The 144,179-nt window shown below is 44.3% G+C and overlaps 1 protein-coding gene across 3 annotated transcripts; it reads left to right on the top strand.

Annotated features, from left to right (window-relative positions):
* The first annotated feature begins 1,393 nt into the window (after positions 1-1,393).
* On the top strand, positions 1,394-115,683 carry GCGR (glucagon receptor). 3 transcript variants are annotated; one of them, XM_063961198.1, is made up of 14 exons: positions 1,394-1,645; positions 63,684-63,821; positions 82,424-82,520; positions 86,140-86,247; positions 86,322-86,443; positions 87,681-87,787; positions 88,029-88,182; positions 90,001-90,154; positions 94,846-94,906; positions 105,630-105,699; positions 106,003-106,091; positions 106,253-106,391; positions 107,159-107,200; positions 113,347-115,683. In XM_063961198.1, the coding sequence occupies exons 2-14, from the start codon at positions 63,768-63,770 to the stop codon at positions 113,629-113,631; spliced, it is 1,482 nt and encodes a 493-aa protein (XP_063817268.1). In that variant the 5' UTR covers positions 1,394-1,645; positions 63,684-63,767; the 3' UTR covers positions 113,632-115,683. The 3 variants fall into 3 exon arrangements, with proteins under 3 accessions (XP_063817268.1, XP_063817269.1, XP_063817270.1); XM_063961199.1 differs by having other exon boundaries at positions 106,003-106,070; XM_063961200.1 differs by having other exon boundaries at positions 86,327-86,443.
* Positions 115,684-144,179: the final 28,496 nt, after the last annotated feature.

Below are 144,179 nucleotides of genomic sequence, written 5' to 3' on the forward strand. Positions count from 1 at the left end.
TACCCTAGAGGAGAAGGTGTAACCCTGTGGGCCACTCCGACCCTGACTGTATCTCAGTTTGGTTACTCTGGTTATACCACTCGTTGTTAACCTGTGGAGATGAGATGACACGCAAGTATACTGTTCTTACGCCCTACAAATAGCAATTGCTCTCGTTCTATAATTAACAGTGAAGCCAAATGTTTTATGCTCAGTCTTGTGTAGGCGAGCCCTAGTTGGAGTAGCTTGGAAAAGATACAATGCTTCAAACTCTAGTAAAATCAGTCCATTTTCACCATAGTCATGTAACTATGGTGATGTATTTTGCAATGTTACACTAGGAATGTCTAGCTGTTTACTGTTAGTGGTGGAAGTGATAGTGTTAGAGTTTGAAGAGTGACAGAAGCTGATTGGCTGGAGCAGCATTTATCATTTGTGACAAGTGATAACAAGAATATTACTGTTGTTAAATGGCATTCACCAGTCTTGTTCAATTTAGTTCAACAAACTCTGTCCCAGATTTATGAAGCCTTGGAGAGTGATAAATAGCACGGTGATAAAGCCAAACAGCTCCTAACTGTCATTTTACAAATACAGCCTGTGACATGGAAGTTAGGAGCTGATTGGCTAGTACGCTGACCTGTTTTATGTACTCTGAAACTGTGACAGTCTTGAGAAAAGTCCGTGGAGGGACCGAAACGTTGGTATGTTCTGGACTTGCACCAATAAACAATGTGACTTTTGTTGAAATAAATTGGACAAGACTGATGAGTGCCATTTATTCCACGTTGTGGAACAATTAGGTTATTGATTTGGACTTCCTTTGGGATTTTCCTTAAAAGTGCACTTTCGATGCCAAGTGTACCTAGAAGAATTGATGCTGTTTTAAAGGCAAAGGGTGATTACACCAAATATTCATTTGATTTATTTCTCTTCTGTTCATTCACTTTACATTTTGTTTATTGACACAAACAATTAAAACTTCTAGATTTGAGAGCTTTCTTACCTTGCAGCAATTTTCCACCCCTGCCCAAACTTTTTTGCACAGTATTTTGTATCTCTCTCTATATTATAAATAAATATTTTAATTATTTTGAACGTATAGAAATCACTATAATTTATTTGGTAGTTTAGGATATTTCAGTATTATTTTACGTAAACATAAAGTTAAAATAATGAATTAGCCAGACACGTGTGAGGCTTTATGCAGAACTACAATACGCATAGAAGCAGGTGTAGTGGAAACTCGTGTATATAACTAGTAACTATAGTAGATGAAGCCTAAGTACTGTATATAGTGATGGGAGATGGATTAGTGATTCTAGGACCCAGGGGCAGATCAGCCCGGGTAAATGACAGGTGATAACCCCACCCACTGGGGAGGTTGCTCACTCACACAAGCTGTCAAGTTACATACAGAGTTTGGCAAAGCACCGGTTCCTGCTGAGACTTCTACTGCCCCGATCCGGGTGTTATAGGAGGAGGAGGAGGAGGAGGAGGGCTAGGTTGCTGGTGTCACCCCATTACTGTACATGCAGGATGATGCGACATGCTCTCCGTGTCCTGCACGCAGGATGCTGAGGTCCTTGCAACCAACGGAATAGCGAACTGGTGTAGAACTCCGACAGGGAACCGTGCAAACTTCTCCTGGCTGGCCAACAACTTCGTGAGTGCCATCAAATGGTGTGTGTGTGTGTGTGTGTGTGTGTGTGTGTGTGTGTGTGTGTTTCCCATATCTAGCGCTAAAACAAAGGTTATCTATGTTCTCACTGTCCTTGTCTTGTATTGGCGACAGTGTAAAGTGTATATTCTATGTATGTTTTATTCTCAGTTATATGTGTAATGTTTAGAAGCATTATTGCGGTGCGGGGGACACTGTGTAGTTCCAGCACCTGTCTGACCATTCCTGGTTCTGTCCTGGACTTAATGCATGCGATCTCTACCGTAGTTCTTTATTAGAAAATGTCTTTTTATTACGTGAATCAGTCTCGGGCAACCTGTGGCTCTCCAGCTGCTAAACTACAAATCCCAGCTTGCCATTTCAGCTTCTGATGGAACTTGTAGTTTCACAATAGTAGGACATCCGTAGGTTACCTACCCCAGAATGATACAGTACCAAATATAACAAAGTTCTTTTGTCTTCATATGAAATATAAATCTGACTTTTGTATATATCTGCATTATAATAGTATATAATAATCTCTTGCATTATAATAGTATATAATAATCTCTCTTTGTTCTAACGTCTTCTTGCCTGGGGGCAGTGCTGGATGTCACTCTTGTAATGTCTTTGCAGTCTTTCCATAGTACTATTTTTCCTACAGTTGTCCTATCATGGATTTTTGTGTTATAAGCATATATCCCTGTTGTGTGGTATATTTCCTGAGTGATGATAATGATGAGGACTAGGTGGGAGACTCATGTTGACACCGCCACCTCCCATCCACAGATCACAGATGATGTCTGCAGCAGTGATGTATATCTCAGCCTGGTTCCTGTATATTACTGTGTTACTGTGAATGGTGGTCATTCCGAGTTGATCGCTAGCTGCAGTAGTTCGCAGCGCAGCGTTCAGGCAAAAAACCGACTGTTCTGCGCATGCGTATGCGGCGCAATGTGCATGCGCATTGTACGAGCACAACAAACTATGTAGTTTTGCACAGGGTCTAGCGAAGCATTTCAGTTGCACTGCTGGCCGCAGAGTGATTGACAGGAAGAGCGCGTTTCTGGGTGTCAACCGACTGTTTTCAGGGAGTGTTCGAAAAAACGCAGGCGTGCCAGGAAAAATGCAGGCGTGACTGGGCGAATGCAGGGCGTGTTTGTGACGTCAAAACAGGAACTGAATAGTCTGAAGTGATCACAAGCGCTGAGTAGGTTTTGAGCTACTCTGAAACTGCACAAATAAACTTTGTAGCCGCTCTGCGAAACATTCGTTTGCACTTCTGCTAAACTAAAATACACTCCCAGAGGGCGGCGGCATAGCGTTTGCACGGCTGCTAAAAACTGCTAGCGAGCGATCAACTCGGAATGACCACCAATGTGCCTGCACAGTATGTGGGGGGTGTCATTGGTACTGCAGATAACACACTTTAGTCCCCTAGAGGTTGTGACTTGTATGATGTAAAAGGGTTGACTTTAGGTCATAACACTTGGAAACTTAATTGTCACCAGTCTAGTCATCTCCTCCAGAATGAGTGACTGCGTGTTTGCTTCAGGCATGTTACTGAACTTTGTTAATTTATAGTGCATCATGCAAGTAGTTCACTTCCTGAGTTATGCAATGAGTTACAGGTTACTAATCACCTAATGACTATAAAAATGTAATAGTGTTGGTATAAAGTGGGATACACCAGGTGTCTGCAATACATGCAGGTGTACAAAACGGTTCTGCCATTTTACAGGATTATGCAGCCACTAGGAGGCGCACTTCTGTTGCTAATTGTGGATGATTAAGGGGCACATTTCTCAAACTCTCCAAATGATTTTGCTCTTCAAAGGCTGTTTTCAAACCAGGGAAAAGGTAATTGTTATTGTGGAAATAAAGTATAAGGAGATAAAGTCTATAAAATAAATGTAGAAAAAAAATGCTCAACTCAACATGCAGTACAAAATGTAGCAAACTCTAAACAGCCGAAGCAAAAGACAGATTTTAAAGAAAATAAGGGAAGTGTTCAGCTGAAATAGTGCATGCTCTGTCAGAAGTAATTATATGTGCCCTGTCTGAGGAAACATCATTTCCAGCATCATTTCCATGTAAATCTCAGTTTCACACCAATAGAAATAGATGCGATATATATATATTGCATTGAGTACAATGCACCTTTCTGTGCTTTGCTAGTGAAAATGAAGAGGGCTAATTATGTAAGAAATATGTATCTCTACATTGAGTACTTTATGCCAATACGCTTTGGAGTTTTTGTGTGGATGTATGAAGTACTATAAGCATGTGGAGTGTTAGTTAAACAGTAATATAACTCTCCCCTTGATGTAATTCACTGTAATCTTATGTGTGATGTTTGCTCAGCGTTAAATGCTTGCTCCTCTGTATAACAAATACTGTAGAACTGTCATGGGGCATGTAGCGTCATTTAGCCAGCACCGGAGCTATAGGCTAATTTTCAACCAGGAGCCCATCTGTGTGCAGTTTGTATGTCCTCCCTGTGTTTTTATGAGCTTCAATACACAATTGAAAATATATTGTTAATTGATTGACATGTACTGTCATGAATGATAACATCAGAATCAGAATCAGTTTTATTGGCCAGGTGTACTCACATACACTAGGAATTTTTTGCGGTACAGTGCATTGCCATGACATTTAATGTTATCAGATAGATAGATAGATAGATAGATAATAAACCTGTAGGGAATGTGTCTGTACATAGCAATTTGTTTTGAGAAATATACTTCTAGGGACTGTATGTGAACTATGGATCTATGGAAATGAAAAAAAAATGTCTGTGTTTTTGCCTGTCTGTCTGTCTGTCTGTTATGGCATCGCGCTAAAACTACTGCATGAATTTGGATCGGATTTTCACTGTTGTATAGCTTAGTAACCTAGGGCGGGATGTACTAATGTACATCGCCGCCCATCGCCACCCTGCGCCACGATGCTGATCGCATATGTACTAACATATGCGATCAGCATTGCGGAGGACAGCTCTTCCGATAAGAGCTGTCCTCCGCGATGCGCAGCGGCAGCCTGACTTCCGGGATTCGGCCCCAGGAGTCAGTCTGCGCATGCGCGGGGTGACGGGGGCAGCCGCAGGGCATGCTGGGAGGGATCCGATCGGATCCCTCACACAGCGCCGCGGAGAGAAGCCCATAGGCTTCTATGGACGTACGCCAGCTAAAGCTGGCGTATCCCGCCGCGGCGCTGTCCTGCCGGCCGGGGGTTAGTACATCAGGAAAATGCGGTAAACAGGGAGTTTACCGCATTTTCCGCTTAGTACATCCCGCCCCTAGAAAGAAACTGAGGTATGTATGATCTCTATGTGAGATCTGGGAGAGGAGCAGTTTAAAGGAAAACCAGATGCTTGACGCACGACGCGTGCAGTGTGCAGGCTCAAATCTAAAATGACTATACTCCAATACTCACTCCAATAGTGAAGAGTAATATATATATATATATATATATATATATATATATATATATATATATATATATACACAAGATCTGTTTTGCATGACGGTACGGCTATATATAAATCACTAATCTGACAGGTTATCTTGACTCATGAAGTTTCAGTTTACACATCAATCCAGTAGATGGCACACCAACACAAATACTACATGCTATGTTTACGCATGATGAGAGTTTATAATATAATATTTGTTTGACTAACGTGAACATATACTGGACTGTGATATTGATTGCCCCTTGAATTGGATTTTGTTGTTTAGATAAAAAAATATAAAACTCTGGATGACGATCAACAAGTCGCAGGGGCAAATGCTCAGGGCTACGGACATTGGGGGTCATTCCGAGTTGATCGTAGCTGTGCTAAATTTAGCACAGCTACGATCATCTTCCCAGACATGCGGGGGGACGCCCAGCACAGGGCTAGTCCGCCCTGCATGCCAGTCTGCCCCCCCCCCATCCCCCGCACAAGTACAAAAGCATCACCCAGCTGCGATGCTTTTGTACTTGAAGAGTAACTCCCGGCCAGCGCAGCTCCTGCGGCTGGCCGGGAGTTACTCATCGCTTCCTCGGATCACAGTGGCTGTGTGTGACGTCACGCAGCCGCTGCGGCCCGCTCCCCGCACGGTCCGGCCACACCTGCGTTGGCCGACACTGCACCCTGAAAACGGCGGAGGCGATCGCTAGGTAACGACGACCTTTGGCCTTCTGGCATGCGCTGGTGTACTGCGGCGCCGGTGCATGCGCAATTCCGACCCAATCGCTGCGCTGTAAACAACTGCAGCATGCGATCGGGTCGGAATGACCCCCCATAGATCCCAGGACCAGCTGCTTCTCCCATGTACAACTTTACGTGGCTTGCTCACGAGACACTCACTCAGTCTTTATTTTAAGAATAAACCAAAAACTTTGACTCCATTATGTATGGATTTGTGTTCATGCTTAAGGTCCTAGGTGGGAACAAAACGTTGATCCTATGGTTGTATTCATAAAAAAGTAAACTTATTTGGCGCATTCTTATAAAGAAGACTGGTGAGAGACTTTCCTTTTACAAGTTATCTGTACTGCAAGCTGGATGGTGGTATCCTGACGTGAGTTGAGAAGAGCACCCTTGCAGATTCATAAGTGATATCTTGAGTGCTGATGAGAATTTATGTGGTACACACACACACACACACACACACACACACACACACACACACACACACACACACACACACACACACACACACACATTTATATATATATATATATATATATATATAAACAATAATAAATGAATAATAAATAAATGAATGTGCAGAGGGTGGGGTAAACATGTGGGGTAAAAACAGTGGACCCAAGAACAGGCAAGAGACTCAAAGTTCAGATGGATTAAAATCATAGTTGCCTACCCTCCTTCATTCTGCAGGAGACTCCCTGAAGTAGCAGCAATCTCCCTGTCTCCCTGAATAGTCTAGCAATTTCCCTCATTATACCTCACCCCCATTATGTAGCGGTTTCATTCTTGGGGGGACAATAAATCAGAGATATATCCATTCAAATGGGATCATCAGTGCCATTTCCCTGCATTGGTTATAAGGCACAATGATCCCTATGGCTGCATGCATTTTTAATAAGGTTTCTCATGGCCACTTACAGTATATGTGTATACAGTATACTAACGTTGGGGCTCATTTATGTTTGGATGTAAGTAATTTTCATGACACACCTCTCAGATGTAGCAGTACACGTCCACGCTGATAGGTGTTACTTTCACAATCTCCCTGAAATGTTTTTTTCAAAAGTAGGCAAGTATGATTAAAATGGCAGTGAAAAATTTCGTTTTTTTTTCATGAATATATATTATAATTTGCACAGTTGATGTAATGGAGCTGTCAATTTCCCCCCTCTTACTCTCCCTTTATAGACAGGCAGTAGGAGACCATATTAACATGCAGAAGATATAAGCATGTTACATGATTATTGACTAAAAGGACGTTTTGATGCAACAATCCTTATCGTAATGTATTCTGAACACAAGTTGGCCATGTTTTGGGCAAAATAAAAAAGATTCCGTATCGTAGGTGAAAAGCAGGGACAAACTGGGGCTGTCTAGCAGCACTGACATTGTAGTGTGCGCACAAAATGAGGTTGTGGTCACAGCTCACGGGGGCATGCCTCGAATCATGGTGGCCTCATCTCACAGCACATCTTAATGTCTCTGTATGCCGGGTAGCTGAGCAGGGTGCCGGGAGGCAGAGTGCTTGGCTAGCCCCAGTCTTTTTGCATGGCCGGATCGGCCCGTCAGGACATCTGCACTTCTGGCATTTGCTAGAAGGGCCAGATGGGTAGTCCGGCCCACTCATGTTTTCATTGGAAGTAGACCTTTTGTCCTTTTGATGGCTGATAAAACGATTATGTAGATAGACACATCCAGGGTCGGACTGGCCCACAGGGGTACCAGGGAAACCACCGGTAGGCCCCACTGCCTGAGGGCCCAATCCTTCCTCTAGGGATCAGGTTCAACACTGTGCACTTGTATTATACATGGTAGATATGTTGCATTACACTGCACTAAACTATTGTGTATTTCAAGCTTCAGGGAAGGCTGGCCACACCCCCTTTGTAGTATGGCCACACCCCTAAGTATGTGCCCCTATCACTGCATTTCCCCGGTGGGCCCATCATGCCCCAGTCCGACACTGGACACAGTGTCTTGCACTGCAGACACCACTTTCATGCGATATCCTCCATGTTCTTATAGATAGCATTGTCTGCAAACCATAGAGATCAGTTTACTGGTGGTTTTCTGTTCTGTTTGGAACAAAAGAAAGCTCTGGTGTATACAAGCCCATGGGTAGTGGAGGGAAGCGTATTATAGCGTATTATAGTATTATCACAATATCGACGCCGGAATCCCAAGTGGGGGAAAGCCTGACAGTCGCATGCCGACTAACAGGGACTATTCCCACTCCTGGGTTTCCAAGACATTCTGCGGCCGGGATCCCTGGGTCGGTATACTGACCTCCGGGATTCCGGCTGCCGGTCTCTCAATACCGATCCGTAGTGGAGGTAGAGCTTGACCACCTGTAATCCTTCTCCATTCCCTTTAAAATCTCACATCTATCTGTTGACTGCTGCTCTTTTATACATAGGTCATACCTGACCAGCAGCAAAATCTTTCTCTAATGGGCAAAACCATGTGCAGTGCAGGTGGGGCAGATATAACATGTGCGAAGAGAGTTAGATTTGGGTGGGTTATTTTGTTTCTGTGCAGGGTAATTACTGGCTGCTTTATTTTTACACTGCCATTTAAATTTAAATTTGAACACACCCCACCCATATCTAAAGGGCCCTACACATTTAATCATCCACCGCCGGGCTTCGCGCCGGCGGATACAGCCGACGGGCGACCCGGCGGCGGGGGGGCAGTGACGGGGGGAGTGAAGTTTCTTCACTCCCCCCGTCACCCGGCTCCAAAGAAGTGCAGGCAAATATGGACGAGATCGTCCATATTGGCCTGCATGCACAGCCGACGGGGCACCAGCGGTGAAAGAGCACGGGGCCGCGTATCGTTCATCGCTGTTGCCTCCACACTGCACGATATGAACGTTATCTCGTTCATTAATGAACGAGATCGTTCATATCTTGCAGTCAGATCGCCCAGTGTGTAGGGCCTATAACTCTCTCTGCACAACTTATATCTGTCCCACCTGCAGTGCAATATGGTTTTGCCCGTTAGAGAAACATTTTTCTGCTGTGATCAGGTCTGAATTAGGCCCTGAGTGGACAAAGGTGCCCCATACAATCACAACTATCCCACCTAAACTGATACATACACCTCACTGATACTGTAGAATTCAAACTCACACTCCAACAAACTCTTTCTTATTTTCTTTTCTTAAAAGTATTTCTTAGAATTTAAATCTTGTAAGTTTTATATACAGATACTCTCACGAACATTGCATTAGTCTTTAGCTAAATATATAATCTGATGTGTATCTCGATTGTAAGGTTATATCATACTTGCCTACTCTTCCGGAATGGCCGAGAGGCTCCCGAAAATTGGGTGACCCTGCCGCCCCCCCGGAAGAGCAGGCAAGTCTCCCAATTCTTCAGGTCCCCCCTGCCCGGCCACCCACTTAGTGAGTAAAGTGGGCGGTCTGGGCATGAATCACATCATAGCCACGCCCACTGCAGTATAATGCCGGTGATTGCGGCATTACAAAGTGAGGGCGTGGCTTAAAGGTGGTTCCATGATAAGAAGAAGTAATAGAGTGTAGTGGATGTGGCAATTGGAGGAAGAGCAGGTGCAGTGAGAGGGAGTTTGGACAAAAATAAGGGGGGTCATTCCGAGTTGATCGCTCGCTAGCTAGTTTTAGCAGCTGTGCAAACGCTATGCCGCCGCCCACTGGGGAGTGTATTTTAGCTTAGCAGAAGTGCGAAGGCATGTGCAGCCGAGCTCTGCAAAAACAGTTTGTGCAGTTTCAGAGTATCTCTGAACCTACTCAGCGCTTGCGATCACTTCAACCTATTCGTGTCCAGGTTTGACGTCATACACCCGCCCAGCCATGCCTGCGTTTTTTCAGACACGCCTGCGTTTTTGCAAACACTCCCTGAAAACGGTCAGTTAACACCCAGAAACGCCCCCTTCCTGTCAATCTTCTTGTGCACAACCACAACCACAACGGGCTTTGTACCCGTACGACACGCGTGCGCATTGCGGCCCATACGCATGCGCAGAAATGCAGATTTTTAGCCTGATCGCTGCGCTGCAAAAATCGTCAGCGAACGATCAACTCGGAATGACCCCCACGGTTGGAGATGAAGGAGTGGTCAGAGTGATTAAGTGCTTTGAGATTACACTTTCAATGCACACACACTTCCCAGTCCTTAGATTTGGTTCAGAAAGGTAAACTAGCAATTTATTTTATGGCTGAAACGGACATTGCAGATAGAAAGAAATGGTGGTTACTTCAAAATTAATTGTTTTAGGACCACCACCCATCCCTTATGCATGTAACCTTTACCTTCTCTTAAACATAAAATAAAATATCTAATTTCAGGGTGCCTGATTTTTTCTCAGTGATCAAGGAACACCTATGATCTATCCCAACACTTCACATAAGACAATGCATCTTTTTACAATTGTACAAAAGTAGGCACAGATAGCAGTTGTTTGTACTTTCATAAATAAGGATTATGCTGGGTACACACTTGAGTGAACCACCAGCAGACCGTCTGTCTTGCCACCCGAACAACCGACTTGGTAAATTATATACACTTACCATCAGCTGCTCGATATATTTGACCAGACATCACAACTGGGCAAGCAAAGTTGTTATGTAATTTCTCAGCAGTTCTTGGCGCTGTACAACAGGTCGGCTGGCAGTTTGCTTATAAACACATGCAGATGCATACCTCCCAACTGTCCCGATTTTAGCGAGACAGTCCTGTTTTTTCGGGCACTGTCCCAATGTCCCACCCACGGGCCGCAGTGTCCCGCAGAGTGTGTGTGTGTGTGTGTGTGTGTGTGTGTGTGTGTGTGTGTATATGTGTGAGGATGGGGGGAGGGGAGTTGCTCTGTGAATAGATGCTGCGGAGAATAGATGCTGTGTGCATGTGCACAGTGTCTATTCAGTGGGATAGAGGAACAGGGGGCATGGTCAGCAGCTCACAGAGCACTGGGCATGTCCCCGTAATGACGAAAATGGTGTGTGGCTCGTGTTAGTGGTATCCCAGCTAAGCCATGCCCCCTAGCCACTAGGCCACAACCCTAATCCCAGACGTTCTTCTCTGCCACACGCATAAGTCCCTGTTTTCTTGGCCTCAAAGTTAGGAGGTATGCAAATGCACCAATATATTTGCATGATATATCGGCATCAGCTGTGCTGCACAGGAGAGAGAGTGAAGGGAGTGAGAGAGAGAGAGAGAGAGAGAGCCAAAAGGGGGAGTGAGAGAGAGACAAAGAGGATGTCAGGGAGAGAGAAAGAAAGAGGGGGGGCAATGGAGAGAGAGAGGTGAGAACTAGAGAGAGAGAGAGAGACAGTATCAGGGACAAAGAGAGAAGAGAGAGAGATAGAGAGAAAGGTGTGAGGGAGAGAGAGTGGAGAAAGTAAGCGAAAAAATGAGAGAGAGCGTGTCCGGTAAAGAGGGGGGAAGGGAGAGAGAAAGCAAGGGTGTTAGTGCGAGAGAGAGAGGGTGTCAGGGAAAGAGAGAGTGAGAGAAAGAGAGGGTGCCCAGAGAGAGAGAGAGATGGTGTCAGGGAGAGAGAGAGAAAAGGAAAGCGAGGGGAGAGAGAGAGACAAAGAGTGAGAGGAGCAATATAGAGATGGTGATGGAGAAAGAAAGAGAGGGATGAGGGTAGGGTGTCAGGGAGAGGGAAATGGACTGGAAGCAAGCGGGAGAGAGACAGAGGGTGTCAAGTAGAGAGAGGGGGGGAGCAAGAGAGAGAGTGGGCCAGGGAGAGAGAGAGGGGAGAGACAGCCAGAGGGAGAGAAAGTGTGTCAAGGAGAGAGAGTGTCAGGGACAGAAAGAGGTAGTCAATGAGAGGGAGAGAGAGAAAGAGGAGCAAGAGAGGGAGGGGGAGCGAGTGGGAGAGAGAGAGAGAGGGTGTCAGGGAAGGAGGGTGGGAGAGAGGAGGGAGTAAGAGTGAAGGAGAGAGAATGTTGGAGAAAAAGAGGGAGATAGGGACAGATAGAGGTGAGACAGAGAGGGAGAGAGAGAGAGAGTGGTGCAAGGGACAGAGGGCAAGAGACGGGAGAGAATGAGGGAGAAAGAGAGAGAGGGGGAAGGAGGAAGAGACAGGGAGAAACACTACCTGTTACAGTCTGGCTATTATTCAGCACAGGTCTCTGATGGGGCAGACACTTCACTGCATTAGACCCCGTCCCACTCAGATCCACAGACACACACACAGAAGACTTAATTGTAAAATCAGCTGCGGCTTGGCATGTGCAGCAGCTCCATTCTGCCCTTTATACGGCATTTAGTGGATGCTGACCATGCTGTTTGGAAGGGGGGTTTTGGGCAACTGGAAACCCCCTACCCCCCACCCCTCCATGTTTGTCTATGCTATTATAGGCTGTACACACAGGCCGATATACCAGCGATATATTGTTAGTTGACTGTGTGTATCCAGCCTTGTTGTCTCAGTCTAATACATGTGTTTTTACATTACCACAACTCAGTATATTATTTGTCCAAGGCTGTTAATGTGTGGGTTTCTTGCATAATGAATAGAAGATTGTGGTACGATAACCTTTTCCTTAGAACAACCATGATGGTTCTCTCTATATAAATTTGTAATTTTGATGACAAATAGATTCTGTATTTATGTGGTTTTCCTGCATGGGTTTACTTATAACATGACTATTTCTCAGTAAAGAGATATCTGATTTGGAGTCTGCTTAGAATGTATTATATATCATCAGCTTTCATTAGTCTACGGCCAGTGGAGTTTACACTAGACTGCTAGAAGCAGCCATCAGAATAGTCGTTAATGGTTACAGCAGATATTTTAAACTCTTTGCACTGTGCTATCGCCTATTACCCTTGTTGCATCTAGTCTGCTCACAGAACCCCTCTATGTTATTGAAATGTCCAGTGTTTTACATATACAAGTAGGGACATTCTAACCTGGAGTTTTACCAAGGTAAGTGTAAACAAGACCAATAAGCAGTCATCAAATGTTTTGCAGATATTACTGATAAAATGAAACTGTGTTTGGTTAGCTCTTTAGTGATGACTTTTTTTTTACAGTGTAATTAGTGCGTTGTGATCCTGGTTATTTTTTTTTGGTGGGGATTTGGGAATGATGTTGGTAGTGTGTTGGGAGTGATTTTATAGTATTTAGAAGGAATGGTTACATAATTTCTTTTAACTTGGCGAGTTCCACTTGGCAAAGTTACCTGGCTGATGTGATCCTGCATCCACTGACTTCAGAAAAGCGGGAGATTTGAAACAGTGGAAGAAGGGGGGAGGTACTAATGAATTACTAAAACCTACTAGTTAAAGAAGGTTCTTCCTAAATTTGACTTCTAACTTACTAATTAGATGCTCTTCATCTATCCCACTATATGTATGTTTTGTACTCTACACATTTTTCTTTCAAAGTAGCCAAAACAACATAACAAGCTTTAGATTAGAGGCAAACTGGTCTCTTGTGATATTCTTCTTACCCATACTGACGTTTGAGTTATTCGACACCTATAGGGCTTCTGGTTACTTATTGAGGTCTTCTTGGAGTCAGCCATGCTGAAAATCCCTTCCTGATCTTATTGGCTCAGTATGGTTCCTTTTACTGTTGGCGGTCACTGGTCTTTGCCCTTCGCTCTAGCGTCTGAAACAACTGTTAGAGTTCTTGTGCCAGAAGCCACATTTCCACTGAACAAACACACAAAGTGCAGGTAGAGGACAGGGGAGCTATTAGGGACGTTCTGCGTTAGCCTGGCAGTAGGAAGCTGTTGTTTTCCTCCATAATCTGCTTGGAATGTGTTCTGAACTTGGATCCTCACTCCTAGTGGCTCTCTACAGGTGTCCTAGCTTCATGTTTTGGTTTTTGGGATCTGAAGTTATTGAGAGGTCACAGGTCATTAGTTCTGAAAACTCATGGGCAATTATTTAGCAATTAGGAATGTCTCCTGTGTGCGTTTAGGAAGGTAATGGCTTACACCATGACCTTCTGGTGAGCCTGGAGACTAGGTACAGAGCATATTCTTTCTGTATATAACTGCCCATCTGTCTGAAGGCATTCACAGTGTAATCTGGCTTGAGCTGGTCTTGGAATGCTACTCCTAAGGGTGTATTAGAACAATATTACATGTGTCTATGTTCAGCCAACATAGTAAATCTTTCCTCTAGCCGGATTAGACATAGAAATGTGAAAGCATTTAATCTACCAATGAACAAGTCTTTGTTTTGTTTTGTTGTACCACGTAAACACAGACCAAATGCCCAAATCAGATTACAATACACACCTCACTTACAGCCCCGTGCCCAAGTGCACAGTGCTGACTGACTTACTGCTGATCCCCTACTGACCAGTCATCTTAAACTCAGGAGTTTAGCTATATCTCAGGGATTGTGGACAAATTCTTAGGCCCATTCATTATGCCGTCCAATTAGTCCATGTTCCTCACTGTTCTGCTGTGATTAGTTTCATTTATTTTATGTTATTATGAATACTGGTAGTCATCCTAAGCAGAATATTAGTATTTTCATACTTTATTCACATAATAACATGTTTTTTTGCCCCCCATAAAGACATTTATCATAGCTCCTGTCATTAACAATTTGGTTTGCGAATATATATGTTTGTACCATTATCAGTTTAATACAATGCAAACTGCATTACGCATCACATTACATGTGTAGCAGAGTTTAGTAACGCAATATACATGTACAATTGTGATTCAAATGGCAAAGGACGGCTCTTCTGATAAGAGCTATCCATTGTGATGAGAAGAGTTCCAGGTTTTTGACCCATTAGACTTTCTGCACATGCACAGCCGTCAGTGGAAATATTCCCATAGGATTCTATTGGAAAACACTATCTATAGTTTGTTGGTACAAGCTCTAGTTTGTTTCACTTACCGGAGCTTTGTACATATGAGAAATGCGGTGAACCCTCAGGAAATGGCAGTATTCAGACTTTTAACCTAATTTTGCCAGTGATACATGTAATACTATTTATCATAACAGTGCACTAGGCAACGGGTCTGGGACTCAGGGTCGACAACAAAAAGGTCGACACACCTTAGGTCGACGCCAATTGGTCGACACACCTTAGGTCGACATGGACAAAAGGTCGACAGGAACAAGGTCGACATGGAAAAAGGTCGACATGAGTTTTTTATGTTTTTTTGGTGTCGTTTTCTCCGTAGAGTGACCGGGAACCCCAATTAGTGCACCGCGTCCCCTCGCATGGCTCGCTTCGCTCGCCATGCTTCGGGCATGGTGCCTTCGCTCCGCTCCGCTTCGCTCGGCACAGATTACCGTTCCAATCGTAGTCCACGTGGATCGTTAAGTATGAAAAGGTTCGAAAAAAGAAAAAAAACATAAAAAACCCATGTCGACCTTTTCCATGTCGACCTTGTTCCTGTCGACCTTTTGTCCATGTCGACCTTTTGTCCATGTCGACCTAAGGTGTGTCGACCAATTGGCGTCGACCTTTTTGTTGTCGACCTGGAGTCCGGATACCGTAGGCAACAGCTAGAATCACTGCTTATGGCAGTAATACAGATTGTAGCTGTGCCACAGTTTATCATGACGGAGCTCCTCAAATTTAAACCCTACTCCCAACAAATGTTTTCCCAGGTTGCCAGCAACCTACTACTGCTAGCGAAAGGTTACAGTAAAATGAGCATACGCAGCCGACAGCTGCAGATGCACGCACAGTATTTGGCAGTACGGATGGTGTAATGGTTAGCATTACTGCCTCACAGCACTGAGGTTATGGGTTTGATTCCCGCCATGACCCCATCTGTGCAGAGTTTGTATATTCTCCTATGTGAGTGGGTTTCCTCTGGGTGCTCCGGTTTCCTTCCACTATCTAAAAATATACTACTAGGTTAATTGCCTCCCAAAGAAAACCCTATCGTGAATGTGTGTGCGTGTACATGTGGTAGGGAATATGGGTTGTAAGCTCCACTGGGGCAGGGACTGATGTGAATGGCTAAATGTTCTCTGTGAAGCGCTGCGGAATATGTGTGCGCTATATAAATAACTGGTAATAAATAAATAATATTTGCTTGACCCAGCTTTGCTAGTTGTGTAGATGTAACACCATCTCAAGATAAATTATTACAAATGGAGCCTTTTTACAGTCCATATAGCAGACTATACGGATGGCAGTAACGTGAAAATACTGGGACTGTGGCCTGGGAGAGGGAACTTGGGGAGACTCTGGAGCCGGAGGAGTGGGGGAAAAAAAAATTGAATTCTCTTCTAAATCATCTGTGTCAGGATTTGAGAAAATATTTTTAGGCGTCTGTACCGATGGTATCTAGTACCTATCCGAGCTATATTTGGCCAGGAGGGGCTGTGGAGAAGTGGGCACCTTTGCTCACATCTGGTGTTACTGCCCTAAAATCAGGCACTTTTGGGTCATGGTACATCGTTTAATCCTCTCCTTCACAGGCATTTCACTCCCCACTGTCTCATACTCCCTCTTACCACAGCCTATTCCCAGTTGTGACAGAAATACTCTTGCTTTAATTCGTCACAACCTCAGTGCAGCTAATAGCTCCATCGCAGCTTATTGGAAGAAGATAGACCCCCCCCCCGTTTTTTGCACTACACATCTCAATTTGGCACACCTATTATCTTGAATATATCACTAGCTGGTTCCAAGAATGCACACACATCTTTACGAAAGTCTTGTCACCTATCATGAGTCTAGTACTTGCAAGCTTTAGTTCTTCGCTATGCACAATACCCACCAACAGTCTACCCCTCCCCAACTCGCCCTTACTAACATATCCCCACTTCCCTTCCTTCCTTTCCTCTCCATCTCCCCTCTCCATTCCCCTCTTCTCCCCTCCCTCTGCCCATTCCAAATACACAGGTATCTCTCTCAGCCACTACTTTGCTGTTTCTTTCCATTTTTGTATGCTGTTTTCAACATTGTATGTTTACATGAGAATACGGTTTCCGTATTACTGTTTTTATGCATGTCATTGCTTTTCCTTGTAAAACTCCACTAAAACAATTTATAAAAAAAAAAAAAACAGGGACTGTAGGACAAATGAGTGATTCCTTTGCAGTTCCCCTCCTGTTAAATTGGGAGAAGCAGTGTAAACCCGTTCATCAAAGTTCTAGACACATTAGGCATGGTGCATAAATCATAAGCTCAGTCATGAGCCAATATTACAAATTTGCACTAGTGATGAGCGGGTTCGGTTTCTCGGAATCCGAACCCGCCGAACTTCAGCTTTTTTTACACGGGGCCGAGCAGGCTCGGATCCTCCCGCCTTGCTCAGTTAACCTGAGCGCGCCCGAACGTCATCATCCCGCTGTCGGATTCTCGCGAGGCTCGGATTCTATCGCGAGACTCGGATTCTATATAAGGAGCCGCGCGTCGCCGCCATTTTCACACGTGCATTGAGATTGATAGGGAGAGGACGTGGCTGGCGTCCTCTCCGTTTATAGAGAAGAGAGTAGAGAGTTAGAAACACTATTTACTAATTTTGGGGAGCATATTAGGACTGGAGTACTACTACTTGCTGATAGTGTGACCATTGACCACCAGTTTAATTAATCCGTTCTCTGCCTGAAAAAAAACGATACACAGTGTGACACAGTCACATACCATATCTGTGCTCAGCCTCAGTGTGCTGCATCATCATATGTAATACTGTATATCTGACTGTGCTGAGTGCTCACTGCTCACACAGCTTAATTGTGGGGGAGACTGGGGAGCAGTTATAGCAGGAGTACATATTTTAAGTACAGTGCACACTTTTGCTGCCAGAGTGCCACTGCCAGTGTGACTGACCAGTGACCACTGACCACCAGTATATTGTGATTGTCTGCTGACCACCAGTATATTGTGATTGTCTGCCTGAAAAAGTTAAACACTCGTCGTGTGGTGTTTTTATAAACGCATTCTGCAGACAGTGTCCAGCAGGTCCGTCATTACATAATATATACCTGTCCGGCTGCAGTACTAGTGTGATATATATATATTTTAATTTTATCTCATTATCATCCAGTCTATATTAGCAGCAGACACAGTACGGTAGTCCACGGCTGTAGCTACCTCTGTGTCGGCAGTCGCTCGTCCATCCATAATTGTATACCACCTACCCGTGTTTTTTTTTTTTTTTTTTCTATCTTCTTGATACTAGTAGCTTACTTTAGGAGTCTGCAGTGCTGACAGACAGTGTCCAGCAGGTCCGTCATTACATAATATATACCTGTCCGGCTGCAGTACTAGTGTGATATATATATATATATTTTAATTTTATCTCATTATCATCCAGTCTATATTAGCAGCAGACACAGTACGGTAGTCCACGGCTGTAGCTACCTCTGTGTCGGCAGTCGCTCGTCCATCCATAATTGTATACCACCTACCCGTGTTTTTTTTTTCTTTCTATCTTCTTGATACTAGTAGCTTACTTTAGGAGTCTGCAGTGCTGACAGACAGTGTCCAGCAGGTCCGTCATTACATAATATATACCTGTCCGGCTGCAGTACTAGTGTGATATCTATATATATTTTAATTTTATCTCATTATCATCCAGTCTATATTAGCAGCAGACACAGTACGGTAGTCCACGGCTGTAGCTACCTCTGTGTCGGCAGTCGCTCGTCATCCATAAGTATACTAGTATCCATCCATCTCCATTGTTTACCTGAGGTGCCTTTTAGTTGTGCCTATTAAAATATGGAGAACAAAAATGTTGAGGTTCCAAAAATAGGGAAAGATCAAGATCCACTTCCACCTCGTGCTGAAGCTGCTGCCACTAGTCATGGCCGAGACGATGAAATTCCATCAACGTCGTCTGCCAAGGCCGATGCCCAATGTCATAGTACAGAGCATGTAAAATCCAAAACACCAAATATCAGTAAAAAAAGGACTCAAAAATCTAAAATAAAATTGTCGGAGGAGAAGCGTAAACTTGCCAATATGCCATTTACCACACGGAGTGGCAAGGAACGGCTGAGGCCCTGGCCTATGTTCATGGCTAGTGGTTCAGCTTCACATGAGGATGGAAGCACTCAGCCTCTCGCTAGAAAAATGAAAAGACTCAAGCTGGCAAAAGCACAGCAAAGAACTGTGCGTTCTTCGAAATCACAAATCCACAAGGAGAGTCCAATTGTGTCATTTGCGATGCCTGACCTTCCCAACACTGGACGTGAAGAGCATGCGCCTTCCACCATTTGCACGCCCCCTGCAAGTGCTGGAAGGAGCACCCGCAGTCCAGTTCCTGATAGTCAGATTGAAGATGTCAGTGTTGAAGTACACCAGGATGAGGAGGATATGGGTGTTGCTGGCGCTGGGGAGGAAATTGACCAGGAGGATTCTGATGGTGAGGTGGTTTGTTTAAGTCAGGCACCCGGGGAGACACCTGTTGTCCGTGGGAGGAATAGGGCCATTGACATGCCTGGTGAAAATACCAAAAAAATCAGCTCTTCGGTGTGGAAGTATTTCAACAGAAATGCGGACAACATTTGTCAAGCCGTGTGTTGCCTTTGTCAAGCTGTAATAAGTAGGGGTAAGGACGTTAACCACCTCGGAACATCCTCCCTTATACGTCACCTGCAGCGCATTCATCATAAGTCAGTGACAAGTTCAAAAACTTTGGGCGACAGCGGAAGCAGTCCACTGACCAGTAAATCCCTTCCTCTTGTAACCAAGCTCACGCAAACCACCCCACCAACTCCCTCAGTGTCAATTTCCTCCTTCCCCAGGAATGCCAATAGTCCTGCAGGCCATGTCACTGGCAATTATGACGAGTCCTCTCCTGCCTGGGATTCCTCCGATGCATCCTTGCGTGTAACGCCTACTGCTGCTGGCGCTGCTGTTGTTGCTGCTTGGAGTCGATGGTCATCCCAGAGGGGAAGTCGTAAGACCACTTTTACTACTTCCACCAAGCAATTGACTGTCCAACAGTCATTTGCGAGGAAGTTGAAATATCACAGCAGTCATCCTGCTGCAAAGCGGATAACTGAGGCCTTGGCATCCTGGGCGGTGAGAAACGTGGTTCCGGTATCCATCATTACTGCAGAGGCAACTAGAGACTTGTTGAAGGTACTGTGTCCCCGGTACCAAATACCATCTAGGTTCCATTTCTCTAGGCAGGCGATACCGAAAATGTACACAGACCTCAGAAAAAGAGTCACCAGTGTCCTAAAAAATGCAGTTGTACCCAATGTCCACTTAACCACGGACATGTAGACAAGTGGAGCAGGGCAGACTCAGGACTATATGACTGTGACAGCCCACTGGGTAGATGTATTGCCTCCCGCAGCAAGAACAGCAGCGGCGGCACCAGTAGCAGCATCTCGCAAACGCCAACTCGTTCCTAGGCAGGCTACGCTTTGTATCACCGCTTTCCAGAATAGCCACACAGCTGAAAACCTCTTACGGCAACTGAGGAAGATCATCGCAGAATGGCTTACCCCAATTGGACTCTCCTGGGGATTTGTGACATCGGACAACGCCAGCAATATTGTGCGTGCATTACATCTGGGCAAATTCCATCACGTCCCATGTTTTGCACATACCTTGAATTTGGTGGTGCAGAATTATTTAAAAAACGACAGGGGCGTGCAAGAGATGCTGTCGGTGGCCCGAAGAATTGCGGGCCACTTTCGGCGTTCAGGCACCGCGTACCGAACACTGGAGCACCACCAAACATTCCTGAACCTGCCCTGCCATCATCTGAAGCAAGAGGTGGTAACAAGGTGGAATTCAACCCTCTATATGCTTCAGAGGTTGGAGGAGCAGCAAAAGGCCATTCAAGCCTATACAACTGAGCACGATATAGGAGGTGGAATGCACCTGTCTCAAGCGCAGTGGAGAATGATTTCAACGTTGTGCAAGGTTCTGCAACCTTTTGAACTTGCCACACGTGAAGTCAGTTCAGACACTGCCAGCCTGAGTCAGGTCATTCCCCTCATCAGGCTTTTGCAGAAGAAGCTGGAGACATTGAAGGAGGAGCTAACACAGAGCGATTCCGCTAGGCATGTGGGACTTGTGGATGGAGCCCTTAATTCGCTTAACAAGGATTCACGGGTGGTCAATCTGTTGAAATCAGAGCACTACATTTTGGCCACCGTGCTCGATCCTAGATTTAAAACCTACCTTGGATCTCTCTTTCCGGCAGACACAAGTCTGCTGGGGTTCAAAGAACTGCTGGTGACAAAATTGTCAAGTCAAGCGGAACGCGACTTGTCAACATCTCCTCCTTCACATTCTCCCGCAACTGGGGGTGCGAGGAAAAGGCTCAGAATTCCGAGCCCACCCGCTGGCGGTGATGCAGGGCAGTCTGGAGCGACTGCTGATGCTGACATCTGGTCCGGACTGAAGGACCTGCCAACGATTACTGACATGTCGTCTACTGTCACTGCATATGATTCTCTCCCCATTGAAAGAATGGTGGAGGATTATATGAGTGACCGCATCCAAGTAGGCACGTCAGACAGTCCGTACTTATACTGGCAGGAAAAAGAGGCAATTTGGAGGCCCTTGCACAAACTGGCTTTATTCTACCTAAGTTGCCCTCCCACAAGTGTGTACTCCGAAAGAGTGTTTAGTGCCGCTGCTCACCTTGTCAGCAATCGGCGTACGAGGTTACATCCAGAAAATGTGGAGAAGATGATGTTCATTAAAATGAATTATAATCAATTCCTCCGTGGAGACATTGACCAGCAGCAATTGCCTCCACAAAGTAGTACACAGGGAGCTGAGATGGTGGATTCCAGTGGGGACAAATTGATAATCTGTGAGGAGGAGGATGTACACGGTGATATATCGGAGGATGATGATGAGGTGGACATCTTGCCTCTGTAGAGCCAGTTTGTGCAAGGAGAGATTAATTGCTTCTTTTTTGGTGGTGGTCCAAACCAACCCGTCATTTCAGTCACAGTCGTGTGGCAGACCCTGTCACTGAAATGATGGGTTGGTTAAAGTGTGCATGTCCTGTTTATACAACATAAGGGTGGGTGGGAGGGCCCAAGGACAATTCCATCTTGCACCTCTTTTTTCTTTCATTTTTCTTTGCGTCATGTGCTGTTTGGGGAGTATTTTTTTGAAGGGCCATCCTGCGTGACACTGCAGTGCCACTCCTAGATGGGCCAGGTGTTTGTGTCGGCCACTAGGGTCGCTTAGCTTACTCACACAGCTACCTCATTGCGCCTCTTTTTTTTCTTCTTTGCGTCATGTGCTGTTTGGGGAGTGTTTTTTGAAGGGCCATCCTGCGTGACACTGCAGTGCCACACCTAGATGGGCCAGGTGTTTGTGTCGGCCACTAGGGTCGCTTAGCTTACTCACACAGCTACCTCATTGCGCCTCTTTTTTTCTTTGCGTCATGTGCTGTTTGGGGAGTAGTTTTTTGAAGGGCCAGCCTGCGTGACACTGCAGTGCCACTCCTAGATGGGCCAGGTGTTTGTGTCGGCCACTAGGGTCGCTTAGCTTACTCACACAGCTACCTCATTGCGCCTCTTTTTTTCTTTGCGTCATGTGCTGTTTGGGGGGTGTTTTTTGGAAGGGCCATCCTGCGTGACACTGCAGTGCCACTCCTAGATGGGCCAGGTGTTTGTGTCGGCCACTTGGGTCGTTGAGCTTAGTCACACAGCTACCTCATTGCGCCTCTTTTTTTCTTTGCATCATGTGCTGTTTGGGGAGTGTTTTTTGGAAGGGCCATCCTGCGTGACACTGCAGTGCCACTCCTAGATGGGCCAGGTGTTTGTGTCGGCCACTTGGGTCGCTTAGCTTAGTCATCCAGCGACCTCGGTGCAAATTTTAGGACTAAAAATAATATTGTGAGGTGTGAGGTGTTCAGAATAGACTGAAAATGAGTGGAAATTATGGTTTTTGAGGTTAATAATACTTTGGGATCAAAATGACCCCCAAATTCTATGATTTAAGCTGTTTTTTAGGGTTTTTTGAAAAAAACACCCGAATCCAAAACACACCCGAATCCGACAAAAAAAATTCGGTGAGGTTTTGCCAAAACGCGTTCGAACCCAAAACACGGCCGCGGAACCGAACCCAAAACCAAAACACAAAACCTGAAAAATTTCAAGTGCACATCCCTAATTTGCACATGAACAACTAAAGTAGAGCCACTACAGTATTTAACATTAATATATGCTACAGGAAGCCATATTTGATGTGAGGCGCTTCTGCACCTAAGTAGATAGGCAGTGACTGACAGATTGGCAAACTTCTTGTGCAGTAAATAACTGTGTGGAATGGTGGATTACAGAGGTAGGGCCAGTGATGTCACATCAACTCAACCTCAACATTTACTAGAGCTGAGCTTCGACCATCGATGGTGATGGTGAGTGTGTTTCATCATTGATAGGATGCCACAATATCAGTGGTTAATACCTGTCCTGCTGTGCACGTGTGCTGTCTGCTCTTGCACAAAGGTTATCAATGGTTTAAAATTGTCAATTTCTTACCAATGGGGAAAAACTATTCACCATCAATGGCAGAGCCGTCAATGGTCATCGCTATTACTTACTAAATTTAAGCTGCATGATTTCTATGTACTGACAGGATCTTTCTCACTGTGCTCTTATGAAATGCTCTGTAATAACAGAATACTGCAGGAGGAAGTCTGCAGCGTTCAGCAGTGTCTCTGTAGGATCACATGGAACTAGCAACACACAACAGCATTATTGCAGGCAGCGCTACACAGGTAGAATGGGGACTTTCAGGAGTGAGAGAGAGAAAATGTTTATCAACAATATATATATATATATATATATATATATATATATATATATATTGTTGATAAACATGTTCTCTCTCTCACTCCTGAAAGTCCCCATTCTACCTGTGTAGCGCTGTGTAGCACTGCTCAAAAAAATAAAGGGAACACTTAAACAACACATCCTAGATCTGAATGAATGAAATATTCTTATTAAATACTTTATTCTATACATAGTTGAATGTGCTGACAACAAAATCACACAAAAATTATTAATGGAAATCAAATTTATTAACCCATGGAGGTCTGGATTTGGAGTCACACTCAAAATTAAAGTGGAAAAACACACTACAGGCTGATCCAACTTTGATGTAATGTCCTTAAAACAAGTCAAAATGAGGCTCAGTAGTGTGTGTGGCCTCCACGTGCCTGTATGACCTCCCTACAACGCCTGGGCATGCTCCTGATGAGGTGGCGGATGTTCTCCTGAGGGATCTCCTCCCAGACCTAGACTAAAGCATCAGCCAACTCCTGGACAGTCTGTGGTGCAACGTGGCATTGGTGGATGGAGCGAGACATGATGTCCCAGATGTGCTCAATTGGATTCAGGTCTGGGGAACGGGCGGGCCAGTCCATAGCATCTATGCCTTCGTCTTGCAGGAACTGCTGACACACTCCAGCCACATGAGGTCTAGCATTCTCTTGCATTAGGAGGAACCCAGGGCCAACCGCACCAGCATATGGTCTCACAAGGGTTCTGAGGATCTCATCTCGGTACCTAATGGCAGTCAGGCTACCTCTGGTGAGCACAGCCCCCAAAAGAAATGCCACCCCACACCATTACTGACCCACTGCCAAACCGGTCATGCTGGAGGCTGTTGCAGGCAGCAGAACGTTCTCCATGGCGTCTCCAGACTCTGTCACGTCTGTCACATGTGCTCAGTGAGAACCTGCTTTCATCTGTGAAGAGCACAGGGCGCCAGTGGCGAATTTGCCAATCTTGGTGTTCTCTGGCAAATGCCAAACGTCCTGCACGGTGTTGGCCTGTAAGCACACCCCCCCACCTGTGGACGTCGGGCCCTCATACCACCCTCATGGAGTCTGTTTCTGATCGTTTGAGTAGACGCATGCACATTTGTGGCTTGCTGGAGGTCATTTTGCAGGGCTCTGGCAGTGTTTCTCCTGTTCCTCCTTGCACAAAGGCGGAGGTAGCGGTCCTGCTGCTGGGTTGTTGCCCTCCGATGGCCTCCTCCACGTCTCCTGATGTACTGGCCTGTCTCCTGGTAGCGCCTCCATGCTCTGGACACTACTCTGACAGACACAGCAAACCTTCTTGCCACAGCTCGCATTCATGTGCCATCCTGGATGAGCTGCACTACCTGAGCCACTTGTGTGGGTTGTAGACTCCGTCTCATGCTACCACTAGAGTGAAAGCACCGCCAGCTTCAAAAGTGACCAAAACATCAGCCAGAAAGCATAGGAGCTGAGAAGTGGTCTGTGGTCACCATCTGCAGAACAACTCCTTTATTGGGGGTGTCTTGCTAATTGCCTATAATTCCCACCTATTGTCTATTCCATTTGCACAACAGCATGTGAAATTGATTGTCAATCAGTGTTGCTTCCTAAGTGGACAGTTTGATTTCACAGAAGTGTGATTGATTTGGAGTTACATTGTGTTATTTTAGTGTTCCCTTTATTTTTTTGAGCAGTGTGTGTGTATATATATATATATATATATATATATATATATATAGGTAGCGGCTATGGTTCGGCACTCAAAAGTGGGGGTATCAATTTACTTGCTGCGGTGCCCTCCGAGGATCAAAAGCAAGATCCAATATAGAAGCAGAAGAATCAGCGGCACTCAGCAGACTTGTAATAAAGTAAAAAAGTCTTTAATCCGGTCCTATGCCGTTTCGGGGACTGCGCCCCGTCTTCAGGGACAAATCATACACCATGTATGATTTGTCCCTGAAGACGGGTGCGCAGTCCCCGAAATGGCGTAGGACCGGATTAAAGACTTTTTTACTTTATTACAAGTCTGCTGAGTGCCGCTGATTCTTCTGCTTCTATATATATATATATATATATATATATCGATTGCTATGAGAGCGGCACTGGGAGACGTGACAAGCAAGTTGAATGAAGAAAAGTGCTTTTAATGAAATCTACGTTTCGGGGACGCAGCCCCTTCGTCAGGATACAACATACAACAATATACAGTGCTTAAATACCTGTGCAGGTAAAGTTTACTCACCGCCCCCAGCCGTCACGCCGCCCAGATCCCGGCACCAACATCACTCCCCTCTCAGGAAGTGACGCATCGCCGGTCCGTCTAGCCGGCGTTCTCGGGCTGTGGGAAATAAGTAACCATGACAACATCAACTACAATCGTGAAATAAAACCAAAATATAAAGTGCAGTAATAAAAAGTGGTCAAAACTTGTCGTCATTGTTACCTATATGTGCAATCAATTATACAAAATACAATAATAATGTTCATTGATGATACAGCTCGTAAAAATAGTTTAAAAACGATAGGCTGCCCATTCAAGTAAAGGGAAAAAATTACTATATATGAAAAATACTGCTTTTTAAACGAGCACTTATAGATTAAAACATTAAAGGACAACCTCTATCAAACGTATGTACTGATACAAAACCCTCTGTTACCACTTCTTCTTAGTCAAAGGATACTTGTATTTACTCAGGTTGATACTTCACAATAGTCAATTCACAAGAAACATTTCAGGTTTACTATCTCATTTAATCCCCTAGGATATACTGTATTGAGAATGGAGATCCATTTAGCCTCAACCTGCAATAATTTCTTAGATCGATCACCGCCACGTAACGATGGAGGAACCTGGTCAATGATCTTGTATCGCAGGGTGGCCATACCGTGCTTAGCTGTCACGAAGTGGCGAGCTACCGGTTGGTCGCTAGTCCCCGTCTTATATGCCTCCCGTATGGCATACCGATGCTGTGCCATCCTTGTTTTGAATGCACATTCGGTTTTACCGATATATGTCAAACCACAGGGACATGTCAACATGTATATGACAAATTTTGTATCACAAGATAGTGGGTACTTAATACTATATTTCCTGCCTGTATGTGGGTGCAGGAAAAAATCCCCTGGTGACATATAACTGCAGGTGGTACATCCAGTACATTTAAAACAGCCATTTTTACGTTTCAGGAAATTTTTAGCTGGGATATCCTTACCAAATTTAGATATGTCTGTCTTTACAACATAATCCCTAATACTCCTGCCTTTAGCATAGCTATTGAGGAGTCTCGATTGGTGTACTTCTCCCAAGTCTTTATCAGTTGCCACAATGGGCCATAGTGCTTTGGTTCTGGAGGCTATGCTCTTGCTGCTGGTACTGTATTGCGTTACCCAGGGTATCCTACTCTTGAGTTGTTTTTGAACCTTAGGGATCAAAAGTTGTTGTCTTGTTATCCCTAGGGCTTTACGTTTGGCCTGTTCCAAAAGCTCACGCGGAAAGCCCCTTTCTCTAAACTTGGTGGTCATTATTTCCAACTGTTTATCGCGTTCTGTCGCTACATTGGTAATGCGACAGACCCGTAAAAACTGGGAATATGGCAGACCCCGGGTGGTGGCTTTTGGGTGAAAACTATCAAATCTTAACAGGTTATTTCTATCTGTCACCTTCGTGTATAATTTGGTGCCAATTAACCCATCAGTGACAGTGATACATACATCTAAGAAATTAATCTGTGCATCATCCATCACCACTGTGAATTTGATGGGACTTACTGAACTGTTGTGTTGATCAATTAACCTGATTAGTTCATCACGAGGTCCCCCCCAAAAAATCAATACGTCGTCTATGTACCGCTGATATAGACATAATTGCGACGTAATCCTAGTGTCCTGCAAAAATAGTTCTCTTTCTAATTCCCACATGTATGTGTTGGCGAATGCCGGGGCCACTGCCGACCCCATGGCACAGCCAGTACGTTGAATGTAGAATTTCTTATCGTACATGAAGTAGTTATGTACCAATGTAAATTCCAGAAGTGACAGAAAAAATTCTATGTCGGGACCTGTGTATAGGGGATTGTTGGTTATAAGTCGTCTGACCGCCTGCACACCTGCCCCATGAGGGATGCAGGTGTATAGGCTTGCCACGTCTATAGATGCTAATGTCACATCATGTGGAAGTGTCCCTAGTTTCTCAAGTAAACGCAATAAGGCAGATGTATCTTTGAGGTGAGTGGGAGTGTTCTGTATGCATGGTTGTAAATAACTGTCGTAAAAAACAGATATAACCTCACAAAGCGAGCCTCTGGCCGAAATTATAGGCCTACCCGGTGGATTCACTGCATCCTTATGTATTTTAGGAATCACATAGAATATAGGAACCACCGGGCAGTCTATACACAGGGCTTTGCTCACACCTACTGAGATGCTACCTTGTTCCACTGCTTGTGCCAAAATAACTTCCAACTCCTTTTTAAATACATTAGTTGGATCACTGGATAGTTTAGCATATGTATGTGCATCAGATAATAGACGTTCACATTCATTCATGTAATTACCTGTGTCAAGAACTACTATACCCCCTCCCTTATCTGCCTGTCGTATAATAATGTCCTCTCTTTTACTGAGGCTCTTCAAGGCTTCAAATTCAACTTTTGTGAGGTTAGGGTAAGACTTGACATTAGAGTTTACATCTACCTCCTCTAGCATTCTGCTGAAAGTTTTTATAGAGGTGTTATTGGTGTACGGTTCGAATGTGGACCTCATCAATCGTCTCACCTGTGGTGGTAAGGAGTCCTTTGCTGTAGATGTCCCAGATGCATCCTGTTTGGAAAAATGTTCTTTAAGTTTAAGTGACCTTATCAGTTTGTAATTGTCAATTTTCTGCTGAAATGGGTCAGCCGACCTAGTGGGGATAAAGGAAAGGCCCCTACTCAGTACTCTGGTCTCAATATCAGAAATATGGCCCGAAGATAGGTCAAAGATCAATTGCGCCTTCCCTTCGGCGGTTTTTGTGCGGTGTTGACTCCTCGCCTGCCTTTTTGTTTGCCCCCCTCTCCTTGTTGGGGCACCTCTCTTCCGGCTATTATTGCCCGGGTACGCACCCCTAAAGGGATATCCCTTCTAATCTGTGGGGTGTCTTGGGCTGCCTCTTCAGCTTCACTAGCTGAGGTGCTGGAGAATTGGGGGCGTTGTGACCTCCTCCTAAATGTTACTGAATGCCCACTGCGGGGCGGAAGAGGCTGGCTAGCCAACCATGCGTAGACTTTATGTTGATCATAGTCCTGTTGGACTTTAATCCTCTTCTGTTTTTTAAATTTAATGAGGTTTAATTTGTATTGCTCCACTTCATCTGTGAGTTTACCAAGCCAATCAGGGACAGGTGCTGTGTCCAACTTATGCTCGTTCTGGAAGAGAGCAATCTTATTCCTTGTGAGTGTTAATTCTCGGGTGGACTCTTCTATCACGAGTAGTAACAGGTCCATAGAGCACTTATTAAGTACCGCTATCCATTTTTTACAAAAATTGATGTCATAGCGGCCTATAGTCGGCATATTATGGATCCTGAATCCACGTGGGATTTGTTTGGCTCTGTAGTAATCTGACAGAGTTATTGCATGGTACATAAAATCAGTCTCTCTTTTTCGGAGCTTTAATAGTTCCTTAAAGGTGTCCTCACTAGATTTGGTAATGTCGGCATCAAAAACTGTCTCCTTACTTAATATGCCTTCTGCCTCAGAACGAGCATAAGTTGGACACAGCACCTGTCCCTGATTGGCTTGGTAAACTCACAGATGAAGAGGAGCAATACAAATTAAACCTCATTAAATTTAAAAAACAGAAGAGGATTAAAGTCCAACAGGACTATGATCAACATAAAGTGTACGCATGGTTGGCTAGCCAGCCTCTTCCGCCCCGCAGTGGGCATTCAGTAACATTTAGGAGGAGGTCACAACGCCCCCAATTCTCCAGCACCTCAGCTAGTGAAGCTGAAGAGGCAGCCCAAGACACCCCACAGATTAGAAGGGATATCCCTTTAGGGGTGCGTACCCGGGCAATAATAGCCGGAAGAGAGGTGCCCCAACAAGGAGAGGGGGGCAAACAAAAAGGCAGGCGAGGAGCCAACACCGCACAAAAACCGCCGAAGGGAAGGCGCAATTGATCTTTGACCTATCTTCGGGCCATATTTCTGATATTGAGACCAGAGTACTGAGTAGGGGCCTTTCCTTTATCCCCACTAGGTCGGCTGACCCATTTCAGCAGAAAATTGACAATTACAAACTGATAAGGTCACTTAAACTTAAAGAACATTTTTCCAAACAGGATGCATCTGGGACATCTACAGCAAAGGACTCCTTACCACCACAGGTGAGACGATTGATGAAGTCCACATTCGAACCGTACACCTATAACACCTCTATAAAAACTTTCAGCAGAATGCTAGAGGAGGTAGATGTAAACTCTAATGTCAAGTCTTACCCTAACCTCACAAAAGTTGAATTTGAAGCCTTGAAGAGCCTCAGTAAAAGAGAGGACATTATTATACGACAGGCAGATAAGGGAGGGGGTATAGTAGTTCTTGACACAGGTAATTACATGAATGAATGTGAACGTCTATTATCTGATGCACATACATATGCTAAACTATCCAGTGATCCAACTAATGTATTTAAAAAGGAGTTGGAAGTTATTTTGGCACAAGCAGTGGAACAAGGTAGCATCTCAGTAGGTGTGAGCAAAGCCCTGTGTATAGACTGCCCGGTGGTTCCTATATTCTATGTGATTCCTAAAATACATAAGGATGCAGTGAATCCACCGGGTAGGCCTATAATTTCGGCCAGAGGCTCGCTTTGTGAGGTTATATCTGTTTTTTGCGACAGTTATTTACAACCATGCATACAGAACACTCCCACTCACCTCAAAGATACATCTGCCTTATTGCGTTTACTTGAGAAACTAGGGACACTTCCACATGATGTGACATTAGCATCTATAGACGTGGCAAGCCTATACACCTGCATCCCTCATGGGGCAGGTGTGCAGGCGGTCAGACGACTTATAACCAACAATCCCCTATACACAGGTCCCGACATAGAATTTTTTCTGTCACTTCTGGAATTTACATTGGTACATAACTACTTCATGTACGATAAGAAATTCTACATTCAACGTACTGGCTGTGCCATGGGGTCGGCAGTGGCCCCGGCATTCGCCAACACATACATGTGGGAATTAGAAAGAGAACTATTTTTGCAGGACACTAGGATTACGTCGCAATTATGTCTATATCAGCGGTACATAGACGACGTATTGATTTTTTGGGGGGGACCTCGTGATGAACTAATCAGGTTAATTGATCAACACAACAGTTCAGTAAGTCCCATCAAATTCACAGTGGTGATGGATGATGCACAGATTAATTTCTTAGATGTATGTATCACTGTCACTGATGGGTTAATTGGCACCAAATTATACACGAAGGTGACAGATAGAAATAACCTGTTAAGATTTGATAGTTTTCACCCAAAAGCCACCACCCGGGGTCTGCCATATTCCCAGTTTTTACGGGTCTGTCGCATTACCAATGTAGCGACAGAACGCGATAAACAGTTGGAAATAATGACCACCAAGTTTAGAGAAAGGGGCTATCCGCGTGAGCTTTTGGAACAGGCCAAACGTAAAGCCCTAGGGATAACAAGACAACAACTTTTGATCCCTAAGGTTCAAAAACAACTCAAGAGTAGGATACCCTGGGTAACGCAATACAGTACCAGCAGCAAGAGCATAGCCTCCAGAACCAAAGCACTATGGCCCATTATGGCAACTGATAAAGACTTGGGAGAAGTACACCAATCGAGACTCCTCAATAGCTATGCTAAAGGCAGGAGTATTAGGGATTATGTTGTAAAGACAGACATATCTAAATTTGGTAAGGATATCCCAGCTAAAAATTTCCTGAAACGTAAAAATGGCTGTTTTAAATGTACTGGATGTACCACCTGCAGTTATATGTCACCAGGGGATTTTTTCCTGCACCCACATACAGGCAGGAAATATAGTATTAAGTACCCACTATCTTGTGATACAAAATTTGTCATATACATGTTGACATGTCCCTGTGGTTTGACATATATCGGTAAAACCGAATGTGCATTCAAAACAAGGATGGCACAGCATCGGTATGCCATACGGGAGGCATATAAGACGGGGACTAGCGACCAACCGGTAGCTCGCCACTTCGTGACAGCTAAGCACGGTATGGCCACCCTGCGATACAAGATCATTGACCAGGTTCCTCCATCGTTACGTGGCGGTGATCGATCTAAGAAATTATTGCAGGTTGAGGCTAAATGGATCTCCATTCTCAATACAGTATATCCTAGGGGATTAAATGAGATAGTAAACCTGAAATGTTTCTTGTGAATTGACTATTGTGAAGTATCAACCTGAGTAAATACAAGTATCCTTTGACTAAGAAGAAGTGGTAACAGAGGGTTTTGTATCAGTACATACGTTTGATAGAGGTTGTCCTTTAATGTTTTAATCTATAAGTGCTCGTTTAAAAAGCAGTATTTTTCATATATAGTAATTTTTTCCCTTTACTTGAATGGGCAGCCTATCGTTTTTAAACTATTTTTACGAGCTGTATCATCAATGAACATTATTATTGTATTTTGTATAATTGATTGCACATATAGGTAACAATGACGACAAGTTTTGACCACTTTTTATTACTGCACTTTATATTTTGGTTTTATTTCACGATTGTAGTTGATGTTGTCATGGTTACTTATTTCCCACAGCCCGAGAATGCCGGCTAGACGGACCGGCGATGCGTCACTTCCTGAGAGGGGAGTGATGTTGTTGCCGGGATCTGGGCGGCGTGACGGCTGGGGGCGGTGAGTAAACTTTACCTGCACAGGTATTTAAGCACTGTATATTGTTGTATGTTGTATCCTGACGAAGGGGCTGCGTCCCCGAAACGTAGATTTCATTAAAAGCACTTTTCTTCATTCAACTTGCTTGTCACGTCTCCCAGTGCCGCTCTCATAGCAATCGATATATGGGAAGTTTTCCTGGAGGTGAAGGCACGGGGGCAAGTTTCTCTCAACGCTGGGGAGCGTAAGGAGTGCCGGGCCACACTGCACGATATATATATATATATATATATATATATATGTGTAATAGGTACTTATTGTACATAGGAAAAGATGTACACAAACTGCACCTGCTTTTGTGCACATGTTGGAAACTAGAGTATTTGCTCCGGATGTGTGACAGGCAGAGCAGGTGCGTATACTTATAGTATGCTCCACAATAGCATACTGTGCATGCGTGACTTGACAGTGTTATTAGTAAATGCTAAAGTCACATTACACAATAGAATAAATTAATGAAATGTCATATACACAAGAAAGACTAGTGTTCTGGCAGTGTTACTAACACAGTCACATATCCCATATAAAATGTGCTAAATACAAAACTCTTCCACAGCTGTAGCTTACCCCTTAAAAATGAAATGGTAATATTCTTTCCTACAGTAGTCCCAATGGACATTTCAATTAATGCAAGCTGATAGTGGAACTTGATATAATCCAGCTGTGACACTAATGATTTAAGTGCCATCAGTTGGAGAAGTCATTAATCAGCCAATCAGAAGTGGCTAGATAGAGCTGCTGATAGTCATCATTATCATTGGCTATCATTGCACCAGCCTTCCAGCATCCTAAAAGGCATATCTATGTATGCTCCACTTCTTATACTGTTGCAGTAATGTGAACATGCCCTCACTCAGCTTATCCAAACCCATTTCACCTATCTAGGCATAAGGAGATGGAAGTCAGTGATATGCAATAATCTATATACGGACATATGCATGCAAATATTTTGTGCGCATTTATGTAGTATGGAAATGCTGAAAAGAAAAAAATATTACATTGAGCTCAAAATGAGATGCATGCTATCTGGGCAGTATGGATGGTATAATGGTTAGCATTACTGTCTGACCGCACTGAGGTCATGTCTTCTATTCCTACCACAGCCCTAGTTTGGATATTCTCCCCATGCTTGCATGGCATTTCGCCCGTGTACTTCCAACAATCCAAAAATATACTGGTAGGTTAATTGGCTCCCAACTAAAACTCTTAGTGTGTAAAGGAGGGTACATACGGAGCCACTATCTAGCCAATCTGACCAGATTGCTTAGATTTTCAGCAAGATCGCTCCGTGTGTAGCCCTAACAGGCCAATCTAGCGGGTCGCTCACCTCACCCGCTGGGTGAAGTGAGCGCCCCCCCCCGTCTGCCCCCGCACGCTCAGCACACATCGCGCTGTGCTGAGCTATATGGGCCTTAAGTGTGAGCGTGTAAATGTGTTTAGGGCAGACTAGATAGGCCAAGTTGTTCTTATCTGCCATCAAATTCTGTTTATCTGTTTTCTGAGGTTTCTTATTACTCTGAACACTTTGTGTTATGTTTTAGACTGGTGAACGTGCTTAAACATCAGTGTGCTAATAAAAGTTTTGCTTTTATCAGCATACTGAAGTCAAATGAATTTGGACACATACTAAATTGTTCTGATTATAATCATTGTGCTGCAAGATGACAAAGCATGTAATGTTTGAGATTGTAGTCAAATGAAAACCACAGTGCTTGTATAGATCTTGATAACACAATGGGGGTAATTCAGACCTGATCGCTAGGGTGCGTTTTTTGCATCCCTGCGATCAGGTAGTCGCCGCCTAAAGGGGAAGGGTATTGTGTGTGTGTGTGCAGGTGTGCGATCGCTTGTGTTGGAGAGCTGTACAAACAGTAATTTGTGCAGTCTCTGCACAGCCCAGGACTTACTCAGCCGCTGCGATGATTGGGGCCAGAGCTGACGTCAGGAATCCTCCCACAAAATGCCGGGTCCCTCCTACGTTTTTCTGGGCACTCCCTAGGAACGGTCAGTTGCCACCCACAAACGCCCTCTTCCTGTCAATCTCCTTGCGATCGCCGGTGCGTGTGGAATTTTCGCACCATCCCGTCGCTGACCGGCGATCCCCGTTGCTGCGGACCGTTTTGCTTGCGCATTGCGGTACATGCGCAGTGCAGACCTGATCGCAGCCTGTGGGAAAACGCACAGCAGCGATTAGGTCTGCCTCGGCCCCTTTATGCGTTATCATGCCCAACCCCCTTTTCTCTGACGTCCTAGTGGATGCTGGGAACTCCGTAAGGACCATGGGGAATAGACAGGCTCCGCAGGAGACTGGGCACTCTAAGAAAGAATTAGGACTACTGGTGTGCACTGGCTCCTCCCTCTATGCCCCTCCTCCAGACCTCAGTTAGAATCTGTGCCCGCTCGAGCTGGTTGCACACTAGGGGCTCTCCTGAGCTCTTAGTAAAGAAAGTATTTGTTAGGTTTTTTATTTTCAGTGAGATCTGCTGGCAACAGACTCACTGCTACGAGGGACTTAGGGGAGAGAAGCGAACCTACCTGCTTGCAGCTAGCTTGGGCTTCTGGGCTACTGGACACCATTAGCTCCAGAGGGATCGAACACAGGCCCAGCCTCGGTCGTCTGGTCCCGGAGCCGCGCCGCCGTCCCCCTTGCAGAGCCAGAAGACGGAAGATTCCGAGGAGAAAATCGGCGGCTGAAGACTCCGGTCTTCATTAAGGTAGCGCACAGCACTGCAGCTGTGCGCCATTGCTCCCCATGCACACCACATACTCCGGTCACCGATGGGTGCAGGGCGCTGGGGGGGGCGCCCTGGGCTGCAATTAGATTACCTTAAAAATGGCAAAAAACACATAATATAGTCTAATAAACTATATATGTGTAAAAATCCCCTGCCATAATATTAATAAAAGAGCGGGAGAAGTCCGCCGTGAAAGGGGCGGGGCTATCTCCCTCAGCACACTGGCGCCATTTTCTCTTCACAGTTCCGCTGGAAGACAGCTCCCCAGGCTCTCCCCTGCAGTTTCCAGGCTCAATAGGGTAAAAAAGAGAGGGGGGGCACTAAATTTAGGCGCAATACTGTGTATTATAGCTGCTATATGGAAAATCACTTTGTGTAGTGTAAATCCCTGTGTTAATATAGCGCTGTGGTGTGTGCTGGCATACTCTCTCTCTGTCTCCCCAAAGGACTTGGTGGGGTCCTGTCCTCAGTCAGAGCATTGCCTGTGTGTGTGCGGTGTGTCGGTACGGCTGTGTCAACATGTTTGATGAGGAGGCTTATGTGGAGGCGGAGCAGGTGCCGATAAATGTGATGTCACCCCCTGCGGGGTCGACACCAGAGTGGATGGATATGTGGAAGGTATTAACCGACAGTGTCAACTCCTTACATAAAAGGTTTGATGACATAACAGCTGTGGGACAGCCGGCTTCTCAGCCAGTGCCTGCCCAGGCGTCTCAAAGGCCATCAGGGGCTCAAAAACGCCCGCTACCTCAGATGGCAGACACAGATGTCGACACGGAGTCTGACTCCAGTGTCGATGACGACGAGACTAATGTACATTCCACTAAGGCTATCCGTTGCATGATTACGGCAATGAAAAATGTGTTGCACATTTCTGACATTAACCCAGGTACCACTAAAAAGGGTATTATGTTTGGGGAGAAAAAGCAACCAGTGGTTTTTTCCCCCTTCAGATGAGTTAAATGAAGTGTGTGAAGAAGTGTGGGCATCCCCTGATAAAAAAATTGGTGATTTCTAAAAAGTTACTAATGGCGTACCCCTTCCCGCCAGAGGACAGAGTACGTTGGGAGACATCCCCGAGGGTGGATAAAGCGCTCACACGTTTGTCAAAAAAGGTGGCACTACCGTCTCAGGATACGGCCGCCTTAAAGGAGCCTGCGGATAGAAAGCAGGAGGCTATCCTGAAGTCTGTATATACACACTCAGGTACTATACTGAGACCTGCTATTGCTTTAGCATGGATGTGCAGTGCGGCAGCAGCGTGGTCTGATTCCCTGTCTGATAATATTGATTCCCTTGACAGGGACACTATATTGCTAACCATAGAGCATATTAAAGACGTAGTCTTATACATGAGAGATGCACAGAGGGATATTTGCCGGCTGGCATCTAGAATAAATGCAATGTCAATTTCTGCCAGGAGAGTATTATGGACTCGGCAGTGGACAGGTGATGCGGATTCTAAAAGGCACATGGAGGTTTTGCCTTACAAGGGTGAGGAATTGTTTGGGGATGGTTTCTCGGACCTCGTTTCCACAGCGACAGCTGGGAAGTCGACATTTTTACCCCAGGTTCCCTCACAGCCAAGGAAAGCACCGTATTATCAGGTACAGTCCTTTCGGACCCAGAAAGGCAAGCGGGTTAAAGGCGCGTCCTTTCTGCCCAGAGGCAGGGGTAGAGGGAAAAAGCTGCACCATACAGCCAGTTCCCAAGAACAGAAATCCTCCCCTGCTCCCACTAAATCCACCGCATGACGCTGGGGCTCCACTGGTGGAGCCAGGTGCGGTGGGGGCCCGTCTCCGGAACTTCAGCGACCGGTGGGTTCGCTCACAGGTGGATCCCTGGGTTCTACAAGTGGTATCTCAGGGATACAAGCTGGAATTCGAGACGTCTCCCCCTCGCCGTTACCTCAAATCAGCCTTGCCAGCTACTCCCCCGGACAGGGAGGTGGTGCTGGCGGCAATTCACAAGCTGTTCCTCCAGCAGGTGATAATAAAAGTTCCCCTCCTTCAACAAGGATGGGGTTACTATTCCACGATGTTTGTGGTACCGAAACCAGACGGTTCGGTGAGACCCATTCTAAATTTAAAATCCTTGAACACTTATATAAGAAGGTTCAAGTTCAAAATGGAATCGCTCAGGGCGGTTATTGCAAGCCTGGAAGAAGGGGCTTACATGGTATCACTGGACATCAAGGATGCGTACCTGCATGTCCCCATTTACCCACCTCACCAGGTGTACCTCCGGTTTGTGGTACAAGACTGCCATTACCAATTCCAGACGTTGCCGTTTGGTCTGTCCACGGCACCGAGGGTATTTACCAAGGTAATGGCCGAAATGATGATACTCCTTCGAAAGAAGGGAGTTCTAATTATCTCATACTTGGACGATCTCCTTATAAAGGCGAGGTCCAGGGAGCAGTTGTTGGTCGGAGTAGCACTATCTCAGGGAGTGCTACAACAGCACGGCTGGATTCTGAATATTCCAAAGTCGCAGCTGGTTCCTACGACGCGTCTGCTGTTCCTGGGTATGATTCTGGACACAGAACAGAAGAAGGTGTTCTCCCGGAGGAGAAGGCCAAGGAGTTGTCATCTCTGGTCAGAGACCTCCTGAAACCAAAACACGTGTCGGTGCATCACTGCACGCGAGTCCTGGGAAAGATGGTAGCTTCTTACGAGGCAATTCCATTCGGCAGGTTCCATGCAAGAATTTTTCAGTGGGATCTGTTAGACAAGTGGTCCGGATCGCATCTTCAGATGCATCGGCTGATCACCCTGTCCCCGAGGGCCAGGGTGTCTCTGCTGTGGTGGCTGCAGAGTGCTCATCTTCTAGAGGGCCGCAGATTCGGCATACAGGACTGGGTCCTGGTGACCACGGATGCAAGCCTCCGAGGTTGGGGGGCAGTCACTTTGGGAAGAAACTTCCAAGGACAATGGTCGAGTCAGGAGGCTTCCCTACACATAAATATTCTGGAACTAAGGGCCATTTACAATGCCCTAAGTCAGGCAAGACCCCTGCTTCAAAACCAGCCGGTGCTGATTCAGTCAGACAACATCAAGGCGGTCGCCCATGTAAACCGACAGGGCGGCACAAGAAGCAGGATGGCGATGGCAGAAGCCACAAGGATTCTCCGATGGGCGGAAAATCACGTGATAGCACTGTCAGCAGTGTTCATTCCGGGAGTGGACAACTGGGAAGCAGACTTCCTCAGCAGGCACGACCTCCACCCGGGAGAGTGGGGACTTCATCCAGAAGTCTTCCAACTGATTGTAAACCGTTGGGAACGGCCACAGGTGGACATGATGGCGTCCCGCCTAAACAAAAAGCTAAAAAGATATTGCGCCAGGTCAAGGGACCCTCAGGCGATAGCTGTGGACGCTCTAGTGACACCGTGGGTGTACCAGTCGGTTTATGTGTTCCCTCCTCTTCCTCTCATACCAAAGGTGCTGAGGATAATAAGAAAAAGAGGAGTAAGAACTATACTCATCGTTCCGGATTGGCCAAGAAGGACTTGGTACCCGGAACTACAAGAAATGATATCAGAGGACCCTTGGCCTCTGCCTCTCAGACTGGACCTGCTACAGCAGGGGCCCTGTCTGTTCCAAGACTTACCGCGGCTGCGTTTGACGGCATGGCGGTTGAACGCCGGATCCTGATGGAAAAGGGCATTCCGGTTGAAGTCATTCCTACGCTGATAAAGGCTAGGAAAGAGGTGACAGCAAAGCATTATCACCGCATATGGCGAAAATATGTTGCTTGGTGTGAGGCTATGAAGGCCCCCACAGAAGAATTTCAGCTGGGTCGATTTCTGCACTTCCTACAGTCAAGAGTGACTATGGGCCTAAAATTGGGATCCATTAAAGTCCAGATTTCGGCCCTGTCTATTTTCTTTCAAAAAGAACTGGCTTCACTGCCTGACGTTCAGACGTTTGTTAAGGGAGTGCTGCATATTCAGCCCCCTTTTGTGCCCCCAGTCGCACCTTGGGATCTCAACGTGGTGTTGGATTTCCTAAAATCACATTGGTTTGAGCCACTTCAGACCGTGGAATTAAAATATCTCACGTGGAAAGTGGTCATGCTTTTGGCCTTGGCTTCGGCTAGGCGGGTGTCAGAATTGGCGGCTTTGTCCTGTAAAAGCCCCTATCTGATCTTCCATATGGACAGAGCAGAATTGAGGACGCGTCCCCAATTCCTCCCTAAGGTGGTATCAGCGTTTCACTTGAACCGACCTATTGTGGTGCCTGCGGCTACTCAGGACTTGGAGTCTTCCAAGTTGCTGGACGTAGTCCGGGCCCTGAAAATCTATGTTTCCAGGACGGCTAGAGTCAGAAAGACTGACTCGCTGTTTATCCTGCATGCACCCAACAAGTTGGGTGATCCTGCTTCTAAGCACTGTAAGCAGACTATTGCTCGCTGGATCTGCTCCACGATTCAACTTGCACATTCTGCGGCTGGACTTCCGCATCCTAAATCAGTCAAAGCCCATTCCACGAGGAAGGTGGGCTCTTCTTGGGCGGCTGCCCGAGGGGTCTCGGCTTTACAACTTTGCCGAGCTGCTACCTGGTCGGGATCAAACACGTTTGCAAAATTCTACAAGTTTGATACCCTGGCTGAGGAGGACCTTGAGTTTGCTCATTCGGTGCTGCAGAGTCATCCGCACTCTCCCGCCCGTTTGGGAGCTTTGGTATAATCCCCATGGTCCTTACGGAGTTCCCAGCATCCACTAGGACGTCAGAGAAAATAAGAATTTACTCACCGGTAATTCTATTTCTCGTAGTCCGTAGTGGATGCTGGGCGCCCATCCCAAGTGCGGATTGTCTGCAATACTTGTATATAGTTATTGCCTAACTAAAGGGTTATTGTTATGAGCCATCTGTTCGTGAGGCTCAGTTGTTATTCATACTGTTAACTGGGTATAGTATCACGAGTTGTACGGTGTGATTGGTGTGGCTGGTATGAGTCTTACCCGGGATTCCAAATCCTTTCCTTATTGTGTCAGCTCTTCCGGGCACAGTTTCCCTAACTGAGGTCTGGAGGAGGGGCATAGAGGGAGGAGCCAGTGCACACCAGTAGTCCTAATTCTTTCTTAGAGTGCCCAGTCTCCTGCGGAGCCCGTCTATTCCCCATGGTCCTTACGGAGTTCCCAGCATCCACTACGGACTACGAGAAATAGAATTACCAGTGAGTAAATTCTTATTTTTACAGTCTCGGTAATCGTGGCATTGTATAGTGGAGAGGATAAGGCCACTATGATGCATTTGCACCATCACTTCCTATCCACCTCATTGCCTTCTTGGTCCTGCCACTACTCTTCCATCACTGATCTGCCTTAAACTTGATGTTTATTTGAGTTAGAGCACCAATCTAGATAAACATATCTAACCTCAAGCAACTTTTTAATACATTTAAATCACTTCCTATCCCTACCTGACTAATCACACCAGCTACTATCAGTGAACAAGATTGTACTTCCTATTTCAAGGACAAGATTGATAAGATCCGAAATGAAGTGGTATGCTGTTCCACGACCAGTGACCTGCTCAATTCCCTTCCTGAACCCTCTGGCACCTTCTCTTCATTTGATCCCACAAATGAAGTTGAAGTATCTACACTCTTCTCATCTGCCTACTCTACTACCTCTCCTCTTGATCCTTTACCCTCACAAATAAGTAAAGCTCTGTCTCCTGTGCTCATCCTAACCTTAACTAAATTCTGTAATCTCTCTGTCTACTTTTATCTTTTCATCCTGTTCACACATGCAGTGACTACTCCCATTCTGAAAAACAAAACAAAATTCTGACCCTACCTCTCCCAAATTACCGTCCCATCTCTCAACTTCCATGCCCCTCCAATCTACTTAAAGACTTGCCTACACTCTCCTCACACAAGTTATTGGACCCACTTCAGTAAGGCTTTCATACCCAACACTCTACAGAGACAGCACAGAGTATGGGAGTGAATGTTCTGAAGTCTAAAGGCCATTGCTATACCGATGGTATCTAGTACCTATCCGAGCTATATTTGGCCAGGAGGGGCTGTGGAGAAGTGGGCACCTTTGTTCACATCTGGTGGCACTACCCTAAAATCAGGCACTTTTGGGTCATGGTACATCGTTTAACCTTCTCCCTCACAGACATTTCACTCCCCACTGTCTCATACTCCCTCTTACCACAGCCTATTCCCAGTTGTGACAGAAATACTCTTGCTTTAATTCGGCACAACCTCAGTGCAGCTAATAGCTCCATCGCAGCTTATTGGAAGTAGATAGACCCCCCCTCCTTTTCTGCACTACACACCTCAATTTGGCACACCTATTATCTTGAATATATCACTAGCTGGTTCAAAGAATGCACACACAACTTTACGAAAATCTTGTCTCCTGTCATGAGTCTAGTACTCTCAAACTTTAGTTCTTCGCTATGCACAATCCCCGCCAACAGTCTACCCCTCCCCAACTCGCCCTTACTAACATATCCCCATTTCCCTTCCTTCCTTTCCTCTCTCCTCTCAATTCCCCTCTTCTCCCCTCCCTCTGCCCATTCCAAATACACAGGTATCTCTCTCAACCACTACCTTGCTGTTTCTTTCCATTTTTGTATGCTGTTTTCAACATTGTATGTTTACATGAGAATACGGTTTCCGTATTACTGTTTTTATGCATGTCATTGCTTTTCCTTGTAAAACCCCAATAAAATAATTTATAAAAAATAAATAAAAAAATACAGGGACTGTAGGACAAATGAGTGATTCCTTTGCAGTTTCCCTCTTGTTAAATTAGGCATGGTGCATAAATCATAAGCTCAGTCATGAGCCAATATTACAAATTTGCACATGAACAACTAAAGTAGAGCCACTACAGTATTTGACATTAATATATGCTACAGGAGGCCATATTTGATGTGAGGCGCTTCTGTACCTAAGTAGATAGGCAGTGACTGACAGTTTGGCAAACTCCTTGTGCAGTAAATAACTGTGTGGAATGGTGGATTACAGAGGTAGGGCCAGTGATGTCACATCAACTCAACCTCAACATTTACTAGAGCTAAGCTTCGACCATCGATGGTGATGGTGAGTGTGTTTCACCATTGATAGGATGCCACAATATCAGTGGTTGATACCTGTCCTGCTGTGCACGTGTGCTGTCTGCTCTTGCACAAAGGTTATCAATGGTTTCAAATTGTCAATTTCTTATCAATGGGGAAAAAACATTCACCATCAATGGCAGAGCCTTCAATGGTCATCGCTATTACTTACTAAGTTTAAGTTGATGATTTCTATGTACTGACACGATCTGGAGGAAGTCTGCAGCGTTCAGCAGTGTCTCTGTAGGATCACATGGAACTAGCAACACACAACAGCATTATTGCAGGTAGCGCTACACAGGTAGAATGGGGACTTTCAGGAGTGAAAGAGAGAGAGAGAGAAAATGTATATCAACAATATATATATATATATATATATATACATAAAAATATATATAATAGGTACTTATTGTACATAGGAAAAGATGTACACAAACTGCACCTGCTTTTGTGCACATGTTGGAAACTAGAGCATTTGCTCCAGGTGTGTGACAGACAGGGCAGGTGCGTATACTTACAGTATGCCCCACAATAGCATACTGTGCATGCGTGGCTTGACAGTGTAATTAGTAAATGCATACCCTCCAACTGTACCTTTTTAGCCATTGAGTTTGTCTGGGATTTCATGAAAAAAAACAGAAGGATTTTAACAAGCCTACATCCACAGAAGATCTGAGGTTCGTTAAGATGTTTGGAACAATCTCCCTGCCGAGTTCCTTGAAAAACTGTGCAAGAGTGCCTGGAAGAATGAATGCTATTTTGAAGGCAAAGGGTGGTCACACCAAATATTGATTTGATCTAGATTTCTGTATATTCACTTTGCATTTTGTTAAATGATAAAAATAAACTATTAACACTTCTATTTTTTTTAAACATTCTTACTTTACAGCATTTTTTTCACATCTGCCTAAAACTTTTGCACAGTACTGTACATTTAAGAAATATATCCAAAATACAACCATACTTTACACAAGACACTGCAAAAATTCTAATTCATGCACTCATTGGGGTAAATTTACTAAGATGGGAGTTCTATTTAAGATGGGATGTTGCCCATAGCAACCAATCAGATCCCAGGTATTATCTTCTAAAAGGTGCTAGATAAATGAAAAGTAAAATCTGATTGGTTGCTATGGGCAACATCCTATCTTAAATAGAACTCACATCTTAGTAAATTTACCCCATTATCTCACACATTGATTATTGCAAAAGTCTTCTGACTGGTCTTCCAAAAAATAGGCTCTCACCACTATAGTCCATTTTGAATGCAGGTGTTAGGCTGATCTTCATAGCTAGATGTTCATCGTCTGCGGATCCACTCGGGTGTCAGTCCCTCCATTGGTCACCGGTAGTCTACTGTATTCAATATTAAATACTTTTTCTTACATACAAGGCTATTAACCAAACCGCACTAACGTACATCTCTTCACTCATCTCAAAATATCTCCCTACCAGACCTCTCCGCTCTGCACAAAATCTGCGTCTCTCATCCACATGCATTACTCATTCACACTCAAAATTGCAGGACTTTTTCCGGGCTGCACCCACTCTGTGTAATGCCCTCCCTTGAACAATAAGACTTTACTCTAGTCTCCAAACCTTCAAATGTTCCCTGAAAACTCACCTCTTCAGACAAGCTTATCAATTTCCGGACCCACCCACATAGCCTTCAATGCCTCCCTATCTAATTACATCCTCTCTGTACAGTTCACATGTAACCTCACATATTTTGTCTTTCTTCACTTTCACGTTCTACTGACCCTTGGCAAACATTGCTGGGTCACCATATCATACAGACCATTAAGAATCTACAATCTGCCCGGACCATTATTATTATTATTATTATTATTATCATTACATTTTATTTATAAAGTGTTTTGCAGTGCCGGAAAAAGGACAGTACAGGGAGACAAAACTTAGCATTACAGTAAAATGACTGTACATTATGCAGTAGGTAGCACCTATCCTTGTGTATCCATGCCTATTTCCCTATAGATTGTAAGCTTGCAGGCAGGGCCTTCCTACCTCTTTACACTTTATTCCTACACTTATTCCTTTTGAAGAAACGGCCTGATGTAAGGGGCCGAGAAATGTGTCAAGGGATTTCCTTTCAGGCGCCCCAGGACCCGCCAGCACAGGTACACTTTCACCCCATTGTGTATCACATTAGCGGCCGTCCATTCATGGTATTGCAGGATCACAAATCTACAAAATCCCCGGGGACAGACCTCTGAGTCTTAAGGCCCGTACACACTGGCCGATATATCGGCCGTTCTATTAAACGGCCGATATATCGCTGGTATATCGCTACCGATATATTGGCTCATCGCTGTGTGTGTACAGGCGGTCGGCCGATCGCCCGTACACATGCTGCGGCAGCCGGTGGTGATTGACAGCTGAACTGGGCGGGCGTGTGTACACCCCCCCCCCCCCCAGTTCATGACGTCAGTCCCCGACGGATTGGGCAGTGTGTATGCACAGCAAACTGCCCGATCCGTCCATAGATATATCTGCCGATCAATTGATCTGCAGATATATCTATTAGTGTGTACCCACCATTACAGCACTCCCAGAGATATCTTTACTACTCTTACAATAAAGAACCCATCAAGTGCCTTAAAGCAGAAGGGTTTTATTACAATCCCTGACATTTGCTTAACCTTATCATTAAGGGGGTATTTATCAAAACTTGGAGAAAGATAAAATTGTGAGAGATAAAGTACCAACCAATCAGCTCCTCAGAGTCGGCCCTAGGCATAGGCAAACTAGGCAATTGCCTAGGGCATCTGGTATGCCTAGGGGCACATGCAGTTCTGCTGATTAAAATGATATGCGGCATGCCTATGTTCTGTGTGTAGCATTTCGTATGCAGATACAGCCACAGTTGCACACAGTGTATAGGCATGCTGCATATCATTTTAATCAGCAGAAGCTGCTTGTGCATCCTAGTCACATAGCAATTAGAGATGAGCGGGTTCGGTTTCTCTGAATCCGAACCAGCCAGAACTTCATGTTTTTTTTCACGGGTCCGAGCGACTCGGATCTTCCCGCCTTGCTCGGTTAACCCGAGCGCGCCCGAACGTCATCATGACGCTGTCGGATTCTCGCGAGGCTCGGATTCTATCGCGAGACTCGGATTCTATATAAGGAGCCGCGCGTCGCCGCCATTTTCACACGTGCATTGAGATTGATAGGGAGAGGACGTGGCTGGCGTCCTCTCCATTTAGATTATAAGAGACTGAGAGAGATTTACTGGAGCTGACTAGGAGGAGTACTGTTACTGTAGAAGTGTAGAGACTGAGTGGAGAGAGTTTACTAGTGAGGACAGTGCAGTTTACTTTATAATCCGTTCTCTGCCTGAAAAAAGCGATACACAGCACACAGTGACTCAGTCACATACCATATCTGTGTGCACTGCTCAGGCTCAGGCCAGTGTGCTGCATCATCTATTATCTATATATAATATTATATATATCTGTCTGACTGCTCAGCTCACACAGCTTATAATTGTGGGGGAGACTGGGGAGCACTACTGCAGTGCCAGTTATAGGTTATAGCAGGAGCCAGGAGTACATAATATATTATATAGTGAGTGACCACCAGACACACAGTGCAGTTTATTTAATATATCCGTTCTCTGCCTGAAAAAAGCGATACACACAGTGACTCAGTCAGTCACATACCATATCTGTGTGCACTGCTCAGGCTCAGGCCAGTGTGCTGCATCATCTATATATATTATATATCTGTCTGACTGCTCAGCTCACACAGCTTATAATTGTGGGGGAGACTGGGGAGCACTACTGCAGTGCCAGTTATAGGTTATAGCAGGAGCCAGGAGTACATAATATTATATTAAAATTAAACAGTGCACACTTTTGCTGCAGGAGTGCCACTGCCAGTGTGACTAGTGACCAGTGACCTGACCACCAGTATATATAATATTAGTAGTATACTATCTCTTTATCAACCAGTCTATATTAGCAGCAGACACAGTACAGTGCGGTAGTTCACGGCTGTGGCTACCTCTGTGTCGGCACTCGGCAGCCCGTCCATAATTGTATATACCACCTAACCGTGGTTTTTTTTTCTTTCTTTATACATACATACTAGTTACGAGTATACTATCTCTTTATCAACCAGTCTATATATTAGCAGCAGACACAGTACAGTGCGGTAGTTCACGGCGGTGGCTACCTCTGTGTCGGCACTCGGCAGCCCGTCCATAATTGTATATACCACCTAACCGTGGTTTTTTTTTCTTTCTTTATACATACATACTAGTTACGAGTATACTATCTCTTTATCAACCAGTATATATTAGCAGCAGACACAGTACAGTGCGGTAGTTCACGGCTGTGGCTACCTCTGTGTCGGCACTCGGCAGCCCGTCCATAATTGTATATACCACCTAACCGTGGTTTTTTTTTCTTTCTTTATACATACATACTAGTTACGAGTATACTATCTCTTTATCAACCAGTCTATATATTAGCAGCAGACACAGTACAGTGCGGTAGTTCACGGCTGTGGCTACCTCTGTGTCGGCACTCGGCAGCCCGTCCATAATTGTATATACCACCTAACCGTGGTTTTTTTTTCTTTCTTTATACATACATACTAGTTACGAGTATACTATCTCTTTATCAACCAGTCTATATTAGCAGCAGACACAGTACAGTGCGGTAGTTCACGGCTGTGGCTACCTCTGTGTCGGCACTCGGCAGCCCGTCCATAATTGTATATACCACCTAACCGTGGTTTTTTTTTCTTTCTTTATACATACATACTAGTTACGAGTATACTATCTCTTTATCAACCAGTCTATATTAGCAGCAGACACAGTACAGTGCGGTAGTTCACGGCTGTGGCTACCTCTGTGTCGGCACTCGGCAGCCCGTCCATAATTGTATACTAGTATCCAATCCATCCATCTCCATTGTTTACCTGAGGTGCCTTTTAGTTGTGCCTATTAAAATATGGAGAACAAAAATGTTGAGGTTCCAAAATTAGGGAAAGATCAAGATCCACTTCCACCTCGTGCTGAAGCTGCTGCCACTAGTCATGGCCGAGACGATGAAATGCCAGCAACGTCGTCTGCCAAGGCCGATGCCCAATGTCATAGTACAGAGCATGTCAAATCCAAAACACCAAATATCAGTAAAAAAAGGACTCCAAAACCTAAAATAAAATTGTCGGAGGAGAAGCGTAAACTTGCCAATATGCCATTTACCACACGGAGTGGCAAGGAACGGCTGAGGCCCTGGCCTATGTTCATGGCTAGTGGTTCAGCTTCACATGAGGATGGAAGCACTCAGCCTCTCGCTAGAAAAATGAAAAGACTCAAGCTGGCAAAAGCAGCACAGCAAAGAACTGTGCATTCTTCGAAATCCCAAATCCACAAGGAGAGTCCAATTGTGTCGGTTGCGATGCCTGACCTTCCCAACACTGGACGTGAAGAGCATGCGCCTTCCACCATTTGCACGCCCCCTGCAAGTGCTGGAAGGAGCACCCGCAGTCCAGTTCCTGATAGTCAGATTGAAGATGTCAGTGTTGAAGTACACCAGGATGAGGAGGATATGGGTGTTGCTGGCGCTGGGGAGGAAATTGACCAGGAGGATTCTGATGGTGAGGTGGTTTGTTTAAGTCAGGCACCCGGGGAGACACCTGTTGTCCGTGGGAGGAATATGGCCGTTGACATGCCAGGTGAAAATACCAAAAAAATCAGCTCTTCGGTGTGGAGGTATTTCACCAGAAATGCGGACAACAGGTGTCAAGCCGTGTGTTCCCTTTGTCAAGCTGTAATAAGTAGGGGTAAGGACGTTAACCACCTTGGAACATCCTCCCTTATACGTCACCTGCAGCGCATTCATAATAAGTCAGTGACAAGTTCAAAAACTTTGGGTGACAGCGGAAGCAGTCCACTGACCAGTAAATCCCTTCCTCTTGTAACCAAGCTCACGCAAACCACCCCACCAACTCCCTCAGTGTCAATTTCCTCCTTCCCCAGGAATGCCAATAGTCCTGCAGGCCATGTCACTGGCAATTCTGACGAGTCCTCTCCTGCCTGGGATTCCTCCGATGCATCCTTGCGTGTAACGCCTACTGCTGCTGGCGCTGCTGTTGTTGCCGCTGGGAGTCGATGGTCATCCCAGAGGGGAAGTCGTAAGCCCACTTGTACTACTTCCAGTAAGCAATTGACTGTTCAACAGTCCTTTGCGAGGAAGATGAAATATCACAGCAGTCATCCTACTGCAAAGCGGATAACTGAGTCCTTGACAACTATGTTGGTGTTAGACGTGCGTCCGGTATCCGCCGTTAGTTCACAGGGAACTAGACAATTTATTGAGGCAGTGTGCCCCCGTTACCAAATACCATCTAGGTTCCACTTCTCTAGGCAGGCGATACCGAGAATGTACACGGACGTCAGAAAAAGACTCACCAGTGTCCTAAAAAATGCAGTTGTACCCAATGTCCACTTAACCACGGACATGTGGACAAGTGGAGCAGGGCAGGGTCAGGACTATATGACTGTGACAGCCCACTGGGTAGATGTATGGACTCCCGCCGCAAGAACAGCAGCGGCGGCACCAGTAGCAGCATCTCGCAAACGCCAACTCTTTCCTAGGCAGGCTACGCTTTGTATCACCGCTTTCCAGAATACGCACACAGCTGAAAACCTCTTACGGCAACTGAGGAAGATCATCGCGGAATGGCTTACCCCAATTGGACTCTCCTGTGGATTTGTGGCATCGGACAACGCCAGCAATATTGTGTGTGCATTAAATATGGGCAAATTCCAGCACGTCCCATGTTTTGCACATACCTTGAATTTGGTGGTGCAGAATTTTTTAAAAAACGACAGGGGCGTGCAAGAGATGCTGTCGGTGGCCAGAAAAATTGCGGGACACTTTCGGCGTACAGGCACCACGTACAGAAGACTGGAGCACCACCAAAAACTACTGAACCTGCCCTGCCATCATCTGAAGCAAGAAGTGGTAACGAGGTGGAATTCAACCCTCTATATGCTTCAGAGGTTGGAGGAGCAGCAAAAGGCCATTCAAGCCTATACAATTGAGCACGATATAGGAGGTGGAATGCACCTGTCTCAAGTGCAGTGGAGAATGATTTCAACGTTGTGCAAGGTTCTGATGCCCTTTGAACTTGCCACACGTGAAGTCAGTTCAGACACTGCCAGCCTGAGTCAGGTCATTCCCCTCATCAGGCTTTTGCAGAAGAAGCTGGAGGCATTGAAGAAGGAGCTAAAAGGGAGCGATTCCGCTAGGCATGTGGGACTTGTGGATGCAGCCCTTAATTCGCTTAACAAGGATTCACGGGTGGTCAATCTGTTGAAATCAGAGCACTACATTTTGGCCACCGTGCTCGATCCTAGATTTAAAGCCTACCTTGGATCTCTCTTTCCGGCAGACACAGGTCTGCTGGGGTTGAAAGACCTGCTGGTGACAAAATTGTCAAGTCAAGCGGAACGCGACCTGTCAACATCTCCTCCTTCACATTCTCCCGCAACTGGGGGTGCGAGGAAAAGGCTCAGAATTCCGAGCCCACCCGCTGGCGGTGATGCAGGGCAGTCTGGAGCGACTGCTGATGCTGACATCTGGTCCGGACTGAAGGACCTGACAACGATTACGGACATGTCGTCTACTGTCACTGCATATGATTCTCTCAACATTGATAGAATGGTGGAGGATTATATGAGTGACCGCATCCAAGTAGGCACGTCACACAGTCCGTACTTATACTGGCAGGAAAAAGAGGCAATTTGGAGGCCCTTGCACAAACTGGCTTTATTCTACCTAAGTTGCCCTCCCACAAGTGTGTACTCCGAAAGAGTGTTTAGTGCCGCCGCTCACCTTGTCAGCAATCGGCGTACGAGGTTACATCCAGAAAATGTGGAGAAGATGATGTTCATTAAAATGAATTATAATCAATTCCTCCGCGGAGACATTGACCAGCAGCAATTGCCTCCACAAAGTACACAGGGAGCTGAGATGGTGGATTCCAGTGGGGACGAATTGATAATCTGTGAGGAGGGGGATGTACACGGTGATATATCGGAGGGTGAAGATGAGGTGGACATCTTGCCTCTGTAGAGCCAGTTTGTGCAAGGAGAGATTAATTGCTTCTTTTTTGGGGGGGGTCCAAACCAACCCGTCATATCAGTCACAGTCGTGTGGCAGACCCTGTCACTGAAATGATGGGTTGGTTAAAGTGTGCATGTCCTGTTTTGTTTATACAACATAAGGGTGGGTGGGAGGGCCCAAGGACAATTCCATCTTGCACCTCTTTTTTCTTTTCTTTTTCTTTGCATCATGTGCTGATTGGGGAGGGTTTTTTGGAAGGGACATCCTGCGTGACACTGCAGTGCCACTCCTAGATGGGCCCGGTGTTTGTGTCGGCCACTAGGGTCGCTAATCTTACTCACACAGCTACCTCATTGCGCCTCTTTTTTTCTTTGCGTCATGTGCTGTTTGGGGAGGGTTTTTTGGAAGGGACATCCTGCGTGACACTGCAGTGCCACTCCTAGATGGGCCCGGTGTTTGTGTCGGCCACTAGGGTCGCTAATCTTACTCACACAGCTACCTCATTGCGCCTCTTTTTTTCTTTGCGTCATGTGCTGTTTGGGGAGGGTTTTTTGGAAGGGCCATCCTGCGTGACACTGCAGTGCCACTCCTAGATGGGCCCGGTGTTTGTGTCGGCCACTAGGGTCGCTAATCTTACTCACACAGCTACCTCATTGCGCCTCTTTTTTTCTTTGCGTCATGTGCTGTTTGGGGAGGGTTTTTTGGAAGGGACATCCTGCGTGACACTGCAGTGCCACTCCTAGATGGGCCCGGTGTTTGTGTCGGCCACTAGGGTCGCTTATCTTACTCACACAGCGACCTCGGTGCAAATTTTAGGACTAAAAATAATATTGTGAGGTGTGAGGTATTCAGAATAGACTGAAAATGAGTGTAAATTATGGTTTTTGAGGTTAATAATACTTTGGGATCAAAATGACCCCCAAATTCTATGATTTAAGCTGTTTTTTAGTGTTTTTTGAAAAAAACACCCGAATCCAAAACACACCCGAATCCGACAAAAAAAATTCGGTGAGGTTTTGCCAAAACGCGTTCGAACCCAAAACACGGCCGCGGAACCGAACCCAAAACCAAAACACAAAACCCGAAAAATTTCCGGCGCTCATCTCTAATAGCAATGCAAATAAGATGCATTTTCATTAAAAAAAATAGGCGCCCAACATTAGCAGAGCTGCCAGTTGTCTCACGCCAGAAACTACATATGTCATTATGTGTTTAAGGGCATTAATAAGGGTTGACATAATGTATAAGGCGCATTATGTTTATAAGGACATTAATAATGTGTGTCATATGTGTAAGGGGCATTACTGTGTGGTATTATGTGTATAAATGCATTACCAATGTGTGGCATTATGTGTATAAGGTGCTTTACTGTGTGGGGTAACGTATAGAAAGGGCACTACTGTGGGAATAAAAAGCAATATGGTGTGGTGTAATGTGAATAAGGATCAATATGGTGTGGTATAATGTGAATAAGGAGCAATATGGTGTGGTGTAATGAAAATAAAGAGCAATATGGTGTGGTGTAATGTGAATAAGGAGCAATTCAGTATGATGTTATGAGAATAAGGGGCACTACTGTGAGGAGTAATGTATATAAGGTAAAGTGGTACTACTGTGTGATGTAATGTTAATAAGGGACACTATCGTATGATAAATTGTAAATAAAGTTGCACTACTGTGAGGCATAATTTTAATTGGGGGTACTATTGTGTGGCCATGCCCCTTGCCAGCAAGAACACATACCTTTTTGGGCTGGACGCCGAATGTGCGCCCTGTTCTTATTTAAATTACAGGGGGTAGGGGGAAAAAAAGGACTGCTATGGGTAGGGGGGGTGGGGGGGTGATGGTGCTGGGAAAGGGGTGCAGGGTCAGAGGCGGAACTAGTGGTGGTGCAAGGGGGCACCAGACAAAATCTGGCCTAGGGCAACATATTGGTTAGTGCCGGCTCTGCAGCTCCTAACTTTCATTTGTCAAACACATTAAAATTTAAGGCAGAAGCTGATTGGCTGGTACTTTATCTCTCACAATTTTCTCTCTTTTTCTGGGCTTTGATAAATAACCTCCTTTTGTTTTGTCCATATATATTGTAATTGAATGATCCAAAGACTTCTGTTCTGAAGCACATAATCCCGACATAAAGATGCTCATAGCTAACAGTTTACATGCCTGTTAGTAATTTGTTTGCTCATCTGTACATTTTTTTCCCCCAGTAATTCTTTGTGTGTTTTGTAATTTGGTAGGTAGAACTGCATTACCTATTTCATATAGCCTTACAGAGAGCCCATTTTATATTTTATCCTGTAACAACTATACCTTGCCTAGTTTTTGTTGCTACTCTGTAGCACTGTTTACTTTTAGACCATCTGCTGTTTACTCCTTCTTCAAGTAATTGTGGAATATACTGTACTAGTTCAGTTTAGTATCGCTGCAACCCAAGTGTTTAAGCATTAGATCCAAACTTCACCTGTCACAAAACAGCCCAGCCACCTCGTTTGTCCAATCTCTCCAGAGAACAGGCATCATGCACGGAGCACTGACATTCCACTTACATATCTGTAACTAACTCATTAATAAACAAGATAAGTGTTTGAGGATCTAACCCAGGAGCCTGTGGTACTCCAGAGTGCTTAAGCCCACACAGAGTATTTTCCATTTAATGCTATTATGTACTCTACCATATAGCCCATTTTCAATCCCGAATACAAGTGGTTATTTCCAGCTCAATGTTCCCAAATATAAAATACTATACAAATATAAAAATTATAAAGAGGTTTATTGAGAGATATTGGGAGATGTTAAATTAATGTGATTGAAGTAATGATCATACCCTCAAATATATATTTTTGGAAAATGCAGAGGTAGGTAGTTTGTAATTATTGTACTTAAAAATGTGTTTATTCCATGGATAGCTATAAAAGGCACAAATACTTTCTTTATGTGGCAGGTCCACACACTGGGCTGGATTAAGAGATGGATGCAGAGGCGATGTCACACACCTGTTTTAAGTCTGCACATGCATCCAAGACGCACACAGAATCAGATGCACTATTGTTATTCTTTATTTATATGGCGCCGCAAAGGTCTGCAGTGCCGTATACAGTACAAAAACAGCAACAGCTTGAACAAAGTAGGAAAAAGAGACTTACAGTGCGAAACATGGAAGGACATGGATTTGGTTTATAAACATTTCTGCATCAGTAGTCATAATAGTCAATCAGCAGGGCGGCGGACCCCTAGGGTTAGGTGCCATTGTAGGCAGTAGGGAGGTAATGATGGTATAAGTGAGGGTAGGCAAAGCACGGTCTGAGAATTTCAGTGGGCGTTACTGGTTGGTAACAGGGGTAGCAAAGCCGATGTGGGCCCTTTTGTGGGTGTGTTGCTGAAAGCAGATACATTCAAAGACACACAGCCACTGACATAGTACAGGTTGAGTATCCCATATCCAAATATTCCGAAATACGGAATATTCCGAAATACAGACTTTTTTGAGTGAGACTGAGATAGTGAAACCTTTGTTTTTTGATGGCTCAATGTACACAAACTTTGTTTAATACTCAAAGTTATTAAAAATATTGTATTAAATGACCTTCAGACTGTGTGCATAAGGTGTATATGTAACATAAATGCATTCTGTGCTTAGACTTGGGTCCTATCACCATGATATCTCATTATTGTATGCAATTATTCCAAAATACGGAAAAATCCGATATCCAAAATTCCTCTGGTCCCAAGCATTTTGGATGAGGGATACTCAACCTGTAGTCCATGCCCGGATGGAGAAACTGCACCTGCCATAGAGCTGGTGCAAGTGTTGCTGGTGCTCCGATGGCGTGTCTAAATACGCACAGTGACTGAAATCCACTGTCCTAAGATGCTGCAAGTGGACATGTCATTTAGAAAAAGATGTGACTGCAGCCATGTCTCCGCTCACCTCAGAATCAGACCCACTGACTGGACATTGGGCTGGCAAAGGAAATCGGCCCAAATTTCAACAAGACATCTCTTGTTTACTAATATGAGCACTGGAACTGACGTTGGACATGGTTGGTTACATAGAAACATAGAATCATAGAATTTGACGGCAGATAAGAACCACTTGGCCCATCTAGTCTGCCCCTTTTTTTTTATCCTTTAGGTAATCTCAACCCTTTTTGAACCTTAATTCTTTGTAAGGCTATTCATATGCCTATCCCAAGCATGTTTAAATTGCTCTACAGTCTTAACCTCTACCACCTCTGATGGGAGGCTATTCCACTTATCCACTACCCTTTCTGTGAACTAATTTTTCCTTAAATTTCCCCTGCACCGGCCTCCCTCCAGTTTCACTGTATGTCCTTGAGTTCTAATACTTCTCTTCCTTTGAAGAATCTTTCCCTCCTGAACTTTGTTAAAACCTTTGGTATATTTGAAAGTTTCTATCATGTCTCCCCTTTCCCTTCTCTCCTCCATACTATACATGTTAAGATCTTTAAGCCTTTCCGGGTAAGTTTTGTGATGTAGGCCATGCACCATTTTAGTTGCCCTTCTTTGTACACTCTCTAATGTATTTATATCCTTCTGGAGACCATGGGGGGTCATTCCGAGTTGTTCGCTCGCAAGCTGCTTTTAGCAGCTTTGCACACGCTAAGCCGCCGCCTACTGGGAATGAATCTTAGCTTATCAAAATTGCGAACGAAAGATTAGCAGAATTGCGAATAGACACTTCTTAGCAGTTTCTGAGTAGCTCCAGACTTACTCGGCATCTGCGATCAGTTCAGTCAGTTTCGTTCCTGGTTTGACGTCACAAACACACCCAGCGTTCGCCCAGACACTCCTCCGTTTCTCCAGCCACTCCCGCGTTTTTCCCAGAAACGGCAGCGTTTTTTCGCACACACAAAAAAACGGCCAGTTTCCGCCCAGAAACACCCACTTCCTGTCAATCACATTACAATCACCAGAACGAAGAAAAAACCTTGTAATGCCATGAGTAAAAAACCTAACTGCATAGCAAATTTACTTGGCGCAGTCGCACTGCGGACATTGCGCATGCGCATTAGCGACTAATCGCTCCGTTGCGAGAAAAAAATAACCAGCGAACAACTCGGAATGACCCCCCATGGTCTCCAGAACTGGACACAGTATTCCAGATGAGGCCGTACCAATGACCTATACAGTGGCATTATTACTTCTCTTTTCCTGCTACTGATTCCTCTCCCTATGCAACCAAGCATCTGACTTGCCTTTTTCATTGCTTTGTTGCTTTGCTTTCCTGCCTTTAAGTCACTAGAAATAGTGACTCCTAAATCCCTTTCCTCCTCAGTAGTTTCCATTATAGTACCCTTGATACTATATTTAGCCTTTGGGTTTTTGAGACCCAAGTGCATGATTTTGCATTTTTTAGCATTAAACTGTAGTTGCCACATCCTTGACCATTTTTCAAGCCTAGCTAGGTCATCAATAATTTGTTTTACCCCTCCTGGTGTGTCTATCCTGTTGCATATCTTTGTATCATTTGCAAAAAGGCATGCTTTCCCTTGAATACCATTTGCAATGTCACCAACAAAGGGGGTCATTCCGAGTTGTTCGCTCGTTGCCGATTTTCGCTATGTTGCGATTAGTCGCTTACTGCGCATTCGCAAGGTTCGCAGAGCGCATGCGCTTACTTATTTTACACAAAAGTTAGGTATTTTACTCACGGCATAACGAGGATTTTTCATCGTTATGGTGATCGTACTGTGATTGACAGGAAGTGGGTGTTTCTGGGCGGAAACTTGCCGTTTTCTGGGCGTGTGCGAAAAAACGCTGGCGTTTCTGGGAAAAACGCGGGCTTGTCTTAAGAAACGGGGGAGTGTCTGGGCGAACGCTGGGTGTGTTTGTGACGTCAAACCAGGAACGAAACTGACTGAACTGATCACAATGGCTGAGTAAGTCTGGAGCTACTCAGAAACTGCTAAGAATTTTCTATTCGCAATTCTGCTAATCTTTCGTTCGCAATTCTGCTAAGCTAAGATACACTCCCAGAGGGCGGCGGATTAGCGTGTGCAATGCTGCTAAAAGCAGCTAGCGAGCGAACAACTCAGAATGACCCCCAAAGATATTAAAGAGAACTGGTCCGAGTACAGATCCCTGGGGTACCCCACTGGTAACATTTCCCTCCATAGATTGCACTCCATTTACTACAACTGTCTGTTTCCTATCCTGCAATCAGGTTCTTATCCATTTAACTATTTTATAATCCACCCCCACGATTTCAAATTTATTTAGCAGTCTGCAATGTGGGACAGTGTCAAATGCCTTACTAAAGTCTAGATATGTTACATCTACATCTCCCCCTTGATCTATTATTTTCATCACAGAGTCAAAAAAGTCAATAAGATTTGTTTGGCATGATCTCCCACCAGTAAATCCATGCTGTTTTGGATCCTGTAAGTTGTTTGATTTTAAGATATTCCACAACTCTTTCTTTTAATAGTTTTTCCATTACTTTCCCTACTACTGATGTATGGCTTACTGGTCTGTAGTTACTTGCTTCCACTTTTGTACAGTGGAACTACATTCACTCTTTTCCAGTCCTCTGGTATGGCACCTGTATTTAGTGACTGGTTAAATAATTCTGTTAATGGTGCTACCAGCACATCTTTTAGCTCTTTTAGTATCCTTGGGTGTATCCCATCTGGCCCCATTGATTTATCCACTTTTAGTTTTGAAAGTTCAGTTAGGACCTTCTCCTCTGTAGATGTACTTTCATCTACCTTATTTTTATGAATGTCCTTGCAACTTAACTGTGGCCCCTTCCCTTCTGCTTCTGTAGTAAATACTGAGAAAAATAATTATTTAGGTGATCTGCTATTGCCTTGTCTCCCTCCACCAAATTCTCACTCTCTGTCTTAAGTCTTATTATTCCTCCATTTGATTTTCTCCTTTCATTTATATACTTAAAAAAAGTTTTGCCCCCTTTATCTACTGACTGGACCATTTTCTCCCCGGCTTCTGCCTTTGCACGTCTGATCGTTTTCTTAGCATCCTTCTGTCTGTCAAGATACACCTCTTTGTCATTATTATTTTGAGTCTGTTTGTATTTCCTAAATGCCATCTTTTTTGCTTTCACACTAGTTGATACTTCTTTTGTGAACCACATTGGCTTCCTTTTCCTTGGGCTTTTCCTAACCCTTTTGATACAAAGGTCAGTTGCCCTTAGTATTGCACTTTTCAGTTTTTCCCATCTCCCCTGCACCCCTTCCAAGTTCCTCCAGTCCGCCAATGAATAACTTAAACATCTCCCCATGTTTGCAAAGTCAGCATTTCTAAAATCCAACACCTTTGTTTTTGTGTGACAGGCGTTGGATCCTGTCTTTATACTAAACCATACTGCTTGATGATCACTGGATCCCAGGTGCTCACCCACATATATGTCTGATATCCTGTCACCATTTGTAAGAATTAAATCTAATATTGAGTCTTTGCGAGTGGGCTCCCTCACCAATTGCTTGAGAGATGCTCCCTGTAAGGAATTTAGAAATGTGCCACTTGTAGCTGAACTTGCAAAGGATCCCTTCCAATTTACATCAGGTAAATTAAAGTCTCCCATGATTATGACTTCTCCCTTTAAAGCCATTTTAGAGATGTCCAACAATAGGTTCCTGTCCAAATCCTGCCCATGACCTGGTGGTCTATAGATCACCCCAATGTGAATAATGTCCTTCTCCCCGGTTTCTGTGGTGACCCAAAGGGCCTCAGTTTTGTCTTCAACATTTTTTATTAAAGTAACATTAATGCTTTTTTTTCACATACATTGCTACCCCTCCTCCTATTCTTCCCATTATATCCTTCCTGAATAAATTGTTTCCTAGTATAGCTATGTCCCAGTCATGATTATCATTGCACCATGACTCTGTAATTGCCACAATATCCAGGTTATCCCTTGTCATTATCGCAATTAGCTCTGGAATTTTGTCTCCTAAGCTCCTAGCATTTGCACACATAGCTTTAAGAATTTTGTCTTTGCATCTGTTATTAGTAGCTATGTCCAGACAGTACAAAATAAATGACAAGTTTAAAGTTGAAAGTACCTGTTTGGTGATGTTGCTCAGTGTTTGGTATTTTTTTTTTTTTTTACTAATCAGGAATCACACCCTGTCCTTTACACCACGACTACACCTCACTAAATGTAAAGATATAGTACATCTGACCACAAATGGCCAAATGATCAAAGGAGGTAAACACCAGACAGCATGCAGTAATAAACTGTTTCACTGAACAACTTAACCACACATGCAATGCAAATTACAAGCAAATCATTACATCAAAAACATACATGAGTTTGCATAAGAGAGAACTGTAGTGAGCAGATTGGGAATGTCTTTTCTTTGTTTAAAAGTCAGATAATATGCATAAGATGAATTACATACTTTTGAGGCATTAAGGCAGTTCTTATGTCATAGTTTTGGTGTGTTGTTGTTTCCCTTCTGTTTATCTTCGGTTTAACGCAGGTATAACGCTAATATTATACAGGTTGAGTATCCCATATCCAAAATGCTTGGGACCAGAGGTATTTTGGATATCGGATTTTTCTGTATATTGGAATAATTGCATACCATAAAGAGATATCATGGTGATGGAACCCAAGTCTAAGCACAGAATGCATTTATGTTTCATATACACCTTTTACACACAGCCTGAAGGTCATTTAATACAATATTTTTAATAACTTTGTGTATTAAACAAAGTTTGTGTACATTGAGCCATCAAAAACAAAGGTTTCACTATCTCACTCTCAGTCAAAAAAGTCCGTATTTCGGAATATTCCGTATTTCGGAATATTTGGATATGGGATACTCAACCTGTAATAACACTTATATGTCAGCACTTCTATGGAAGCACTACCAGCCGACGGCTAACAGCCATATACTAGACTTTAAATAGGAACAATTGCCATGTAAATGCAATGATTGCAAACTACACCCAATACAATCCCCCTTTAAAGCTAAGGCCACTGGTTCACTGCTGAAATACAAAGAAAGCGCAGACAGGGCTATTCTGCGAGGGTTTTCTACCTTTTCACATTTTACCAGGTGCACAGAGACAGGGGAATCGTGGCTAATTACCTAGGCCTGTTGGAGGGGCCTGGGGCGGGCCCTGGCCAGCTATTTCAGTGCCAGATGTTCCCCTTTGCTGCATGCGGCTGCACATAGTATTTTCTTATATATATTTTTTTTTTCCGCAGGGAGTGTGGTCCCTTCTGTCAGATTTGGCAACGTCCCCTTCAGTACCTGGGCTTTTTGGCTGCCTCAGTTACCCTGTACTTTACCATAATAGTTTGTTATTGCAAATGTTTCATGGTTGATTTCCTTTGGATCCCTCCCCCTTCTCATCCCACAGACCAAACCCTACCCCTATCTATGGAAGTGTTACTTAGCCACTTGCTGCCATCCCAGATGGATAAATGCAGCTTTTCATAGTTATTAGAAGCCAACACAGTCAGACCCTAGCCAACTAACTCCTAGCTGGTACCACGAGCTCCCTAATACACTATTGCTTCCAACACACACCTGTCTCATAAGAAACAATATAAGTATGCTTGAGAGCTGAATGAGGAAACAATGATGCTGTGATGACAAACTTCAGGTCTTTACATGATGACATAAAACTAAAGGCAAAAGATCTTTTTAAAGTAGTGTAAATACGTTATTCTTTCAGGTACAGATTGTCCTGTCAAGGAACAAGGCATATTTGCCTAAGCTTCTGGAAATGTCTGAGAGGCTCCTGAATTTCCAGGAGGGCTCCCAGACTGCCAGGAAAGCAGTAAATCCTCTTGGACCCAGTCAGTCCTAATGAAGTGGGAGAGGAGAGAGATTAATGCTGCAAGTTGTTGTGAACTGTATCATCAGGGAGTGTGGGTATGGGGTCATTATAATTTGAAATGTGTCGATATACCCTTGCGTGGGATGAGGTTAAAATACCAACAGTCAGAAGAACCCCAGCGGAATCACAAAGATCAGAATCCTGACACATCCCGCAGGTAAGTACCGTGGTAGGTGTTTCGGTTAGGCACTAGGCATAGAGGTTAGGGTTAGGCTGCGGGGTGGGGGAGGTTAGTGTCAGGATTAGGGGTAGGGTAGAAATACTTACCGGGTGTTGGAATTCTGGCTGTCCGGATCCCGCTGTCAGTCTTCTGATTGTCAGGATCCCGACTGCTAGTATTACGCACACAGCTCCCCTGCACTTGTCACTTGGGTGTTCTCTCCTGGAACTCCAGGATATGGTTATGTGTCAATCAGAATCTGTATCTTGTTTGATCCATAAACCTTTGTCCCTGTTTGAAACCGAAAAAGTAAAACAAATGACACAATGTAGTGCACACTGTATAATGAAATATGATAATTAAATAGAGCAAATGGGAAAGGTAAATAGATGGACAGTATTTGCACCAATGTCCGTCGGTGGTTGCTTTAGTGAGCTGATTATGAATGTGTTGTGAAGTCACTCAAATTTGAAAGATGTTACTTCTTCAACTTATCAATTCCCATAGCGTAAGGATGCTCAAATATTAGGATAGGTAACACAAACAGTGCACAGGGAGAAGAAAGTGACAGGAATTGTGCCAATGCACTCCCTGTGTTAGGAGAACATTGTATTCAGGACAGTTATCCTGCTGATGACTATTGGTGGCTTTTGGATGCTGTAGCTTTGTGTTTCCCAATCATTCAACTCTGCTTTGGAGAAATGTTCTCCTCTATTACATGTAATGTATAGGATTTTATCTGATTTGAATTACTGTTGGTGGAAATAAATAAAAAGGGCATAATAAAAAGCAATATTGCCTTTTGTAAAGTAAAAAAGTATATATTTTTGAAATAATCCTCTGGCACAAACAGGGAATGGAGAGGTTGAGTGGGTAGAAGGATGGAGGTCACACAGAAATAAGCGTTAACCGCTCTCTCGTGGTTTGACCAAGTGTATGTAATTGAATAGGTCCGGGCACTCAGGGGGTCCATATGATGAAGAAGTATGAAGGAGGGCAGAATTGGAGCAAAACATATATCATTTATTATTTTGTGTAAATCTTTGTTGAAGATTTTGGGCCTAATTCTGAGTTGATCGCAGCAGCAAATTGATTAGCAGTTGGGCAAAACCATGGGGGTAATTCCAAGTTGATCGCAGCAGGAATTTTTTTAGCAGTTGGGCAAAACCATGTGCACTGCAGGGGAGGCAGATATAACATGTGCAGAGAGAGTTAGATTTGGGTGGGTTATTTTATTTCTGTGCAGGGTAAATACTGGCTGCTTTATTTTTACACTGCAAATTAGATTGCAGATTGAACACACCACACCCAAATCTAACTCTCTCTGCACATGTTAAATCTGCCTCCCCTGCAGTGCACATGGTTTTGCCCAACTGCTAAAAAAATTCCTGCTGCGATCAACTTGGAATTACCCCCCATGTGCACTGCAGGGGGGGGGGGGGCAGATATAACATGTGCAGAGAGAGTTAGATTTGGGTGGGGTGTATTCAAACTGAAATCTAAATTGCAGTGTAAAAATAAAGCAGCCAGTATTTACCCTGCACAGAAACAAAATAACCCACCCAAATCTAACTCTCTCTGCAAATGTTATATCTGCCACACCTGCAGTGCACATGGTTTTGCCCAATTGCTAACAAACTTTCTGCTGCGATCAACTCAGAATTACCCCCATTGTGCTGTTTCTCATTCCTGTGCCCCATATGTCACTGTCATACAAACCAGATTTACAAGCTCACATGTAGCTTCTATGATGGAAGCACATCACCATGAGAGGCTTTACCCTGGAGATGACTAGATTCATGTTTTGGGTGGAACTGCTTTCTACAACCTCGGTTTAGTAATCACTAATACATACAGTGTAACACTACTGTGTATTTTTGTTCTTACTGTAAATATATAATAAACTCCACAAGAAGAAACCAAACTCTTAAACTTATTTTAAAGGGAAGTTCATATTCTTATTAAATTGATTGTGCTTATTATTCTGCGTGTTATAAACAGTGCATATTTTAGCACCTGCTCCATCATTTGTTTTTGCTTTTCCTGAGGGAACAGACTTCAGGAGTCAACCCATGGCTTAACTTAAGCCATGGACTTAACTGGCCCTTAAAGTTGCCTGCAGCCATAGGAAGTGGTAAAATAAAATGGAGTTCTGTTGGAATACATTGTACACTATACTGCAGGGAACTTTGAATTTTTTAATTAATGCTAAACCATTTTTAAAATGAGAACAAACTACACGGTTTTGTCCACCTTGTCCTCCTTTGTGTCTTATATTCAGGGTTGCCAAGATGGGGAAAGGGGGTTGGAGGACAGGTGTGCAAGGGAGGTATTACAATACTCCCAAGATGGCGCAGCCACCTACTGTAGGGAGCACCCCAAACAGTGTTGCCACTCGCGCACTCATGACCGCACCCCAGAGCACTGCGGTAGGCCCGATATAGTCTTTGTATATCGGACAAAAGATTCTAGCATTTCTTTTACAGAAAATGTAAAATTGCCAGAACACTGGTAGATTGCAGCCATTAGAAGAAAGACCCTCTATGCATAATTTAGTTCTAAAGCGCAGCGGAATTTGCTGCGCTATATAAGAAACTGTTAATAAAATTAAAATAAATATTGATTTTACTTATTGTTGTTGGGTATATTGTTTCTGTTTCCAAGATACTATTCTTTCTTTTTATTTTTACGCTAATTTGAGCATTGGGGAATTGTCTTTCCAGAGTTTATGGGATATATTCCGTTAGTGACGAATTTCCGACAGTTGTGTATAGAATAGCGGGCCCGTTTTTGGATCCATTTTCGCCTATGCCGTTTTGTTTTTGTCGAATCGGCATGGGTGAAAACAGACCTAAAAACAGGCAAAAACACCTGCAAATTTGACAAAACGCGTGTATTGGTGGCAAATTCGCCAATCCACGTGGTTTTCGCCTATGCTGGATTTTTCAACCAGTCGAGAAAATAACACGGGTATTGAATAGGTCAAATTTAAATTCAACCTAAAAACGCGCGAAAAGTGCAGTTTTTTTCGACTGGTCAAAAAAATGCCGCTAATTGAATACCCTTTAGCTCTCATATTTAAATATAATCATCATAAAATGAATTGGAAATATCTTAGAAATTTCTGATGTTGTTAATAAATTTAAACGAGAGTGATCTCCTTTACAGAAAACAATACATACCGTATTTCTGAATATTTACAAGAAAATAAAGTGAGTTTGACCTGGAATGTGAGGAATATGTGGAATGTGGGGAATATGTGATAATACGGGGAATATGGCAGATTGTATGATCCTAGCGTTAACTTGTGTTTTCCCTTCCCTTAGCAAGGGCTCCAGTCTTGCAAACTACCGAAAGCTCCTTCGCAAGAGAGCATAAAATTCTACAGATGAGGTTGTCAGTGCCCAGTGATGCCCCGGCCGTTCCTCCTCCGTGTCTTGCTGGTGCTGATAGTGCTGTGCCAGGTACTGTACATAATCAGAAGAAAAAAATCCTTCTGTTCTCTCATCATGTACACGCTGATCTTCTGCACACACTGTATGTGCAGCATGTCCTGGCACCCCTCCAACTGTGCACAGGAGGGAATGACCAAGCGTGCAGGTCACATCCTCCATACAAGAGTGCCACATGTGTTATATATGTATGTAAATAAAAATGACAGTTCACAGAGGAGATCTTTCCAAAGCATTTTGTGTCTTAGTTTAATACGCATGGAAAGAAAAACCTATTATTATATACATATATTTATTAACATGTATTTTTATAGTACACATACTGTGCTTTACAGAGAATATTTCAGTCACTCACATCATCAGTCCTACCACGGTGGAGTTTACAATCTAGAGAAGCATTGTAATCAAGATGAATAACAGTGGTATAACCAGATGTTCCTAGGCCTTGTCCAAACTCTGAGCCAGGACCTGTTTTACAGGCTAGAACAACAGCACAGAGATATGCAAGGAACACAATTTTATATTTACAGATACCTGCAGATATATTGGTACAGGTGACCCGACAACTGACCCGTCATGCTGGCCGCAGGAACCGCCGACAATGACATTACAACTGGGCGGGCAAATTTAAATGCCCAGTTGTAATGTCTGGCCAGTCATATTGAGCAGCCAATTGGTAATTGTGCATATCTTACCAACTGGTTACTCGGCCGATGGGCAGTCACTTGACCCATCAATTAGTCAGATGTGTACATAACATAAGAATTTCTCCTTTTGTATGCCAATTGAGAGTTTTTCATAAAAAATAACCTTCTGGCAGTAAATGATGAGCATTTATTATGATTATTATTATTTCTGCATTGTGGAACACTGGGTTCCACAGGGAATAGCATCGCTGTGTAGAGTAGGATCTTGATCCGAGGCACCAACAGGATAAAAGCTTTGACTGTTCCCAAGATGCTCAGCGCCGCCACCTCTATAACCCCGCCTCTGTGTACAGGAGCTCAGTTTGTAAGTTGGTGCCTGCAGTGCAGGCAGCTAACAGGCAGGGCTGCTCCAGCAGCCCTGAAATAGCTTTTTAAAGTAAATATAGAAGACTTCAAGGGCTGCAGCAGAGGCACTCTCAGTGCTAGATGTCATTCTGACATCTCCTGCTGCAGCTCCATCACCTCCCCCGGCGGCGCTGTATACTCCCGCGCCCTGGTTGCCGGGTACTTGAAGCGGAGGGCTCCGGTTCGGCAGGTCAGGCACACACACTCACCGCAGCTCTCCGGGATCGCATGGCCACGTCTAGGGAGGAGGTAATAGGGTCCCCCAGGCGAGACTCGCTGGAAATCGCAATCCGGCGCGGCCATTAGGAGGCGGGCCGCGCGTGCTGGCGTGGACACTGTGTTGGTACAGGGACCCCACTAGACCACCAGGGTAGGGGCACAGGTCGGTTTTACTAAAAAACATTTTACTAAGGCCCACAGTACCCGGTGGTGAAGTCCAGCAAGGGGATAAGGCTTTGACCTGTATTCCCTCCCCCAGCCCCAGGGTGCCATTTACAGTAAATGTTCCCGCTTTGGAGCTGCATCTCTATTTCCCTCACTCCCTGTCAGTGTTTGAGCGCCATTACACACATGTAATGCTGATTCTGGGACTGCTGGGCAATGTCTCCTCTGTAAAGCCGCCTGCATCATCAGCGCTGTGCATTTACAGGACACAAGTATTCTACATGTCGTTTAGACAGTGTTAGTAAAGAACAAGTGCATTACTATAGGGATATTTAGTACAAGTATCCTGTGATATACATCCAGTCTTTACTGTGCATTGTTATATCTATATACCTATATAGCTTTACTTAGTGGTACAGATGGTACTTAGTATTGCTAGTCCAGTGCAGTTTTATTGTTGGTAATAATTTCTGCATTGTATATGTGACTGTGTGTGTGCATATAGCTGCTGCGTGATCTCTTTTTCATGTATCCCACACATATTGCTATCCCTATATTCTGTACCCTGAGGGGGACTAAGTGCGTCAGGGTCCTCATAAATGTAGTTTTTCACAAGATATACTACTATAGTATTTTTCTCTGTGTTTTTACGGTCACCACATACCTCTAAAATCCTCTATTTGTGCTCTGCTTTGCAGTCACAATATACAGGGGTTTTTGTCAGGTAATGTGTCTGCTTATATTGTACTGTTACACCCTCAAGTTACGCTTACATATAATATCTGCTAAACAGGGTGGTCGATCTATGGCTGATCCTGCACCATGCAGTGCTGATGCCACGGATTATTTGGAGGAAAACATAGCAGCTGAGGGTTCAAGTACTAGGGGTTCTATACCCCCTGGTCAGTTTGCCGCAATGGGGGCAAATTAAGACCCACCTTGGGCTGCTTTATCTTATTTACTGACTACGCTAGTAACTAGACTTCCCCCTATGGGACCTTCTGTGCCATTACAGCCACATATTGTCCCTACAGTTAATCTGCCATGGGCAGATGCTCTGTCTTCTCAGTTACAGCAATTAAATCAGTCTCTGACTAAGCAAAATCCTGACTCTCACCCGTCTAAGACCAAGGAGTCATCTAAACGGGCCATTACTTCCTCACAATCCACACAGGTTTCGGATACCTCATCCGATGTAGATTGCGCTTACACTGACCCTTCAGACACTGATGCAGATGCTTCTGATGGGTAATCTCTGACTCAGGTTGATGTTCCTGACCTCTTGGAGGCTATCAGGCTCAAATCAATGATGACGATGAGCCTTCAGCTACCTCTAAGAAACCAGATAAGTTTAAACGTCAGAAGGTTACTAAATTAGTTTTAACTTATTCTGACCACTTGGTTGACTTTTGTCAGTAATCCTGGGAAAATCGAGGAAAGACATTTGCTCTGTTTAAAAAGATGCTAGCCCGTTATCCCCCCGCTGCAGAGTTAGGTAAATATTGGGAAACACCTCCGCCGGTGGATTCACAAGTCACGCGTCTGGTGGTGTCCTCTGCTCTGCCTGTCACTATCATCACCTCACTGAAGGAACTGACGGATAAGCGTATGGAGGGTTGCTTGACGTCCATTTACACTCTTGCTGGAGCTGTACATAGACACAGTATGGCGCCCTCTTGGGCTGCTAAGGCTATAGAGGCCTGGGTTCAGGAAGTGACAGTGGAACTACCATCTGATTTTCCTGATAATGCTAGACAGTGTCTTTCATACATTATTGCAGCCTCTCATTATATTCCAGAGGTGACATCTGATGCGGTATCCTGGCAGCCAAAGCATCTACTATGTCTCTTCTGGCTCACCGGATCTTCCAGGTTGCGTCCTGGTCCATAGATCTGGACTCTAAAAAGACCTTTTTTGGGGTAGAGCGCAACAAGATTGTTGCTAACTTGGCATCAGCTAAGACTGCATGTCTGCCTAGTACTTCTTCTTCGGCTCCGAAGACTAACAGTACTTCCTTTAGTTCCTTTTGACCTCCAGGTAATGCAAAGGGTCAGGCGTACCCGAAACAGGCTCGCACTTTCAAAACCTCTAAGCCCGAACCTAAACGTGCCTGGGCTGCCCGTCAGCCTGCTTCCAAAACAGACAAGCCTGCTGCATGACGGGGCAGGCCTCCCCCTGGGGGATCGCAGGGTGGGAGGCCAACTTCTATGGTTTGATCAGAAGTGGTTACTGACCACTTCGAACGCCTGGGTAAGGGAAGTTGTCCCTTCCGGATAGGCCGTCTCTTTCAAGACACGTCCCCATCTCCAGTTTTGCTCACCAAACATCCCTTCGGATTAGGTGAAGGCAAAAACTCTTCATTTGGTGGTACAGTCCCTCCTGGACACAGGAGTGGTAGTGCCAGGGCCTCTGGCTCAGAGAGGCAAGGAGTACTATTCACCGCTGTTCCTGGTACTGAAACCGAATGGTTCCTCCCGGCCCATTCTCAACCTCAAGTCCTTGAACAAATTTGTGTGGGTCTCCAAGTTTCGTATGGAAACTCTTCGCTCTATTGTTCTGGCTTTGGAGCCCGGGGACAATATGGTCTCCATGGACATACAGGATGCTTACCTGCATATTTCTATTGCCATGTCGCATCAGCAATACCTGTGGTTTGCTATTGGCAACCTCCATTATCAATTTCGGGTGTCACGGCGCTGCCGGCCAATTCCACAAATACGCCAATTTGAGAACTGCCACATGCGCCGTACGGGGGTCACTTTTGACACACGGGATTACTTAACTAGTTTCAGCTACCACCAGCAAAGACTTTTCAACATCTTACGGACGTTGCAGGCATCTTTAACTTTACCTGTCACACACACACACTGCAATACTTAGAAAAATATGTAGGCGTGAGCCACACACAGGCTTTGAGTTCATAAGAACAACAGAATCAGGACTAAAATTAGGATTTTAATTTCAAGAATACTTCAGAGCTTTAGTTACAAAAAGGTTACAAAGATTATTACGAATATTTTAAAAACACACACAGAATACAGCAATCTCAATAAATGAAAAGGAAATAAAAACTTACAGAAATTAATTTTAGTTATTTTTGCGCTGGGGGGACTTCACAGAATAACTCAGGTCACCGCCAACAGTGTTGAATCCCCAAGAGGTCACAACTTCTATTTTCATGAGAGGGACAGATATAGTCTCCAGCTTCATCAGGCCCCCTCCCTTGGGATTTTTAACTACTTTCCTGCTGGACAAAACACCTACACCAGGTTTACATTTTGTTGGTGATAGAAAGAAGCACAGGAGAAGGGGAGGGGGTGTAGCCCAAAGGCATTGAAATCTCCTTCAAAGAGAGTGAGGTCTGGGAGGATTTGTACCTTGTCACCCCTGGACAGCTTTATGACTAGCCAGGAAGTTTTGGCTCCGTTATCTAAACATGTGGACTCCTTTTACTTTCCATCAGGTAATTGATCTGGCCATCTCCCTCTTATCAGTATTTATAACCTCTGGTCTGGTCATTGCACATGTCATCTCAAACTTTATGGTCTGCAGATCTCCCCCAGCCTGGACCTATGGAGGTCAAATGCAGGATATTGCCTGTCAGCCATGTTGTCACATTTAGGCTGAAAGAATACAAAATTATATATATACAGTCACTTGAAAATAATATTGGTGATTATTCCTGCAGGTAATCACCACACCTTAGATCACATATAATTTGTTATCATCCTTTCTGTATTTAAACATGACATCGGGCCTTACCTTTTGGATTGACCACGGCTCCGCGAGTATTCACAAAGGTCATGGCGGTTATAGAGGCCCTACTCCGCCGTCAGGGTGTCAGGATCCTACCGTGTTTGGACGACTTGCTGATCCTGGCGAATTCCCCAGAAATTCTCCTCCGTCATCTGGATTTGACGGTCCAGTTTCTGCAAGCCCATGGGTGGCTCATCAACTGGAAGAAATCTTCCCTGGTCCCTGCTCAGAGCATGGTGCACCTGGGGGCATTGTTGGACAAGTTACTATAATACTGGTCGCACAGGTAAATTCATATTTAGTAAATGACCCCCATTTTTCAAATTATCAAAGATATTCCTTATATTCTTCCAGAAATTGGGGGGTGCTACCACAGGCAAGGTAAGTCTACAAGAAAAAAAAAAGAGAAGAAAGAATTCGAAATGCCCTATGGTGGTGCACACAGTCTTGTATTAAGATATAACTTTTATTGAATTATATGTTAAAACCAGCGAATATTAAAAGGAAAGTAGAATCGTGTAAATAGAAAAGAAATAGTGTTTAAAATAAAAGTGCTGCGCACTAGATGTCACCGGATTCGCTCATGTATTGCTAGCAAAATCTATAGATGGTCACGAGTGTGTCAAAAATATTCCATGTCTATGTGTGTTATATTATACTTTTTAGATAGCTGAGAAAGCTGCAAGAATAAATGTCCCACAAATTAATTGTATTCCTTCCCAGGATTCCAGATGTGGGATCGTTGAAACCAAATTCCAGATATCACCTTATGTGGTGCTAATGATTTACTATATATTTTGCTGAATTGTCTCTCAATAAACTGATCAGAATGCTAAATGTGTACTGTGTCTCTCTGTATCTCAGAGTTAATATACAAGCTCAGTCATAAGGTCTCAGTAATGTCTGTGTGTTCTAGCTCCATGAGCAGTGTTGTATCCACTGAGAAAGGAGCATATGAAACATTCAGATACAAATGTATCCACTAAAGGGAAACAGTTATTAAGCTCTGACAGTATCCAATCTTTTACTTGTCACAAGATTTTATCATAGCTTCGCTATGGCTCATAGAGAGCTGTGACAATTAATGATAATAAATGATCAGAAATCTTTTTAACCAGATATTGTTGTACATGATATTTGTTCTCTTGGGATCCTTATATTCAAATAGATGTTTAGTGATCTAATTCGGATCATAAGAGTGGTTTATTCCTCTGTGTTATAATAGGGATGTTAAGGGCTCAGCACACTCTTATTTGGATGTAGGCTCAAAGTATCAATGTAAACATGGTTCGTTAATGTATCATGTTAAGCCTTCAAGGTGTGTATATGATAGTGAGTCTTACACCAGGTGCCTAAGTATATTAGGCGCCCTCTGCTGCCCTTTTATTTGGGAGGATTATATATACAGTGAGTATATAGCACTTGCTGTGAATGGGTCTGTGATCACTATAGAGTTAATGTGAGTGTAAAATGTGTCATTAATATCCTGACACACATCCAGCTTTTTATTAAATAATTTTTGATGTGGATGTTATATACACATTAAACATCTTTTGGTGTGCGTATCAGGGCTTTATTATTCAGCCTTGTGAACACCATTTAATACCATTCATAATACACAGTGTTATTTCGGCATGGTGAATTATTATCATCAGCATCTAGTTGTGCAATTTCCTCCCTGTAACTCCCACACTTTGCCTGAACTGAAACACTTGCAAAATCAATGATTTCTGATATAGATACATATGCACATTAAATGTCTATTGACCATATGGATTAGAACCTTAGTGTACTGCCTTAGTATAAGGTTCAGTATGGTTCATTACACATGTGTAATGAACCATACTGAACCTTATACTAAGGCAGTACACTAAGGTTCTAATCCATATGGTCAATAGACATTTAATGTGCATATGTATCTATATCAGAAATCATTGATTTTGCAAGTGTTTCAGTTCAGGCAAAGTGTGGGAGTTACAGGGAGGAAATTGCACAACTAGATGCTGATGATAATAATTCACCATGCCGAAATAACACTGTGTATTATGAATGGTATTAAATGGCGTTCACAAGGCTGAATAATAAAGCCCTGATACGCACACCAAAAGATGTTTAATGTGTATATAACATCCACATCAAAAATTATTTAATGAAAAGCTGGATGTGTGTCAGGATATTAATGACACATTTTACACTCACATTAACTCTATAGTGATCACAGACCCATTCACAGCAAGTGCTATATACTCACTGTATATATAATCCTCCCAAATAAAAGGGCAGCAGAGGGTGCCTAATATACTTAGGCACCTGGTGTAAGACTCACTATCATATACACACCTTGAAGGCTTAACATGATACATTAACGAACCATGTTTACATTGATACTTTGAGCCTACATCCAAATAAGAGTGTGCTGAGCCCTTAACATCCCTATTATAACACAGAGGAATAAACCACTCTTATGATCCGAATTAGATCACTAAACATCTATTTGAATATAAGGATCCCAAGGGAACAAATATCATGTACAACAATATCTGGTTAAAAAGATTTCTGATCATTTATTATCATTAATTGTCACAGCTCTCTATGAGCCATAGCGAAGCTATGATAAAATCTTGTGACAAGTAAAAGATTGGATACTGTCAGAGCTTAATAACTGTTTCCCTTTAGTGGATACATTTGTATCTGAATGTTTCATATGCTCCTTTCTCAGTGGATACAACACTGCTCATGGAGCTAGAACACACAGACATTACTGAGACCTTATGACTGAGCTTGTATATTAACTCTGAGATACAGAGAGACACAGTACACATTTAGCATTCTGATCAGTTTATTGAGAGACAATTCAGCAAAATATATAGTAAATCATTAGCACCACATAAGGTGATATCTGGAATTTGGTTTCAACGATCCCACATCTGGAATCCTGGGAAGGAATACAATTAATTTGTGGGACATTTATTCTTGCAGCTTTCTCAGCTATCTAAAAAGTATAATATAACACACATAGACATGGAATATTTTTGACACACTCGTGACCATCTATAGATTTTGCTAGCAATACATGAGCGAATCCGGTGACATCTAGTGCGCAGCACTTTTATTTTAAACACTATTTCTTTTCTATTTACACGATTCTACTTTCCTTTTAATATTCGCTGGTTTTAACATATAATTCAATAAAAGTTATATCTTAATACAAGACTGTGTGCACCACCATAGGGCATTTCGAATTCTTTCTTCTCTTTTTTTTCCTGGCATTGTTGGACACTCACAACCAGTGGTTGTTCTTGTCTCAGGAGAAGGTCCTGAACCTTCAGGACAGGATTCAATGCTTCCTCTCTCGCCCGCGAGTGTCGATACACTCGGCGATGCAAGTACTAGGCCTCATGGTGTCGGCTTTCGACATGTTGGAGTACGCTCAATTTCATTCCCGCCCTCTGCAGAAGCTGATTCTTGCCAAATGGGACAGCCTGCCTCACCGGATCAGGTCTCACATGATCTCATTGTCTCAGGAGGTTCGTCTGTTACTGAACTGGTGGCTCCAGGACCAACGATTGAGCAGGGGTCGTCCTTTCTGGATCTCCAACTGGGTCTTTCTGACGACGGATGCCAGTCTGAGGGGTTGGGGCGCGGTGTTGGAGCAACACTCCCTTCAGGGTCGGCGGACCAAGGAGGAGTCTCTCCTTCCGATAAACATTCTGGAATTGCGGGCAGTGTTCAATGCTCTGAACCTTGCCCAGCATCTGATACAGAACAGGCCTGCTCAAGTACAGTCGTACAACGCCACCACGGTGGCGTACATAAATCATCAAGGCAGCACTCGAAGCCGAATGGCAATGATGGAAGTGTCAAAGATTCTTCACCATCTACCAGCCATATCGGCGGTGTTCATTCCGGGGGTCCTCAACTGGGAAGCGTACTTCCTCAGTCGTCAGGTCATACACACCGGAAAGTGGAGCCTCCATCCAGAAGTATTTCAACTCCTAGTGGATAAGTGAGGCCTACCAGACGTAGACCTGATGGCGTCTCGACACAATCACAAGGTTCCGGTCTTCGGAGCAAGGACAAGGGATCCTCAAGCAGCGTTCGTGGAGGCATTGGCAATTCCATGGAACTTTCGGCCGCCGTACGTGTTCCCTCCGATGTCACTTCTGCCCAGGGTGATAAGGAAGTTCAAACAAGAAGGAGGAATCCTGCTGCTGATCGCTCCAGCGTGGCCCAGACGGCATTGGTTCTCAGACCTAAAGGGTCTCTCGATAGAGCATCCTCTTCTACTTCCACAACGCCCAGACCTCCTCATTCAGGGCCCTTGTGTATACCAGGATTTGGCCCAGCTGGCTTTGACGGTGTGGCTCTTGAAGCTTCCGTTCTGAGGGCCAAAGGATTTTCTGAGGCGGTCATTTAAACCATGTTGAAGGCCCGTAAACCGGCTTCTGCTCGGATTTATCATAGGGTCTGGAATTCTTACTTTGCTTGGTGCGCAGCTAACAATCATGACGCTTACAAGTTTAGTACTGCCAAACTTTTGGCCTTCCTACAACGGGGACTGGACTTGGGCCTTCGTCTGGCCTCCATCAAGGTTCATATTTCTGCCTTGTCGGTGTGGTTTCAGAGAAAAATTGTGACTCTGCCTGATGTTCATACATTCACTCAGGGTGTGTTTCGGATTCAACCTCCCTATGTCCCGCCTGTGGCTCCTTGGGATTTGTCAGTGGTTCTGGAGGCCTTGCAAGAGTCTCCATTTGAACCTTTTGAGTATGCGGACCTTAAGTTGCTTACTCTTAAGGTCAAATTTCTGCTGGCTATTGCCTCTGCTAGACGGATTTCAGATTTGGGTGCCTATATCTGTCGATCTCCCTTTCTGATTTTTCACCGTGACCGGGCAGTCCTTCGGACACGCTCTGGTTATCTACCTAAGGTGCTGTCTTCGTTCCACCTTAACCAAGAGATTGTGGTTCCGGCTTTCATCTCTCCTGAATTGTCATCCAAAGAGCTTTGGATGTGGTATGGGCGCTCCGTATCTATGTGAAGAGGACAGCTTCCATTCGGAAGTCTGATTCTCTCTTTGTACTTTTTGGTTTTCACAAACGTGGCTGGCCTGCGAATAAGCAGACCCTGGCCAGATGGATTAGAATGGTGATTGCACATGCTTATGTACAGGCTGGTCTTCCAGCTCCTGCTACCATCAAAGCCCATTCTACTCGGTCAGTTGGACCTTCTTGGGCGTCTCGCCGTGATGCGATCCTTGAACAATTGTGCAAGGCGGCTGCCTGGTCCTCAGTGAACACGTTCATAAGGTTCTATGCCTTTGATACATCCGCCTCCCAGGATGCTTCCTTTGGACGCCGGGTTCTTGTGCCCGCTACAGTGCGTCCCCTCCCATGAGAAACTGCTTTAGGACATCCCCGATGTTAGTCCCTGTGGAACCAAGTGTACCCCGCTGCAGAAAAGAAGATTTATGGTCAGAACTTACCGTTGTTAAATCTCTTTCTGCGAGGTACACTGGGTTCCACTGGGCGCCCACCCTGATGTACTTAGCTTCTTTGGGTTTGTATGGCATTAGCCGCTGATACCTTCTCCTGTCGTGAGAATGTGGTGTAAGTGGCTACTAACAGTTGTCATCTCTTTTGCCTGCTACTGCATTGGACTGGTTAACGAAACTGAGCTCCTGTGCACGGAGGCAGGGTTATGGAGGAGGCGGCACTGAGCATCTTGGGAACAGTCAAAGCTTTTAGCCTGTTGGTGCCTCGGATCAAGATCCTACTCTACACCCCGATGTTATTCCCTGTGGAACCCAGTGTACCTCACGGAAATAAATTTAACAACGGTAAGTTCTTACCATAAATCTTCTTTTTTATTATTATTATTATTATTATTATTATTAAATTATTATCTTTTATTACTATAAGATGTTACAAAGTATCTGCATACTCTATAAGTGGGTACATTCTAGTAGCCTGTGAGTGTCATTAGATGTTACACATCTTTTACAGTAATAAAATGTAGTCCCACCTATAAACTAAACCACATGGATCTTACTAAATTAGAAATGTGATCATAACATGCTTGTTGTAATGTAACCATTAGCAACATTTTTTAAAGAACTGTTTACTATCAGTAAAGTTGAGACAAAAATATGATCACCAGTGACTCTCATTGGAAGTGCATATTGCCTCTCCATACCGCCACATACATTCATAATGTCCGCATGAGAACATGGACATGGTTATTATTCCGACATTGAAAAGGTTAACATGTTCATCATGTTGACTCTGATGAAATGTTGACATGCTGAGAATGTCATCAATGTGGTTTTCAGGTGAGTCTATTTATATAATGAAAGAAAGACATATTTGGCCATAAAGAATAGGACAGGTAGAGAAGATAAGTCCTCCGTTGGGGCACTCTTATGTAGCTCAATCAGGAATAGAAAATAAAGATAATATATACACTATTACCAGAGAGATATTGTCAGAACCCTACTTATGAAATCCTGATATGTTGGTTCAGTTATCTTTCTTTGGGAATCTGAAATAATCTTGTGCAGAATTTCTTTCCCTTTTCCCAAGTTTATTTATGTCCCCAAGCCTATCTCTGACCATGACCACTAACCCTAATCCTCACCCTAATCCTCAATCTAATGCTAATGTTGACATTTTGACAATGTAGGCATTCCATATGTTAACATTCTGCCCATGTCGATGTTTTCTAACATTTCTCTTGCGTCCTAGAGGATGGCGGGGTCCACATTAGTACCATGGGGTATAGACGGGTCCCTTGGGAGCCATGGGCACTTTAAGAGTTTAATAGTGTGGCTGGCTCCTCCCTCTATGCCCCTCCTACCAGACTCAGATTAGAAAATGTGCCCGGTGGAGCCGGTCACAGCTAGGGGAGCTCCTAGGAGTTTTTCTAGTTTTATTATTTTTTAAAAGAGTTAGGTACAGTGAGGTTGCTGGCAACAACCTCCCTGCTTCATGTGACTTAGTGGGGGGGGGGGGGGGGAGTAGGAACCAACCCTAGAGGTTAATGGTTCTCTATCTCCGCCGACAGGACACTGAGCTCCTGAGGGTGATGATCGCAAGCCCCCAAGGCGACCGGTCACTCCCACAGCACGGCCGCCACCCCCTAACAGAGCCAGAAGATGGAGTTGTGACTATGACACTGTTGCCCCAGTAAGCGGGTCACCGGCAGGAAATGGTGGCACAAGGGTAGGAGCGCAGCTCTGACAGGCTGTGCTCCGGAGGGCTCAGCGGTACTTGTAGTGCGGCGCTGTGAGTGGCGCCCTGGGCCAGCGCAATACCCTACACTGGTCATGTATAGCTTACAAGGTCTAACCCACTGTTTGCTGCAGAAATTGCCTAAAGTTAGTATAATCTCTAAGTCCGGGAAGACGTGCCATTACAGGGGGAGGAGCTTCTTCCTCAGAGCGGATCCAGCACTCACCAGCGCCATTTTCTCCCTGCAGATCACACTGAAGAGAAGCTGACAGGGAGCGCTGCTCTCCACATAACTCCAGCTTACCTCTGCGGTACTAGGGTGTTATAGACAGGGGGGAGTGAGATATTACCTGTTTAATTTATTCAGGAAGCGCCGGCTGTTTACTGTATAAACTGCCTACTGGGGCGCTGTGTGGCTGGCTCCTTATACTCTGTGTCTCTCTGAAGGTACTCTGGGGGAAACTGTGTCTGCATTTTCCTTTGTTTGTGTGTGTTTGTATAGCTGATATAAACATATCTAAGAACTCTGGGGGTCATTCCGAGTTGATCACTAGCAGCCGTTGTTCGCAGCGCATCAATCAGGCTGAAAATCGGCACTTCTGCGCATGCGTATGGTGCGCACTGCGCACGTGCGATGTACTTTCACAAAAGCCGATGCAGTTTTACACAAGCTCTAGCGACGCTTTTCAGTCGCACTGCTGATCGTTTAGTGATTGACAGGAAGTGGGTGTTTCTGGGTGGTAATTGACCGTTTTCGGGGAGTGTGTGTAAAAACGCAGGCATGCCAGATAAAAACGCAGGAGTGGCAGGGGACACGGGGGAGTGGCTGGCCGAATGCAGGGCGTGTTTGTGACGTCAAAACAGGAACTAAATAGTCTGAAGTGATCGCAAGGTAGGAGTAGGTCTGCAGCTACTCTGAAACTGCACAATTTTTTTTTGTAGCAGCGCTGCGCTCCTTTCATTCACACTTCTGCTAAGCTAAGATACACTCCCAGAGGGTGGCGGCTTAGCGTTTGCACGGCTATTAAAAGCAGCTAGCGAGCGAACAACTCGGAATGAGGGCCTCTGTATCCTGTGCTGCAGAGTGTGTATCTCATACTTACCGACTTTGTATTTCTCCTCTCCGGGAGAAGCCCGGAGAGGAGACGCTGCAGGTTTATTCGGGGGGCGGGGCCGGACTGTGACATCACTAAGCCCCACCCCCGCATCGGGAAATGCCGCGATTCGCGGGTCCGCGGGAAGGGGGCGAGGCTAAAATTACGCGATTTGCGTCATTTTAACCCCTTCTCCACCCGACGGAGGTTATCTCTCCGTCCTGCCCGCATCACTAGGGTGCGAGCAGGATGCGGGAGACCTGCCCACTCTTCCGGGGGTGCGGGGGGCTACCCCAAAAAACGGGAGCCTCCCGCAGCTTCCGGGAGAGTAGGTAAGTATGGTGTATCTTCTCCTGAAGAGTCTATTCCTTGTACTCAGGACTGTAATATACTGTCTCAGCCTTCTGAATCCGAACCCCCATGGCTGGATTCTATTAGGGGAATGAGATCCCAGATTTCATCCCGGATAGCTCAAAATTAGACTGAAACACAGGTTTTGAAAAAGTCTGTTGAGGTTTTGTCGTATTAAGCTCCCACTACCTCTTCAAAGACCCCAATTAATTACCCTAAGAAGCGTGCTCTTGCCCAAATAATGCAAGTTGATACGGATACCGACTCTGATACAGAGGATGGTGATGGGGATATGCAGGGGGGAGATGCATCCCTTGCTAAGGGGGTGCAACTTATAATTGAGGCTATTAGGGACATTTTACACATTACTGATGGTACCTGAGCCTGCAGAGGAGACTTACATTACTGATACTAAGAAATCCTCTATTACATTCCCTGCGTCTAAGGAATTAAATGCATTGTTTGAAAAATCCTGGGAAAACCCGGAGAAAAAATTCCAGATCCCAAAATGGGTTCTCATTGCCTTTCCTTTCCCTGAAGAGGATAGGAAAAACTGGGAAATCCCGCCTGTAGTAGACGCTTCTGTGTCTAGGTTGTCTAAAAAAGTGGTTTTACCTGTCCCAGGGTCCACCGCTTTAAAAGAGCCGGCTGACCGTAAGATTGAGACTACCATCAAATCATTATACATAGCTACTGGCGTAACGTTTAGGCCTACTATTGCTTGTGCATGGATTTCTAAAGCCATAGTAAAGTGGTCAGGCACATTACTAGAAGAATTAGATTCTATGGATAGAAGTGACATTGAATTATTCTTAAGTCACATACAGGACTCTGCAGGTTTCATGGTGGAGGCCATGAAGGACCTTGGCCATCTCAATGCGAGGGCTTCTTCCATGGCTGTCTCGGCACGCAGGGAACTCTGGCTGCGCCAATGGTCTGCGGATGTGGAATCCAAGAAGAGTGTGGAGAACCTACCCTTCACAGGTCAGGCTCTGTTTGGGGAAGCGTTAGATGCGTGGATCTCCACAGCAACTGCGGGTAAGTCAACATTCCTTCCCTCAGCTACACCACCTACTAGGAAATCTTATCCTACGTCTACCATGCAGTCCTTTCGGACCGCGAAAGTTAAAAAGTCCAAACCCCCTTCCACTTTCTTTAGAGGAGGTCGGGGGAAATCCGGAAAACCTGCGCCAGCCTGGGTACAAGATATTGTTACCCAGGGGTACAGACTGGAATTTCAAGAACTCCCACCTCACAGATTCTTCAAATCAGGCTTACCAGCTTTGCTGACAGAAAGTGCTATCCTACAGGAAGCCATTCAAAAATTACTAAAATCAAATGTCATTGTTCCAGTTCCACCTCACTTAACAAACAAGGGATATTACTCAAACCTGTTTGTGGTGTCGAAAACCGAATGGTTTGGTCAGGCCAATATTGAATCTACAGTCGTTGAACCCTTGTTTGAGGGAATTCAAATTCAAGATCAAGTCTCTGAGGGCGGTGATCTCAGGTCTGTAGGAGGGGGAATTTCTAGTATCCCTGGATATCAAGGATGCGTACCTTCACATTCCGATCTGGCCACCTCACCAGGCTTATCTCAGATTTGCGCTGCTGGACTGTTACTATCAGTTCCAGGCACTGCCATTTGGCCTCTCCACGGCACCGAGGGTGTTCACCAAGGTCATGGCGGAGATGATGCTACTCCTCCGCAAGCAGGGGGTGAACATAATTCCTTATCTGGACGATCTGCTGATAAAAGCGTCTTCCATGGAGAAGCTGTTACAGAGCATTGCTCTCTCAACTCAACTACTCCAGGATCATGGGTGGATCTTGAATCTTCCAAAGTCGCATTTACAGCCAACAAGAAGACTGTCCTTCCTGGGGATGATCCTCAACACGGAAGTACAGAGGGTGTTTCTGCCGGAGTAGAAAGCGTTGGTGATACAAGCAATGGTCCGGGATGTCCTGAAGCCAGCCCGGGTATTGTTTCATCACTGCATTCGCCTTCTGGGAAAGATGGTTGCTTCCTACGAGGCTCTACAGTACGGAAGATTTCATGCACGGTCTTTCCAACTGGATCTCCTGGACAAATGGTCGGGATCTCATCTTCACATGCACCAGAGGATATGTCTGTCACCGAAAGCCAGAATCTCGCTCCTCTGGTGGCTGCAAACTTCTCACCTACTAGAGGGCCGCAGGTTCGGGATTCAGAATCGGATCCTCCTAACCACGGATGCAAGTCTCAGAGGTTGAAGAGCAGTCACCCAAGGGGACAACTTCTAAGGAAGGTGGTCAAGTCTGGAATCCATCCTTCCGATAAACATTTTGGAACTAAGGACCGTGTACAACGGTCTTCTGCAAGCGGCACATCTTCTGAAAGATCAGGCCATTCAGGTTCAGTCGGACAATGTAACGACGGTGGCCTACATAAACTGACAAGGCGGAACGAAGAGCAGAGCTGCAATGTCAGAGGTAACAAGAATCATCCTCTGGGCTGAAAAGCATGCGGTGGTGCTGTCAGCAATCTTCATTCCGGGAGTGGACAACTGCGAAGTGGACTTCCTCAGCAGACACGATCTCCATCCAGGAGAGTGGGGCCTCCACCCAGCGGTGTTCGCGGAGGTGACAAGTCTTTGGGGCATACCTCAAATAGACATGATGGCCTCCCGCCTCAACAAGAAGCTTTGGAGGTACTGTTCCTGGTTGAGGGACCCACAGGCAGTGGCGGTGGACGCACTGGTAACTCTGTGGGTGTTCAAGTCAGTGTATGTGTTCCCTCCACTTCCACTTATCCCAAGGATTCTCAAACTAATAAAAAGAACAAGAGTTCAAGCGATCCTTATTGCTCTGGACTGGCCAAGAAGGGCTTGGTACGCGGATCTTCTGGAGTTACTGTTGGAAGATCCGAGGCCTCTTCCTCTTCGAGAGGACCTTCTGCAACAGGGGCTGTTTGCTTATCAAGACTTACCATGGCTACGTTTGATGGCATGGAGGTTGAGCGCCAGATCTTAGCTCGGAAGGGCATTCCGAACAAGCTTATTCCTACCCTGATACAGGTCAGGAAAGGAGTAACGGCTAAACATTACCATCAAATTTGGAAAAAGTACGTGTCTTGGTGTGAATCCAAGAAGTTTCTTACGGTGGAGTTTCAACTAGGGCGGTTTCTCCTCTTTTTGCAAGCAGGTGTGGATTTGGGCCTTAGGTTGGGCTTCATAAAAGTCCAGATTTCGGCCTTGTCCATTTTCTTCCAGAAACAATTGGCTGTCCTCCTTGAGGTTCAGACTTTCTTGAAAGGGGTTCTGCACATCCAGCCTCCCTTTGTGCCTCCTACAGCACCTTGGGATCTTAATGTGGTGCTGCAGTTCTTGCAGTCGGATTGGTTCGAACCTTTAAAGGAGGTTGATGTCAAGTTCCTTACTTGGAAGGCGGTCACACTATTGGCATTAGCATCTGCTAGACGTGTGTCAGAATTGGGGTCATTGTCCTGCAAGAGCCCCTACTTGATTTTCCATGAAGATAGAGCTGAGCTCAGGACGCGTCAGCAATTTCTTCCAAAGGTTGTGTCAGCTTTTCATATCTACCAACCTATTGTGGTGCCAGTGGCTACTGACTCCTCAATTACTTCAAAATCCTTGGATGTTGTAAGGGCTTTGAAGATTTATGTGACAAGAACTTCTCATCACAGAAAGTCGGACGCTCTGTTTGTCCTTTATGATCCCAACAAGGTTGGGTGGCCTGCTTCTAAGCAGACGATTTAAGGTGTACTATCCAGCATGCTTATTCTACGGCAGGCTTGCCGTGTACAAAATCTGTTAAGGCCCACTCTACTCGTAAAGTGGGTTCTTCCTGGGCGGCTGTCCAGGGTGTCTCGGCTTTACAACTTTGCAGAGCGGCTACTTGGTCAGGATCGAACACGTTTGCTAAGTTCTACAAGTTCGATACTTTGGCATCTGAGGACCTACAGTTTGGTCACTCGGTTCTGCATTAGCCTCCGCACTCTCCCTCTCATACTGGGAGCTTTGGTACATCCCCATGGTACTAATGTGGACCCCAGCATCCTCTAAGAGAAAATAGGATTTTAATTACCTACCGGTAAATCCTTTTCTCATAGTCCGTAGAGGATGCTGAGCGCCCGCCCAGTGCTTCGTTTTCCTGCATTTGTTACTTAGTTAAGTACTGCGTTGTTACTTGGTTAAGTACTGCATTGTTACTTGGTTCAGCCGTTGCTGAATTGTTTCAAGCTGGTTAGCTTGGATTTCTGTTGTTATGTGTGACCTGGTGTGAATCTCACCACTATCTGTGTATTTCCTTCTCTCGATGTATGTCCATCTCCTCAGGCACAGTTTCTAGACTGGGTCTGGTAGGAGGGGTATTGAAGGAGGACCCGGCCCACACTATTAAACTCTTAATATGCCCATGGCTCCCAAGGGACCTGTCTATACCCCATGGTACTAATGTTGACCCCAGCATCCTCTACGGACTACGAGACTTCATGTGGGGAATTTAATGGGTTGTGAGAATCAGAATGTGAGAGATTTTGGGAGAATTCTCCAGTTTTTTTTAAGTGGCAATCATTTACATGGCAAAACAAGGTTGATTTTGCCATGTAATTGATTGCCACTTTAAAAAAACTGGAGAATTCCCCATTTCATTCCCCCCACACCTGTCAATATTATGAACATGTCAGCAGTATGATTTCATGGCCGTTTCTGCATGTCTGTGAACTTGATTCCTTGTGCTCCCCACAGGCTGCCTCGGCTCAGATCATGGATTACCTGTATGACAGCTGGAAGAAGTATGAGACAGACTGTAACAAGAATATGTCCATGGAGCCCCCTCCAGCAGGTGAATATAGACCTTGCTATCTATATATTTGTGTATATACTGTATTTATAATCCTTTGTTTTGTGTTGTTGCACAAATTAATATGTATCATAGAAATTACAAAAAACCTAAAGTCTGACCTGGCACCCAACTACACAGTGACACTGACTTCTGAGTTATGAGGGTAATTCAAAGTTGATTGCAGCAGGATTTTTGTTAGCAGTTGGGCAAAACCATGGTGGTCTTTCCGAGTTGTTCTCTCGCAAGCTGCTTTTAGCAGCTTTGCACACGCTAAGCCGCCGCCTACTGGAAGTGAATCTTAGCATAGTAAAATTGCGAACGAAAGATTAGCAGAATTGCGAATAGACACTTCTTAGCAGTTTCTGAGTAGCTCCAGACTTACTCGGCAACTGCGATCAGTTCAGTCAGTTTCGTTCCTGGTTTGACGTCACAAACACTCCCAGCGTTCGCCCAGACACTCCCCCGTTTCTTCAGACAGTCCCGCGTTTTTCCCAGAAACGGCAGCGTTTTTTCACATACACCCATAAAACGGCCTGTTTCCGCCCAGAAACACCCACTTCCTGTCTATCACATTACGTTCACCAGAACGAAGAAAAAACCTTGTAATGCCGTGAGTAAAATACCTAACTGCATAGCAAATTTACTTGGCGCAGTCGCACTGCGGACATTGCGCATGCGCATTAGCGACTAATCGCTCCGTTGCGGGGAAAAAATAACGAGCGATCAACTCGGAATGACCACCCATGTGCAGTGCAGGGGAGGCAGATATAACATGTGCAGAGAGAGATAGATTTGGGTGTGGTGAGTTAAATCTGCAATCTAAATTGCAGTGTAAAAGTAAAGCAGCCAGTATTTACCCTGCACAGAAACAAAATAACCCACCCAAACCTAACTCTTTCTGCACATGTTATATCTCCCCCCCCCCTGCAGTGCACATGGTTTTGCCCAACTGCTAAAAAATTTCCTGCTGCGATCAACTTGGAATTACCCCCTATATACATATGTACACACATGGCCAAAAGCATGTGTACGTCTGATCATCACACCCATAGAGGGCTGGACTGTGCTCGGCCTCCCAACATACAGAAACATGAGGACGTACCTCAAGACCACGCCCCCATGCACTGTGAACACCCCCCCTTTTGGCACACGCAGGCGCTAAAATGCCAGGGTGTCTTATACAGACCCAGTCTGACCCTATACCAGGCATGTCTAAACTGCGGCCCCTCCAGCTGTTGAGAAACTACACATCCCAGCATGCACTGACACAGCTTTAGCATTCTCTGAAAGCAAAACTGTGTCAGGGCATGCTGGGATATGTAGTTTCACAACAGCTAGAGGGCCGCAGTTTGGACATGCCTGCCCTACACCCATATGTGCTTGTTGAACATTCATTTGAAAACCACGGGTTGAGATTTGGGGCTCTGTGCAGACCAGTCAAGATTTCCAAACCAAACCCAGCCAACCATTTTATGAATGATATCTGTTCATGAGGATATTATAATGCTGAAATGGGAGAGGGAAGTTGGAAGCACAGAATTCTCAAGAATGCCATTGTACACTGTAGCATTAAGGTTCTCTTTACTTGAACAAAAGAGTCCAGGCCAAACAATGAGAAACAGCCACAGCCCATTATTTCTCCACCAATATGTACAGTTGGCAGTGTACATTCAGGCGGTAACAGTTCACCTGGCATCCGCCAAACCCAGATTCATCCTCCTGGCAGAGTGGCCATCAGGGGGAACTGCCAGGACTGGAGTCCCGGGCCCAGACAGATGGGGGGGGGGGGGGGGGGCATAGCTCCTACCACTGACACCTGCAGTCTCCAGGTATCAGCCAGGAACTAGTCGGCAGGCTGTGCAAGACAAACAACTACCTTCTGGCAATTGGAAGGAGCGGAACGGCGTCTAGGGCTCTAGAGGAGGCAGGCAGAAAGAGTACTGAGGTGTGGGTGCTGTGCAGCTCAGGCTACAAGGACCGGCGTTGGAGGAGGATGGCAGAAAGAGGGCTTGGCTGAGGGGCCGGCTGACTGTGTAACTATGGGGATCATTGCTGGAGGAGGCAGGCATTCAGAAAGAGTACTAGAGTGAAGGGCTGGCTGCAGGTGTTGTGCGGCTATGGCTATGGAGGCCGGCCAAGAGAGGTAAGCAGAAAGGGTGCTCGGGGGAAGGGGTCGGCTGGCTGTAGGTGCTGTGTGGCTGGAAGTATTTGCAATAAAATTTTGTGTGTTTGTTGAGTGAGGGAATCGGGGCAATGTTTGTTTGTTTGTGTGTGTGTGTGTGTGTGTGTGTGTGTGTGTGGCTATGGGGGCAAGGTGTATGTGTGCGACTATGAGGGCAAGGTGTGTGTGTGTGTATGCGGCTATGGTGTTAGTGTGTGCGCAGCTAAGGCGGCTGTGTGTGTGCGGCTTATGGCGCAGTGTGCATGTATAGCTGTGACGGAGGTGTGTGTGTGCAGCTATGGCAGCTGTGTGTGTGTGTGTGTGCACGGCTGTGGCAGCAGTGTGTGTGTGTGTGTGTGTGTCTAATGGGACAGTGTGCATGTGCGGCTATGGCGGAGGTGTGTGTCTATGCAGCTATGGGGTCAGCGTGTGTGTGTGCGACTATAAGGGTTGTGTTTGTGTATATAGGTAGATGTGTGTGTGTGGTAGGGGGTTCTGCCTATGTTGTCAGTCCCGAGCCCCACAGTATCTGACTGTAGCCCTGCCTTCTGGTGAAGCATGAGTCATCACTCTAGAAAACGCACTTCCACTGTTCCAGAGTCCATAGTGCTTTATATCACTCCAGACGACGTTTGGCATTTTGCCTGATGACCTGAAGCTTGTGTGCAGCTTCCTGACAGCACAATCCATGAAGCTTCTAAAGAACAGTACTTGTGCTGACTTTGCCATCAGCAGTTTGGAACTCGGAAGTGAGTGTTCCAACCAAGGACAGATGATTTTTAAGTGCTACTTGCTTCAGTACTCAGCGGCTGAGCTGTTGCTGCTCCCATACTTTTGCATTTTACAACAACAGCACTTACAGATGACTGGGACAGCTCTAGTAGAGAGGGCAGGTGGCAACCTGCCTCCTGGAAAGGAGACATCCTATGACAGTAATATAACAGTACTATGTTGAAAGTCACTGATCTCTTCAATACGACGACCCATTGTACTACTAGTGTTGACTATGAAGATTGCATAGCTGTATGCTTCACTTTATGAGCCTGTTAGCAATAGGTGCGGTGGAAATGGACAAACACATGAATTAGAAGGGTCGTCCACATAGTTCTGGCCATGTAGTGTGTTTCTGCCTATCAATAGCCATAATGCAATGAAAGTGTTTAACCAACTTTTGCATAATGATAAACATCTACTTTCCTGTTATTCTGCTTGTGAAGAAATATATACATAATCAGCGCATTTACAGTACAACCATAGTTTAATGTGAGAAACATATCAGTGTTATGTTTAAGTATATGCCATCTGTGCGTCACATCAGCTAAACTAATTAACTAACCATAGAGAAGTAATTACTAAAATTACTAAAACTAATGTAACTAGTGATTAACAGAACGGCAACATGCAACTTCAGACATTCTCTTCCACCCTTGAAATAAAGATAATGAATTGTTTCCACAGGACTGGTCTGCAACCGGACGTTTGACAAATTCTCCTGTTGGCCAGATGCTCAACCTAATACTACAGTCAACGTCCCTTGTCCATGGTTCCTTCCTTGGTACAAGAAAGGTAAGACACCTTTAGTGAGTTCAGCATCCTGGTACTGAGTCCTGCTGTACAATAACAAGCTTGTCCCCTCTCAGTGCAGCATGGCTTTGTGTACAAGCACTGCGGGCCAGACGGGCAATGGGCACCCACTGTGAATGGCCATGCACAGCGTGATACCCGGGAATGTGAACTTGACCAAGCGGATTTGGAAGATCAGGTAGAATTTTGGAGTAGACCCAGACCTGCAGGAAATTTTGTATGGGTGGTTGGTGCCAGGGTCTGTCCCAAGAGATTCTTGTTTACTGTATGTGGGGCTCTGTTCTTGCATAGGTTGCCAGCGCGATAAATGTAAATGTCCCCCTAAGATCTGATACAGTGTCTGTATCTTGAGGCTGACTATTCCCGGAACTGGCAGTTCCTGATGGTTGGTGGGCTTTGTGCCATCACATTCCTTGACCAATTGTCAGCCGTGAGCCTTAGGTTGGGTCCTAAATCTGCCAAATATCTAAGTGTTTAAGTTATTGCTTCCTGTTACTGTTAAGCCAGAAAATTCAGATATAAACAAGCAAACCGGTATGAAACACTGGCTGCATTTTGTTACAGTATACTAAAGGTTGAAATAAGACTGGGTGAAAGGACTCTGTATAGAAGAGTCCATTAAAAAGGCTGGACAGAACAGAAGTTCTAAGTATGCACATATTTCCTTATGGAAACTAATCACTGGACAAATGATGCAGTGCTGCTCCCAGGGTTGCTTGTCAGGTTATTTATTGATCCAAGTCACTGACTTAGGATGTGGAATGAATTTATGTCAAATTCTGGCACTCTGTACAAACTAGCCATGATTTTGTGAACCTGTTCTTGTGTTTTGTGGCTTACAGTATAATACTACTATTATGAATATTAAGGGCTTAATGCAGACCTGATCACTGTGCTACAAATTTTCAGATGTCTGAGATCAGTGAGTTCAGATTGCGCAGGGAGAGTGGAAACCTGCCCCGTGCAAGTGTGCGAATGCATGTGAACGCCATGCGAAAACTCCGCCAGACAGCAGACAGTTGCAGATTTGTTCGCTCACCATCGAATGATTTTTTCAGTCTGTGCTTAGCCCAAGACTTACTCCTACAATGCGATACAAATAGGATGATCGGGGCTGGAGCTGACGTCACACACCCGCATTAAAATGCTTGGGAGCACCTGCGTTTTTCCAGACACTCCCTGAAAACGGCCAGTTACCACCCACAAACGTCCACTTCCTGTCAATTACCTTGCGAATGCCCGTACGATCGAAATTTTCGCACCATCCTGTCGCTGTTTGACGACGCACCTGCACACTGCAGTGCATACGCAAGCGCAGTCATTCAATAATTGTGATCAGGTCTGAATTGGGACCCATATTCTAAGGTTGCAGTTGTACTTGACTCATAAGTGACATGTATTCTTTTTACTTACAGGAAAGGTTTGCCAAGACTTATGAAAGCTTTAAGATCATGTATACTGTAGGATACTCTTTGTCTGTCGGAGCGCTCATACTGGCTCTTGGTATTCTTGTAGGATTCAGGTATGTAGGTGCCAGCGAGGCCGCTAGACCATGTTTTAAAATATTAATCCTGTAGTCACCTAAATATTCATGAAAGCCATTTCAACCTACCTCGGACTCCTCTACTCCCAGTCACCCATTTATTGAACTCTTCTCCCACAATAAACCAGTTACATTCTTCCTGCAGTGATCCACCAGACTATCTCCCTATAAAAATGACAGAGCAATCTCCCTGACTTCACACTGCTGCTATGTCTTTCAGTAAACTCCACTGTATGCGGAATTATATTCATATCAACCTGTTCACGTCGTTCATACTAAGGGGAGTGTCCGTGCTGGTGAGTGACACCATGCTGAAGACTCGTTACAGTGAGAAAATTGATGGGGAATACTTACATGTCTGGCTCAGCAGTGAGGTGAGAGGGAAGCAAGTGTGTCTCCTAGTCACTGGTAGTGCTATTTTCAGCTGCTTCTGCTTAAAAAGTGAATCAATATGTTATGGGCTGTTTGGGTTCGGGAAATCGGCAGTCAGGATCCCGGCAGTCAACATGCCAACGCCGGGATCCTGGCCGCCAGAATGCCGACTGAGGGGCGGGCGCATCGAAGCCCCTTGCGGGCTCGCGGCACTCACCACGCTGCGGACTCAGTGGCTCACTGCGCTCACCACAGGTTCTTTTCCCACTCTATGGGTGTCATGGACACCCACGAGTGGGAATAGCCCTCGACCCCCTGCCAGCACTTTGCCAGCCAGGATGCCGGCGTCGGTATGCTGACCGCCAGGATTCCAACTGCCGGGATCGTGACTACATCCCGTTATGGGCTTGTTCCATATTTGCATTCTAAATTTGGATCATTGCGTTTAAAGCAGGCGCATGTCCAAACTGCGGCTTTCCAGCTGTGGAGAAACTACACATCCCAGCATGCCCTGACACCTTCAGCATTCTCTGCCAGCAAAACTGTGTCAGGGCATGCTGGGATATGTAGTTTCACAACAGCTGGAGGGCCGCAGTTTGGACATGCCTGGTTTAAAGTTTTACAATATCACAAAACATATTTTGAATTGTATTGGTAAAAGGACAGCACAGGAAAAATGCATGGATAACACACTTACAATGCACCGCTATAACACATTTATCCTGCATTTGATTCCATGTATGTGTACGCATTTTCTCCTATGCATGTATGTGAATGAGCAAATAAGGTACAATCACATGGTGGTTATATCCCAGTAGGAAAGATCATAAAAATGCAGCAGTATAAATTGTTACTACATTTTTGCCTCCTCTAAGAACTCCTTCAGCCTGCATACCATGTGGTGTCTTTATAACCCATGAATAAGCCTCCATTTATGACATATCCTCCATTAACACCATCCACTTCCAATTTGTAAAGCGCTCTTATTAAGGTACGATTGAGACTGTGGGCCTGATTTAGATGTGTACACTAAGCAGTAGCTGCAGCCACTACTACAAAAGTAAGCCAATGCTGCAGCCGTTAGGCTGTCCCTTGAGACACCCACAGACTACAGCTCTAATCTGCTGAGATATGCACAAAGAAGCACCATCGATTGGACAACAGGCACACCATCGGACTTCTCAGCGGCTCGATGACTGCTCAGATTATCCGTCAGAATTTGGCTGTCAGGCAGTCCCTGACACCAGCAAGCCCCCAACATGGTCTCCGTTTGGGGGCGGCAATAGTCTCCATTTCACAAAACAGTGGCTTGTCACCTTCGGTTGTGTGGGAGTGCCGAGGCCAGGATCTCCGATGGAGATTTCCTGGCCTCAGCAACAGAGCTGTAGCAGCTAGTCTGCATATCCTAAGGGTTACTCTTCCGGCCGATGGTGTCTCAGAGTGGTTCGATGCTGCGATCATGGATGCAGCAGACGATCACACATGCATGCAGGAGGCGTCTACTTATACCAGACGCCTCCTGCTGCATTAACATATAGGAAGTAGCAGCTATGCTTACTATGACCACATCTGAATCAGGACCAGTGTGAGCAGTAAATTATAGTGCTACATCCTTTGATTTCGAGTTACTATGATCCTCACCTGCATGATATATGTCTATAAATGATGAGGAAAATATCTCTGGATTATTTTTAACCTAGCCTTGTTTTAATAATTGCTTCCACTGCAAAACTGCAATTGTAACGGCCACATCCCACCCTGTAAAATTTCCTTCCATCACTCCCTCTGTGCCCACTCATTGTGCTCTCACCTTATCCTAGGCTGGGTGCCGCGCTGCCACAGTCCTTATGCAGTACGGAATCATTGCTAATTACTGCTGGTTGCTGGTGGAGGGGATCTACCTGCACAATCTGCTGGTTTTAGCGGTATTCTCAGAAAGAAGTTACTTTGCGCTTTATATCTGCATCGGATGGGGTGAGTAAAGCTATTGTAAGTACCTTGCACCATTTGCCAATCATTGACAAACCACTACAAGAGTTGTGGAGATATGGATCACAGTTCCATGAATGTCCACTTCTATTTTACTACTCAGTGTTATTTACAATTAAAATCGATATTACAATAACATATTTCTCTAGCGCTGTTAGACAAAAAACAGAACAAGTGTGTAGTTTGTGGCAGAATGTATAGGGATATCGGTGTGTTGTTAATGGGATCAAAATCTTAATAGGTGAACTCTGGAAAATCCATTCTCCTAATAATTTTTTGCCTTTTAACACTGAGCCTGTGAAGAGTCTCTCGCCCGACAGCCCCTCCTGATCTCTTCCCCAGGCTACTACACCTGGACGAGTTTGAAAGTACACAGGACTTGCTCAGATGACACTTCTGATTGGATGAACTTCAAAACAGCATACATCCAATCAGCAACAACTTACACAAGATCAGCGCATTCTCCTGGCAAACAGCACATTAAGCCAGCTACATCTGTTGGAAATAAGTTAAGGGATGGTACTGGGGAGAGGTTCTTTTAAAATTACTAGCGGGATGATGGATAGAGTAAGTAATAAAGATGCATATGTTGCCAGGTGGGATGAAGTCATGTTTTCAGCAAAATGGTGGGTTAAAATACCATCATGTTGTCCCAGCACCTGCAACAGCTTTATGTAGCATGATTTTATACTATAGGCAGTTTAGATATACAAGTGACAAATAGGCATTCCACCTTTAATAAAGCTTGTCATTAGGTTTGCAACCTCTATTATATGCTTTGGAGTAAAGATATATTTTTGCCTATCAGAACTTAACAAAATGGTTTTACTGTGTTAAGAGCAGAGAAGGGTTTTTAGCTTACATTTATTCTCATATCCTGTTCTATGAATTTATGTGCAGCGTTATTACTTACATTTTCAATGTTAAACGAAGTAAGATTGTGATTTACTAAAAGCATAACTGCAGCCAGCACCACTGACCAGTGCAGCCGCCCACACATCCTCTTACAAAAACACGGTTTAATTAAAGTGAACTCTCTAAACTCTTTGCTTACTGCCTTGAAAAGTGTATGTGACACAGTATTTGATACATTGCAAGCGATACACCAATATGGTGCTACCACACACTGTATAGGTGGCCATCCACTACTCAGACTTGTCTGAACTGCAGATCTCATCAGATTTCTCTTGAGCTCTCCCGGGAGCTTCCCGGGAATCGGATCTGACCCTGGGCTTAATTTTCACTACATTCACTTCAGATGTATCTGATGCGATCTATCATGTGTCAGATCGCATCAGATATATCTGATGCACACATGCTACATGCGATTGATCTGATGCTGCTGCTGCCGCTGTTCCCCCTCTTGGTGGGTGGGAGTGGCCAGGGAGATGCCAGTCAAGTGACGCTTCAGATGAATCTGATCAGATACATCTGAAGAAAAAAAAACAATCCGATGTGCACCTGATTTCTTCAGATTCCGATAAATAGTTGGGGCAGCCTCAGAGATTTGTAGTTCAGACAAATCTGACACGGGAGTGCGCATCGGATCGGAAGAGCCATCCGATGTGACATTTTTCTTCAGATTTGACGGTCAGATGCGTCGAAATCTGAAGAAAACTGTCCAAATCGGACTAGTGGATGGGGGCCTTATGTGTATACAGTGTGTGTGTGTATATATATATATATATATATATATATAAATGTAATAAATATAGGATGTCCGGCACTCTGTCAGCTGCACATCTGGTTCCGGTGCCCGAGTCAGAAATGTGTATATCAGAGGATGAAATACACGGCACTCAAGGAATCAATTTTTAAGTAGAAATGCGATCAACGTTTCGGAGACCTTTAATCTCTGTCGTCAGGACATATAAGATAGACAATAAACATTACATACCTTAAATAGAAACATCCAGGTGCTCAAATGGAGTCCAATCCCGTCTCGCTGCTCGATCCCGCTGACGTCACCGGAAGTGACCTCACAGCGGCGTCATCAGCCGGCAGGCCTGAGAAGGAGGGGGCGTATCCTCAGTGCACGTCCCATCACTATGGTAACAAACTGTGAAACAACACAGAAACTGTACAATAATGGATGAATGAAAGACTTATATGAGACAGCGTTTTCCTATCATGTCCTGCATTTTGCATATTATTACTGTAATAAATAGATTAATTCATAAAACCTAAATAGGAGCTAGCCACATTGTATCCTGGGACCCAGGCAAATTAACACCTAAACTGAACAAATGAAAACAGCATAGACTATTAGTTGCCAAGAAAGCTACTGTAAGATAGTTGCTCATTAAGGCCAAACGGTTGTAACGTTTGTAGCGTATAGATCCACTTGCTTTCGTGCTGTAAGAGAATATTATCTCTATTGCCACCTCTTTTGCATGCGGGGAATCCAATCTATCATTTTGTATCTTAGTGTGGCAAGGTTATGGTGAAACTCTGGAAAGTGTCTTGCTACAGGTTGATCATTAATCTAAAGGCCCAACACACTGGGCGATTTTGAGCTGAAAGCAGATCACTTTTGGTGTGTTGAGCTGCTTTCAGCTCAAAGCCGCCCAGTGTGTATGGACAAGCGATGAGCGATGAAGGCTGATGCTCGCTCCCGCTTCATTGCTGGCGGCCGCCGTTCATCTACTGGTATTACCAGTAGATGAACGGCGAGGTGAGCGGCTTTCCTTAGCGTCCTGCTATGGAAAGCCGTTCACCCCCGCTGATATCGCTGGGCAGGGGGGAACAGCGCTCATTGTGTATGCACCTTTAGCCCTAGCACTACTGCTCGTCTCTGAGTTATCAAGTGCCTTCCTGATACTGGACTTGTGGGCTGCCATCCTCTCTTTAAAGCTACGTACAGTCTTGCCCACATACATCAGGCCACAGGGGCATCTAATGTAATACACAACATGTGTGCTTGAACAGGTTAAAGGATATTTAATTTTGAACCTTTTACCAGAACAGGGATGGGCAAAAGTCGCTCCTGTTTCCAAATATTGGCAGGTAGTGCAATTGATACATTTGAAGTTGCCCGGTTTTCTTGTTAAGAAATGAGTTATGGGTTTTTCGATAAATCCAGTGATATTGTTATGCACCGCTGAATCCTTTATATTGCGTCCTCTATCCTGTTCTATGAATTTATATGCAGCGTTATTTCTTACCTTTTCAATGTTAAAGGAAGTAAGATTGTATTTTAATAACAGCATAACTGCAGCCACCAGCACCACTGACCAGGGCAGCCGCCCACACATCCTCTTACGAAAACACGATTTAATTAAAGTGAACTCTCTAAACTTTGCTTACTGCCTTGAAAAGAGTATGTGACAAAGTATTTGATACATTGCAAATGATACACCAATATATAGCCAATTAATGACTGAATGAAGATAATGGGTCATGCATGAACCAGCCAGTGCATACGGTACCCCAGCTGCTGGCATGACCACAATGCTGAGTATGAATAAGCTGCGTGTGTTCAAGTTTCTGATATCAACGCGACAGCTGGCTGGTTTTCGTGAAATCAAATAATAATGGGATTATCTCCCACCTCCCCATAGTGGCCTCTGGTAGGGAAAGTCCTAAGAAATATGGTGATAGACGCACTCTTGAGAAAGTAGGTGTGTGTGTGTATGTATATATATATATATATATATATATATATATATTTATATATATATATATATATATATATATATATATGTAAAATGAAAATAAGGCGGCACTCATGGGTCTTACTGAAAGAATTCACAACCACACAGGGGGTTCCTATTTGACGCTTCAGTCGGTCAGACTTTTCAAAAACATATAATGATGCTACCTGCCTGTGTCTGATCTGAATTCTTGAGTGCAGGCTTCCATGGTTTGTATGTTGGGCTCCTGGCTTGGAGTACCTAGGAGGACACTGAGGCCCGAGGCCTAAAAAAGTAAAATATGTTCTGACAATTTTTTTTAAAAATAAAAATTAAACGTTGATCTGTTTGAAGTCGCCAGATGGCTGAACTAAATAATGTTTATGTGTGTGTGTGTATATATATATATATATATATATATATGTATTTATGTATTTTGTCCCTGAAATAAGTTTAGAATTATGTTCTGGAAATAGTATCTAGAGGGGTGAAATCATACTACATTAGGTAAGAGTTCTCCCCTGCATCCTTATAGCAATGTAGCGTACAGAATACTGAGTTGCCAGGAGATCCAATGGGGACATGGCAAAGTGTGTGGGGGCATGGACAGTACCCGGGCTTTCTGCAGTACCTGCACACTGTTCACCAAGTGAGTGTGCTCACACCATCTGGGGCTTACACCACCAGACCCACAGACTGTCCATGGTACATTTTGTACCCCACCCCGGGCTCCCCTGATGGTATGCACATATCATGCATTTACAGAGCCAAACATTAACACAGGACCTGTAGACCCCCAGCATAATTCCCGTCCCTCGTTTTTCCATGTTGCTGACACAGAGCAAGTTATGGCCGCAGTATCCTACACAATTCATACCCTCATGTCACCACAGTAGATTTTTACATTTTTCCAACTTAACTATAACCAGAGTTTTTCTCATTCTGTCGGGTCATTTCTATTTCCTAGTTAAACACACAAAAAGATAAACATCATTTCTTATTCCTGTTTTTAGTAATCATACTGTTTAATTGTTTATTTTGCAGGGACACCTATTTTATTTATGATCCCATGGGTGGCTGTAAAATATACATATGAAAATGTACTGTAAGTATTTGCGGGAGGTTCATCTACATTTGTAACTCTTTTGATCCAGATGTGATAAATAAGTTGAACATTCATGTAGAGTTCCAACAATGTAACACAACAGAAATGATATGCCCATTCTTACGTAATACAGATGTGTCTTATACGTCCTTGCTGCAGCTACAGCCCTCTAGCCTTATCAGATCTAGCAAGAATCTTCTAGTGCAGTGGTTCTCAAACTTGGTCCTCAGGACCCCACACGGTTCACGTTTTCTATGTTACCCAGCAGGTGCGCTGTGTATCACCAACTGCCACATTTTAAAAATCTACAGGTGACCTGCAAAATATGGACCGTGTGGGGTCCTAAGGACCGAGTTTGAGCACCTGTGTTCTAGTGTCTGGCGTCTTTTTTTAACTAAATGCAACGTGATGCAACTAGGCCACATGAGGAGACTGTGCTGATTGATTTGATATATGACACTTGTATATCTGTGTGTGACTGAGTCTCTGAATCAGTATACAAAGTACTACAATGTAGCAGTCACAGCTTATGTCCAATACAAGTTTTGTTGTGCTCCGATTACAGACTCGAGTCTATTCATGAAGCAGTGGAAAGTGTGGAGAAGTGAGCACGTGGAAAAGTTGCCTATGGTAACCAATCAGTGTTGAGGTAACATTAAAAAATGCAATCTATGAAAGTATACGTAGCAGAAGATTGGTTGCCATGGGCAACTTCTTCACTGGCTCACTTCTCCACACTTTCCACTGCTTCATGAATAAACCCCTATGTAGCACACAATATACAATTGTACTATATCAGATTAATCAGCACAATCTCCTGTCTATAATATATATATCACTAACATTGAAGAGGCTATATAAGCTTATACCTATTTTGTACATTTTTAACACTTACGAGCAAAAACTCCAAAAAAGAGTTTGTAATCTTTGCAGTATGTACTATTTATCTGAGGACGATGATGTTATTTTGTCTCATAAAAAAATGAATCGTTCCTGTCAAGAGCGTGAGATGTGAAAGACGAATAGCTACGCTAAAGGGATTCCTTACGCCAAGTCTATTTCTCCACAGTCAGCCTGTCCTGACAGATACCCTGGTTACATAGTAACCCCAGAAACACCAAGCAGTGCCATGTACCAGTGTTATATTTACATGGCAGCTGTGTGAAACTGTTGTGACGTTCTCAAAAACAGATTTTGGGTGCGGATACATTAAATGTAATGGCTTTATTTAAACAATTTTCACTTCATTTATGCTGGATTTTCTGTTGTCTTCTCAGCCAGCCACTGCATAGTGTTATGTTTGTCAGATGAGAAAATGTAACATAGAAACATAGAATGTGACGACAGATAAGAACAACTTGGCCCAACTAGTCTGCCCCTTTTTTACCATATTTTTACCTCAAACCTTATTTGATACTTATTTCTTTGTAAGGAAATCCTTTTGTCTATTCCATGCATGTTTTAATTGCTTTACTGTCTTAACCTCTGCCACCTCCGATGGGAGGCTATTCCACTTGTCCACTACCCTTTCTGTGAAGTACTTTTTCCTCAAATTTCCCCTGAACCTACCTCCCTGTCTCCTAGCAACCTGGAAGCTGGCTACTACGTGTAGCAGCACACCTGATTGAAATGCCTCATTACCTGACTCTAGCCTGTTGTCTCCTGTGAAAGTCAGGAGGCTGGTGGACGTGCAGCAGCACAGCTGCAGAGAGTTGATAATTAGGGGAGTCTGGCTGTGCTGTGACTCTCGTAGCTTTAGAACTGCGACCTATAAAAGTTAGGATTTGCTTGCAGGCTCATTGGCAGGATGGTTGGCTGGATGGATAACTAATGTCACTACAGAATAATATGTATGGTTAATAATATATATGTGCTCTCCCATTGCCAAGCAAGGAATATCAGTATATCACATAGCAAGCTTGCTGTGATCCCCTGGATTCCAGGCATCTCTGTTGGGCTGTCAGGAGCTGTGTAATCTGTAAGAGCAGGATGTGTGCTGTGAAAGTGTTGCTTTCACTTTACTGTTCGCATTCTCTGGGATGGGACATGAGTTCGTGTGAGCTGTAAAATGACATAAGAGGCAGTAAGGGATCATTCATGACAATCACAAGACTTTTGTTTGTATATAAGCTGTTGTATATGATGACACTCATTGATGCCGGTCACAGAGACAGGCCCATTTTCGGGGGCTCTGGAGCAGGGAAAGCTGTCAATAGACCACCTATTATTATTATTATTATTATTATTATTCTTTATTTGGCACCACAAGGGTTCCGCAGCACCCAGTTACAGAGTACATTCGCACATAATCAATACAGGAAAACAGTGGCTTACAGTTGAAGACAATATAGGACAAGTACAGGGTAACTAAACATAACTACATCAGCAGATGACACTGACATAAGTATCAGAGTTGCCGAAAACTGCAGGATTTGGACAGTTGAGGACTATTAAAGTAAGAAAAGGATAAGCACACGAGGGATGAGGGCCCTGCTCGTGAGAGCAAACCACAAAAAGAAAAAAGAAAAAAAATGAAGAGCCGGTGTCTGTAATTGACCAATTAAAGAAATTAAGTATCCATCAAAATTCACGTTCGCTTCACTCAAGGGGCTGTATATACCCCTAGGTAATGCAAGGACGCTCGGTTATCGGGGGTAGGACCACACCGGGATTTCCATCAGGGAGGTAATCGGACACTCTGTTACAAGCTGATATCTGCCGCTACACCTTTACTATTCAGCGTGCTTCAGTTACAAATTGACTGATACAAACTAACACACGCTGATGTCTCAACAGGACAGTTTCTTTTAGTGCATTGATCCCTTATGTAAGGAACAGTTATTTTCACTGATTGATACAAAGTTACTACTGGTTGATACTTTTTTTCTCAGTGCACTGATTCCCTATCAGGGATGTTTTAACAGTATTTGTTATAATTTTTAAACTGCTGGCCAGCACGTTATTATTTATTATTAGGTTAAATTTAAATTGTCATTTGCTAAATACAATTGGTATAATTTTTATTGAATAAATTATTTTTAATTATTTACCGGCTCCGTATAAATTCATTGGGTATCTATTATGAACACATGAGCGCTCCCCTGCTCGTGAGAGCTTACATATGAATCACTAGTACTTCAACTCCTCTTGGACATCTATTCTCTGACACTTCTCTTCACTGCGCTCCTCTGCTTATTAACCTTAACTAACTCTACTTTTTCATGCCCCTGAATGGCTGAATCCTCCATTGCCATTACGATTGTTCAGTCTCTTGTATGCAGATGGAGCACCCTTTGTAGCTGTATTAAATGCAGACTTTACATCATAGTTTGCATTCTAGGCACTCCTTTTGACAATAGGCCACAATAAATAATCTTTAACAATTTATTCCGTATTTATTGCTATGTAATGCCATTAGTAATGTTTCTGGATTTTGGTGAACAGTTTCAGCTTTGACTTTGCATCAGATTTTACTGTGCCTGCAGCATTAACATACAGGAAATATACTGGAGTTCTCAGGGAGCACTCGTTAAATGCATAATCATCCTATCTCTCTTATTTTTATAACTCATTCGGTACTGGCGTATAGATTTTTCTTACTAATTTAATTTGGCTTCCAATGCAGGGATCCTAAATAATAATGTTAGAATTATCCCTTGTATGCTTAGGAAGTAAGTTTTAGTAAATTACACTGAATATCCACCCAAAAATAAAATAATACAGATTGGCCCTGTACGTACACACTTCCCAACAAGGCTTTACTTTGTACTCAGCATTGCATTCTGCATATAATGAGGTCTGCAGGAGCTCTAGTACACTCTGCTGCATGGAGCCTTCGAGAACACACTTCTAGTTCTCTGATACGTGAAGACAAAGAACAAGGTTGGAGATGTTATATTAGTGAATAGGACCCTTAAGTTCCTGCCCTTCTTCAATCATTATTATTACAGATGTATTTGCTGAGAAGCAGGGACGGACTGGGGCTGAAAAGCTGCCCTGGCATACGCGTGCATGTGCCATGAAAGGGGGTCCACAGACACTATTCACGAGGGTGTGCCGTGAGTCGGTGGCGTGGACTTGCGGTATGACCCCTTATTTATTAGCAAGCAGCCTTTTCGGGCGGTATGTGTGTAAGTGGGAAATAGAGAGCCAGAAGCTGTGCGCGGCATTTCCGACTTTCTGTGTGGCCGGACTTTCCCACAAGCCCATCGGCCCATCTGTCATGCGCCAGATGGGCAGTCCGGAACTGCCGAGGAGGGAGAGTGCTGACTTGTCTCCCTCTTTCGGGAGCTTTGACCAGCACTTGCAGGCAGTCTGCACCAGTCAAATGGTCCCAGTAGCACCTGTGGCTGATATTCGGCGTATGCATCCTTTCACTCCTGCAAAGAAAACCACAACTTTATTTAAGCACTTAACTAGCATGGTCACATCACATGTGACCGTGCTGCCTCACTGTGTACCCCAGTTTTTGACGAGGAGATCCGTTCTGCAGATGTGCATAATAAAATATTTCAATATTTAAAAAAATACCTTTTAAACTATACTAAATAAAACAATTTAAAAAAAACAACTATGAACGGTTTGGAAGGGAAAATTAGTCAATACGACAATAAACTTGCATAGCCAGGGAACAGAGGACGGGGCTGTGGCTGCGCAAGACTGAGGTGGTGAAAGGTACACTGGACGAAATGATCGGTGCCACTGATAATTTGATAATTTACAACACCACTTTGGCGCCCTGACTGCTTAATATAAGCGCTGATAATGACATGGGGTGCATAGCAACCCAGTCATTCAGATCACTTTCCTGCATTCCTTCATGTAGGGAACCTGTAACTGTAGCACATAACATGCATAGTTCACGGAAAAACAAGTAACACCTTCTGATGATTGTGTAGCAGGTGACCAAGGTCATGGTGAATGAAATAATGGTCCTAGAGGGCCAGGTTGAGAAACATATAGTTTCTCAAACGTTATTTCATATTAGGAGTTAGTTTACATACGTGTAGAATGACTGGATTTATGTTTTTACAGATACAATATATGTAATCCATATGTGGTTGTTAACTTAATACTTGTAGTTGTCGCTCCCAATATACACAGACGGGTAACTCCGATAGCCAAGATAGTTTTAGCAACAAAAATCATTGCATGAGTCTTAATAAGGGTCTGATTTATCAACGAGTTTTAACATACACAACAAGTTTTAAAACTCGTTACGTAAGATAAATGGGGCTTCAGCAAATCAGCTCCTAACTATCAGGTGTTTATCATACAAAACAAGTTTTAAAACTAGTTGCGTATGATAAAAATTGTTGATAAATCAGCACCTTAATGTGTATATGTCCCCTAGCTGGATTTACTTCCTATGTGGTCTAAAACATTTGGCCAGAAAGTAAGATTCTGCCATTTGGTGTTCAGGTTTGTTCATTTGGGGAATAGTTAGTGCCAGGGATGGATTGGCAAGCTGGGGAGGCCACCCCAGATTTCATTTGGCCAGTCCGGTCGTCCCCTCAGTAGTTGCCCATCATCCATCATGCCAGCCGGCATCCGTGATTGGAGCTCAGCTCCGATCGGGTAGTGTTAACTGAATACGGAACAAGCACTAAGAAAAATGCCCGCCGGCAGAGCGGGTCCACCTCCAGCTCTGTCCAGGATCTGTCTAAACAAGCAGCCGCAGTAGCCAACACAAGAGTAGGCAGCCAGATTACAAAAAATAGCTGCATATTGTATATTCTATATATATATATATATATATATATATATATCGATCTCATTAATGTGATACATATTTATATATATTACATAAACATATAACATTATATATATATATATATATATATATATATGGGAGGCAGTTACGTGACCGACGGGCACAATACCGACACGAAATCCCACCCCCTCACAGTGCCGACAGTCGGCATGCTGACTAAAAGGAAAGGGACTATTCCCACTCGTGGACACACATAGAGTGGGAATATAACCTGTGGCAAGCACAGCTCACCACCAAGCCCGCTCGCACCCCCCACCGGACATCTGCAATCCGGGATTCCTGCGTCAGTATGCTGACCGCCGGTCGTGCATACCCAACCCATATATATCTATCTATATAGATATATGGGTTGGGTCCGGGTGACCGGGTCACCATACCGATGCCAGGATTCCAATCTTTAGATTGGCGGTGGGGGGGAGGGGGGGGTGAGCGCAACGTAGCCCCTTGCAGGCTTGCTGTGCTCGCCATGCAGCGGGCACGGTGTCTCGCTACTGCTTGCCACAGGTTGTGCCAGGATTATATATGTGTGTGTGTGTGTGTGTGTGTGTGTGTGTGTGTGTACAGGTTGAGTATCCCTTATCCAAAATTTTAAATCCCACATCTTTGGGTCCCCTACTGAGATAATGGCATATAGATATTATATATTGTGTGTATATATAGATATATTATATAGATATATAATATATATGTATATGTGTCATTATCTCAGTAGGGAAACCAAAAAATGTGGGATTTTCAATTTTGGATAAGGGATACTCAACTTGTATATACTGTGTATGTATGTGTGTGTGTGTGTGTGTGTGTGTGTGTGTGTATGTATATATATATATATACACCTGCCAAACAGAGTTTTCTGATAAACGGAATATACCCTACCCCTGGTCCATCGAAACACATCGAATTGTAAAATTTGGTTTCTGTACTGAATTCACAGTTATATATGTATTAGCGCACTAGGATATTTGTTTCTATGGTATGGTATTTGAAGGTCCCTACTAACAGGGGTCCTATCCACGGTGCTGCTTTGTCAATTAGCACTAAATAAGGATATTTATTATTATTATTATTATTATTATTATTATTATTATATATTTTTTTATATATATATATATATATATATATATATTTTTTTTTATATATATATTTTTTTTTATATATATATATATATATATATAATATACACTGCTCAAAAAAATAAAGGGAACACTTAAACAACACAATGTAACTCCAAGTCAGTCACACTTCTGTGAAATCAAACTGTCCACTTAGGAAGCAACATTGATTGCCAATCAATTTCACATGCTGTTGTGCAAATGGTTAGACAACAGGTGGGAATTATAGGCACATAGCAAGACACCCCCAATAAAGGAGTTGTTCTGCAGTTGGTGACCACAGACCACTTCTCAGCTCCTATGCTTTCTGGCTGATGTTTTGGTCACTTTTGAAAGCTGGCGGTGCTTTCACTCTAGTGGTAGCATGAGACGGAGTCTACAACCCACACAAGTGGCTCAGGTAGTGCAGCTCATCCAGGATGGCACATCAGTGCGAGCTGTGGCAAGAAGGTTTGCTGTGTCTGTCAGTGTAGTGTCCAGAGCATGGAGGCGCTACCAGGAGACAGGCTAGTACATCAGGAGACGTAGAGGAGGCCGTAGGGGAGCAACAACCCAGCAGCAGGACCGCTACCTCCGCCTTTGTGCAAGGAGGAAAAGGAGGAGCACTGCCAGAGCCCTGCAAAATGACCTCCAGCAAGCCACAAATGTGCATGTGTCTACTCAAATGATCAGAAACAGACTCCATGAGGGTGGTATGAGGGCCCGACGTCCACAGGTGGGGGTTGTGCTTACAGCCCAACACCGTGCAGGACGTTTGGCATTTGCTAGAGAACATCAAGATTGGCAAATTCGCCACTGGCGCCCTGTGCTCTTCACAGATGAAAGCAGGTTCTCACTGAGCACATGTGACAGACGTGGCAGAGTCTGGAGGCGCCAAGGAGAACGTTCTGCTGCCTGCAACATCCTCCAGCATGACCGGTTTGGAAGTGGGTCAGTAATGGTGTGGGGTGGCATTTCTTTGGGGGGCCGCACAGCCCTCCATGTGCTCGCCAGAGGTAGCCTGACTGCCATTAGGTACCGAGATGAGATCCTCAGACCCCTTGTGAGACCATATGCTGGTGCGGTTGGCCCTGGGTTCCTCCTAATGCAAGACAATGCTAGACCTCATGTGGCTGGAGTGTGTAAGACGAAGGCATTGATGCTATGGACTGGCCCGCCCATTCCCCAGACCTGAATCCAATTGAGCACATTTGGGACATCATGTCTCGCTCCATCCACCATGCACCACAGACTGTCCAGGAGTTGGCAGATGCTTTAGTCCAGGTCTGGGAGGAGATCCCTCAGGAGACCAACTGCCACCTCATCAGGAGCATGCCCAGGCGTTGTAGGGAGGTCATACAGGCACGTGGAGGCCACACACACTACTGAGCCTCATTTTGACTTGTTTTAAGGACATTACATCAAAGTTGGATCAGCCTGTAGTGTATTTTTCCATTTAATTTTGAGTGTGACTCCAAATCCAGACCTCCATGGGTTAATAAATTTGATTTCCATTGATAATTTTTGTGTGATTTTGTCGTCAGCACATTCAACTATGTAAAGAACAAAGTATTTAATAAGAATATTTCATTCATTCAGATCTAGGATGTGTTATTTTAGTGTTCTGTTTATTTTTTTGAGCAGTGTATATATATATATAAATAATAGCAAGCCTATGGGGGGCACTTTTGAGGGGCGGATAGGTCTCATTTGTCCCTTGGCTGGGCTGGCTCACTATACCTGCGTCTGCTGCCAGATGCTGACCTTCCAGGATTTGCATTCCACCACTGTGGAACACATACCGGGAAATGTGATCTTGCAGGCTAGCAGACGTCTCCGGTAATCCGCAGCCTGACAGCGGCTGGAACGGGCATGACAGCAGTGTGGTAGCCAGAACCAAGGAAAGTCAGGCAATCCCCACAGGCATCGGCACACAGGAGACACACCGAGGGGGCTGAGCAGGGTCCTCTGTCTCACATGAGCACCCCACTCCAGGAGACGGGACTGGGGCCCTGCGACCCCGGAGCCCTCTATTGGACCGCCTCCAGTAGACAGGCATGCTACCCCGGGGCACAGGGACCATGCTGGTGAGGAACAGGGACAAACTGGTGGATGATGGATGTGACTCCCTGGTCGGGATCGGTATGTAATACCGCCTGCTGGGACGCATGCCCCCTGGTCCCCCTGTGCAATGATAAAGTCTTCCAGCACAGCATCCACTTCCAGGTGAAGGTGAGGTGGGGCGCTAGCAGTCTCTCCCTGTCTATTACCTGTCTCTCTCTCCTGGCACTTCTGACTGTCCCTGCTGCTCACTTGCTGATTCTCTGCTGCTCTCTTGTCTGTCTCTGCTGCTCTCATTCTGTCTGTCGCTCTTTCTGTCTGTCTCGCTATACTCTCTATTACTGTATATCTCTCTCTGCTGCTGTCTGTCTCTCTCTGCTGCTCTCTTGATGTCTCTGATGCTGTTCTCTGGTTATCTCGACTGCTCTCTGGCTGTCTCTGTTGCTCTCTTGCTGTCTATCTGTCTGTCTCTCTGTTTTTTTCCTGTAGGGGCCAATGTTTTTTGGTCTTGTGCAGTGTTTTTCATCTGCGCATGCATCCTAAAGGAGTCATACAGAGTTGCAGTACAGACCCAGACGCATACACCAAGAAGTGTATTAGAATTGTGTTCATGTGTTGTTATAGGGGGCTAACTAGTCAGACACAGGTGTAACGTAGTATGGGTGCATTGCTGAAAGTGGTTGCGTATAGAGAAGCTGAATTGCTCACATTGAAGGGCATACACAGATGAAGTGCACCTATCATAGTTTGTAAGCTTACGAGCAGGGGTTCAGTATGATTTTCCGATGGGGCGGATGCCAGCGGTCAGAATACCGACTGAGGCAGCCTGACCATCAGAATTCCGACCGCCCCTCCAAAAGAGCCCCAACCTTCCCCTGCCCCCTACCCTAACTGTCCCTTGTTGGTGCCTAACCCTCCCGGGTGGTGCCTAACCCTAACCCTTCCATCCCCGCTGCCTAAACCTAACCCTTCCCTGCTTGTTCCCTAACCCTCCTTCTCATGCCTACCCCCCCCCCCCTTCCCCTGCACGGCACTTCCCACTGGAACAACGACTTCCGTCAGTATTTCATCGCTGGGATTATGCCATCAGTCGGGATTCTGGTATCGGTATTTCGGCCACTGGGATCCCGGCAGCATTTTAACTGCATCCCTCTGGCAGGGTCTACCTACTTCTGTGGCTGTCTGTTAGTACCCAGTTTTATTTTATCACTGCTTCCAGTTGTAAAGTGCTACGGAATTTGTTGCGCTATAGAAGAAACAATAATAATAATAATAATAATAATAATAATAATAACATAGGGCTGGTGAAAGTTTCAGTGTTGTGACCGATGGTGGCATCTTAGTCCTTGCATATTCAGACACACGGATGTACACCAGGGAGGTGCATTGAAGCAGCACTACCATAAACACGTAAAAACAACTGCGGCAAAAGTCGTAAGGAAGCTGCAAGTTTGTCCAACTCAGAATCAGGACCTCTGAGGAGGGTTCCTGCCCCCTCAACAGACCCCGCCACCATTAGGGCTTAGGGCTGCTTCCATGAATTTCCCGGGCTGGTTTTCCATCCCAGTCCGCCCATGGTTAGTGCTATCAGGTGACTACACTAAAGGCCAGACAGTGGAAACTTTCTGGCTGCCTTTCCCATAGTCCCAATCTGGTAGACTCAATATAAAACAACCAAGTTGGCTATTGCAATAATAGTGTGTATTGGTGGCCACCCATGATTCCTTTTAAAAACTGGTTGACTTTGCAAAGTCTGTGTTAAACAGCCATTAACTATGGATTTAATTTCCACTCTCAGGTGCTGGAACACAAACAACAACATGGCGTTTTGGTGGATCCTGCGGTCTCCTGTGTTCCTTGCTATACTGGTAATAATTATTACACAATGCTTACGGAACACTGCTTGTGACATATGAAATAGTATATTACAAGCACATTTTGGTGCCTGTAGGATTTGGGGACAGAAAGAAAATAGTCAAAGATAACAGAAATATAACATTGGGATTCAAACTGGAGTCACCAGCTTGCTGCTTGCGTCTTCATTTCATTCTCTTATAGTCACTGCTCTTTTTCACTGAGCCAAGCTATTCTATTCCACATACACAAAGAGAGAGCTGATGAGAATGTCCGTGTTTACACTTGACATATTTTTTCTTTTCTTTAACTTTTAGATCAACTTCTTAATATTTATGCGGATTATTCAGATTCTCTTGTCCAAGATGCGAGCTCATCAGATGAGGTACACAGACTATAAACTCAGGTGAGAGACGTATGAGGTCAGCAAAATGCTTACGACAGCCTCTAACAACGCACTGAGACTGAGGACGGCTGTTTAGCATTTGCACCGAATAGAGTAACTGACCAGGGAAGTCACCTGAGTGGAAATGTTGTAGCTTCACCTGTTACACTGTCTCTCCGCAGATTGGCCAGGTCCACGCTCACCCTAATTCCTCTTCTTGGAATACATGAGGTGGTATTTGCGCTGATCACAGATGAGACTGCACAAGGAACCCTGCGACTGGTCAAACTTTTCTTTGACCTCTTCTTTAGTTCATTCCAGGTAATTTTCACCTCCCCCCCCATTTTATTATTTATTCTCTTATTGGGCAGGATGTACTAAGCACTTGGTACATCCCGCCCCTTACCAGAGGCATACTAATTGAATATGTACAGATGGAGCCACGCTAGGCATGCGTATCACCAAGAGCGTCCCCGTCCCGCCATAAGCGCGCCCGCAATGGAGTTGCTCCCCATTCACTTGAATGGAGAGTGTCTCCGTCCGCATGCCCGGACAGAGAGACAATCTGAATGGGAGCGTCTCTGTGCACTCCTGTCGTGACTAGGCGGATGGATCGCCTAGTCACGCCGGGAGTGCATGCCTGCTCCTCGGTCAGGTGAAATGACCGAGGCTCCATCTGTACTTACATATGTGATTAGTATTGCAATGTACAGCTCTCCCAATAAGAGCTGCTTTCTTGCGATGTCAGGACTCCCGGGTTTAGGATGCACAGAGAGAAGCAGCGCCTACGTGGGAGTGCTTGGAGGAATCCAATTGGATCCCTCTCAGGGGAAAATGGGGAGATAAGCCCATGGGCTTCTATAGGGATACGCCCACAAAAGCTGGCATTACCCACCGCATCCAAGCCCCGGAATGCATTTAATTCTGGAGCTTGGTACATATGGGAAATGCGGCCAAAGTACAAAAACAGACGTTTTCGGGTTTTTGGCCGCATTTTCACTAGAGATGAGCGGCTCTAATTTTCACTTTAGTACATCTCATCCCACCCATTAACTGAAGTGATGTTTGACTCCAGCTCTCTTTCACAGGGAATGCTGGTAGCCGTACTGTACTGTTTTGTCAACAAAGAGGTAAGTTACTGGTAGATATTCTAAATTGTTTAAATAGACAAAAATAACTACAACAAGGAAGACGGTCCACACATTGTGTAGTCAACAACATTATACAGTGCAGTCACTTTCAAAGGAGCACACTCACCACCATAGGCAAGTGCAGGGAAAAATGACATATGTGTGGAGTCTTTCTTTTGCCCTGGTAAGCAGAATGGGGTATTTCCAATGAGAAACTAATGCTGCAGATGTATTACAGCAGTGACATGTGGTGGGGTGCGGTAAGGTGAGGCAGCGCCTTTCCTGTCATACTAACATATGTGTCAGAGTTTTTACTATGTAAAGTTTATGAAAAATACTAAGAATATATTAGAAGTATCTTCTTTGTATTATTCTAATCATTTTTATAGTCAAAACGCTGGAGTACAAAGATCACACACATATAAGGATCTGGGTGTGCTTATTTGAATTTATTATGGATCTCACTTTTCTATGCAAATTTATCTTTGTATGCAAATCTAACTTTATGTGTGGATCCAACTTTTTTGTGTGAAGGAACCCGCTTTTACTCACTCCTGTGTTATTTGTTAATGTTTGTATACAGTAGCTTTACAGCAGGAAGTACTGACTGTTACTTATAGTCACCTTATTTATGATCAAGCTGGGTACTTTCTCCCAAAATCAGTTAGCACAATCAGCAGCTACATAAATGTAATTTTATTTGCAGAGCCACAACATTCTATTGAGATCTACTTGAGGATACACTTATATAAAGCCTATACAGATGTGTCCTTATACATTTTCGCTGCAGTCACTTCAAACGACCACTGTTGGCGCGGCAGGTTTCGCAAGTCTCTGCTAGCATCTGGCGTCTTTTTGGGCAAAAATGCATCTTAGTCACAAAGCAATGCAGCTAGGATTCACCAGAAGACTGTGCCGATTAATTTGATATCTTGTATATCTGTGTGCGACTGAGTCTTTGAATCTGTATATGAAGTGCTACAATGTTTCAGCCGCAGCTTTTTTCCAATACAAGTTCCGTTGACTCAGACTCAGTCACACAAAATATACAAGTGTCGCATATCAAATTAATCAGCACAATCTCCTGGTGCGTCATAGTCACATCGCATTGTGATTGTGACACGTTTTCGGCAATATAAGACGCCCACTGCTAGCGAGAGTTGAATGGGACCTAACAGGTCACTTGCACCAGTCATCTTATGCTGTGTGGCGTATTGAGGCTAGATGTATGATGGCACACCTGTAGCTTTACTTAAACTATAGAAACTAATCAAATCAGGTATCAAGGTATACAGAAAAAATAAGGAGACACTTTTTGGCACATACAGTATTGCTAAGGCGGCACTTACTGAGTGAAAACTACTTGTTTGCACTCTTTCCTTAACTTAGTCTTTGTACCGCTAAAAACAGACAAAAAAAATAAAGAAAACCTGTCACTCACACAAAACTATATCAAATTTACTTGACAAGTAATGATTCTTATTTATCCAGCACATACCAATGATCCAAGAATTGATCTGACAGAGAAAAACGCATCATTATATTGAGGGTCATTCAGACCTGATCGGTCACTAGCTGGTTTTTGCAGTCCTGCGTTCAATAGTCGCCGCCCACCAGGGAAGTGTATTTTAGCTGTGCAAGGGTGCAGCCGAGCGGTACAAAAAAACTTTGTGCAGCTTCTGAGTTGCCCAGAATTTACTCAGCCGCTGTGATCACTTCAGCCTATCTGGGGCCAGAATTGACGTCAGACTCCCGCCCTGCAAATACTTGGACACGCCTGCGTTTTTCCAACCACTCTCTGAAGACGGTCAGTTGCCACCCACAAACGCCTTGTTCCTGTCAATCTCCTTGCGATCGGCTGTGCGAATGTATTCTTCATTAAACCCATCGCCCAGCAATGATCTGCTTTGTACCCGTGCGACACGCTTGCGCATTGCGGTGCATACATATGCGCAGTTCTGACCTGATCGCAGCGCTGCAAAAAACGCTAGCGAGCGATCAGGTCTGAATGACCCCTATAGTACTTCTGGTTATTGTGAAAGATCAGTGATAAAAGAATATTACACTGAAACTGCTTTTCTTACTGAATTGAAAAGGATAATTTGATTCATAGACCGTGGCCAGGATGTAACAAAGTCCGAGTTCGGTGGCCGTCCGGGATGCTGGCCGGACTCGGACATTTATTTTAAATAGGCAATCATGTAAAAGGCTAAACCGTGTCTTGTACATGATTGCCCCTTTAGAAAAAAGTCAGAGTTCATCTGGCATGCCGCACGGCCACCGAACTCGGACTTCTTTACATCCCGCCCCATATAAAGTATTCAGATGCCAAATACACTTCTCTTAAATGGCCTCAGTTACGCAGTGCAAATAATCCAGAGTGTAGCACATTATCTGCTATGGTGGGCTGTGTGCCCGAATTTACACAAATGTGCTAAGTTGTTACCATCAAGCATGGGTTTGTGGGACAATATGGCAAATTATGTGAAGGAGCAGGTGTTGGCATGACTGACGTCAGATTTAATTTTGTGCAATAAGATTGTCGAAATGAAACAAAATGGATGCTATGTGAAGAATATTAATTTACACACTGTGAAATAAATCAGATTGTAAGCTGCCGTGAGTTAGGGACCAATATAAATGATTAAATATTTCCTGTAAAGCACTGAGTAATATAAATTTTGTTATATTTTTTGTTTTAAATAACATAATGCTTCTATTTATATTGTCAAAGAGATCAGTTATTACCGATGGTAATCCAGAAAGTAAAGACCACGTACGCATTTCCTACTGCCCTCCTCAATTCATAGCCGGGTGGTCTCCCTCGCCTGTTTTCGAAGTGCTCTGTGAGTGGCCTACTGTTAGGCTAGGGCCACACATAGTGGCCAAGAGGGTCCCGTTTTAGCGGGACCTGCTTGACCGGAAGGAGCCTGCGGAAGGGGACCCTATGCAGGCGCCCACACATGTGCGGCGGTTCCGCCGCCGGATCCAACCACAGCATGCTGCGGTTCAGCCGGATGTCAGGACAACGGAAATTCAAGGTGAACACATACATTTCAATGTATGTGTTCACACAGTGCCCACTGTGTTCTATTGAAATCCCGTGTGGCACTGGCCGGATCGCAGAACAGGATCCATGTGAACACAAAAAAACCCTTCCGCTATGTGTGGGTCTAGCCTTATGGTTGTGTTTGGTGGTGTGGTGTTGTGTTTTGTTAAAAACCATACAAAATCCCTCTGACTGAGACATGAGGAGCGTTGCTCGATTCTTGAATTTGCTCAATTCTTGAATGCGCAGAAACTGAGACCTGCTGAAATCTATCGCCAATTAAAGCAGGTGTATGGTGATAGGAGAAAGCATGTAAAATGTTCAATAATTGACGAATAAAATGTGTATGACTAAGATCTGCTGGGATGCCCATCCCTTGTCACAGTTATGGGTGGGAGATCATCCACAATAAAGTCCAGACCTTAGTCCAAGCGATTTTCACCTTTTCACTAAGCTGAATGTTCGTGGACAGAAAACGTTTTTGGAAATGATGAGGAGATGAAGCTTGCAGTCAGCAACTGGGTCAATGGACTGGAGGTAGCAGAGTACAACGAGCGGATTTTAAAGCTTGTGGACAGATATGATAAATGTGTAGACGAAGGACATGATTATGTGGATAATAGGTATGCTTAAAAACAATAAAAAAAATCCTATTCTTCTCTTTCTGTATTATCCTCGTAATTTACAGCCAGTAGGGATTTTTATGACAAAATAATTTCTGGTGCAGTTGCAGCAGCTGCAGTTACCTGATGGGCACTCCATTTGATGACTACCAGTGAGAACAGCAAACGTTCCATCAGCACTGAAGCCACACACTACACCACTGCTGTCAGGTTGGAAAGCAGGATCAAGTGGCCGAGGTGCCAGCCAAGTTCTCCACTGCCACCAAGAACCTGATGACATTGCTTCTGCATGTGTGTTCCAGGCAGAAATGGGGGTTCCCCAATAATTCTGGGACTATAAATGAGGCTTGCATTGTCCAGTACATATGATAACAACCCAGCTTGGGGTACTGGGCAATGGAGAGATGCTAAGATTTTGCAAGAGCGCTCATGGATCTCTAGCTAAACCCCGTTATGTACACTTTTCACCAATAACTTCATTGAGATACTTCGATTACACACAGTGAAGGCAAACAGCCAACATCGATAACCATTCCAATTTGCTAGGAAACAGTGACAGTGTTCTGTATCCCCTAGAACAGCTGTATAATAGTTTGAACACTGCTGTAGATTTTCAAGATCTTGGCAGTTTGAGGAGACCAGCAAACATTGGCCGAGCTATTAAAAAGTGGCTGAGATGGGGAAAAAAACAAATGAGATAGAGATACAAAAAGTAATTTTTCTCATTTACAAGTTAGTTATAAAGCACATACATATTATGCAGCGCTGTACAGAGACTATTTGTCCTCTGACATCAGTCCCTGCCCCAAGGGAGCTTGCACTTTATTTTCCACATGTACACGCACACACATAAACATTAGGGTTAATCTTTGTCAGGAGCCAATTAACCTACCAGCAGATGTTTGGAGTGTGGGAAGAAACTGGAGTACCCAGAGGAAACCCATACAAGTATGGGGAGAATATACAAACTCTACACATTTAGGGCTGTGGTGGAAATTGAGCCCCTGACCTCAGTGCTGTGAGACGGTAATGCTAGCCACTATGCAACCCTGCTGCTTAATTTTTATAGGTGTGGAGTTCATGTGCAGTTACTTCTCCCCCAGAATATTTAGTGATAGACTCCTTGTAATGACTGTCATCTATGACATACACCATTCTTCTACTGCCACTTGTTCTGTTTCCTGAGCAGGACATCTGCATCATTATTTATAGAGAGCTGTGTAAATCAATGTCTATCTGTAAACACAAATCTGCAGCCAAGTTTTAATGGAAGCCTTGTAAAGGATGGGGCCTGGAGGGAAGTGCTTGAATAGCAGAGAAAATGTGCATTAGGAGGGGAACATGGTGATTAGATTAGCCGTGTAATTTTGCATAGACACAAGTTGCATGGCTGCACTGCAATAGCCTCACACACATGATGCATGGATGAAGTAAAGCGACAGTCATATGAACTGATAGCAATTGAAGTCATGTATTTCATAAGTGTCTGATTTTTCATTGGGTTGTACAGAAGTATCAAGTTACACCCCTTTCAGATCGCCAGCCTTGAATACAGGTTATTGGCACATGATCGCGCATAACCCTTGTTCCTGTGCGGTTTGAAAGGTCCCAGGGGAATATCCTGGCTCGACCCAGTATTTCAACCCTGGTAGCGAGCAGGGTTGAACTCGTGTTCAATTGGGCTTGCTGTGCGGTGTGAACAGGAGCCATGTCGATGCGACCCGTTTCCCATTCACACTGTGTGGGCAGGCGGAACTTGGAGATCATGTGATCTCCAAGTGCCGCTCCCGCCACGTCACCACTGACGTCACCAACCCAGCAATATGCTGGGTTGCAGACGGCGGCAGTGGCACGCCTGAGGCAGGTCGCACCCTGGGAGCTCCCATCTGAGGCTACCGGGGTGCGACCCGCCTCAGGCGGTCTGAAAGTGAACTAAGCCAGTGTAAGAATAGCAGGTGTGTGCTGGGGAGAATGGGAGTACAGTGATATGGAGACAGATGGAAATGACAGAGACTTACATTGTGTCTCTAGTATTAAACAGGTAAAAGGAGGAGGTGTGTAATGGAAGATTAAATGTGTGTGCACTTTTAAGATGGTCTGTGTGGCTGCTCTCTTCTCCCCATAACTTCTGTAATCCTCCAGTCTGTAAATCTTCCCTTTCTGTCTGTCATCACCTTCTCCTCTCCCCTGCTTCCCACAAGATGAGTGCAGGGAGCCAGTGGGAGGGAAATTGGAAATCAGCAAGACCAGAAATTGAATTTTAAGACAAGATATAAGCTGGATTTAGCGTGACAAGAAGTTAGAGGAGCAGCGTAAGGCAAAGATGACGTGAGTTAGCAGATGAGGAAAACATTTGGTCTGCTATTTTCAGAACACTGAACTTGAATGATTTGTGAGAAGACTACAACATAGTAAGTCACCGAAGTTATTTTATATGCATTCCTTTAAAATCTCTCAAATCTGTTTGCCCACAGGTCCAGTCTGAGCTTTTGAAAAAATGGAAACGGTGGAAACTTGGAAAAGATATTGAAGATGAATATAAAAATACTTACAGCCAACCTCCCCAACCTGGACACGGCAGTGTCTGTGAAAAGCACAAACTGGTTGATAGCTGTAACAATGGAACAGGCAAATCGCGGCACAGTGAGGGCATGTGGTACAATGAGAAGACGGGCAGCAGTGCTACAGAGAACATCACACTGAGTGAACGGCAGAATAGCTTTGAGTATCATGAGAGCAGCTCAGAGCATGTCCTCTAAGTTACAGTATGCAAAGCCTTTGGTCATACCATGCAGAGGGCTCTGTGTAATATAACAAAGGCTTGTCTGTGACGTGCAGTAGTAATGGTGACTGAACAACTAAATGAAAACATGACACAAATTCTCAGATGTTCTATTCTGATGAAAGAAGATGTCCCAGGTGACGTTGCAATGGTCAGTGAACTCACTGACAAAGAACTGAACACAGAACAACAGAATAGAACACCATGGAGACATCGTTTAAACTGCTGAGCCCTAAGCTTTAGAGACTGTGATTCTCATAGCATCTCAGAACATTATAAAAAATATTCTTTTAAAGACTATTCGATATTCCAAAAATAAGAAATCAGCAGTATTACATGGGTATCCCAAGACTAAGAGACATGATTTTTTTTTTTACAAGTGAACCTATCCTGGATAACCTCCAATGCACACAAATACACAGAGGCATACTTCTGCCAGTTGGAATGTATTAGCCTAATAAAAGTGGTTCCAAACCCTCACAGAGACTGGCTCCAACATGGGGGAGAGGCTATCAATAATCTTTTAGTCAAGATGAGCTATCGACTGTATAGACTGGCACGCATAGAGAAGACAGATTGTGTTGTGAGTATTACTCCTTTCACACCAAAATCCCAGGTCTCATCTGGGTTAGTGAACACGGTTTCAACCTGTGTTACAGCTGCTCAAACCCATTTCACACCGCACGGTGGACCAATGTTATTCCCAGGTCGTTGCCTTTCCCACTGCATCCGTTTCTGCCCTTTAAAACTGTTTGAGTTATTAAAAGTGGACATTACAGGCTCATAAAGATAATGTATGAAAAATTAACACCCACCAATGAGCACCTTTTAAACATAACCCGGGTCCCACCTTTCACACCACAGACTATCCGGCCCAAACCCGGGAATAACAGTCGTACCAGGGTCAAATGCTCAGTGTGAAAGGGGTATATGATTACAGGATCAAGGAGGGAGGGGGGAGCAATAGTCATTTAAAATGCATGAAACATAAACAGTTACGAAAAACTAAATGGAAATTGACAGAGTTGCCCAAGCTTGTGTGAAGTTTCAGTTGTATTTTGAATTTAAAAATAAAATCATATTGCTAGAAATAATAGCAGCCCAGATATTAGTGAGTTGGGATCTATAACAGTTTAGTTAGACTATTAGTATTTGTGAATAATAGGCCCCTCCTTCAATGTTTGTAACAATGGACATTTTGGACAGCATTGAATATTTTCATGGTTGTAGTTGTACCTTAGAAAGTGCAGTAATTGATATGATAACCATTCTGTGAAATTGGAGCAACAGTGTGAGATTATAACAAGCAATTTTGGGTAGAAGTCCTATTTTCGGTACCAGACATTGGAGTTTCCAGAATAAGGATTTTAGTTAGCAAATTAATTATTTTGCATTTTGAGTAGTTACCCTTTAAACTGCCCAGTAAGCTGCAGGTGACATGTCTTCTTTCTGTGCTTGCTTTCCATGCTTCAGCTATGCGATCAGTGACCACTGACCAATCCCAAATTTTCCCTCATAGATCAGTGCAGGTAGCACAAAATTCTAACTTGAGGCTATAGAAATACTGGCCACTCAATTCAGTGCCCAGTAATGATCTGAAGATGCCTGCCAGAAGCAAGTCATTTTGATATTGGCCCAAAAAATGTATAAGAAATAAAAAAATGTACATTGTGAAAGTGGTTTAACTAATCCAAATGTGTAAAATTATAAACCTATAGACCCTTTGAATGGACATGTAAACATATTTATTTGCTCAAGCAGTGGATAACTGCTTGTATATTAGGGCTGGCCCTATGTTATATATAGTGCAGGTTTGGGTACATGCACTCAGGTTCATTAACCACTGTCAATGTGTAATGAATATTTGCAGTTTTGTCTGTTTTACAGTCTCCAACATCCTATTCAGATTGATTACCCATACCTTTATATATACCTATATCATCCACTATAGCAGTTAGACTGGCCCCTGGGCTGCAGCACTGTACACAGTGTGCATGGGGGAGTTGGCCAGGACATATGAACATACATGTGAAGTTTTATGTATCATATGTCCTGGCTTTCTTCCCTGGGAATCAGCAGCCGCTGCAGCATGCCACACACTGCTCAGCCTCTCAGTCGTCATTTAGTCTGCCCCTGGACACGCATTGGCTGGTTTCACTGGAGTCTGGGGGCGTGCTAAATGACGATTGACAGGCTGAGCAGTGTGTTACATGCTGCGGCGGCTGCTGATTCCCGGGGAAGGAAGCCAGTACATATGTTACATACAACTTCACATGTATGTTCATATGTCCTGGCCAGCTCCCTCCCGCACACTGGGGATGGCACTGCATCCCAGGGGCAGCAGCCACCGCTGGTCATTACATATCACAGCCATGCAGGATGTCTTAGAGCAGCAATGTATTAGAGAGAAAGAGAGTCACTGGAGATTGACCTGCCCCTTTGTCTCTCTCAGTCACCCTCTCCAAATCTTTCTTCCCATTCCCCACATGGGCTGGGGAGAGGGTTATGTTTCATCTCTGTCCTCTTTCCCCCTCCCCTCTCTTTTATTCCTTCACACTATCTTCAATCCCTGTCCCCTTCCCCCATCTCTCTTTCCTCTATTCCCCTCCCCCTTTTCTCTTTTACTCCCCCCATCCCCTCATCCCATCCCCTTCTCTGTGTGGGGAGCAATTGCGAGTGGGGTTGCAAACTCAGGGGCCCATGAGTGATTTACAAAGAACTCTTGCCTCTACAACCAATAGAAAAGTGTTACAGTCTAGTTCATTCAAACTCATTACTCAGGACCCCAAACAGCTAAGGTTTTCCAGGTCTCCTCAAAGAATCACTAGTGAAATAATTAGCTCCACCTGTGGAGTTTGAGAACCTATGGTCTAGTTCAGTCTAGTTCAGTCATTCTCAAATTCAGTCCTCAGGACCCCAAACAGTTCATGTTTTACAGGTCACGTAACAGGTGCACAGGTGTATTAATTACTCACTGACACATTTCAGAGATCCACAGGTAGATCTCCTCTGAGACCTTGAAAACATGAACTGTTGGGGGTCCTGAGGACCATGCTTGAGAATCACTGCTGTGCAGTCCCATCAACAGCGATGACACTCATAGGAGATGAGAGGGAGTGAAATGAGTCAGAAATAAGTATAGTGTATAGTATAGTGCTTGGTAGCAATCTGTAGCATCCCTATCCTATAGATACAATGTCACCCAATATTCCTAACCAACTATTACAATCCCAGTCCAAATGGCACAGATTGCTGGATATAATTGGTTTAATGATCTTACATATAGGAGCTTCTGTAAGCCTGTGATTTTTACGTTACCTCTTGATTTATCATTCTTTATGAATAAGTCATATGTTGGCCCATAAAAGCACCTGTATCAGAATTTTGTGCATGTGTCAATGAACACACAAAGTTCTATTTTGTTTAAAAATGTTAATCTGTGTTTATTCTGGCCACTGCTAGTTACCCATTGGCGTTAAAAAGTCATACTTTAATTATCATTATCATTTTAAGCACTAGTAAAAGCATATAATAAGGTACATGTGGAATGAAGCAACTGGCTCTAATGACCTCCTATGTAAATCTATTGGTCAAGAGCCATGGTGGCACAGCAACATCATTTGAATGCCACCTGCTCTATTTACTGAAGTTTGAATATCCTCCATAAACACTGCAACTGCAGGTGTAAGAAATGGCATTTAGCACGTACTGTTACTGGCATTTTCTTAGTGCCAGTGCATAACCACCTAAATGCACAGGGTGATGACAGTTGCTTGGGAATAAAACAGGTATAACATATATATATATATATATATATATATATATATACATACTGTAGAACTTGCACAGTAATAATTTCTGTCAGACAGAAGATCTGCTACCCTGCATGCACCCCATGCCGCCTGTCTGCTCTTCCTCTCCTCACAGCCCACTCAAGTTGTCTGAGATAAATCTCTGCTTTTTCCATCCCAGCGCTGGCTTCCCTCAGAGATGATCCCCTGCTCAGCCCTCTTTTTAGTCTTCATTCTGAATGTAAAATCTGTCACCACTGCACCAGCTTCTGTAGAGCGCTCTTTGAGCTGTGTCCAAATTCTCCACCACAGACCCTCCCCTTGTGACCCTGACCCTTTTCTGGTATGTTTTTTGGCATTAAAGCTACAGTCTAGTACATGATTAACCCCTTACCTGGCAGCAACAGCAAAGCAGCGGAACAGAGAAATGCTACCGATGTGGGCTCATTGTGTAATGTCAGTCATGCGTACTGACCGTCTGTTTCATTCTGGTGGTTTGTTTTATTTTTATATTTAGAGTTGAGTTGCCAAGAGCCGCCTTTGATGTTTACTCATTCTTAAGCCAGTGCTAAAATTGTAAATATGTATATATAAAAAGTATATGATGTGCCATTTTCTATGTGTGAATATAGCAATCCTACAGAATGTCAATAAACATCTCTCTGTGCAGACTGTTCTAAAGTATTTTATCTGTGTACTACCTATATCTCACTGTTACACTCATTCTATACGTGTCGATCTCTCCATGTAATGTGGTTTCCGTATGTCACAGCCATTTGGGTTCATAGAAAATTCATGGAGATAGTTGGGTTTCACTGACATGGGTGAGTTTACTGCACTATGCCAGCAGAAATAGTCTAAAGTGGATGCCAATGTTTAAAACAATATTTTTCTCAAGTGCCTTCTTCCCTCATGTACAGTTAGAATCTGTTTTCTGGTCTACTGTGTTCATTATGCAGCCCCTCTTCTGCACCACACAGCTACTGTCTGTGTAGCTAATGGCATGTTTAGCAAGTTCTGTGGGGGAGACATATTTACTTTCTAATCTGCATTTTGTCCCAGTAAACCGTCATAATGGGGGAGATTTATAAAAGCTTAGGGGGGAAGTCAATTGTTTCTCCCCACGGCCACCACTAGATGGTGCCCAATGGAGCAATTCAATTGTGGCGCTGTTCGGGTGTGCTGAGCCCCGGGGATAAACATTTCAGCTCGCAGCCTCCTGTGCTGGCCAGCTGAAATGTGTGAAAAGTTACCTATTTGGGCACCTAAACGGCACTGTCCACAATCGCCCCCATAAGTTTAGTCGATTTTAGCTGCTTTACGCTGCTAAACCTGTCGCTGATGGGCACAATAAACAGTATCAATTGAATATCGCCCCTGCGATCTCCCATCACTTTATATGGTAGATTGGACAGCGATATCAATTGAATTACCCCCTTAGAGAAAGAAAGTGGAGAGAGATAAAGTACCAGCCAATCAGCTCCTAATTAGGGATGGCCATCAAACATCAATGATTCCAAATCACCATGGTTTATGGCCGATGGAGAATACTTTTGCCATCGATGGGGAAGAAACAGATGGTTTCCCGCTCTCGATTGTACAGAACCACCCGATCGTTCTTTTTTACTGTCTACAAGGAGTTGGGACATGGAGCATTGCTCCACACTCTGACACCTGTGAAGCCCCACCCCCAGGTTCTTATTGGCCCATGGGCCAGTCAGTAAAAGTGATGACCATCAGTTGGTTGAGGAAACCATTGATGGTTATCTATTGCATAGTTTGCATCCATTGATGGTCATTTGTCATTTCCTCATAGATGGAGAACGCACTGACGCCCATCTCTACTCCTGTCATTTTTTCAAACATAACCTGTAAAATGTCAGAAGGTGATTGGTTGGTACTTATCTATGCCCACTTATCTCTCTCCAAACTTTGATAAATCTCCCCTTATGTACATCTGATCATGCACTGTACATTTCTAAAATGTGATCCAGATATTGGCAGCAAATAGGGCAGGGTTAGAGTAGCTGAAAGGCAGAGAAGACTATGCTTATCTCCCATCTGATGTAATAATCTGCTGCACACTGCAGGATTAATAAATGATGGGTATGGCTGCCACAATCAGCTTTCAGGCAGGGCAAGATTATCAAGATGGCGGATGGAGCTACAGCTCCAGGCCTTCACATAAAAATAGGCCCCTCATCATGACAGTATGAAGAGAACAAGCTGCCTAGCTGGCCACACGGTTGGCCATAAATCATAAGTATTAAAATTGTATTCCTAGTTTTCGCACAAAAGTATGCAATTTTTCTATTTTAATGTATTTTGTGAGACAGTGAGTCTGATAGTATAGGGTGTGTACACGACCACACAGCACTGACCACACCCACATGGCACTGACCACATCCACACGGCACTGGCCACACCCACATGACACTGACCACACCCACACAGCTTCTCCCCTTCTCAGTATAGGCCTGTAAAACATTTTCAGCCCCAGGCCCATGTGGCCCTTCATTCAGCCCTGCTTCCAGGAGCATCATCTGGCAAATATACATATATGTGACAGGATTAGCCTCAGAAGACATCAGTAATAAGAGTTTAGGTGCACCATACAGTGTACAGGTCTTTTTTTTTTTTTTTAAATAAACAATAACCATAAGGCAAACAGCAGTAATTTACAGAAAAAAACAAGCCTAGCAACCATTGAGAGTGGTGATTCACTTACTTGTGCCTATAAAGTGTGTAGCTAAGCCACTTTCAGGGAGGGGGGGGGGGGCATATTAGCCTAAGACTGCACACAATTGTGATGTGTCTAGCATCTTATAGGTGGATCATTATTTCCTCAGCTTGTGTATAAACTAGGGGGCAGCGCGGCCATTTTTCGTGTTTTGGTTTTGTATCTGGATCTCCGTGTTTTGGATCTGTATTGGTTTTGCCAAAAACGCCCTTGCGGTTTTGGGTTTTGGTTTTGGATCTGGATTTTTTTTTTTTTTTTTAATCATAAAAACAGCTACAATAACAGAATTTGGGGGTGTTTTTGTTCCTACAGTATTAACCTCAATAACATTCATTTCCACTCATTGCCAGTCTACGCTGAACACCTCACAGCTCACAATTTTGTTTTTATCCAGTTTAGGCCAAAAAGTTGCACCGAGGTAGCTGGATGACTAAGCTAAGTGACAGCAGTGGGCAGCAGACACGTGGCAGTTAACAATATATTTTTAAATGCTGTAATTATGTTAAAATTATTTTAAAATTAGGATCAAGTTCTACTGTTACTCAAAGATATCTTTGACATGAAGAAGGTTAGTTATATTCATTTAAGTTTAGTTAATTTATAATTATTATTAATAATATTAATTTGAATTAATCACAATGTGGTGATAAGAAGAATTATGAAAATAGGACAATAAGTATATGAGCTACGGACATATGAGCTACGGACACAGCACCCTGAAATGAATGGAGCACGCCTGGATGTATACTGGGAGGATACAGCACAAAATATTTTAAAAAAGTCTTATTTTGGGTGGACTGACAGAACACCCCTAGATGGACGGAGCAGCTGCAGTCCCTAGATGTATACTGGGATGCCACACCACAAAATATGAATTTAAATAAAAATATATATATAATTTTTTATATCACACACAGTGTCGCACAAATGAGTCAGAAATATGTATTATTTCTGCAGTGGGGTAAACTGGTATTCCCCAGGGAATAACATTGGGGTTTAGAGTTGGATCTTGATCCGAGGCACCAACAGGCTAAAGCTTTGACTGTTCCCAGGATGCATTGCACCACCTCCTCTATAGCCCCACCTCCAGGCACTGGAGCTCAGCTTGTAAGTTGGTGCCTGCATAGCAGGTCACTAACGGGGGGCTGCGCTAGGCAGCCCTGAAAAGAGCTTTTTAAGAAGACTTCAAGGGCTGCAGCCCTTTCTATGTCATTCTGACATGCTGTGCTGCGGCACCATCACCTTCCCCCGCAGCGCTGCATACTCCCGCGGCCGTGTTCACAGGTACTTGTAGCGGAGGCGCACAGGACTTCAGGCACACACCGCTGACGCTCTCCTGGATCGCATGGCGGCACATCAGGGAGGAGGTAAGAGGGTCCCCCTGGTGGGAGCCGCCGAAAAACACGGACCCAGGAGATGGACCGCGCCGCTGGCGTGGACACTGTACTGCACAGGGACTCCATTATGGGTGTGGTTCGTTTTATCGACAGTATCTAGGTCGACAATGTTTAGGTCGATCACTATAGGTCGACAGTCACTAGGTCGACATGGATGGAAGGCCGACAGGGTTTCTAGGTCGACATGTGCTAGGTCGACAGGTCTAAAGGTCGACATGAGGATTTTTATTTTTTTTGGTGTCGTTTTCTTCGTAAAGTGACCGGGATCCCAAATTAGTGCACCGCGTCCCCTCGCATGGCTCGCTTCGCTCGCCATGCTTCGGGCATGGTGCCTTCGCTCCGCTACCGCTTCGCTCGGCACACTTTACCGTTCCAATCGTAGTCCACGTGGATCGTTAAGTATGAAAAAATAAAAAAATAAAAAATGTGAAAAACTCATGTCGACCTTTAGACCTGTCGACCTAGCACATGTCGACCTAGAAACCCTGTCGACCTTCCATCCATGTCGACCTAGTGACTGTCGACCTATAGTGGTCGACCTAAACATTGTCGACCTAGACACTGTCGATCTTCAGACCGGATCCCCTCCATTATATCCACCAGGGCATGGAGCAGAAGGTCGGATTTACTAAAATCTGTTTAATATAGGCTCCATAGTACCCGGTGGTGAGGCCCAGCATAGGGGATAAGGTGCTGACCTGTAGCCCCTCCCTCAGCTCTGGGCACCATCTACTGCTGGTGTTCCCGCCCTGGAGCTGCATTTCTCTCTCCCTCACTCCCTGACAGAGATTTTGGCGCCATCTTCACTACTAGCTGGGCTGACCTCCGGGACTGCAGGGCTCAGTCTCCTCTGTAAAGCCACCTGCCTCATCAGCGCAGTGCATTTACAGACACTTAAGTATTCTACATGTCATTTTAGACAGTGTTAGTTAAGAACAAGTGTACTGCTATCTGAATATTTAGTACAAGTATTCTGTGATATACATCCAGTATCTACTGTGCATTGTTATATCTATACTCATACATATTTATATGTAAATTATTAGTCCAGTGCAGTTTTATTGTTTATATGTAATAACTTCTGAATTGTACATGTGACTGAGTGTGCCTGTAGCTGTTGTGTGGCATTCCATTCTTCTATATCACATATTGCTATTATCACTATATTCTGTACCCTGAGGGGCTAAGTGCGTCAGGGTCCCATATATACACTGCTCAAAAAAATAAAGGGAACACTAAAATAACACATCCTAGATCTGAATGAATGAAATATTCTTATTAAATACTTTGTTCTTTACATAGTTGAATGTGCTGACAACAAAATCACACAAAAATTATCAATGGAAATCAAATTTATTAACCCATGGAGGTCTGGATTTGGAGTCACACTCAAAATTAAAGTGGAAAAACACACTACAGGCTGATCCAACTTTGATGTAATGTCCTTAAAACAAGTCAAAATGAGGCTCAGTAGTGTGTGTGGCCTCCACGTGCCTGTATGACCTCCATACAATGCCTGGGCATGCTCCTGATGAGGTGGCAGATATCCTGAGGGATATCCTCCCAGACCTGGACTAAAGCATCCGCCAACTCCTGGATAGTCTGTGGTGCAACGTGGCGTTGGTGGATGGAGCGAGACATGATGTCCCAGATGTGCTCAATTGGATTCAGGTCTGGGGAACGGGCGGGCCAGTCCATAGCATCAATGCCTTCGTCTTGCATGAACTGCTGACACACTCCAGCCACATGAGGTCTAGCATTGTCTTGCATTAGGAGGAACCCAGGGCCAACCGCACCAGCATATGGTCTCACAAGGGGTCTGAGGATCTCATCTCGGTACCTAATGGCAGTCAGGCTACCTCTGGCGAGCACATGGAGGGCTGTGCGGCCCCCCAAAGAAATGCCACCCCACACCATTACTGACCCACTGCCAAACCGGTCATGCTGGAGGATGCTGCAGGCAGCAAAACGTTCTCCTTGGTGTCTTCAGACTCTGTCACGTCTGTCACATGTGCTCAGTGAGAACCTGCTTTCATCTGTGAAGAGCACAGGGCACCAGTGGCGAATTTGCCAATCTTGGTGTTCGCTGGCAAATGCCAAACGTCCTGCACGGTGTTGGGCTGTAAGCACAACCCCCACCTGTGGACGTCGTGCCCTCATACCACCCTCATGGAGTCTGTTTCTGATCATTTGAGTAGACACATGCACATTTGTGGCTTGCTGGAGGTCATTTTGCAGGGCTCTGCCAATGCTCCTCCTGTTTCTCCTTGCACAAAGGTGGAGGTAGCGGTCCTGCTGCTGGGTTGTTGTCCTCCTACGGCCTCCTCCACGTCTCCTGATGTACTGGCCTGTCCCCTTTTAGCGCCTCCATGCTCTGGACACTACGCTGACAGACACAGCAAACCTTCTTGCCACAGCTTGCATTGATGTGCCATCCTGGATGAGCTGCACTACCTGAGCCACTTGTGTGGGTTGTAGACTCCATCTCATGCTACCACTAGAGTGAAAGCACCGCTAGCTTTCAAAAGTGACCAAAACATCAACCAGAAAGCATAGGAGCTGAGAAGTGGTCTGTGGTCACCACCTGCAGAACAACTCCTTTATTGGGGGTGTCTTGCTAATTGCCTATAATTCCCACCTGTTGTCTATTCCATTTGCATAACAGCATGTGAAATTGATTGTCAATCAGTGTTGCTTCCTAAGTGGACAGTTTGATTTCACAGAAGTGTTATTGACTTGGAGTTACATTGTGTTGTTTAAGTGTTCCCTTTATTTTTTTGAGCATTGTATTTCTATAGTGTTACACAGAATATACGATTGGGTATTTTTACTGTGTGTTTCAGTCACCTCATACCACTTAAATCCTCTGTTTTGTGTCCTGTGTTTACTGTCACATAACATAAGGGGTTATTTGCAGGTATTGTGTTTGTCTGGCTATATTGTACTGTTACGCCCTAAGGCTACAATCCTTATAATGTCTGCTACACAGGGCGGGAAATCCATTGACGCTTCTGCAACCTGCAGTACTGGCACCACGGATTTACCTGAGGGAAAAGTTTTAGCTGCTGGTTCAGGTGCTGAGTGCCATACACCCAGTCAACCTGCAGCACCTGTGGCCAATCAGGACCCACTCTGGGCAGCATTCTCAAGTCTGCTGCCTACACTTGTGACACATCTTACGCCCCCTGTGGGGCCTCCTGTGCCATAGCAGCCACATATTGTCCCTGTTGTTAATCCTCCCTGGGCGGATACTCTGTCTACCCAATTACAACAATTAAATCAATCTTTGGTTAGACAAAAGTCTACCCCACGCTCCCCTGAGACCAATTTGTCATCTAAACGGGCCATTTCTTCCTCACAATCCACTAATATTTCGAATAATTCTTCCGATGAGGATGAGGAATATACTAATCCGTCAGACACTGATACAGTTGCTTCTGATGAGGAATCTACAACCCAGGTTGATGTTCCTGACCTAGCTGAGGCTATTAAGCTAATTCTTCAAATTGATGATGACATTGAGACTCTTACTGCGTCTAAGAAACCTGATAAGTTCAAACGTCAAAAGGTTGCTAAAGTAGTCTTACCACATTCTGACCATTTAATTGACATACGTCAGGAATCCTGGTCGTCTCAAGGAAATACATTTTCCCTGTCTAAAAAGATGCTAGCTCATTATCCTATCCCTGCGGAGTTGAGTAACAAGTGGGAAACTCCACCGCCGGTGGACTCTCATGTCGCCCGTCTTGTGGTGTCATCTACTCTGCCGGTCACCACTGTCAACTCACTAAAGGAACCGAAGGATAAGCGTGTGGAGGGAAGCCTGAAGTCTATTTACTCCCTTACTGGTGCTGTACATAGACCCACTATGGCAGCCTCCTGGGCTGCGAAACGTATTGAAGCATGGGTTCAGGCAATTAAGGATGAGCTGACTCAGAATTTTTCTGACACTGCCAGACAATATCTGTCTTATATTACCACAGCCTCCCACTATATTCAGGAGGCGGTCTCTGAGGCACGTGTAACGGCGGCCAAGGCATATACTACGTCTATCCTGGCTCGTCGAATTCTGTGGTTGAGGTCCTGGAAGGTGGACCTGGACTCCAAAAAGACCTTGGAGGTGCTCCCTTTTAAGGGAGACATCCTATTTGGGGAGGATCTGACCAAGATTGTAACTGACTTGGCTACTGCCGAGACTACGTGTCTCCCAAATACTAATCCTTCTGTTCCGAAGGCTAAGAGTACCACCTTTCATTTCTTTCGACCTCCAGGAAAAGCAAAGGGTCAGACCTGCGACAGGCTCGTGCTTCCAAAACCACTAAGCCTAAATCTAAACAATCCTGGGCCGCCCGTCAGCCTGCTTCCAAACAAGACAAGCCTGCTGCATGATGGGGTGGGCCTCCCCCTGGGGGACCCCAGGGTGGGAGGCCGACTTCTGCAGTTCACCCAGGCTTGGTTAAAGACCACTTCGGAAACCTGGGTGCGAGAAGTTGTCTCTCACGGGTACGCAATCTCTTTCAAGAGACGTCCCCCTCGCCATTTTTGCAGAATGGTTATCTCTGCGGATCAGTTAAATGCACAAGCTCTACAGTTGGTTGTACAATCCCTCCTGTATACAGTAGTGGTAGTGCCGGTACCTCTGTCTCAGAGAGGCAGGGGTTACTATTCGACCCTGTTTCTAGTTCCGAAGCCAGATGGGTCCTTCCGGCCTATACTCAGCCTCAAATCATTGAACAAGTTTGTGAGAGTATCCAAATTCCGTATGGAAACTCTGCGTGCTATAGTGCTGGCCATGGAAACCGAAAACTATATGGTATCCCTGGACATACAGGATGCTAACCTGCACATTGCTGTTGGCAACCTACATTATCAATTCCAGGCACTGCCTTTTGGATTGGCCACGGCCCCTCGGATCTTCACCTAGGTCATGGCCATGATGACGGCTCTTCTCTGCCGTCAGGGTATCAGGATCCTGCCGTATCTGGACGACTTGCTGATCCTGGCGAACTCCCAAGAGGTTCTCCTCAATCATCTGGAACTGACGGTCCAATTCCTACAAGCCCACGGCTGGCTCATCAACTGAAAAAAGTCCTCACTGGTCCCTCCTCGGAGCATGGTGCACCTGGGGGCACTACTGGACACACACAAAGAAATATTGTTTTTTTTCTCCAGAAAAAATCCTGAAACTTCAGGACAGGATCAGATATTTTCTCTCTCACCCAAGACTGTCGCAAGTACTAGGCTTCATGGTGTCCCTTTCGACATGGTAGAGCACGCTCAATTTCATTCACGTCCTCTGCAGAGGTTAATTCTTTCCAAGTGGGATGGCCTGCTTCATCGGATCAGGTCTCAAATTATCTCCTTGACTCCGGAGGTTCGTCTGTGACTGAACTGGTGGTCAGTAGACCAGGGAGGAGTCTCTATCCCGATAAACATTCTGGAATTGTGGGCGTTGTTCAATGCGTGGACACTGGCCCTGCCTCTAGTACAGAACAGGCCTGTTCAAGTACAATCAGACAACGCCACCACGGTGGTGTACATAAATCATCAAGGCGGCACTCAAAGCCGCATGGCAATGATGGAAGTATCAAAAATCCTCCATTGGGCGGAATGCCATCTGCCAGCAATATCGGCAGTGTTCATCCCTGGAGTCCTCAACTGGGAAGCGGATTTCCTCAGTTATCAGGACATTCACGCAGGAGAGTGGAGTCTTCATCCGGAAGTCTTTCAACTCCTAGTGGACAAGTGGGACCTACCAGACGTAGACCTGATGGCGTCTTGACACAATCACAAGGTTCTGGTCTTCGGATCAAGGACAAGGATGTTCGTGGAAGCACTGGCAATTCCATGGAACTTTCGGCTTACGTGTTCCCTCCAGTGTCACTCCTGGCGAGGGTACTTCGGAAGTTCATGTAAGAAAAAGGAATACTAATTCTAGTCACTCCAGCGTGGCCCAGACGGCATTGGTTCTCAGACCTGCAGGGTCTATCGATAGAGCATCCTCTTCTACTTCCTCAACGCCCAGACCTCCTTGTTCAGGGCCCTTGTGCCTATCCGGACCTGGCCAGACTGGCTTTGATGGCGTGGCTCTTGAAGCTTCACTCCTGAGGGCCAAGGGATTCTCTGAGACGGTTATTCAAACTATGCTGAAGGCCCGCAAACTTGCTTCTGCACGGATTTATAACTGGGTCTGGAATTCTTATTTTACATGGTGTGCTGCTAAGAATTATGATGCCTATTCGTTCAGAACTTCTAGGCTTTTGGCCTTTCTACAACAAGGTCTGGATTTAGGCCTTTAACTGGCCTTCCTCAAGGATCATATATCTGCCTTGTTGGTGTGGCTTCAGAGGAAAATTGCGTCTATTCCTGACGTTCATACTTTCACTCAGGGTGTTTTAAGGATTCAGCCTCCCTATGTCCCTCCTGTGGCTCCATGGGATCTGTCTGTTGTCTTAAATGCCCTGCAGGAGTCTTTATTCGAACCTCTTGTGTCTGTAGATCTTAAATGTCTTACACTTAAGGTCATGTTTTTATTGGCTATTGCCTCTGCTAGGAGGGTGTCAAACTTAGGCGCTTTGTTCTGTCGTCCACCCTTTCTGATTTTTCCCCGTGACAAGGCAGTTCTTTGAACTCGCCCTGGTTATCTACCTAAGGTGGTATTATCTTTTCATCTTAACCAAGAGATTGTGGTTCCGGATTTTATCTCTTCTGGTTTGTCCTCCAAAGAGCGGTCTTTGGATGTGGCCTGATACCCTTTTTGTACTTTTTGTTTTTCACAAACGTGGCTGGCTTGCGAATAAGCAGACATTGGCCAGATGGATTAGAATGGTGAAAGCCTATGCGCAGGCTGGTCTCCCAGCTCCTGCTGCTAACAAAGCACATTCTACTCTGCTGGACCTTCTTGGGCGGCCCACCAAGGCGCGTCCATTGAATAGTTGTGCAAGGCGGCTACGTGGTCCTCTGTGAACACGTTCATCAGGTTCTATGCCTTTGATACTTCCGCCTCCCAGGATGCTTCCTATGGACGCCGGGTTCTTGTACCTGCTACAGTGCGTCGCCTCCCATGAGGAACTGCTTTAGGACATCCCGATGTTATTCCATGTGGAATACCAGTGTACCCCGCTGCAGAAAAGGAGATTTATGGTAGACTTACCATAGTTAAATCTGTTTCTGCGAGGTACACTGGGTTCCGCAGGGCGCCCACTCTGACACACTTAGCTTCTTTGGGCTTGTATGGCATTAGCCGCTGGTCCCTTCTCCTGTCGTGAGAATGTGGTTCTCTGTGACTAACATCTTCAGTCTCTTTTACCTGCTACTGCATTGGACTGGTTAATGAAACTGAGCTCCAGTGTCTGGAGGCGGGGCTACAGAGGAGGCAGTGCAATGCATCCTGGGAACAGTCAAAGCTTTAGCCTGTTGGTGCCTCGGATCAAGATCCAACTCTACACCCCGATGTTATTCCATGTGGAATCCAGTGTACCTCGCAGAAAAAGATTTAACTGTGGTAAGTCTACCATAAATCTAATTTTTTTAGATCACACACTGTGGGTACAGTGTCGCACAAATGAGTTAAAAATATGTATTATTTTTATATCAAACACTGGTGGCTACAGTGTTACACATATGAGTCAGAAATATATATTATTACAAACTGCGGTTTAGCTTCACCAATAGCGTTGTACAATACGTATAAGAGTAGGAAATAGTATACTGCGGTCTCACCGGCAGTGTCACAGTACTTCTGAAAATAAAATAAAAATTGTATAGTACACTGGGGTACAGTATAAACAAACAAACAAACAATATATATATATATTTATAATTATATCTTTAGGCTTTTTGTTTTTAGCTTTTACTATTTAAAATTTACACAGGGGCGGAGTTCCTGGATGGACGGAGAGATCACTCCTTTCAGATACAGCAGAGAGAGCACCCCCTTTTCAGATACAGCAGTCAGAGAGAGCACCCCATTCAGATACACAAGACAGAGAGAGCACCCCGTTTTCAGATACAGCAGACAGCGAGAGCATTCCTTTCAGATATAGCAGTCAGACATAGAGCACCCCTTTAGGATACAGCAGACAGAGAGAGCACCCCTTTCAGATACAGCAGGCAGAGAGAGCACCCCTTTATCAGATACAGCAGACAGAGCACACCTTTTTCAGATACAGCAAAGAGAGCACTCCTTTCAGATACAGTAGACAGACAGAGAGAGAGCTCCCCTTTCAGATACAGCAGGCAGAGAGAGCACCCCTTTCAGATACAGCAGACAGAGAGAGCACCCCTTTATCAGATACAGCAGACATAGGGAGCACCCCTTTTTCAGATACAGCAGACAGAGAGAGCACCCCTTTCAGATACAGCAGACAGAGAGAGCACCCCTTTGTCAGATACAGCAGGCAGAGAGAGCACCCCTTTCAGATACAGCAGACAGAGAGAGCACCCCTTTATCAGATACAGCAGACATAGGGAGCACCCCTTTTTCAGATATAGCAGACAGAGAGAGCACCCCTTTATCAGATACAGCAGGCAGAGAGAGCACCCCTTTGTCAGATACAGCAGACAGAGCACACCTTTTTCAGATACAGCAAAGAGAGCACTCCTTTCAGATACAGAAGACAGACAGAGAGAGAGCACCCCTTTCAGATACAGCAGAGAGAGCTCCCCTTTCAGATACAGCAGGCAGAGAGAGCACCCCTTTCAGATACAGCAGACAGAGAGAGCACCCCTTTATCAGATACAGCAGACATAGGGAGCACCCCTTTTTCAGATACAGCAGACAGAGAGAGCACCCCTTTATCAGATACAGCAGACAGAGAGAGCACCCCTTTGTCAGATACAGCAGACAGAGCACACCTTTTTCAGATACAGCAGAGAGCACCCCTTTCAGATACAGCAGAGAGCACCCCTTTCAGATACAGCAGAGAGCACCCCTTTCAGATACAGCAGACAGAGAGAGCACCCCTTTATCAGATACAGCAGACAGAGCACACCTTTTTCAGATACAGCAGAGAGAGCACTCCTTTCAGATACAGCAGACAGAGGGAGCACCCCTTTCAGATACAGCAGACAGGGAGTGACACTGTCGTCTCCTGACTGAAAATAGGTTGGTTAAGTACTTATATCTGAAATCTATATATATATATATATATATATATATAAAAGGCAAATACCACTGACTCATCACAAAATCTCCTGAACCATAAGGCTGCACTTCCTTGCCAGTGGCAGTTTTACAGAAGTCCAATATTCAAATAGGGAAGCCGCACTCAGCGATGTTTGACAGTGTTTAGGGGTGGCAGTTGATGTGGTTCCCCTATTTGAATAATGTAGTGTCTGCAACTGCCACTGCAAGACAGTACAGGAACAGAGCATTGTTTCCTCCCCCCTCCGCGACTTGGTATCGCCAGTACCTTGCGTTCCTTATAGCCCGGCTGGGTGGGCTGTCTTAACTCTCCTTTGTGAGGGGGGAATTATCTCATCCCTTCAAACCCCTTTGAGGGTGGCATTTTGAAAAAATCCTTCTTAGTGGGTGTCTACTTCACAAAAGCAAGCTACTATCCAAATTTTTTTGGTTCAGGAGATTTTGTGATGAGTCAATGGAATTTTCCTTTTATATATAGATGATAAATTTGAGTACCAGGCAGGTTTTCATGCATTTCCAAAATTTTTTTCCCACGAATGGGAAAAGATAGAGGCGCTGATATAAAAATATTGTTGATAAATATACAGTATAACAATGTATATAATTTTTAGTTTAATAAGCAATAAAAATTATTGTTTCTATTAATACCGACCGGTAAGTATAGTCAGATATATTTCACTGTTTATACAATCATACAGATGAACCAGATACTAGATGCCTGCTCAAAGAATCTCATGAGACTCCTCATTCGTTATAGAGAGGAAAAAGTTAAAGAATTACAGGTTGAAATAGAATCTACACAGAAGGCACTTAAAGTGTTTGATAACAATTCAGATTTTGTAGAGAGAGACATTAGAGTGAATAAAAAGATAGAGAATTATGAACAAATCCTTGTGGCACGTAAGGAAAATAAAATCAGTAGGGACAGACAAGACTATCAAAAAGGGGAAATTCACAGTTACAATAGGAGGAACAATATGGGCCATTCAGAGTATAGGAGAAATTACAACATCTCCAATGGGGATTATAGAAAACCAAATCACACACAGTGGAAACAGAGATCTAGATATGGTTCCAATAACAGAAAAAATCTATTTGAAAGGCCATCAGCCTATGGTCCTCAAACTAGAAGACCCCCCAGGGATGTACATAGACATGTGAATTTCATGCACAAAAATAGATATGAGGTTCTTAATGATTATGAATCTCCCATCTATCAACCTTCCCCGAGGTACCATCAAAATTTCAGACAGTCAGAAACTGAAGACGACCTAGATATGTCACCCCGTAGTGACATTTTTTTAGAGAGACTCCCCCCACTCAACTCCAAGTTTTTAACAGGAGGGGGACAAAAAAGACAAAGGGAAAACGGAAAAGGGGGATTAGGGGAGGGAGACGAAAATCCCACAAAAAGTCTGTGCACAAGATAAAATCTACTGGTAAAGGAATTTTTAATTTATCTGGTAAAAGTCTAAATGAATACGAACTTGCCCTCCTTGAAAAAGGATTAAATTTTGCCCCGGTTATGAGACCTAATCTTTTTAGCCTGTTTGTCGACCTTAACAGGTACGTCAGAACTCTCAGCCGCAAACGCTATTTTGCATTGAAAACAATTAAACAGAAACAAATTGTAGGAACACCAATTATTTTAGATCAGGAGGATAATGTAGCGATTGAGGCACTAGAGCTCCTACAACAAGAGGGAGGTCTTAATAATGATATTGTAAAAATTTATGACACTAAAAATAGTTTTTCGCAAAGAAAAAAATCTGAATTTTACCCTTTACAATATAGAGGTCCCTTCATTGAGAGTTTCTATAATAGTACGTTAGAACAATTTAAAAACATGTGTGAACTGGCAGAAAAGAAAAAGTTCAAGGATAATCTCAATAAAGGTGAAAGAAAGGCAATTAAAACCTTATATTCTGATAAAACTATTATCATTAAGCCAGCGGACAAGGGGGGTGGGATCGTGATACTCAATACGGATGACTATTTATCCGAGGCCAACAGACAACTGACTAATGAATACTACTATAAGAAATTGGATCGCGACCCCACCCCCCTATTCCAAAAAAGACTTTCAGACCTACTAAATATGGGCCTGGAAGACAGCGCAATTACCAAGGATATTTACCACTTTTTATTTAATGCACATCCTATTATCCCCACCTTTTATTATTTACCCAAGATTCACAAATCCCTCACCACACCCCCAGGTCTTCCTATAATTTCTGGTGTGGGGTCCCTCACTAGTAATTTATCACTTTTTGTTGATCACTATTTACAAGACCATGTAAAAAATCTTCGGTCCCATATTAAAGACACTACCCATTTTTTGAATTTAGTGAATACTGTCCCATGGAAACAAAATTCCTTGTTGATGACGTGTGACGTAGAGGCACTGTATTCAAATATTTCACATACACTGGGAGTAAAAGCAGTAGAATATTATCTTTTACAAGATATTCATATGTCAACACAATTACGGAATTTTATTTTACAATCCATACAATTTATTTTGGGTCATAATTGCTTCACATTTAATTCACAGTTTTTTTTACAGACACGTGGTGCTGCGATGGGGGCGGGGTTCGCTCCGAGCCTAGCAAACCTTTTTATGGGAAGATTTGAAGAACATCATATATGGGGTGGACAATATGAAGCGAACCTCGCCCTCTATGGCAGATTTATAGATGATTTGTTTTTTATTTGGGATGGGGATTTACTTTCTGCACAACAGTTTGCAACAAATTTAAATAATAATGAGTTTGGTTTGCATTTTACGTTTAACATACATGATACTTTTATTAATTTTCTGGACATTTCGCTGTATGTTACAGAAGGTAAATTAATTACACAGACATACATTAAGCCGGTTGATCAAAACCGCTATTTGAATTTCACCAGTTCACACAAAAATTCATGGAAAACTAATATTCCAAAGGGGCAATTTATAAGGATAAAAAGGAATTGTGGCACAGACAGTAGCTTTAAGGAACAGGTGGCTAAATTATACCAATCATTTCTAGAACAGGGATATCCGGATAGCATATTACAAAAGGCTCTGACAGAGGTAAACAAAATAGACCGAGCAAATCTTTTGCAGACTTCTAAAAAAAACAATAGTACTGGTAATACAGATAGGACTGCTCTGTTTACTACACAATATAATAACTGTGCATATAAAATTAGGTCCATTATAAAGAAGAATTCAGCTTTACTTAAACTAGATAATATACTACGTGAAAATGTGGACTTGGAAGGTATAGTAATTTTTAGGAAGTCTACCAATCTACAATCATTATTAGTTAAGAGTCATTACCAACAAGAACAGGCCATTAATAAAACATGGATACCGGAACGTCCAAAGGTCTTCCATGCTTGTGGGAAATCCACATGTACTACCTGTAAACATGCTTTAAGAAAAAACACAGATTTTATTTCAAACACTAATAGAAAAATATTTACTATTAAAAACTTTATGAATTGTAAATCTACATATATAGTTTACATAATTCAATGTGGTTGTGGTAAGCAATACGTGGGAAGAACCACACGTACGTTGCACACCAGATTCATGGAACACTGGTGGAACATTAATAAGGGAATTAAGACTCATCCCCTTTCAAGTCACATTTCACAATGCATGAAATCAGATACTTTTAGTAGAATAAATGTTAGGGCAATAGAATCCATTAAATGTACAAAAAGGGGTGGTGATAGATTCAATTTGCTCTGTAGAAGAGAAGCATATTGGATCTATAGGCTTGAAACGTTAGTACCCTATGGACTTAATGATACAGTAGAGCTGAATAATATCTGATATATGTATTGGTTTAAATATATTCACTGGGGGTAGTTATATGCATGTGCACGCATCATACACGTATGTGTGGATGTGTGCACATGTATCTATATATACTTCTTTATAATTAGGGATATTTGTGACAAACAACTATATGATTATGTGAATATGGAATATATACAAATCTATATTTAATTAATTTTCTGCTTACATGGTTATAATAGTGTATATACACATTCATATTGACACTGATTTTGCATGTATAGGAGGTATCTATGTATTTATATATGGAGTAAGACTCTATATCTGCTATGTGTATTTATAAATTAATTAGATTACCACGTCATTACACAAGGAATTATTGTGCTAATTATTGGAAGTCTCTCTCTATATTTATATGAAGTTATACATCTGAATATGTATTTTGAACTTACTTTTAATTCCAGTCAATAAGTAATATTATGGTATTCCACTTCTTCTCTGCTTATAATATAATATAATATATAAGGTATAATTTACGATGTATGTAATACATACAACCTAAAAAGATAATTGAGCTTATTGAAACACATCTCGATGAAGTTAAATGTATACACTATGTATCTATATGGTTTTAAATGTATATATATAAGCAATGTGAGGCTGTCTGTATTGATAATAATACACCGGGCGTATATCTCCTGAGGAGATTAACTTAAGAGTTGGAACAGGAGGGGTTAAATTTAATTCTATACAGGTGTATGGAATCATGAATGACTTAAAAACACACATCTATACAGACGACCTCACTACGTTCTGAGGAAGCTGCCGATCTGACTTGAAGGCGGAGAAACGCGTAAACCTTTTTAAACCTTTTATTACAAGCCGGTTTTTTTGTTCATTTCCTCATACTGCGGAGATGAATATGTTCTACATGTCCTGAAAGCTACTTGGTATTCGAGGAGAGAACGGCACTGGTAACAGTGTTTGCCGTGAGGCTCACGTGCAGTGTGTAGCCCGACATAAAAGCACAGAGGTAGCGAGTTACGAGATGGCTTGAGGAGAGACAAGCGCTTGAAGCAGCGCCGGCAGCCCAGTCCAAGAGCGGCACGCAGCCCAGCATAGAAAACGAGGTGAGCACGTTATTATATACCTCGTCCTAATGGAAATACTGCTGAGAAGCTCTCATACTACCAGCTAAACAGCCATTCGTATAAAAGAACAGCCTTGCTTCCTCTATGGTACATTGATTAAGAGACTGTTTTACATCAAATCCTGCTGGGTGAGCCTATATTATTTTGGAGTATCTTAAAAACACCTATGAACTGAACGTATTCACTTGATTTCCAGATATGTCCGCATATAAAGGAACTGCTACCAGCGGACGGGAAGAGTGATTATAATTACAAAATTGGGCACACATATAGGTGAAACAAACCACTAGCATTTGGATACGTGATTATTCTAAAGGACAGTCTGTATTGTAGCTCTATTATAGATTTTTATACGTATGAATTAATTTGTTTTTTAAATTCTTCATCTGTATGATTGTATAAACAGTGAAATGTATCTGACTATACTTACCGGCCGGTATTAATAGAAACAATCATTTTTATTGCTTACTAAACTAAAAATTATATACATTGTTATACTGTGTATCAACAATATTTTTATATCAGCGCCTCTATCTTTTCCCATTCGTGGGAAAAAAAATTGGTTTTTGCTTTATCTATTGTGGGAGGAGTATACCCACTTTAGAGGCTGCAGATATTTAAATATTATCAGCTGGCGCTGGGTGAATTTCTTTAATTATATATTTTCATGCATTTCCTCTGCATACTGAGTAGTATCCAACATAACGAAAGATCTGTTGGCATTTGCTGGTTTAATTATGTCATGCCTCAGATAATTCCTTTAGTGCTAAATGTTCCCACCATGACATATTATTGGGTGTAGCGATAAAGTCCATTTCATATTGGACTGGGCATATTAACAGTGGTATTGGTAACAGTGTGGGCTATTATCCCATGTGTATATATATATATATATATATATATATATATATATAGTAGCTGCAGTGGCCGGCACTCAGTCTGCAGTGTGATACTCGCCTTGGTGCCCTCCTTACCACTAAAAGTGGAATTAGATACGGAGAAAGATTGGCGGCACTCACAGGACTTGATAAGCAAAGAAATTATGAAGGCAATTGCCATCATAATTTCTTTGCTTATCAAGTCCTGTGAGTGCCGCCAATCTTTCTCCGTATATATATATATATATATATATATATATATATATATGTATCTGGAAAATCTATAGTTGCGTTATGGCAAAAGTTGAAACCCTCGTTCTTTGCTTTGATTTGGACCCATACCTCCCAACACCTGTGCACCAGCGGCGGCCAGACTGTGCATGCTCAATCCCCCGGCTTCTATGGGCTGTATCAGTAACAGCCCATAGAAGCTGGCAAGGGCTGACGAGGCAGGGAGTAGCTTCTTACAGGAAGCCAGCACTTTGCTAAATCCCATCCCGGTCTGGCAGTCCCAGAGGGAAGAAACACCTTCCAATGGGACTGCCTGTAGTGTCTGTGATGACAGGACATCCATGGAAGTCACTGCCAGACACACTGAAGTCTATCCAGTTACAGACTGCATCTGGCTTCTCTGACACTGAGCTTGGTGGCAGATATTACCTGGAGGAGCTGCAGTCCTGCAGTCTCTAGGTAGAATCTACAACTGGTAATAATGAAGCACAGTACTTAGTACAAAAATAAATATCTTCACAAAATGCTATAAAGACATGTCTGAAAAGGACGTAAGGAAGCCACACAGATAATAACAAAACAAAAAAACAATATATTGAGTAAATGTTATAAATTGAAACAAATAAAGTGGAAAACTTATTTTCTTGGTCCTTAGAATAGAACCGTGTCTGTCCCAAGCATGTTTATATTCATTTATAAATTTAGTTACAACTATATCTGCTGGGAATTTGTTACAATTAACTACTACTCTCTTCTGGGAAGATTTATAAAATCGGATTGGTTGATATGGGCAGCATCTCTACTTGTCTACTTAAGGTTTGCTAAAGCTCCCCCTTAGAGCCTTATTCAGAGTCACTCGCAAAGGTAAGTTGAGGCTTTTATCTGTGTGAAATGTCTTTTTTTAAACAACATGAAAACACGCCTTTGCAAAATCCACAGATTTTTTTGTCTCAAGTCTGACTTGATACTTTCTGTGTCTAGTGAGCTGGAATAGGTGTGTAATCTCATAAAGTGTAGTGAATGTGACTGCAGAGGGCTTGCACTCACAATAAAAGTGTTCTAAGGGGGTATTTCGTGCATATAGTACAAAGTGAAGACAATCATGTCTCAAATGTAGTCTGAAGGGGTCTGACTTGTAACAGCTCTGATGTAATTGTAATGTTGATAGTGATGACGGTGAAGCTGCTAATGGTGACTGCGAATTTCCCATTAGGCACGTGCCTAGGGGTGGCACTTGTTTGGGGGCGGCACTTTGATGCTTGTGTTGGTAACATCCAGTGGCAAACGCAGGATTTCTAGAGGGGGGTTTCCAAATGCAATCCACAATCTCCCACTCTGTGGAACATTGTGGCAAGTGCGGAAGTCTGGGGGAGCGTTAGAAGGACCAGGTAATAACCCTGGACATTAATGTAAACATTGGACTTTTTATATACTGGACACTGTATGGAACACAGTATTAATATCTAACTAGGGTATAGGCTGTATCAAATATATTTAAATAAGAGAAGTGGTCAGGAAAAGGTTTAACATACCATAATAAATAAATACACAAACATAATAGAACCAGAACTGCACTTTCTAATCACACATTCCCCACCTCATGATAAGGCTCCTGTCTCTTCTTCCTGGAAGCTACTCTCTGGTCCAGTGCACTGATTGAGGACTTTGCCTATGACATCAGCCCAAAAAGTACCTGTAACTGCAAAATATTTCCACTGTACTGTACCATATGCCATTTTGAATAGAGTGTAAATGGGCAGTACATGCACATACTGCCCCTGTAAGCTGTCCTACTTAGTAAATGTGTATACATAATTAAAAATATATTTTTTTATAGGTTTTTTTTTATTATTCTGTTAAATTGGATATCATGAAATAATGGGTTTTAACTAGTGATGTGCACTGGACATTTTTCGGGTTTTGTGTTTCGGTTTTGGATTCGGTACCGCGGCCGTGTTTTGGATTCGGACGCGTTTTGGCAAAACCTCCCTGAAATTTTTTTGTCAGATTTGGGTGTGTTTTGGATTCGGGTGTTTTTTTTACAAAAACCCCTCAAAAACAGGTTAAATCATACAATTTTGGGGTAATTTTGATCCCATAGTATTATTAACCTCAATAACCATAATTTCCACTCATTTCCAGTCTATTTTGAACACCTCACACCTCACAATATTATTTTTAGTCCTAAAATTTGCACCAAGGTCGCTGGATGACTAAGCTAAGCGACCCAAGTGGCCGACACAAACACCTGGCCCATCTAGGAGTGGCACTGCAGTGTCAGACAGGATGGCAGATTAAAAAAATTGTCCCCAAACAGCACATGATGCAAAGAAAAAAAGAGGCGCAATGAGGTAGCTGTGTGACTAAGCTAAGCGACCCAAGTGGCCGACACAAACACCTGGCCCATCTAGGAGTGGCACTGCAGTGTCAGACAGGAAGGCACTTAAAAAAATAGTCCCCAAACAGCACATGATGCAAAGAAAAATGAAAGAAAAAAGAGGTGCAAGATGGAATTGTCCTTGGGCCCTCCCACCCACCCTTATGTTGTATAACCAGGACATGCACACTTTAACAAACCCATCATTTCAGCCACAGGGTCTGCCACACGACTGTGACTGAAATGACTGGTTGGTGTGGGCCCCCACCAAAAAAGAAGCAATCAATCTCTCCTTGCACAAACTGGCTCTACAGAGGCAAGATGTCCACCTCCTCCTCATCGTCCGATTCCTCACCCCTTTCACTGTGTACATCCCCCTCCTCACAGATTATTAATTCGTCCCCATTGGAATCCACCATCTCAGGTCCCTGTGTACTTTCTGGAGGCATTTGCTGGTGAATGTCTCCACGGAGGAATTGATTATAATTCATTTTGATGAACATCATCTTCTCCACATTTTTTGGAAGTAACCTCGTACGCCGATTGCTGACAAGGTGAGCGGCTGCACTAAACACTCTTTCGGAGTACACACTGGAGGGGGGGCAACTTAGGTAAAATAAAGCCAGTTTCTGCAAGGGCCTCCAAATTGCCTCTTTTTCCTGCCAGTATACGTACGGACTGTCTGACGTGCCTACTTGGATGCGGTCACTCATATAATCCTCCACCATTCTTTCAATGGTGACAGAATCATATGCAGTGACAGTAGACGACATGTCAGTAATCGTTGGCAGGTCCTTCAGTCCGGACCAGATGTCAGCACTCGCTCCAGACTGCCCTGCATCACCGCCAGCGGGTGGGCTCGGAATTCTTAGCCTTTTCCTCGCACCCCCAGTTGCGGGAGAATGTGAAGGAGGAGCTGTTGACGGGTCACGTTCCGCTTGACTTGACAATTTTCTCACCAGCAGGTCTTTGAACCTCTGCAGACTTGTGTCTGCCGGAAAGAGAGATACAACGTAGGTTTTAAATCTAGGATCGAGCACGGTGGCCAAAATGTAGTGCTCTGATTTCAACAGATTGACCACCCGTGAATCCTGGTTAAGCGAATGAAGGGCTCCATCCACAAGTCCCACATGCCTTGCGGAATCGCTCTGTTTTAGCTCCTCCTTCAATGTCTCCAGCTTCTGCAAAAGCCTGATGAGGGGAATGACCTGACTCAGGCTGGCAGTGTCTGAACTGACTTCACGTGTGGCAAGTTCAAAGGGTTGCAGAACCTTGCACAACGTTGAAATCATTCTCCACTGCACTTGAGTCAGGTGCATTCCCCCTCCTTTGCCTATATCGTAGGCAGATGTATAGGCTTGAATGGCCTTTTGCTGCTCCTCCAACCTCTGAAGCATATAGAGGGTTGAATTCCACCTCGTTACCACCTCTTGCTTCAGATGATGGCAGGGCAGGTTCAGGAGTGTTTGCTGGTGCTCCAGTCTTCGGCACATGGTGGCTAAATGCCGAAAGTGGCCCGCAATTCTTTGGGCCACCGACAGCATCTCTTGCACGCCCCTGTCGTTTTTTTAAATAATTCTGCACCACCAAATTCAATGTATGTGCGAAACATGGGACGTGCTGGAATTTGCCCAGATGTAATGCACGCACAATATTGGTGGCGTTGTCCGATGTCACAAATCCCCAGGAGAGTCCAATTGGGGTAAGCCATTCTGCGATCATGTTCCTCAGTTTCCGTAAGTGGTTGTCAGCTGTGTGCCTCTTATGGAAAGCGGTGATACAAAGCGTAGCCTGCCTAGGAACGAGTTGGCGTTTGCGAGATGCTGCTACTGGTGCCGCCGCTGCTGTTCTTGCTGCGGGAGGCAATACATCTACTCAGTGGGCTGTCACAGTCATATAGTCCTGAGTCTGCCCTGCTCCACTTGTCCACATGTCCGTGGTTAAGTGGACATTGGGTACAACTGCATTTTTTAGGACACTGGTGACTCTTTTTCTGACGTCTGTGTACATTTTCGGTATCGCCTGCCTAGAGAAATGGAACCTAGATGGTATTTGGTACCGGGGACACAGTACCTCAATCAAGTCTCTAGTTGCCTGTGAATTAACGGTGGATACCGGACACACGTTTCTCACCGCCCAGGCTGCCAAGGCCTGAGTTATCCACTTTGCAGCAGGATGACTGCTGTGATATTTCATCTTCCTCGCAAAGGACTGTTGGACAGTCAATTTCTTACTGGAAGTAGTACAAGTGGTCTTCCGACTTCCCCTCTGGGATGACGATCGACTCCCAGCAGCAACAACAGCAGCGCCAGCAGCAGTAGGCGTTACACTCAAGGATGCATCGGAGGAATCCCAGGCAGGAGAGGACTCGTCAGACTTGACAGTGACATGGCCTGCAGGACTATTGGCTTTCCTGTCTAAGGAGGAAATTGACACTGAGGGAGTTGATGGTGTGGATTGCAGGAGCTTGGTTACAAGAGGAAGGGATTTAGTGGTCAGTGGACTGCTTCCGCTGTCATCCAAAGTTTTTGAACTTGTCACTGACCTCTGATGAATGCGGTCCAGGTGACGTATAAGGGAGGATGTTCCTAGGTGGTTAACGTCCTTACCCCTACTTATTACAGCTTGACAAAGGCAACACACGGCTTGACACCAGTTGTCCGCATTTCTGTTGAAGTAATTCCACACCGAAGAGGTGATTTTTTTTTGTATTTTGACCAGGCATGTCAATGGCCATATTCGTCCCACGGACAACAGGTGTCTCCCCGGGTGCCTGACTTAAACAAACCACCTCACCATCAGAATCCTCCTTGTCAATTTCCTCCCCAGCTCCAGCAACACCCATATCCTCATCCTGGTGTACTTCAACAGTGACATCTTCAATTTGACTATCAGGAACTGGACTACGGGTGCTCCTTCCAGCAATTGCAGGGGGCGTGCAAATGGTGGAAGGCACAACCTCTTCCCGTCCAGTGTTGGGAAGGTCAGGTATCACAACCGACACAATTGGACTCTCCTTGGGGATTTGTGATTTAGAAGAACGCACAGTTCTTTGCTGTGCTTTTGCCATCTTAACTCTTTTAAGTTTTCTAGCAGGAGGATGAGTGCTTCCATCCTCAGGTGAAGCTGAACCACTAGCCTTGAACATAGGCCAGGGCAGGGCCGAAACTAGGAGTTTTGACACCCGGGGCGAACCATTAACTTAGCGCCCCCCTCGCATTCATATATATATCAACTTCATAAGGGCAAAGGGGATAGCTCAGCATTTCCATACTTTTTATTTTCATTTTTTATTTATTTGGGCTACGGATGAAGGAGAAATAAAATAATAACCCATATATTAATACATACATAAAATCACACACCAATACAAAATACATACTGTCACACACACATACATTCACTCACATACATACATACATACATACATACATACATATAATACATACATATAATCACACACCGGTACAAACATGTATACTGACACATATATACAGTGACACACAAGCACACATACAGATGGGATGTAGTTATGTGACCGCCGGTCACAGTACCTCCCCCTATATTCCGCCCCCTCACAATCCCGACAGTCGGCATGCCGACCAACAGGGACCACTCCCACCCCAGCGTGGCGAGCGCAGCGATCCCGCAAAGGGACTTGCTGCGCTCACAACCCCCTTTTCCCCCCGACAGGCATTCCGCTCCCGGGATACCAGCGTCGGTATGCCCGGTCACGCATACCACACCCATACAAATATGTAGTCACACACCTATTCACATACAATCATACACATGCACACATTCATACACACATATAGCAGTCACACACATACAGTGCTCCTTCCCTGAGTTATATACAGTACTCACTGTTTAGGCTGTGCTGCTCTTCTCCCCTCCTCTCTCCTATGCTGTTGCTGGCTGGCTGGCATGGCACTGTGTGTACAGTGCCATTTAGCCCCGCCCCCTTTTCGGACCTCTGAATTTCTTGTTCACTGCAGCAGTGGCTGCAGACTTGATTAAAGGCACTAGCAGTGGGGTGGGGGGTGGGAGGGGGGTTAGTAATTTGTCCCCTTTGCCCCCTCTTGATGCGGCTCTGCTGTGCTGATCACAGCACGCTGCAGAGATGAAACTGAAAGTAAAGTACAGCTCCAGGCAGCAAGGGCTGCTGGGAGATGTAGTTTGTTTTCAGTGTCATCTCTGCGATGCGGTTCGTGTGCCTGCCTGGCTAGGCGGGAGCTAGCAGAGCCTGGAGCTCGAGCTCCGCCGGCTCCAAGCTATCGCTGCCGCATAGGGTGGGGGCGTTAGGGGGGATTAAGTGACAGTCTCGGCGCCCTCTCCAGTCTGGCGCCCAGGTCACATGCCCCCCTAGCCCCCCCCTAGTTTCGGCTCTGGCCAGGGCCTCAGCCGTTCCTTGCCACTCCGTGTTGTAAATGGCACATTGGCAAGTTTACGCTTCTCCTCAGACGATTTTGATTTAGATTTTTGGGTCATTTTACTGAGCTTTATTTTTTTGGATTTTACATGCTCTCTATTATGACATTGTGCATCGGCCTTGGCAGACGACGTTGATGGCATTTCATCGTCTCGGCCATGACTAGTGGCAGCAGCTTCAGCACGAGGTGGAAGTGGATCTTGATCTTTCCCTATTTTACCCTCCACATTTTTGTTCTCCATTTTTTAATCTGTGGAATTATATGCCAGTATCAATAGCAATGGCCTACTACTATATATACTGCGCACAACTAAAATGCACCACAGGTATGGATGGATAGTATACTTGACGACACAGAGGTAGGTAGAGCAGTGGCCTTCTGTACCGTACTGCTATATATTATATACTGGTGGTCAGCAAAATTATGCACTGTACTCCTACTATATACTACAATGCAGCACAGATATGGAGCGTTTTTCAGGCAGAGAACGTATAATACTGGTGGTCACTGGTCAGCGAAACTCTGCACTGTACTCCTCCTACATAATACTGGTGGTCCCCAGTCCCCACAATAAAGCAGTGTGAGCACAGAT

The sequence above is a fragment of the Pseudophryne corroboree genome, chromosome 3, assembly GCF_028390025.1.
Source record: "Pseudophryne corroboree isolate aPseCor3 chromosome 3, aPseCor3.hap2, whole genome shotgun sequence".
NCBI lineage: Eukaryota > Metazoa > Chordata > Amphibia > Anura > Myobatrachidae > Pseudophryne > Pseudophryne corroboree.

What these genes read in the sequence shown, in the direction of transcription:
- GCGR (XM_063961198.1), top strand. Translation starts at nt 63,768, where the DNA reads ATGCCCCGGCCGTTCCTCCTCCGTGTCTTGCTGGTGCTGATAGTGCTG. An exon ending in TGCTGATAGTGCTGTGCCAG is followed by an intron (nt 63,822 to 82,423) that starts GTACTGTACATA and finishes TGCTCCCCACAG; the next exon opens with GCTGCCTCGGCTCAGATCAT. An exon ending in ACTGTTTTGTCAACAAAGAG is followed by an intron (nt 107,201 to 113,346) that starts GTAAGTTACTGG and finishes GTTTGCCCACAG; the next exon opens with GTCCAGTCTGAGCTTTTGAA.